A 122,759-nucleotide genomic window follows, 5' to 3' on the forward strand; every position below is an offset into this window, starting at 1 on the left:
GTGGAAACTGTACAATAAGGTGAGACAGTAGCGGAAGGAAGGGAGAGGCCACCACCTAAAGCTTCGGGTTGTATGAAAAGAAAACCAGAGCTGTTGTTTTTAGGCAATGGATGGCTTGGACAATAAGCAGCTAGGAGAGAGTTTCTCCTCCCGTTTATTCAACAAGAACAAAGACTTTTGGGTGATACGATTAATTGTCCATGAGAAAGAAAGGTGGAGCTAATTCCTACCAAAAGTTTGTCATTCTATTATCTGTTGTGGGCCACCAGAGCTGGCAGCAGATTCGGATAGTGAGGAGGTTGGGGAGGAAGATGGGCCAGTCCTGGAGTCTGGGGAAGGCTCTGATGAGGGCTCTGTGTCGGAGGCAGAGATGGGGCCAGGGCTGTCTGACAGTTATCAGCTGCCTTCAGAATCAGACATCAGTGAGGCAGAGGAACAGCTGGAGCCTGTTCCCAGTGTGCGCATGTGCAGAGTTGCCAGGTGAAGGGAACAGCTAAAGAACAGGGGTCGACTTGGGAGTCAGGCCACAGGTGGAGGATGAATGGCCCCTCCCAGAGGAAACCAAAGAGGAGCAAAGGGGGAGTGGAGTTTGCAGGAGACAAATTAGTTCGCTTCATTGGTTGGTGACTCTCCGAGACTCCTGGCCAAGTTTTGCAGATATCGGCCTGGCAGCTCTCCAAGCCAGATAAGGTCTGTGACCGTAAATCCTCCCTCGAAAGACTTTGCTGGATGTGGATGAGAAAAATTCACAGTCAATTAATAAAAGGCTTTTTTGTCGGGACCAGGAGTTTGCTTCAGGCTCTTGGGAAGCCTGGGTTGTGTGTCTGTGTGATCTTTGCATGTGTACAGTATTTTCATGAGTTACAATGTCACTTGATAGCTTGGGCGCTGCTTCAAATCTCACAAGATTTGGTGATCCTTTAAGATGGTAACTTTTTCGAAAATACGTTCCTTATTCTTCTTGGTGTTTTAAATAAACTTGGAACACCAATCTAAGCCAAAAAAACCCAACCAGTTTTGGCAATCATGTTCTTCAGGTGTTCTGAAATAGCATGCAAAGGTTTGGTTTGTATGTCCGCATAGCACATTAAAAACATCTTCCGTAGGTGTGTCAATATATAATTTTTTTTAACCATTTATTTTTAATTTTCACAACAAGCATGACACATAAAATCTTCTTTCTTTACATACTGTGGAAAGTGTTTCAGTTGGTTACAAAAGGCTTTCGTGCATCTCTTCCACCGTCATCAAGTATAGTTCATATTAACTCAAGTATTTTAACTCAAATGTTTACACATGTTACCATCATCATAGCTCCAGTTTTATTTGACTATCATTGTTTAGACGTCCTTCATCATAAAATATACCAAAATTTAATACATAACCACATACTGGCATTTCATTTACTATTTCTAAAATCCTCCCATGACACTAAATCCTTATATCCTATTCTAGCTAAACATATTTAGTAACAAAATCTTCCTCCTTTTCAGATCCAGTTTCCTTATGTTACATACATACATACATACATACATACATACATACATACATACATACATACATACACACACACACACACACACACACACACACACTCTGGGCTTCCTCCCATATTTAGGCATACCAGGGGTTGTAACACTTAACACATACCTATCTCCCTGGCTCAGCTGATAACGGAGAAGGACCTTGTGGCTTAGTGGTTAACACATCTGCCTAAGATGTAATACAGCACAGGTTCTTATCCCAGTAAGGGTATGGCTAGCTGATGAGAGCTAAATAGCTTGAAATAGATCTATACTAGTCTCCCTTTATTTATTTATCAGCACAAATACAACACACACACACACACACACATATAATATTATTATTATCATTATCCCTTCTTTATTTGACTATATCCTATATCATAACATTTTCCCCCTAATAGTCAAAACTTAACTCTATCTAATTTAGTTCTTTTTTTTAAATTAACCTTTATATATAATCCAAAAGGTTTTCTGATCTTCCCTTCCTGGGTAATCATTCAATATTCATATCAATATATAATTTTATGCCACGTTTAAAGCAAATAGAAAACTGAGAAGTGTTCTCTTAGAAAGTCTCAAGAGTTTTTGAAGGGATATGGGGTAGAGGTGAGCGTTTTGGAAGGATCCAGTTGATTTTTATCTCAAGCACAATTCCAGTCCTTGGATCTTTTCATTCCGTGGGGAAATGGTGGACGCTTGGACCCCCATAACTATGCTTAGAGATGGCCAGAGGGTCACACAGGGCGTCATCTTCTACTTTCGTCCCCACCTGTAGGTGAAACCTCTCCTGAACGTTGCCCGCCAAGAGGAGGAGATGAAAGCAAAGGAGGAAGAGCTGAGAAACGCCATGTCCAAGACTCAGGAACTGGTGGACCGCATCAAGGAGTTGGAGGAGAAGTTGGCCACCCTTAGCCAAGAGAAGAATGATTTGACCATCCAACTGCAGGCTGTGAGTCCACTAAATTCATCCTTGAGGAAGGACGTGCAACTTCCATTGGGCTTGAGGGCCTTCATAAGCTTTGCATGAGATGTTGAGCAGTGCTCTCTGGAAATGGGCGGGGTTAGAGATATTTCGGATGGGAGGCCTTCTCACAGAATGGTTGCCATTGTGGGCAGAACCATTTTTACGCTATTCAGGGGAACAGCCATTGGTTCTCCATGACTTCCATCCATTCTGTGGGGTCCTGGAAGCTCTCTGAGCTTGATGATTTCCTTGCAGATGTTTCATTACTCAACTAGGTAACATCATTAGTGCTAGAAGCGTTATCCAGTTGGGTGATGAAACATCTGTAAGAAAACAGCCAAGTTTAGAGAGCATCTACCCCGTTTTCCCGAAAATAAATAAGACCCTGTCTTATTTTCCTGGAAACAAGGTAGGAATCCACAGTTCAACCCCAAGCTACAAATTTTGCTTTTGGTCCGTTCCATCAATTCACCCAACCCCTTTTGTTTTGGAAGTCAATGAAGCTGGTGGCCATCACTGCTACCTTCTATAGAGGGTCCTTCAGTAAGAATAACAAAGGGAACTCCAATGATCTTCTCTTGTTCCTCTTTCAGGAACAAGAGAACCTGACCGATGCAGAAGAGCGCCTGACTCAAATGATGAAGGCCAAGATGGACCTGGAGAGCCAGATTTCCGACATGAAAGAACGCCTGGAGGAGGAAGAAAGCTCAGCGGCCTCCTTGAGCGCCCACAAGCGCAAGTTGGAAGCGGAACTCAACGATCTCAAGCGAGACCTCGAGGGCCTGGAGACCACCTTGGCCAAGACCGAGAAGGAGAAACAAGTAAGAATTTGGTCCTTTGAAGGCTGGTTTTGGTTGTCCTCTATTGGAACTTCCCAGCAGAGTCATCCTTGCCGTGACTTATTCATATATTAGATGGATCAAACTATGTCTTTCTCCTTCCCCTTCCTCCTCCTCTTCTTTTTTCTGTCTTTCTATCTTCCTTCCTTCCTTCCATTTTCCTTCTCTTTTTTCCTTCCATCCTTTCTTTTCCTTTGCTTTGCTTTCTTTCTTCCGTTTTTCCTTTCCTTTTCCTTCTTTTTGTTTCTTTTCCTTCCTTCCTTTTTCTCTTTATTTTTTCTCTTTCTTTCTCCTTCCTTCCTTCCTCCTTTTCTTTGCTTTCCTCCTTCCCACTTTTCCTTCCTTTCTTTTCCTTCCTTCCTTTTTCTTTCTTTTTTCTCTCTTCTCTCTTTCTCCTTCCTTCCTTCCTCCTTTGCTTTGCTTTCCTCCTTCCTTCTTTTCTTTCCTTTCTTTTCCTTCCTTCCTTTCTTTTTCTTTCTTTTTCTCCTCTCTCCTTCTCCTTCCTTTCTTCCTTCCTTCCTTCCTCCTTTGCTTTGCTTTCCTTCTTTTCCTTCCTTTCTTTTCCTTCCTTCCTTTCTTTTTTCTTTCTTTCTTTCTCTCTTCTCTCTTTCTCCTTCCTTCCTTCCTTCCCTCCTCCTTTGCTTTGCTTTCCTCCTTCCCTCTTTTCCTTCCTTTCTTTTCCTTCCTTCCTTTCTCTTTCTTTCTTTCTTTCTTTCTCTCTTTCTCCTTCCTTCCATCCTCACTGTATATCTTAGATTGGGCATCTGCTCAGGATGGCTGGTTCTGTATGACTTTCTCTTCCTTCTTTCAAGGCTCTCGATCACAGAGTCCGAACTTTGACTGGTGACCTGCAAGCCCGGGATGACTCAGTGGCCAAGCTCCAGAAGGAGAAGAGAGCCCTGGAAGAGCTACACCAGGTGAGAAGGAACCAACCCTTTTCGTTGACTCGCATCAGGTCAAGGCTCATCCCATGGATTTTTATGGACCAGAACCCCACTATGCAAAGGCGTCACACAGAAAGTCCTTGACTTACAACCACAATTGGGTTGTACGTGATGTGGTTATGAAGTGAGGCAGGCCTGATTTTACTACCTTCTCCACCATGGCCATTAAACGAATCCCATGGTTGTTAAGCAAACATGGCTTCACCCACTGAAAATGTGCAATTTCCTGGGTAACCCTTTTCAATCTGGTTGTCATTTAAGATTTTAATTGTTTGGGAAAGGGGCATCTTTGAGCCATGGTGGTGCTGGCAGTGGTTAGAGTGCAGTGCTTCAGGCTATTTCTGCTGCCTGCCAGCTGCCTGCAGTTTGGCAGTTCGATTCCCACTGGCTTACAGTTGACTCAGCCTTCCATCCTTCCAAGGTGGGTAAAATGAGGACCCAGGTTTTTGCGGGCAAGAGGCTGACTCTGTAAACCGCTTAGAGAGGGCTGTAAAATCACTGTGAAGTCTAAGTGTTATTGCTAAGTGGGGAAGAAGGGAGGAAGGGAGGACCTTGGGGGCACAGTGGTTAGAATGCAGTATTACAAGCTAACTCTGCAGACTGCCAGCTCAATCCTGACCAACTCAAGGTTGACTCACCCTTCCGTCCTTCCGAGGTGGGTAAAACGAGGACCCAGATTGTTTGGGGTCAATAGGATGACTCTGTAAACCACTTAGAGAGGGCTGTAGAGCACTGTGAAGTGGTGTATAAGTCTAAGTGCTAGGAAGGAAGGAAGGAAGGAAGGAAGGAAGGAAGGAAGGAAGGAAGGAAGGAAGGAAGGAAGGAAGGGCCATGGGGGGTGCAGTGGTTGGAATGCAGTACTGCAGGTACTGCTGAATGCCTGCAATTTGGCAGCTCGAATCTCACCAGGCTCAAGGTTGGCTCAGCCTTCCATCCTTCCAAGGTGGGTAAAAGGAGGACCCAGATTTTTGGGGGCAAGAGGCTGACTCTGTAAACCGCTTAGAGAGGGCTGTAAAGTGCTAATTGGGAAGGAAGGAAGGAAGGAAGGAAGGAAGGAAGGAAGGAAGGAAGGAAGGAAGGAAGGAAGGAAGGAAGGAAGGCCCATGAGGGCGCACTGGTTAGAATGTAGTACTGCAGTCTGCTTCTGCTGACTGCCAGCTGACTGCAATTTGGCAGTTCGAATCTCACCAGGCTCAAGGTTGGCTCAGCCTTCTGTCCTTCCAAGGTGGGTAAAATGTGGACCCAGATTGTTGGGGGGCAAGAGGCTGACTCTGTAAACCGCTTAGAGAGGGATGTAAAAGCCCTGTGAAGCGATATATATACCTGTGCTAAGTAGGAAGGGAGGGAGGGAGGAAAGAGGAAGGAAGGGAGGGAGGGCCATAGTGGCACAGGTGTTAGAATGCAGTATTGCAGAGTGACTCTGCCCATTGCCAGCAGTTCGATCCTGACCGGCTGCAGGTGGACTCAGCCTGCTTCCATCCTTCCGAGGTGGGTCAAACGAGGACCCAGATTGTTGGGGGGCAAGAGGCTGACTCTGTAAACCGCTTAGAGAGGGATGTAAAAGCCCTGTGAAGCGATATATATACATACCTAAGTGCTAAGTAGGAAGGGAGGGAGGGAGGAAAGAGGAAGGAAGGGAGGGCCATAGTGGCACCGGTGTTAGAATGCAGTATTGCAGAGTGACTCTGCCCATTGCCAGCAGTTCGATCCTGACCGGCTGCAGGTTGACTCAGCCTTCCATCCTTCAGAGGTGGGTCAAACAAGGACCCAGATTGTTGGGGGCAAGAGGCTGACTCTGTAAACCGCTTAGAGAGGGCTGTAAAAGCATTGTGAAGCGGTATATAAGTCTGAGGGCTATTGCTATCTCTGGCTTCCCTGTGAGCTGTTTCGGCAACAAGGAACCTTCTCCTGACGATGCTTCCCCTTCTTTGCAGAAAACTCTGGACGATCTTCAAGCGGAGGAAGACAAAGTGAACCATCTGACCAAAACCAACAGCAAACTCAGCACTCAGATACACGAGGTCAGCATTGTTGACTCCTTCTTCCGCAGACGTGGAGAAGGCTTTCAACCCAGGGGTTCTTGGGGAGAGATTGCAGTGGCCTTTTTAAAAAGGGTAGGGCTGGAAGGGATCTTGGAGGTCTTCTAGTCCAACCCCCTGGCCCAAGGCAGGAGTCCTTGTTCTACCCCGGACAATTGGTTGTTGAATTCTTTAAAAAACTCCAGTGTTGGAGCATTCACAACATCTGGAGGCAAGTCTGATTAATTGTTTGTACTGTCAGGAAATTCCGCCTTAGTTCTGATTCTCTCCCTGATTAGTTTCCATCCATCGCTTCCTTTCCTGCCTTCAGGTGCTTAGCAAAATAAATTGACCCCCCCTCCTCTCTGTGAGAGCCCTTTGGAAGACTACTATCATGTCACCCTTAGTCCTGCTCTTCATTAAACTAGACCAAGGGTCGGCAATATGCAGCTCTGGAGCCGCATGTGGCTCTTTTATCCCTCTGCTGCGGCTCCCTCTTGTCCGTCAGCTCTACCATTGATAGGGATTACGGTTAGGACAGGTAGAGGAAAAAGGACGCCGCGCTAGGAGGAAACTCTATGGTGGGAGGAACTGGACTTCCGGTTGGCTCCAGAATCAAACAGGAGGCTTCCGGTTAGGACCTTTGTGGCTCTTTGAATGTTTAAGGCTGCCGACCCCTGGGCTAAACGTACCTAGTTCTCTTAATCATTCACCATATTGGCCTCCAAACTTCTTTATCATTTTTGTTTCTCTTTGTTAAGCTCTTTCTAGGACAGGGATGTCAAACACAAGGCCCGCGGGCCAGATCCAGCCCATGGGGTGCTTAATTTTGGCCTGTGGGGCCATCCTAGTAACAGCGAAGGACTGGCCCACACGACCCTCCCGAGCTCCGTTTTTGGCTGCTACTGCCTCCTGCATCCGTCAGCCACGTGCGGCCCTCCCTAGCTCCGTTTTCGGCTGCTACTGCCTCCTGCATCCCTCAGCCACGTGCGGCCCTCCCAAGCTCTGTTTTCGTCTGCTACTGCCTCCTGCATCCCTCAGCCACGTACGGCCCTCCCAAGCTCCGTTTTTGGCTGCTACTGCCTCCTGCATCCCTCAGCCACGTGCGGCCCTCCCAAGCTCCGTTTTCGGCTGCTACTGCCTCCTGCATCCTTCAGCCACGTGCGGCCCTCCCAAGCTCTGTTTTTGCTGGCAGAGGGCTGCAGGAGGATCCACCACAGGTGCCCCCAACATGAGTGACATCAAGCTCACCAGGCCCCCCCTGGCCACGCCCCCCCCAGCCCCCTCCGAGTTCAAACCCAACCCTGTTGCAGCCCTCAATGAAATCAAGCTTGACACCCTTGTTCTGGGATCTGAGTACCTTTTTTTTCCCCCATCACGGCGATGTTCGCAGAGTTGTATGTTTCCTTGGTTGCGTTGGTAAATGGTTCCTCTTTCCATTTCTGGTCCCTCGGCTTGTCCCGACCAGTTGGAAGACAACTGGGAGCAAGAGAAGAAAATCCGTGCCGAGGTTGAAAAAGCCCGTCGCAAAGCGGAGGGCGACCTGAAGATGACCATCGAAAATCTGAACGAAATGGAGAGGACTAAGCTGGATTTGGAAGAGGTGGTGAAGAAGTAAGTGGCCAGGTCCTCTTTCGACATGAAACCTTGGTTTGTAGAACAAAGGAGAACGTGATGGCCAATTCGGAGAACTTCTAAATCCCACCCCTGGCTGGCCCCGCCCTGCCCACCCCTCCCTTCCCCTCCCAGGAGTCTCCACACGGTCTGTTTTGGATGTGGCCTCCTGGAAGTTCCGGAAAGCCGGAAACGGGCCTCTGGAGCCCAGGGGAGGCAGTTTTTGCCTCCCGGAGGCTCAGATAGAGCCTCTGGAGCCTGGGAAGGTGAAAATCTCCCCTCCCGCTGTAGTGCAGGAGGCCAACTAGGCCATGCCCACCATAGCCACGCCCACCCAGCAACCAGGCAGAAAACCCATTGCTGAAATTTTTGAAGCCCACCCCTGTAAGATGAGGGTTGATGTCTGGAGAATTCTGGGAAATGTAGTCCAACACTCCTGGAGGGGACTAGGTTAGGAAGTTTGGTCTTGATGACTACTGCTTTCTGGATGTGTTCGCCCGAGCTAAGCTAAGTGGGTGAATGAGTATGTATTTTGGGGTTCAGGAGGCTGCAGAAACCAGCCATAACTTATTTGTTTGAGGGTAGCACTTCGTGGGAATATCTCGATCATGGTTTGCGAATCTGAGCGCAAGCTTTAATATGATGTTTGACACTACACGTCAGTGGTGGGTTTCAAAATTTTTTTGAACCTACTCTGTGGGTGTGGCCTCCTTTGTGGGAGTGGCTTGTTGGCCATGTGACCTGGTGGGAGTGGCTTGCCGGCCATGTGTTTTCTTTCTTTCTTTCTTTCTCTCCCTCTCTCTCTCTTCTTCCTTTTGTCTCTCTGTCCCTTTTTCTTTTTTTCTTTCATCTCTCTCTCACTTTTTCTTTCTTTTTTTCTTTCTTTCTTTCTTTCTTTCTCTTTCTCTCTCTGTGTGAGTGTGTGTGTGTGTGTGTGTGTGTGTGTGTGTGTGTGTGTGTCGGTGGTGGGTTTCAAAATTTTTTGGAAGCTCTTCTGTAGGTGTGGCCTGCTTTCCGGGTCCACTGGTGGAACCTCTTCTAACCGGTTCGGTAGATTTGACGAACCGGTTCTACCGAATAGGTGCGAACTGGTAGGAACTCACCTCTGCTACACATCTACAGGCCCAAAGATGCATTTCTCAAGAGGCAATTGGACTCTCTGGTTTTGGAGACATTTTGCTTCTCATCCAAGAAGCTCCTTCAGCTTTGTCTTCTTCTTCAGAGCTGAAGAAGCTTCTTGGAGGAGAAGCGAAACATCTTGAAGGAAAAACCAGGAAGTCCAGTTGCCTCTTGAAAAAGCACTTTTGGGGCAATCGTGACTTAGGATGACGGAGAACCTGCACAGACATTTACATACCCACAGAGCAGGGGTGGGTTCGTGCCAGTTCTAACCTCTTCTATAGAAGAGGTTCCACAAATCTACAGTGCCATTTAGAACTGGTTCCAACTCACTTCCCCCCCCCCGCCCGTCCCCACATCATCAAGATGAAGAGCGAGAGGAGGAATTCTGGGAGTTGAAGTCCACAACTCTTAAAGCTGTCAAGTTTGAACACCCCTGGGTTTTTTTTTCTAAAGGGTTAGGGGTGGAAGGGTCTTGTAACTTGACAGCTTTAAGACTTGCAGACTTCAATGCCAGAGTTCCTGAGCCAACATGACTGCAGGAGGAATTCTGGGAGTTGAAGTCCACAACTCTTAAAGCTGTCAAGTTTGAACACCCCTGGGGGTTTTTTTTCTAAAGGGTTAGGGGTGGAAGGGTCTTGTAACTTGACAGCTTTAAGACTTGCAGACTTCAATGCCAGAGTTCCTGAGCCAACATGACTGGAGGAGGAATTCTGGGAGTTGAAGTCCACAAGTCTTAAAGCTGTCAAGTTTGAACACCCCTGGGTTTTTTCCCCTAAAGGGTTAGGGGTGCAAGGGTCTTGTAACTTGACAGCTTTAAGATTTGCGTGCTTCAAATGCCAGAGTTTCTGAGCCAACATTTTGGTTGCTAAGTACCAAGCCACTCCCACTCAGTCACATGGCTGGCAAGCCACTCCCACAAAGCAGGCCACACCTACAGAAGAGGTTCTAAAAAAAAATTGAAACCCACCACTGCCACAGAGTCTTTGAGTAAGCCTGGTGTATCTTCTCTTCCAGGCGAGACATGGAGATCAATTCCGTCAACTCCAAGTTGGAAGATGAGCAGGCTCTGAATTCCACCCTTCAGAGAAAACTGAAGGAGCACCAGGTAAGGGAGAGAAAGACAGATGGACATTACTTGTCTCCTCCCACCACCTTTTTTCCCCATAAATCATCTTTTGGCTAACAGTATCCGGTCCCCTGTTGCCATCCAGATTTGGCCACTCTAAGAGGACACATCTTAAGATTTCAAACTACGATACGTCAGCTCAGTTTCTCGGAGCTTCCAAAGTAGCCAAGGGATGGAGTTGATGTTGAACCATGAAAGAAAACATTTAAGAGTTCATCTGGAGTCAGGTTTTGTATGGTCTTCAGACATTTCCAAAGGCAGCTTCATATATGTAATTCTTCCCCTCACCAAGAATTTTTGCTGGGACTTAGTTCCCCAATTTGTTCTGCGGTTTGGAATACGGTTTGGCTCAGTGGTGGGTTTCAAAAATTGCTCGAACCTACTCTGTGGGTGTGGCCTCCTTTGTGGGAGTGGCTTGCCGCCCATGTGACTGGATGGGAGTGGCTTGCCGCCAATATGACCGGATATGAAGATGCCGACGACACTTGTCAGAACCACCTTAAATGACCTCACACACAGCACTGGCATGCATAAGAATAGGATGTAAACTTGTTTTCTAAAAGGCATCTTTGGTTTGCGTTGAAACAACTTCAACACGCGCAATGTTTTGATTGCACCACAAACGCAGTCGTCATCCTTACCTTTCACAGAGGCACTGAGTTTTATAAATAGGAGCATGATAGTGTAGAATAATCATATCCAAGGACCAGTGGTGGGTTTCAAAAATTTTTGGAACCTCTTCTGTAGGTGTGGCCTGCTTTCCGGGTCCACTGGTGGAACCTCTTCTAACCGGTTCGGTAGATTTGACGAACCGGTTCTACCGAATAGGTGCGAACTGGTAGGAACCCACCTCTGGTTTGGCCGCATTAAAAGGTCTCTTAGTTACCCTACCTCCAAACTCTGAATAACAAGAGTCGGAAGAGGCCTTGGAGGTCTTCGAATCCAACCCCCTGCTCCAGCAGGAGACTCAATAACACTTCAGACAAAATTGTTTTCCAATCTCTCCTTAAAAAAGGAATACAGTTGATCAAAAGTGTCTTGACGTGGGTTGAAAGGAATGGGGAAAAAATGAGAATGGCGAGGAACTGAATTGGGCAGATGTGCAGAGGGGAGAGTTGGAAATAAACAGGAATCGACAGGTTGGCTCCAATCACTGAACAGATCGAGGGCAGATCGGCTAACTCAGAACAGAACAGAGTTGGAAGGGGCCTTGGAGGTCTTCTAGTCCAACCCACTGCTTAGGCAGGAAACCCTACACCACTTCAGACAGATGATTATCCAACATCTTCTTAAAAACGTCCAATGTTGGAGCGTTCATAACTTTTGGATGAAAGTTGTTCCACTGGTTAATTGTTCTCCCTGTCCGGAAATTTCTCCTTAGCTCTAAGTTGCTTCTCTCCTTGATTAGTTTCCACCCATTGCTTCTTGTCCTGCCCTCAGGTGCTTTGGAGAATAGCTTGACTCCCTCTTCTTTGGGGCAGCCCCTGAGATATTGAAACACTGCTATCACGTCTCCCCTAGTCCTTCTTTTCATTCAACTAGACATTCCCAGTTCCTGCAACCTTCCTTCCTACTGCTTCACATCTCATGGTGCTTTTGCTCCTCATAGGCTCGAATTGAAGAATTGGAAGAAGAACTAGAAGCAGAGAGATCCATAAGGGCGAAGGTAAATCTATTTCTCCATAATCAAAGCGGCCCATTCGGTTCAAGACAATGGTGGCTATCCTCCTTCCAAACCACTTTAGAATCCTTACACGGATTGTAGGACTGCGCAAAACATTTCAAAATTAAGCTGTTTCTGAAATTGGATTTGGATTAATTAAATTTATAGGCCGCCCAATCCCAAAGGACTCCGGGCGGCTTACAGAAAATAGATTTTAAAACAGAGGAAAACAGATTAAAAGAAGCACATCATGCACCCAGTCTAATCGGGGCTGGACCTCGGTCAAGAGGTCAACAGCCCCAGGCCTGCCAGAATAGCCAGGTTTTGATAGCCTTTCGGAAAGCCATGAGAGTGGGTAGGGTCCGGATCTCTGGAGGTAATTCTCCAGGTCATGTTTGAAACATCCTGTCTGGAATTTGGAAATCATTTGTTTTCAGGGCTTTTGAGAATTTCTAATTATCCCAAAACACAGCTAGAAGTTTAAATCAACCTCTGTTTTGTCAGCGACTCGGGGCAGAACATTTTGATAAAATGGGTTGGATCTTTCCATTGTTCAGCTCAGCCCACCTCAGAAGGTTGTTGTTGGGGGCAAAAGGAAGAAGTATTAAGTAGGTTCACCATTTTGAGTTATTTATGAAAACAAAGGCAGGACCCCCCCCCCCCAAAAAAAACCCAAACTAAATAAATTAAACATTGACTCTGATTTTCTCTTTCCACCTTGCTTGGCTGTGCCTCCTCATCTTTATTTATGGAGCTTTTTAGGACAATGTATTTGGGAAGAAAAAGAAAAGGAAGGAAGCAAGGAAGGACGGGAGGAAGGAAGGAAGGGAAGAAGAGGGAGGGAGGAAAAAAGAAAAAGAAAGTAAGAGAGAGAGAGATGGAAAAAAGAAAGGTGGGAAAGAGAAAGAAAGAAAAAGAAAGAGAGAGAAAGAAAGAAACAGAAAGAAAGAAAGAAAGAAAAAGAAAGAAAGAGGGGGGAAAAGAAAGAAAGAAAGAAAGAAAAAGAAGGAAGGAAGGAAGGAAGGAAGGAAGGGAAGAGGAGGGAGGAAGAAAGAAAGAGAAAGAAAGGAGAGAGATAGATGGAAAGAAAGGAGGGAAAGAGAAAGAAAGAAAAAGAATGAGAGAAAGAAAGAAACAGAAAGAAAGAGAGAAGGAGAGAAGGAGAGAAAGAAAGAAAAAGAAGGAAGGACGGAAGGAAGGAAGGGGAGAGGAGGGAGGGAGGAAGAAAGAAAGAGAAAGAAAGAAGAGAGAGAGATGGAAAGAAAGGAGGGAAAGAGAAAGAAAGAAAAAGAATGAGAGAAAGAAAGAAACAGAAAGAAAGAAAGAAGGGGAGAAAGAAAGAAAAAGAAGGAAGGACAGAAGGAAGGAAGGGGAGAGGAGGGAGGGAGGAAGAAAGAAAGAGAAAGAAAGAAGAGAGAGAGAGATGGAAAGAAAGCAGGGAAAGAGAAAGAAAGAAAAAAGAGAAAAAGAGAGATGGAAAGAAAGAAGGAAGGAGAGAAAGAAAGAGAAAGAAAGAAAGAAAGAAAGAAAGAAAGAAAGAAAGAAAGAAAGAAAGAAAGAAAGAAAGGAGTTTTATACTCCCAACTACAGTCTTCCTCTAGGGGAGATGAGCAGCATAAACATTTAATAAAAGAAAATAACATTAATATCTTGCTTGTAGATTGAGAAGCAACGCAGTGACCTCTCCCGGGAACTGGAAGAGCTAACCGACAGACTTGAAGAAGCTGGAGGTGCTACCACAGCTCAGGTAAACCTCCATCCCTCAAGCTCGCTGATGGCTGTGCCGTGCCCATTCCACAGGCTGAGAAACTGAGTCTCAAAGGAAGGGATCCTTCACAGGACACCCAGCCACCTCTCCCTTTGCACGGTTCTTCAAGCGTTGGAAGTAACGGCGGGTCAGACAATGTTGGGGATTGACGATTTCAAAGGGGAGGCAGGGGGGGGGACGCCTCGTACGCCTCTTATTCCCGCTCTTCTCTTTGCGCCCAGATTGAGCAGAACCGCAAACGGGAGGCCGAGCTGCTTAAGCTCCGGCGAGAACTGGAAGAAGCCGCCTTGCAGAGCGAGGCCACGGCCTCCACCTTGCGCAAGAAGCACACCGACGCCATGGCCGAGATGACCGAACACCTGGAGAACCTTCAAAGAGTCAAATCCAAGCTGGAGAAAGACAAGCAGGTCATGAAGGCCGAGATCGATGATCTCAGCAGCAGCATGGAAAACGTCCAGAAGTCCAAGGTACGACGAACGAACGAAAGAAACGCCGTTGTGCGAGGCTGGGAACCCCAACCTGGATCCTCAACCTACATCTTCTCTTAGTCATCCTCCAACCAAACATAGTTGAATAGGCAAAGTCAGGAACATGGTAGATCTTCTCTGAATCCTGTGATGGATTGAGCTCCTGAATGCAGTACTGTGATGGAATAAGGGTCTGGATTCCCAGAAGGGAGGGACCGCACACCAGAGGACCAAGAGACAGCAAAGTTTAGTTGGTTGGTTGGGAGGGAGAAAGTCAGGTCAGCTCCTCCCTAGAACCTCCGAGGATGTTTTTAATGATGCAAGTAGTTCCCTTCAGCTTGGCAAGATTCTGTCTACAGGTGAGGAATGATAAAGGATATTGCTTAGAAGCCTTCTGACTTCGGCTTCCCCAAAAAGCACGAGGGAGAATCCTGGTCCCGACAAAACCCCTTTTATTAAACGAATGTGAATTCCTCTCAATTCACATCCAGCAAAGGCCGAGGTCAGTCTTTCAACGGAATATTTATTACCACAGACCTTATCTATCTGGGAAAGCTGCCACGTAAATATTTCCCAAATGTGGTGCTGTGCAAGGAAATACTTGGCACGGAGTCTCTGAGATTCACGGACAGATCTTCACACTCCTGAAATGAATGAACGAATGGATTGTTTCCTGCAAAAGCCCCCTCCCCTTTCGCTCCTCTTTTATTTCCTATGGGAGGGGCCATTCACCGTCCACCTGTGACTTTACTCCCAAGTCGGCCCTGATTTCTGAGTTGTTGTTTTTCTCCTGGCAACTCTGTGCATGCGCACATTGGGAACAGGCTCCAGCTGTTCCTCTGCCTCACTGCTGTCTAGTTCCGTAGGCACCTGATCACTGCCAGATGACCTCGGCCCCTTCTCTGCCTCCGACGCAGAGCCCTCGACCGAGCCTCCCCCAGACTCCAGGACTGGCCCATGCTCCTCCCCAACCTCCTCACTGTCCGACTCTGTTGCCAGCTCTGCTGGCGGGCCACAACAAGAAGAGCCTCAATGTGTCTTTCGTAATTCTGGGGGACCGACAAGTACCATACTACTGTTAGTTACTTGCAGCAGAGTCCAGTTCTAAGGATTGCTGTTTGGTTTTGTTGAAATGTAAGCAGGAACTCTGGGTTGTTCTGAAGTTGTCTTCTTCTTTGTATCCTTGCAGATTAATGCCGAAGCTCATGTCCGCAGATTGGAGGACAACCTGGCTGAAGTCAACGCCCGATTGGCTGAGATGGAAAGGAATCAAGCAGAAACGAACGCCGTCAGGAACAGACTCCAAGGTTGGTTTCGTCGGGCGGCCCTCCCGAGTTCCCGCTATTTTATTTTGTTTCATTTTTCATTGCGTTGTCCAACAAGAGCCGAGGTGGCGCAGTGGTTAAATGCAGCACTGCAGGCTACTTCAGCTGACTGCAGTTCTGCAGTTCGGCTGTTCAAATCTCACCGGCTCAGGCTTGACTCAGCCTTCCATCCTTCCGAGGTGGGTAAAATGAGGACCCGGATTGTTGTTGGGGGCGATATGCTGACTCTGTAAACCGCTTAGAGAAGGCTGAAAGCCCTATGAAGCGGTATATAAGTCTAACTGCTATTGTTATTGCTAACTGTACAAATGTTTACCCTGACCGCTAGCAATTCCAGCCTCGTGTCCTTCGTTTCCACGTCCTCGCGTCTGTAGTTTTTCATTCATACCGCAGAGAAATTGTGTTTCCCCTTTTCAGGTAAAATTAGATGCACAATGGGCGGCCTTTGAAGGTCGGGCTTCATTTATCTTGTCCCTTTTTGTGTTCCTCCAACCGCATCGCCAAACTTGGGCGAATGGATTGCCAAACCTTGATGCTCGATTTCCTGCCAGCTTGAAGCAAAGAACGAGCCAAAGCTATGGGTTGCATTGTAAATGAGGCATAGCTCAAGCCATAGAAGAAAGGCAGGAGAAAGATTGTCCAGCTATCCACTGATCAGAGACCCCCCTCTCCCCGCCCGAAATTTCAGTCCTGCTCCCATGCATATAACCCTCACCCATTGGTCCAGTCTTCCACAACCATCACTTTCATAAACTTATGTTCAATCTCCTGAGCTCCAGAGGGTTAACATCATTGCCCAGAAGCTCATTGGTTTCCCTCTCCATTCCTTGGAAGAGCTTTATAGTTCCCGCTGCCTTAAGAAAGTTCAAAACTGTCAGAGTTTTGGTAGCGTGACTATGATTATGAGATAAAACCCCAGGAGCAAAACAGCACACAGCACACAGAGCCTTTAGGCAATTAATAGTGGTTTACATACAAATATATACAGATAAACGCATGATAGATAAATCCCTTACCACTCAGCTACGGACACAAGGAGAGAAATGAGATACATGACGAGAGGGAGAGAAAAACACCCTCTAGTGGCCATTACACACACACATATTGCTGAATCATCATCATTGCATCAACTTAGTTTACAACTTACAAACTTACATCAGCTGGCAGCTATTAAATCCTCATTACCTGACAAAAACATCCTTAAATAGCAATAGCAATAGCAGTTAGACTTATATACCGCTTCATAGGGCTTTCAGCCCTCTCTAAGCGGTTTACAGAGTCAGCATATTGCCCCCCAACAACAATCCGGGTCCTCATTTTACCCACCTCGGAAGGATGGAAGGCTGAGTCAACCCTGAGCCGGTGAGCTTTGAACAGCCGAACTGCAGAACTGCAGTCAGCTGAAGTAGCCTGCAGTGCTGCATTTAACCACTGCGCCACCTCGACTCTTTTAAAGATCCATCTCATCCTGGGTAGTCTTTTTTTTGAACTATTACCATCTGGCAGAAGGTACAGGACAATAAAAACAGGCTGAGAAACAGCTTCGATCCCAGAGCAGTAACTATATTGAATTCTACTGTACGGTGCAATATTATGAGGGGTTTTTAATTCAATTGTATAGAATGTGAAGGATGTGTGTTTTGGTATTATTTGTATAGTTTTCTTATGTACACTGAAGGTGGCATTTAATTTCGTTGTACGAGGTACAATGACAATAAAGCAAACTAATCTGAAGATCATGCTGAGTGAAACATCAGCCAACGAAGTATGGAGAGATGGATGGAGAAATCAATCGATCCATAACCCATTTCTCCTCCATTCCTTTTTTAATCCTTCCCTTGCAGCTGAGAACAACGAGCTGAGCCGGGAGCATGAAGAAGGTCAGTCGCGGCTCAATCAAGTCCTTCGGGTCAAGACATCCCTCACTTCCCAAGTGGATGACTTCAAGCGACAGCTGGACGAAGAATCCAAGGTAAGTTCTTGGAACGATGGGCCCAGCTGCTGATGAAAACCCAAATCACGGAAGACAAGCACAGAGAACTCCAAATGAAGAAGTCCAAACTCGCCTGGTTCTGAAGGTTGAGAATCAGAGCATGCCAAGGCCTCGCGTGTTGATGTTCCTCACATGGGTTTTGGCCACAGATCCCAACATCTTGGAGAAACTTGACCATGGCTCTGTAGGAAGTTGTCCTAAAAGCAAATTTTTGGGACTCTCCTACCAAAAAAAACCCCAACAGATTTTGGCTTTTAGGGAGATGGTCCAGATTTGCCAGAAATTCCGAAATTAACTATTCATAAAGCTTGTTTTCGGAGAATTAAAGAATTGGCTAGTTATGATTTTCATCTGAGGGTTTTTATAAGAGAAACTATAAACAAAGTAAAGGAAACATGGGGAAAGGACATTCATCTGCTACAACCATAGTTATCCTTTGAGCCGAGGTGGCGCAGTGGGTAGAGTGCAGCACTGCAGGCCACTTCAGCTGACTGTTATCTGCAGTTCAGTGGTTCAAATCCCACCAGGCTCCAGGTTGACTCAGCCTTCCATCCTTCCGAGGTGGGTGAAATGAGGACCCAGACTGTGGGGGCGATATGCTGACTCTGTAAACCGCTTAGAGAGGGCTGAAAGCCCTATGAAGGGGTATATAAGTCTAACTGCTATTGCTATTAGGCCCGCAGTGCTGCAGTGGTCAGTCTGGCCAACACCAAACACGACCTGGATTTGATCAAAGAGCAGCTGGAGGAGGAGCAAACCGGCAAAGCTGAGCTCCAACGCTTGGTCTCCAAGCTCAACACCGAAGTTACAACCTGGAGGACTAAATATGAAACCGATGCTATTCAGAGAACAGAGGAACTGGAAGAGACTAAGTGAGTAAGGTGGTAGAGAGCAGGTTGTAGGGTCTTAGGACACCTGGAGACCTGATGAGGGATTCTGAGAAGTTCAGTTGTTGTGGGGAAGGGTCGGACGAGGGATCCGCATCGGAGGCAGAGATGGGGCCCAGGCCCGTCTGACAGTTATCAGCTGCCTTCGCAGTCGGAAATCAGTGGGGCAGACGAACAGCTGGAGCCTGTTCCCAGTGTGCGCATGCGCAGAGCTGCCCAAGGCAAGAACCACTAAGGAAGCAGGGTCAACCTGGGAGTAAAGCCACAGGTGGACAGTGATAGGCCTCTCCGATAGGAAATAAAAGAGGAGCGAAAGGGGAGGGGGCTTTTGCAGGAAAGAATTTATTTGTTCGTCAGTTCATTTCAGGAGTGTGAAGATCTGTCCGTGAATCTCAGAGACTTTGTGCCCAGTCTTCCCTTACACAGCACTGCGCTTATTAACATATTTACATGGCAAGCTAGATAAGGTCTGTGGTCATAAATACTCCTTTGAAAGACTGTTTGCCAGGCCTTTGCTGAATGTGAATGAGAGGAATTCACATTCGTTTAATAAAAGGGGTTTTGTCGGGACTAGGAATCTGCTTTGTGCATTTTGGGGAAGCCTAGCTGAGAATATCAGTGATATCTAGAAGGTTATCATCATTGTTTGACCCATCTCGTATCTGGGGCATTTCTTCTTCTTCTTTTGGGGTCTGCTTGCAGGAGAAAACTGACCGCCCGTCTTCAGGAAGCAGAGGAAGCGGCTGAAACTGCGCAAGCTCGAGTAGCCAGCATGGAGAAGTACAAGCAGAAGCTCCAGATGGAAGTGGAAGATCTAACTTTGGATCTTGAAAAGGTAAAATAACGAGGGTTGAACTGGTGTTCCTGGGGATGAGAGCCTCTTCTTGGCATCGAGCCCCAACTGACCAGGTTTGCACGATGCGGTATGGCAACGCTAATGAAACCAGATAAGGTTTATCGTCATGTGTGAACTCAACAAAGAAACATTGCAAGTAGGCTTATAGTTAGATCTTTCTCATCTTGGAAGGGGGTGAGGCCACATAAATGGATTTTTTTTCCTCCTGGAGGCTTCATAGGCAGGTTGGAGAATTTAGTGTTTAGTTTAGTGTTTAGTGTTTTTTTGTAGTTTTTAGTTTTTTTTTTAGTTTTTAGGTTTTTTTAGTTTTTAGGTTTTTTAGTTTTTAGGTTTTTTAGTTTTTAGGTTTTTTAGTTTTTAGTTAGTTTTTAGTTTTTAGGTTTTAGGTTTTAGGTTTTAGGTTTTAGGTTTTAGTTAGTTTTTAGTTTTTTAGTTTTTAGTTTTTAGTTTTTTAGTTAGTTTTTTAGTTAGTTTTTTAGTTTTTAGTTTTTAGTTTTTAGTTTTTTAGTTTTTAGTTTTTTAGTTTTTTAGTTTTTTAGTTTTTTAGTTTTTTAGTTTTTTAGTTTTTTAGTTTTTTAGTTTTTTAGTTTTTTAGTTTTTTAGTTGTTTTTTAGTTTTTTAGTTTTTTAGTTTTTTAGTTTTTTAGTTTTTTAGTTTTTTAGTTTTTTAGTTTTTTAGTTTTTTAGTTTTTTAGTTTTTTAGTTTTTTAGTTAGTTTTTTAGTTTTTTAGTTTTTTAGTTTTTAGTTTTTAGTTTGTTTTTAGTTTTTAGTTTTTTAGTTTTTTAGTTGTTTTTTAGTTTTTTAGTTAGTTTTTAGTTTTTAGTTTTTTAGTTAGTTTTTAGTTTTTAGTTTGTTTTTAGTTTTTTACTTTACTTTTACTTTGTACTTTACTTTTTACTTTTTTACTTTATTGTCATTGCACATCGTACAATGAAATTAAATGCCATCTTCAGTGTACATTATAACTATAAAAATAAAAACAGAAAGCACACATCCTTCACGTTCTATATAATTAAAATTGAAAATCCGATACTGCCATTAATATTGCACTATATTGTAGAATTCAATATAGTTCCTGCCCTGGGATAGAAGCTGTTTTTCAGCCTATTTGTCCTTTGTTTCTGTTTTATTTTAAAACAGAAGAGCAACAATTGGATTTGTTGCAAAATCTTAGAGATGTGACTTTGGAGGGCTCTAGAAAGAGCAAAAAATGGATTCCCCCCAAAAGGGCTAGGATTGGCCACTTCTGATTTAATACGATGATTTAACCTTATCCTATTACCCAAAATGACGCCACCAAGATTAAACGGTGAACCACAAATGATAGGCACCCTTGGTACCAATAAATATCCTGCCAGAGGCAACATCAGTACCAAAGAAGTTGGTTTTATCAACTCATAAAGTTGCCATGGTGAGGGAAAGGTGGGGAGCGCATTCCACGCATACCTTCGAGTAGAGTCGGATCTTTCATTACCACAGCAGCCTTGTGAAGCGTGCACCTCGTTGGTGAATGTGATTTATGACACAGACTGAGGACAGGGAAGAAACAGGGGCAAAGTTCAGCCATAATTAAAACGTGGTCAGATCTGACTGCAATGTGGTATTGCCGAAATGGTGCTCCTAATAAATGACTGGATTTTTTTTCTTTTGAAACTTGGCTTGAGGCTCATGAATTTATTAGGGCATCTTTGGGAAACCTGACGGGTTTCTTGTTAGAAGGAACCTCAGAAACAGAGAATGACGAAGACCGAGAGACAAGGCTTGGAGCGCACGCAAGATCATCCGTGGTGGACCTCAAGGCTGAGAGTGACGCTTGTCTTCTTCTCCTTCCCAGTCCAACGCAGCCTGTGCTGCCCTGGATAAGAAACAACGGGCCTTTGACAAGATGATGGCTGAATGGCAGCAGAAGTGTGAGGAGCTCCAATTGGAGGTAGACAATTCCCAGAAGGAATGTCGCATGTACATGACGGAGAACTTCAAGCTCAAGACGGCCTATGAGGAAGCCCTGGAGCAGCTGGAATCCGTGAAGAAGGAAAACAAGACTCTTCAGGGTGAGTTCAGGTCGTCCTTGACGAAAAAACGTTCATTTAGCAACCACTCAAACTTACAGCGGTACTGAAAAAGTTGACTTTTACCACCAGTCCTCGCGTTTAGGGCCACTGTGGCATCCCTGCTGTCATGTGATCAAAATTCGCGACCTTGGGAAGTATCCTAAATGCCCTAGGGTCATGTGATCATTCTTTGGGACTTTCCCAGCTGGTTTTCGACAATAATAATAACAATTAGAACACAGCTGGAAAGGACCTTGGAGTTCTTTTTTTTTTTTTTTTAAAGATTTTATTGGTAAAAAGAAAATACAACATCCATAACTTGTAAAAAACAATACAACTACATTTCGAGATATTCCCATACTATCAAATCATTATAAACATCAAAGGTTAGGTATCTTATTCCTTCCCTCCCTCTTCTTTTCCCTCATTTCTTCTTTTCCATACCCTTTTCTTCCCTCCCCCCCTTACTTCCTTCTCCCCTGCCTTCCCTCCTTTCTTTTCTCCTTTCCTCCTTTCCTTCCCCCTCCTTTCCCTCCCTCGGTCCCCCCTCCTTCTCACATACCTTTCCTCCTTCCCTTCCTCTTTCCCTCCTCCTTTCTTTTCTCTTAATCTCCCTCCTTTCCTCCCTCCTTCCTTCCTTTCAACTCTCCTTCTCTCTTTCTTTCCCTCCCTCTTTCCCTCTTTACTACCCTCTCCTCTTCCCTCCCTCCTTCCTCCCCCAGTTTCTTCTCTCCTTCTTTCTTCCCACCTTCTTTCCCTTCTCTTCTTTCTCTTCCTCTTCTTTATCCTTCCCCCCTTCTTCTGCCTTTCCTGTTCCTCTCCTTTCTCCTCTCCATCCTGACTTCCCTACTGTCCTAGACCTTGGAGTTCTTCTAGTCCAGCCACCTGCTCAAGCAGGAGACCTTACACCATTCCAGACCAGTGGCTATCGAAAACCTCCAGTGTTGGAGCATCCACAACCAGTTGTTCCCCTGGTTAATTGTCCTCACTGCTAGGATGTTCCTCCTTAATTCCACATTGCTTCTCTCCTTGAATGGTTTCCATCCATTGCTTCTTGTCTTGCCTTCTGGGGCTTTGGGAAATAAGTTAACCCTTCTCTTCTTTCGGAGCAGCCTCTGGCCAGCTTGAATAAATATCTGTACGTGCATCTTTTTGGTTTTTTTTTTCATTCAGAGGAAATCAAGGATCTCATTGACCAGTTGGGTGAGGGAGGTAGAAGTGTCCACGAACTGCAGAAGATAAAGAAGAAGTTGGAAATTGAAAAAGACGAGCTCCAGGTGGCCCTGGAGGAAGCTGAGTCTTCCCTGGAGGTACTGTTGAACGTGGAATCAGGGGCGGGCTGTGGGGGTCGCAGGGGTTCGGGAGAACCTCTAGGTAAGATTCTGTGCAGTTCGGAGAACCCCCTAATCCCACTCCTGGCTGGCCCCGCCCACCCTATCCCTCCCAGAAGTCCCCACACGATCCATTTTAGATGCAGGTAACTGCAGGGCATACACAGAGGCTTGGGGAGGGCGAAAAACTGGCCTACTGGAAGTTCAGAGGGCCTCCGGAGCCTGGAGAGGCCGTTTTCACCCTTCCGGAGGCTCACAAAAAACCTCCGGAGCCCGGGGAGGGCAAAAACGACCCTCCTCGCTGTGGTGCAAGAGGCCAACTAGGCCATGCCCACCCAGCAACCAGGTAGAGAGAACCCACTGCTGAAATTTTTGAAGCCCATCCCTAAACGCGGTAACATCTTCCATTGGTTTAGTCCTTCTGATTCTTGTCATCTACGCATCCTTGCCTCAAGGATTCGGACTCTCAAGGCAACGCGAAAGGTTTCCTCGCTGCGTGAAAAGAACCCTGGGGTCTCCGGCTTGGGGAAACTGAGGCCATGGTTCTCCCCCTCTGTTTGCTGACAGGTGGAAGAGAGCAAGCTGATTCGCATTCAACTGGAGCTGGCTCAAGTCAAGGCAGACATTGACAGGAGAATCCATGAGAAGGAGGAGGAATTTGAAGCCACAAGGTTTGAAACCTATTCTCTGTTCGGTTGTGAGATTCCCCTCCCATCATCCTCCAACCTATACAGCTGTTGTGGCGGGGCTGAAGCCATTCTGGCAGCGATCAGGTGCCTTTGAAGCTAGACAGCAGTGAGGCAGAAGAACAGCCTCCAAACAGCCTTCCCATTATCGCCATAATAATGGAGAGCCGAGGTGGCGCAGTGGTGAAATGCAGCACTGCAGGCTACTTCAGCTGACTGCAGTTCTGCAGTTCGGCTGTTCAAATCTCACCGGCTCAGGGTTGACTCAGCCTTCCATCCTTCCGAGGTGGGTAAAATGAGGACCCGGATTGTCGTTGGGGGCAATACGCTGACTCTGTAAACCGCTTAGAGAGGGCTGAAAGCCCTATGAAGCGGTATATAAGTCTAACTGCTATTGCTATTGCTATAATGGTGATGTGGGTTGGGGAGATGGAATTTGTGGGTCACTGCACCTGGCACTACATTATGAGGGAGGGGCTGCATTCCAGGGGACCAAAAGACAGCGAAGTTGGAAGGAAGATGCTCAAGTCAGTTCTTCCTTAGAAGTTCTCAAAGAATGTACATGCACTTTGCTTTAATTTGGCAAGATTCTGTCTGTAGGTGGGGAACAATAAAGGAAAATGCTTAGGAGAATCTCAGTGGGTCTTTCTTGGTTTTTGGAGCCCGGCCATGACTTTTGCTCACCTCTGTAGGAAGAATCACCAGCGTGCCATCGAATCTCTACAATCTAGCCTGGAACTGGAGGCCAAGGGGCGAGCAGAGGCCCTGCGGCTGAAAAAGAAGATGGAGACAGACCTGAATGAAATGGAGATCCAGCTGGACCATGCCAATAAGAACAACAGCGAGCTGGTTAAGACCTTGAAGAAACTCCAGCAACAGATCAAGGTGAAAGAAGTTACGGGAAAGGGGGTCCAGAAGAGAGCAGAGCAAAAACTATAACTCCTAAGTCGTCTTCTCCATATAGCATCTCCTTCTCCTGTTTTCCTCTCAACATCCATCCTGCGAGATAGGTTGACCTGACAGAACATCTGGTCCAGGGTCCCCTAGGAAGTTTCCGTGGGTGAAAGTAGACTAGAACCTCCTCCTCATCCAACTCTTCCACCACTCCACTTCACTGGCTCTTCTTGAGAAGGTTCCCAATGTTGGAACCTTCATCTTGAAGGAACCTGCTGAACGTGTAGCAAGGCCTTCAAAGCCAGAGGAAAAGTAAAGCTATCCTAAAAGGCTACAACCCAGAAGGAATCTCACTGAAGGCTTATTGTAGGACACGAATTAGCAAAACCGTAGCGTATATCCACAAGTAGGCTCTTACAAAATAAAGTCCTTGAGAACTTCACCTACCCGAGGTGGCGCAGTGGTTAGGGTGCAGTACTGCAGGCCACTTCAGCTGACTGTTATCTGCAGTTCAGCAGTTCTAATCTCACCGGCTCAAGGTTGACTCAGCCTTCCATCCTTCCGAGGTGGGTGAAATGAGGACCCAGACTGTGGGGGCGATATGCTGACTCTGTAACCCGCTTAGAGAGGGCTGAAAGCCCTATGAAGCGGTATATAAGTCTAACTGCTATTGCTATTGCTATTCTTTGCTAAACATGAGCTTGTTTTTAAGGCAAGTCCATCCTCTTCTCAAGTTCTTTGTCTACCTAGATACAGGTGGAAGTTTCAAAGCAGCAGGTAGATTTAAGATTTCAACCTGGACATATTTCTTGGGTCTCCACCCCGTTGATCAGGATTTATCTAGGGGTTGGGTTCAGCCAATTTGGAGCGGTTCATCGAACCAGTAGTTGCAAGGAGAGGCTGGCCCCGCCCCTCTCCTCCCAGGAGTCTCCACACGGCCCGTTTTAGATGGCAGGTAGGTGCAGAGCCTGCACAGAGGCTCTGGGAGGGTGAAAAACGGGCCTCCCGGAAGTTCCAGAAATCCAGAAATGGGCCCATTTCCAGCCTTCAGAGGGCCTCTGGAGGCCGTGGGAGGCCATTTTTGCCCTCCTTGAGGCTCAAGGAAAGCCTCCGGAGCCTGGGGAAGGCACAAATGCCCCCTTCGCCCCGCTGCCGTAGTGTAGGAGGCTGAGTAGGCCACGCCCATCATAGCCACACCCACCCAGCAATCGGGCAGAGAACCGGTTGCTAAACTTTTTGAATTCCACCCGATGGCTCAGACTAAGCACGGGCTTCTGACACTTTTCTGCCTCCAGGACATGCAGATGCAGATGGACGAAGACGCTCGCCAACACGAAGAGCTGAGGGAACAATACAATCTTCAGGAACGCCGGCTCAGCCTTCTCCAGACGGAGTTGGAAGAGGTGCGCATCGGCCTGGAGGGCAGCGAACGCTCACGGAAGCTCATCGAGCAAGAATTGGTGGATGTCTCCGAAAGGCACAACGAACTCAACGTTCATGTGAGTCAACCCCCTATGGCCTCCATCTCCTATGGGGAGGAAGGGACTGACCGTGGAAAACAGGCCATTGGCTCAGTTCTTTTTTCATTTAAACCAGTGTTTTTCAACCTGGACAACCTTCAGATTTGTGCAGATCTCTCTGGGGAATTCTGGGAGTTGAAGTCCACACATCTGAAAGTTGCCAAGGGTGAGAAATACTGATTTAAACAATCCTTTAGGGAACGGATAGGGTGACTCTGTGGCTAAGACAGTGAGCTTGTTGACCAGGAAGGTCGGCGTTTCGGCGGTTCAAATCCCTAGCGCCGCGTAATGGAGTGAGCTCCCATGACTTGTCCCAGCTTCTGCCAACCTAGCAGTTTGAAAGGATGTAAAAATGCAAGTAGAAAAATAGGAACCACCTTTGGTGGGAAGGTAACAGCGTTCCGTGCTCCTTCGGGGTTGAGTCATGCTGGCGACATGACCACAGAGACGTCTTCGGACAGCGCTGGCTCTTCAGCTTTGAAACAGAGATGAGCATTGTCCCCTAGAGTCAGGAACATATCTTGGGGAACAGAATTTAAACCTCATCTCGGGCAAGAAATAAGCCTATCATTTTTAACCATTATATTTTAATCTACACATTACACAAGTTTCCCAAACTTTGCCACACCTCAGTCACCCAATCTGACCTTGTGAGGAGATAATGAGGAACAAATCTCATCCGTCAACAGTTGATGTACCATCATCTTATCAGCTACTTAAGAGGTCTGGAACCCACCACTAGCTCCAACCTAAGTCCCAAAGCTTGGAAGAATAAAACTTTGGTCCCGTTCGACCAAATTGGATCCTTCGTCAAAACATAAATTAAGTTTTGACAGCGTTCCGGCTTTGCGTACGGAAACGTCGTCCCTCTTTCAGTGGCCGTCCATTCTGAAGGAGGGTTCGTGATCCATAGCTTGACCGCTCCCCTGGTTGAACAGGTCCTACTTTGTGGTCTCCTTTTCCTCCTGCAGAACCAGAGCTTGCTAGTGATCAAGCGCAAGTTGGAATCTGACCTCACGCGCATCAGCAACGAACACGAGGAACTCATCAGCGAATTCCGATCGGCGGATGAGAGGGCGAAGAAAGCTGTGGCGGATGTGAGTTTGTGGTTCTGGATCTGGAAGAAAATGTCATTGGTCTATATTCCTTTGAGTGACAGAGGCCTTTTATTTTTTTACTTTTTTATTATATATATAGTATGATATTTTTTAAATTTTATTTTATCTCATTTTATTAATTTTATTTTCCTTTTCAATTATTGTTTTCTTTTATTTTTCATTTTATTTACATTTTATTTTATTTTATTATTTTCTTTTCTTTTATTATTTACTTTGTTTCTCTTTTATTTATTTTTCACTCTTGTACCAAGTTTTTTATTTTTATTTTATTATTTATTTTCCTTTCTTATTTTATTTTATTAATTTTATTTCATTTTTCTTTTCCTTTTTTTCTTTTTTCTTTTTGTTTTCTTTTATTTTTCATTTTATTTATTTTTATTATATTTTCTTTTCTTCATTGTTTTATTTTTTATTTATTTTTCACTCCGCTTGTACCAAGTTTTTTTATTTTATTATTTCTTTTCTTTTCTTGTTTTACTTTCTTATTTTTATTTTATCTTTTATTTTATTAATTTTATTTATTTTTCTTTTCTTTTATTGTTTTCTTTTTTCTTTTTTTAAATTATTTTCTTTTATTACTTTTATTTGTTTTCTTTTATTTTTCATTTTATTTACATTTTATTTCATTTTCTTATTCACTTTTCTTATTTTTTGTTCCATTTTTTTCTTATTTTCTTTTGTTATTTTTTGTTCCATTTTTTTAAAATTATTTTATTATTTATTTTTTACCCCTCTTGTAACAACATGACATTTTTTCAAAGGTGTCCTCTGCCTCTGGGAACCTCTGGGCCTGCAAATCTTTCTCTCGGAAAATTGCAAAATTCAAATTATAACAATTTGGTGAAGTTCAGTCCCCCTTAATTCCCTTTCGCTTCATTCCCTCCAGGCCACCCGCATGGCTGAAGAACTGCGGCAGGAACAGGATCACTCCATGCATCTGGAGAAGATCAAGAAGAACTATGAGATCACCATCAAGGACCTGCAGGTCAAGATGGAAGAAGCTGAGCAACTGGCTTTGAAAGGTGGGAAAAGGACCATCATGAAGCTGGAGACCCGGGTAAGGACCTCTCCCCACCCCATCCAATTTCCAGTTCCTAACACTTCCCACATTCTTTGAGGCATCTGACCAGGGGTCATAGGACATAGAATCATAGGGTTGTCAGGAGGCCTTCTACTCAAACCCCTGGGTCAAGGCAGGAGATCTTATACCATCCCGGACAAGTGTTTTTTTTGGGGGGGAGATTGCAGTAGACTTTTCATGAATTGTAGTATTGGAAGGCACCTTGGAGGTTTAGTCCCACCCCTGCCCAAGGTAGGAGTTCTTACACAACTGGTTGTTCAATCTCTTCTTAAAAACTTCTAGGGTTGGAGCACACACAACATCTGAAGGCAAGTTATCCCACTGATTAATTGGTCTCACTGTCAGGAAATTTCTCCTTAGTTCTAGGTTGCTTCTCTCCTAGGTTTGTTTCCATCCATTGTTTCTTGTTTTGCCTTCAGGTGCTTTGGAGACTAGGCTGACCCACCCTCTTCTCTGTCCCTCAAATATTGGAAGATGCTGCCATGTACCCCTTAGCCCTTTCTCTTCTTTAGATTAGACATACCTAGATCCCTCAATCATCATATGCTTTAGTCTCCAATCATATGCTTTAGCCTCTAGAAAGCTGGCTGGGGAATTCTGGGAGTTGAAGTCCACCAGACTTCAAGTTGCCAAGGTTGGAGACCCCCCTGGTCTAGGAAAGGGACTCTATTGTCATGCAAGCTGGCTGGGGAATTCTAGGAGTTGAAGTCCACCAGGCTTCAAGTGGCCAAGGTTTGAGACCCCTGGTCTAGGAAAGGCACTCTATTGTCATGCAAGCTGGCTGGGGAATTCTGGGAGTTGAAGTCCGCTAGGCTTCAAGTGGCCAAGGTTGGAGACCCCCCTGGTCTAGGAAAGGCACTCTATTGTCATGCAAGCTGGCTGGGGAATTCTGGGAGTTGAAGTCCGCCAGGCTTCATGTTGCCAAGGTTGGAGACCCCCCTGGTCTAGGAAAGGCACTCTATTGTCATGCAAGCTGGCTGGGGAATTCTGGGAGTTGAAGTCCGCCAGGCTTCAAGTGGCCAAGGTTGGAGACCCCTGGTCTAGAATCTTTTCTTTGGATCATGGGGACCAGAATTGGATGCAGTATTCCAAGTGTGGTCTCACCAGTGTACTATAAAGCGGCACGATCGCTTCTTCTCACGGCCGTGCCCGTCTTACGACCTTCCCTTTCCCTCCCCTTGGAGGTAGATCTCCCAACCTTGGCCTCGGTTTCCTTTTCAGATCAAGGAACTGGACACCGAGCTGGACTCCGAACAAAAGCGCCACGTGGAGACGGTGAAGCTGCTGCACAAGAACGAGCGGCGTCTGAAGGAGCTGGTCTTCCAGACGGAGGAGGACCACAAGACCAACCAGCGCATGCAGGAACTGGTGGAAAAACTGCAGAACAAGCTGAAGATCTACAAGAGGCAGATTGAGGAGTCTGTATGTACTGTCACTAGTTATAGTATAGTTATATAGATAAAATTATTTTATCTATTATTTATCAGCACAAATACAACACAAATGTAACAAAAGGCAACAGTAAAAATATTGGGTTTCTGTCTGGATGGTCTCTTGTGACGAGCCGATAGACAGAATGGAAGCAGTAAACTTCCTCCCATATTTGGGCATACCAGGGGTTGTGACTCTAAATACATACCTATTTCCCTGGCTCAGCTGATAAGGAGGAGAACCTTGTGGCTTAATGGTTAACACATCTGCCTAAGATGCAATACAGCACAGGTTCCAATCCCAGTAAGGATATGGCTAGCGAATGAGAGCTAAATAGCTTGAAATAGATCTATACTAGTCTCCCTTTATTTATTTATCAGCACAAATACAACACAAATGTAACAAAAGGCAACAGTAAAAATATTGGGTTTCTGTCTGGATGGTCTCTTGTGATGAGCTGATAGACAGAGAATGGAAGCAGTAAACTTCCTCCCATATTTGGGCATACCAGGGGTTGTGACTCTAAATACATATAGATAAAATTATATATAGTTATGCTATAACTATACACATACACACATAGTATAGTTAAAGTTCAGTTATATAGTTATATAGTTTTAGTTCTATTTATATGTGTGTGTATAGTTTTACACACACACACACTATGATCAGGATTGATCGAGGGGTGGGATTCGGCTGGTTCAGGCTGTGCAGGAGAAATTCAGTTCACAATCCGCTGGCTCACTGGTGGCCGGTGATTGAAACACATAAGTGAAGGTCGCTCCCGTCACCTTGAGTCCAGAAGCAGCTCCATAGGTGGAAGGCGTAGACATTTTGGTGACGTACCGACGTTTAGTACCGTAAGGAGCCTCAGGGTAAAGGAGTCGAACGGTCTGCCAGTTTGAACTGAGGTAACAGAACGTGAAGCAACTGGCAGTTGGAACAGAGTCCTTTTCAGGTGGGGAGGGGGAGTAGAACTCCTTAGCATCAGAGCGTGTTAATTACTGTATAAGAAATACTAATGATCTGAGGGTCATTTAGAAAAATCCTTTCTTAGCGAGGACCTAGAAGGCAAGAGGAACATGCATACATACATATATGTATGTGTATATAAACATGCACACACATACACACAAATATGGCATTTATATAAATGTGTTTCATACATAAATAAAAACAAGCCCTTATCTCCATTGCAGGACGAGCAAGCAAACCAGAACTTGGCCAGGTACCGGAAAACAGTGCACGAGCTGGATGATGCTGAAGAGAGAGCAGGCATGGCGGAATCCGCCCTGAACAAACTCCGCACCAGGCACCGCCTCTCCACCGGCAAAGCCTTCACATCCGTGGAGATCATCCAGGTCTCCAAATCAGGCAGCTCCAAGTCAGTTGCCGAGGAATGAAACTCCCCTCTGGCCCTGCAGCCGGTAGGTATGGCATCGCTTAGCCATGGTGGCCCAGAAGGAAACTCTCCCCTCCCTTGACTGAGTGTATGCGTTAGGATACTCATGCAGAAATCCTGATTCCGGGGTTTAAATTAAATACTTTTAATGACTTTTAAATACTTTTAATGACTTTTGATGACTTTTAAATACTTTTAAGGACTTTTAAAGACTTTTAAAGACTTTTAAAGACTTTTAATGACTTTTAAAGACTTTTAAATACTTTTAATGACTTTTAAAGACTTTTAATGGATTACATGGCTGTGAAAAACACGTGAAAGGCTATTTTAATGACCACTTGCAGGAGCACTGATCTAGACTGAAGCCCAACCTTCCCGTTGAGCTCGCTTTTGTCTTGTGCCTTTGGTTGGTCACCAACCTTGGCGCCTTCTTCTCTTCTGCTTTTCTCTCTCTTTGCTCTGGCTTGCCCCAGCTGAATCGCCATTCCTTTCTAGTCTGACAGGCTAAGCATCTCAGATGGCTGCAGCGTGGGAAAATTGCTCACCACCGTAGGGAGGACTGGAGCAGCCCAAAACATTTAAAAGGCACTTGCAAGGAAGTACGAGAAGGAGAGTGGACGGGAAGAAGAGCTTCTTGGCCCTTTAGGGGGAAGAAAAGGGATCCGCTAACCATCCATCCAAGCGTCCAATTTTCTTCATCAAGAAGGTGATGGACCATGGACAAGTTCTCAAAGAGTCAAGGCATCTGTTCTGAATGCAGTCTGTTGCGTTTTCATGTCAAGGACGGAAAACGTTAGGAGGTCCAGTTTGGGTTGTCTCTTGTAAATGCTACCCTACTTGGAGCAATCTTCATATTTAGTCTGAATAAAGCTTAATCCTTTGGGAAAAAAAGAGATTTGATGGAGTTATTTGCTTTCCTGTTGTTAGGTAAGCTCCCCGTTGGGAGAGTGAGTACATTCAGCGAAGCGTTGTGAGAGTTGTGTTAGAGAACACACAAACCAGCATACAGAGACACTGCAGTTTCAGTAGGCTTTTACTTTCATGGAAATAGAGGTATCAGAGTCCATCAAACAGTCGAAATCATACACGGATAATTCAGTCAGTCATCAATGTCTTTCAGTTAAGGGATAATCCAAATAACATAGTCCAGTATCATATAATCAGTTCGGCATTCAATGTTTGATAACAGTTGTAAAACTTACAATAGCTCACGACACTTTCTAACAGCCAGCTTCCAAAACACTCAGATCAGATCAGCCCAGCATCTAACGAACAGTCATTCTGGCTCCCTCTTATGGCCAATTGAGGAAAACAGCAACCAATCACATTTTACAGTATGATTTAAAGAAACAGGTACAGCATTGTTACGTGATTTATATATTGCCAACCCAACCATTAGATTACATTCCTAACACCCGTGATCCCTTCCCTTCCTTTAAAAACAACTGGCAACCTGTCCTCACACTTACCACTGCAGCCCCCACATGGTCCCATGATCGAAAGTTGAGCACTTAGCAACTACCATGTATTTGTGATGGTGGCAATATCCTGGGGGGTGGGTGTGGTGTCATGTGATCACGGCTTTCTCAGCTGGCTTCCAAAAAGCTATTGTTTCCCTGAAAATAAGACCTCCCTGGATAATAAGCCCAATTGGGGGGGGGGTTTGATTGCATGCTCTAAAATAAGCCCTCCCCGAAAATATTGCAACATAGCAGCAGCCATGAGGTGATCACGCTCGCTGCCTCCTGCACCTCAAAAATAATAAATCCACCCCGAAAATTAAAGCAAGCGCTTATTTCAGGAGTCAAAAGAAAATAAGACCCGGTCTTATTTTGGGGAAAACACGGTAAGTCAACAGGACAAGCCAGATTTGCTTAAATGGGTTCATTTGCTTAACAACCGAAGGACGAGATGGCGGCTCACTTAATAACGGCTTCACTCAGTGATGGAAGATCCGGTCCCAATTGTGAGTCATACTGTGCAGCTAGGGAGAACACATGGGGTGGTGGTGTTTGAGAACCAACGACTCACGTTTCCCCAACAGCAAAATACTTTTGGAATGATAGGAAAAGGGAAAGGTTCCCCTCACACATATGTACTAGTCGTTCTCAACTCTAGGGGGGCGGTGCTCATCTCCATTTCAAAGCCGAAGAGCCAGCGCTGTCCGAAGATGTCTCTGTGGTCATGTGGCCAGCATGAACATCATTTATGTTCTACAAATAAGAAAGTGAAGTTATTTTTCTGGGCGAGATCCTTTATTTCCAAGGAAAGCTTGCAAGGGATGGCATTTCCTCACGCTCAGCGTCTTCTTTGGAAACATTTAGGCAAGAAAAACCAAATGCACAGGGGCAATAGAGGTGGTACCCTGCTCAACAGTAGTAACTGTAAGAGGGATATTGGGAGTCCTAGTGGACAAACGCTTAAATACGAGCTGTGCAGCAGCTGCCAAAAAAGCCAACACAGTTCTAGGCTGCATAAACAGAGGGATAGAATCGAGATAAAGGGTTAATACCACTTTACAAGGCCCTGGGAAGGCCACACTTGGAATACTGCATCCAGTTTTGGTCGCCACGATGTAGAAAAGATGTGGAGACTCTAGAAAGAGGGCAGAGAAGAGCAACCAAGATGATTAGGGGATTGGAGGCTAAAACATATGAAGAATGGTTGCAGGAACTGGGTAGGTCTAGTTTAATGCAAAGAAGGACTAGGGGAGACACGATAGCAGTCTTCCAATATCTCAGGGGTTGCCATAAAGGAGAGGGAGTCAAACTATTCTCCAAAGCACCTGAGGGTAGAACAAGAAGCAATGGGTGGAAACTAATCAAGGAGAGAAGCAACTTAGAACTGAGGAGAAATTTCCTGACAGTTAGAACAATTAATCGGTGGAACAGAAGTTGCCTCCAGAAGTTGTGAATGCTCCAACACTGGACGTTTTTAAGAAGATGTTGGATAGCCATTTGTCTGAAATGGTGTAAGTTTTCCTGCCTAGGCAGGGGGTTGGACTAGAAGACCTCCAAGATCCCTTCCAGCTCTGTTATTCTATTCTAACAGAAAGTGGGCTGCATTTCAACTTGTGGCCCCTTCCCCAAAATTGCAAACAGCAGGAAACCCGTTGGGAAAAACAACATAAATCTACAGGGTGCCACAAATGATACCCTGCACCCATGCGTTTATCTGCGTGGGGAGAAACAACCCAGCCCCTTCTGCAAATATTGCTCCTGTGCCCGAGATTAGTTCACAAAAAAACTTTTATCTCGCTTTAATTTAATCTCGAGAAACTCTGCGACGGGACTATTCCCACGCCCTGGTCTCCACCCCACCCGCGCAGGCGCACTACATCACCCCGTCTTGCCTCCCCCCCCACGTACCCAACACAACCTGTTTCCTCGCGCAAGCGCAGTCAGGGGGGAACGCCTCCCTTCCGGAACGCAGCCCTCCCGCGCGCAGGCGCAAGGAGCTCTGCCCGCCCAGTGCGGAGAGGAGGCGTGGCGGGAGAAGAGGTCAGAGGGCGAGGCCTTCGGTCCCACCGCGCAGGCGCGCTATAGCAGCGAGGAGGGGGAGGTTGCGCAGGCGCAGTGGCCCTTGTCCCAGAGCCGGGCCCTGCTTGGCGACCGCGCCTTCCTGTCGTTGCCGTCGGTCGCTTCTCGAGGAGCGGAGCCGCGTTGACTGACCAGAGTCCGCGAGCCCCGCTTCCCTCAGGCCCGGGAGGTGAGTGAAGGCCGGGGAGGCAAAGGGGTGGGGAGAGGTCTTCCTTAACGGAAGGGGGGGCGCGAACCCCTTTAGAGAGAATAAATGTATGTCAAACCCTCCTCAAAATGCTATATTTTCATGGAAATGGGACCAAAATGGTGCTCTTGGCTTTTAATAACGATGAGATGGGGAGCTACAGGCGGTCCTCGACTTACAACGGATCATTTAGTGACTGAAGTTACAACAGCACTGAAAAAAAGGATTTGGGACCATTTTTCACGCTTAACGACCGTTTTCACGCTTAACGACCGTTTTTCACGCTTAACGACCGTTTTTCACGCTGAATCCCCTCCCACGGTCACGGGATGTCTATTCGGATATTTGACAACTGACTCGTATTTACGACGGTCGTAGCATCCTGGCGCACCCCCCCCGACTGACCTCATGATGAGCCGAGTTAACGGGGAAGCCGCGTTCGCTTAACAACCGTGTGACTCGTTTAGCGACCTGCAGGGATTCCCCGAACAAGGATAGGGCGAGGAAAGTGTTAACACGGGGCGAAACTCCCTGCACAAATTTCTCCCTGAAACAACAGCGGTGGGGTCGTAAGTCGAGGATCCCCTGCTCACATTCTATAAATGCTCTAAAAGCGGGAGTTTTAAAAAAAAATAAAAATAAATCCGTGCAAATAAATAAATAAACCTTTTGTGGATCGCTCTCTCTCCCCTTTCGATCATGAAGCGGCGCCTTCAATCCTGATTTTCAGATCCACGGAAATAGGAGGGTGGATGTCTCAATACATTGGAAAAGCTCTAGTAAGGCGGTGTGTATGTTGGTGGTGTATTATATTAATTACAATAAAGCCGCCTGGGAAAAACCAAGGGAAAAAAAAATCACCCAAACCGTTAAAAAAGCAAAAGTTAGAATATTTTGGATATGGGATGCGACACCCGAGGGGGAAAAAAAATACAGCGTCCTTCACGTAATCCTCCAAGGAAAGACTGAAGACCAAGGAAGTCCAGGCAGAAGAAGAAGAAGAACATCATTATGGCTTCAAAATCTTAAGGGTCCAGTTTGGACAAAACTCAACGGGACTTTTTCGAGCGACTGTTGATAAAAATGGGATCGCCAACGTGATTGCCAACATCCGATGACGGATTTGGCACAAGAAGAAGAAGAAGAATTACTAATTGTGATGATAGGGTGTAGGAGAGGCCATCCATCTGTCAAGAGAAGTCCCAGCCCACGGAAGCTGAATTTTGTAAATAAAACCAACAATGCAATCCTGTTTTGCAAAAGGGCTCAGCCAGAAAAGGACCCTCCTGTAGTATTCTTGCCTTTCTCTTATCTAGAAAGTAGGCCAGCAAAATATTTGCGGCTTTCTTTTTTATGATGGGCGCGAAGGTGAATTTCATTTTACTCCACTTTGTAGCAGAAAAATACAGAGTTATGGGGAAAGAATGGACTTTTTTCAATCAACTGGTCTCTATCCCTGAAGGCTAAAGAGTTAAAAGATAGAAATAGAGAGATCTATCTACACAGATAGAAATGCATCTAGGGGGGGGGGGGAGGTGGGGTGTTTGGGGTGAGGGGGGATATATACTATGTGTTAGATTTCAATGTAATGCGATTTCACATGTATACTGTTTCTCTTTAATTTCTCGGTAAAAATAGGACAAGTTGAGTACATCGACATATAGTAGAAATACACCAAGGGGGGGAGGAGGAGTGGGATAGAAGGAAGAGGGGTAGAGAGGGCGGGAGAGAGGGTGGGAGGGAAGGTGAGAAGGAAGGGAGGGAGTGGACTGGGAGAGAGGAGTGGTAGAGGGGGAGGGGAAGTAGGGTAGAGGGGAATGATGGAGGGAAGAAAGAAAGTTGGAGGGGGGAGGAAGAAAGAGGTGTATGGAGAGTGGAAGAGGTATATTGGGTTTCTATTTTGGGGGGTATTGTTGACAAGAGGAATTGCTGTGATTATTGTTTAATGTTGTATGGCCCCCGGCTATGCACAGTATATATGTGACTGTATGAAAATGGAAAATAAAAGAATACAGTGTTGAAAAAAAAAAAGAAAGAAATGCATCTCTCTTTTGATCTGAAGGACGAATAGAATAGAATTATTTAAAGGATTTTGTCTTTGGTGCATATGTTCTCAGTGTACATAAGGAGAATAACGTGCCTTCATCAAGAATAAAAAGACACAACGCTTAGTGATAGTTAAGGTTAGTAATAAGCTATCAAATCGTACTAGTAAGCAAATAAAACAATATAAATTGAAAGATACAAGCAACACGGTTATAGTCATAAGTGGGGAGAGATAGATACCAGGAAGGAAGAGAAGAATAATAGTAATATAGTCTTAGTAAATAGTTCGATAGTGTTGTGAGGATTGAGTTGTTAAGCCGAGGGATGGCTTTCGAGGAAAAAAAAAATCTCCTCTCTAATTGAAATGGAAATAAATGTAAAGTATGCAGAGGCTACTGAATAAAATCCATTTTCTAGCCTTGGGTAATCCTTTGAACCATAAACGAATCCAAAGGGCACGGTCTGTGCAGCTTCCTGTCTGAGAAAGCAGAGAGGCTGGGTCAGTTTAGTAGAGTCATTAGATGGCAACCTGTTTTATCGTAACTCTGCCCTGATTATGGGCTCATTCCAGCGTATGAGAGTCATTGATTTGATGTATATATGAAGAGGATTCTGTTTGCTTACATTTCCAGCTCTATATCACCTGGGTGGGCTGATTGGGGCTCTGCCAGCCAGTTTACGGTTTACGGTTTATTAGGATTTGTATGCCGCCCACTCTCGAGAGACTCAGGGCGGCTTACAGATAAAAGCAGGAAGGGGGAACATATAAAATTCTCTTTCTCGAAAGGGAAAGGCAGAGGAAGAATGGGAGGGAATGTAAGAGTAGGAAAGAGGGGAGGAATGGGAAGAAGAGGGGAAGGGTAAAGGGGAGGAAGGGGAAGGAGAGAAGGGAAAGGAGAGGAGGAAGGAAGGAAGGAGAGAAGAAAGAGAAGAAAGGGGGGTAGGAAGGAGGGAGGGAAGCAAGGAGGGAAGGAAGGAGAGAAGAAAGGAGGGAAGGAAGGAGAGAAGGAGAGAAGAAAGGAGGGAAGGAAGGAGGGAATGTAGGAGAGAAGGAAGGGGGGAAGGAAGGAGGAAAGGAAGGGGGAAAGGAAGGAGAGAAGGAGAAAAGAAAGGAGGGAAGGAAGGAGAGAAGGAGGGAAGGGGAAGGAGGGAGGGAAGGAAGGGGAGTAGGACCGTTGTAAGATAAGATGGATCTATGGGATGTTAAAAAAGCAATTTTCAAGTATATTGTCAACAGTAGGAAAAATTGTCATATAATTGTGAATGTATATATGAAATTGATTAAAAAAAAATTTCTCTTTCTCTGCTTTTGTGAGTCTGATCTTGGGAAGGCGGAGTGCTCCTTTCTTCCTCAACCCAAATTTAAAGAAGCCACTTGAATACATTTGATGGTTGCAGCTCCTCTCCCCATTACGTTTACGGTTTGGCATGTAAACAACTGGCTGATGGTTGGTTTATCTTCCGTTTAGACTTTCAAGATCCTCCTGCCAGAATGTCGCTACACCAGTTCTTACTTGAGCCAATCACCTGCCACGCCTGGAACCGAGACCGAACCCGTGAGTGTCATCCATGAGGGTTTGCTTTTTAAACTGTGATTTCAATAAACATTTACTTGATACTCTGCTGAAAACCCAGAGCTGCTAGTAACTAAGGTTCGAGGGCAGTGGTATCAAACTCAACGCCAGGGGGGCAGATCTAGGCCGTCCTGGGCATCAAGCTGGCCACACCCACCCCACCATGCCCCTCCCCTCCCCCGAGGTCAGACACAACCCTGATGCGGCCCACAATGAAGTCGAGTTTGACACCCCTGTTCTAGGTAGAAGAGGATATTTGTGGAGGTGAGCCGTGACGTCCTTGGTGCTGTGTGAGCATGGGGCTTTCTGGCAGGCGTTTCATTACCAAGCTAGGCAACAAAATCAGTGCACAGCCCTGGTGATGTTACTCACCACAGTTTGGTAATGAAATGTTTGCAAGAAGGCCACCAAGCTCAGACAGCACCAGGGACCCCACAGCTGAGTTGCTGTTTGAGCTTTTTTCGTGAGGGACGGTTTGCAAAAGAGAGTTGGGAAGATGTGTAGGCGGGGAAAGACAGAAGGCTGTTTAACCTCCTCGCCCTCTGCTCCTTTCCTCTTGACACGCCTCGAGTTCTTTGTTGCACGCTTCTGGTGTAAAAGACAGGCCCGAAAAGTGTGCAAAAGGTGGAAAGCTTCCCCTTCTACCTTTCACAGCTACACATTTTTCACTGGTTGAAGTTTATTCGCCAGTGTAATCCAGTTTTTCCCTTGTGGCAATTCTTTTCACCAAGACATCTTCTGTTGAGTTGAACTTTAGCATCAGCTTCTGTTTAACATCTTTGGCTTCTCACTGTTGTGTTTTCTTTTCATTTTATATTCATTTCTATGCACCTTATGCAGTCTCTCCATTTGGGAAAAATTACTTTTAAGAAAAGGATGAATGAATAATGTTTTCTAAACCTCTCTCTCCCTCTCTCTCTCTCTCTCTCTCCCTCCCTCCCCCTCTCTTTCTCCCTCTCTGTTTTTGTTAACGCAAATCCAATGATTCTCTTGGCAGAGATTGCCATTAGCCCGAACAACCACGAAGTTCACATTTACAAGAAGAATGGGAACCAGTGGGTGAAAGCTCATGAACTGAAGGAACACAACGGACACATCACCGGTAAGAGCCGCATCAGCTCATGCAGCTTCTGTCTTGGGCGGGTGTGTGTGTGTGTGTGTGTGAGAGAGAGAGAGAGAGAGAGAGAGAATCCTACACAACCTGCACAATTTTGAAGAAGATAACCTCTGATTTCCTGCGAGAGTAAAATGCCTCTTTTAAGCATTCCCTTCCTTTGGATGGAATTCATTCTGGCGTGCCTTGTTCCTTCACATTTCAAACCAAGCCAAATCCGGCGAAACAACTGGCCGCTGTGATACAATTGTATAATAATAGCAACAACTATAATAATAATAATAATAATAATAATAATAATAACAACAACAATAACAACTATGAATATGAAAAAATCACAAAATACCAAGACTATAATAATAATAATAATAATAATAACAACAACAACAACAACAACAACAGAACAAAGCACTGCATGGTCAATTTCTGGAAAAAATAAAAGATAAAGTGGACAGTGAACAAACTTGGTTATGGTTAAAAACAGGTACATTAAAGAAAGAAACAGAGTCACTAATCCTGGCTGCGCAAGAACAAGCTATCCGCACAAATGCCATTAAGGCCAAAATCGAAAAATCCTCTGATGATGCCAAATGCAGACTTTGCAAAGAAGCTGATGAAACTGTTGATCACATACTCAGCTGCTGTAAAAAAATCGCGCAGACTGATTATAAATTGCGGCACAATTCAGTAGCGCAAATGATCCATTGGAATTTGTGCAAAAATTATAATATTAAAACAGCAACAAACTGGTGGGAACATCAGCCTGAAAAAGTCACCGAAAATCAGATGGTCAAGATCTTGTGGGATTTCCGTATACAAACCGACAAAATACTGGCGCATAATACAACCAGACATCACACTGGTTGAGAAAAATAAGGTCACAATCATAGACATCGCAATACCAGGTGATAGCAGGGTCGCCGAGAAGGAACATGAAAAAATCGCAAGATACCAGGACTTAAAAATCGAAATTCGACGACTATGGCACAAACCAGCAGTGGTAATTCCAGTGGTAATTGGCACACTGGGTGCTATTCCAAAAGCACTGGAATTACATTTAAAACAGTTAAAAATTGACAAAATCACCATCAGTCAAATGCAAAAAGCCGCACTGCTTGGATCTGCACGCATATTACGAAAATACGTTACGACGTCCTAGGCCCCTGGGTGGGGCCCGACTAGTAACCAATGCCAAATCCGGCGAAACAACTGGCCGCTGTGATACAATTGTATAACAATAATAACAATAATAATAATAATAATAATAATAACAACAACAACAACAGCAACAATAACTATGAATATGAAAAAAATCACGAAATACCAAGACTTAAAAATCGAAATTCAACGATTATGGCACAAACCAGCAGTGGTAATTCCAGTGGTAATTGGCACACTGGGTGCTATTCCAAAAGCACTGGAATCACATTTAAAACAGTTAAAAATTGACAAAATCACCATCAGTCAAATGCAAAAAGCCGCACTGCTTGGATCTGCACGCATATTACGAAAATACGTTACGACGTCCTAGGCCCCTGGGTGGTGGGGCCCGACTAGTAACCAATGCCAAATCCGGCGAAACAACTGGCTTCTGTGATACAATTTTGTTGTTGATAATAATAATAATAATAATAACAACAACAACAACAACAAATCCCCATCCAATTTTTCCATTGGGGAACGTATCCATTGCTGGGCTGATACATATCATTGGCATATGACTAATCCAACATTTATGGCCCATTTCACTGAGAAACGTTCGTCTTTTTCTTGCTCTTCCGAATTCCTGGTTAAACCACTTTAGGAATTAAAGAGGAGGTGTAGGGTGTACGCTTGTGTAAACGCATACGACACCTGATGTAAGAGAAATCTCGGAGGCTAAGAAAGAAAACTTGGGAAGACTTTGAAACATGGCCAAGGAGAAGCAGATGGGCGTCTCAGTCTTGTCTGGGAAAAGAGATAGAACGAATGAATTCACACATAAAACGACAGCTTTCAGTTCAGTTTTGTTCTGAAGATTCTGCATTCCCGTTCCCTCTCTCTTGGCATTCCACCCCATGAACGAAGCTCCATGGGAACCTCGTTTCCTTGGTTCTCTCTGACGATTAGGGACTTGACATCTTTAACAAATTGATGTTCGGCGCAGTAAATAGCAAAAGTAGACCAATCTTAAGATGCCGCTGCGAAAGATTAAAACCCTAAAACAGTGTTTCTCAAGTTTCAGGTGCGTGGACTTCCAACTCCCAGAATTCCCCCCAGCCAGCTGGCTGGGGGGAATTCTGGGAGTTGAAGTCCCCGCACCTGAAATTTGCCAAGAGCCGAGGTGGCGCAGTGGTTAAATGCAGCACTGCAGGCTACTTCAGCTGACTGCAGTTCTGCAGTTCGGCTGTTCAAATCTCACCGGCTCAGGGTTGACTCAGCCTTCCATCCTTCCGAGGTGGGTAAAATGAGGACCCGGATTGTTGTTGGGGGCGATATGCTGACTCTGTAAACCGCTTAGAGAGGGCTGAAACCCCTTTGAAGCGGTATATAAGTCTAACTGCTATTGCTATTGCCAAGCTTGAGAAGCACAGTAATGATCTCAGAACGGTGGCCTTCAAAAGCTGAGCCATTAACGAGCCCTTTCTCTCCATCACAGGCATCGACTGGGCCCCCAAGAGCGACCGCATCGTGACCTGCGGGGCTGATCGCAACGCTTACGTCTGGAGCCAGAAGGACGGAGTTTGGAAGCCGACTTTGGTCATCCTCCGGATCAACCGAGCAGCCACCTTTGTGAAATGGTCCCCTCTGGAGAACAAATTTGCGGTCGGAAGTGGCGCTCGCCTCATCTCCGTCTGCTATTTCGAATCTGAAAACGACTGGTGAGTGAGCGGGCTCATCTCTCGCAACGCTCGTCCTCCCACCGGCCTGGCAGCAAACTGGGTAATAGGGTTCCTGGCAGTGAATTCACTGCCAAGCTGCCTCGCGCGCTTTTACGTGACTTGAAAGAAAAGAAAACTCGTCCAGGAGTTTGTGCCTACGTTCCCAGAAAGATTAGCCAGTTATCAGCTGCCTTCAGAGTCAGACATCAGTGAGGCAGAAGAGCAGCTGGAGCCTGTTCCCAGTGTGTGCATGCACAGAGTTGTCAGATGAAGGGAACAGCTAAAGAACAGGGGTCGACTTGGGAGTAAGGCCACAGGTGGAGGATGAATGGCCCCTCCCAGAGGAAATAAAAGAGGAGCGAAAGGGGAGGGGAGTTTGCAGGAGACAGTTAGTTTGCTTCATTGGTTCATGACTCTTCGAGACTCCTTGTCAAGTTCTGCAGAGATTAGTCTGGCAGCTCTCCAAGCCAGATAAGGTCTGTGACCGTAAATCCTCCCTGGAAAGACTTTGCTGGATGTGAAGGAGCAGAATTCACGGTCAATTAATAAAAGGGTTTTTTTGTTGGGACCAGGAGTTTGCTTCCTGCTCTTGGGAAGCCTCGGTCAGAACAGGGGAAAACTTTATGGACATGGGAACCAACTAGATTGGTATCATGAGGTCAGTTGTAGTGTTCAGACCCATTTTGCGACCCACAGGGATTTGAATGGCATCTTTAGTGCACATTCAGCACCGTAGCTTAAAGAGAGTGATGCGAGATGTCCTTTTCTGTTTCCTAGGTGGGTGAGCAAGCACATCAAGAAGCCCATTCGTTCCACCGTCCTTAGTCTAGATTGGCACCCGAATAACGTCCTGCTGGCAGCTGGATCCTGTGATTTTAAATGCAGGTGAGAACGCTCATAGCTTTTATGAAATGGTATTCCGGTATTTGAGGGGCTGTTCCAAAGAAGAAGGAGTCAAGCTATTCTCCAAAGCACCAGAAGGCTTCGTTTTACAACAATGTCACTGAATTGTTACGGGCCAAAAAACAAATATCCAACCTATAATTGCCAGGGTGCCAAAATTGAGCTTATGATCGAGACTTCCCTGGTAACTTGGCGGTGACAAATGAAGCAAATAACTATATCCGCCATCTAACGTGTGTATAACATTTTAGATTTGCGATTTCACGTTTTGTACCGTGTTTCCCTCTCAAGGACAAACTTTCGCTTCCCGCAGGGTGTTTTCAGCCTACATTAAGGAAGTGGACGAGAAGCCGGCCAGCACGCCTTGGGGCTCCAAAATGCCCTTCGGGCAGCTGATGGCTGAATTCGGAGGCACCGGCAGTGGCGGTTGGGTCCACAGCGTCAGTTTCTCGGCTAGCGGGAACCGCCTCGCCTGGGTCAGCCACGATAGCACCGTATCCGTTGCAGATGCCTCGAAAAACATGATGTAAGTAGCTGCGGCAAGGGGGCAGGGCAGGGCTTCTCCGAATGGCTTCCGGTGCGGTGGGTCCGGCTGTTTCGCCTGCCCACGAAGAGGGTCCCCCAATTCTAAAGACGGAATCCATTTAGCCTCAGGCCTCCAGCTTATGAAAAAGGGGATGGTGACTCATTGGCTACGACGCTGTCAATCAGAAAAGGTCGGCAGTTCGGCGGCTCGAATCCCTAGCGCCACCTAACGGAGTGAGCTCCCGTGACTTGTCCCAGCTTCTGCCAACCTAGCAGTTCGAAAGCAGGTTAAAAAACGCAAGTAGAAAAATAGGGACCACCTTTGGTGGGAATGGAACAGCGTTCCGTGCGCCTTCGGCGTTGAGTCATGCCGGCCACATGACCACGGAGACGTCTTTGGACAGCGCTAGCTCTTCGGCTTTGAAACGGAGATGAGCACCGCCCCCTAGAGTCGGGAACGGCTAGCACATACGTGCGAGGGGAACTTTTACTTTTATCTAGCTTACATTGCAGACAATAGCAATCATATTTAGGCTTCTATATGGCCCCGTAGTTCTTTACAGCTCTCTTTGGGTGATTTACAACATTAGGATAATTGCCCCTAACAATCTGGGTCCTCCTTTTACCAACCTCGGAAGGATGGAAGGCTGAGTCTACCTTGAGCCCCGTCAGGCTCGATCTCCAGGCTGTGGGCAGAGTTTGCCCCCAATCCTTCACTTTAACCCCTGTGCCACCAGGGCTCAGGAATTGAGATGTGGCTTCTTAGTTTGCGATTGACCTAATGGAGAAGGCGGATCGTTTTACGCGGTGCAAACAATGGACGCGATCCCGTTGCGATGCTACATTCTTAACCGTTCTTGTTTTTTAGGCTCTCCCAGCTGAAAACCGAGTTTCTCCCCTTGCTGAGCGTGTCCTTCGTCTCGGAGAACAGCGTGGTGGCTGCTGTGAGTGTCTTTGCTTAGTTTTGGAAGCTTTTGAGAGCTGGGGAATTCTGGGAGGAGTCGTCCATCCTCCCCCCCCCCCGCCCCCAGGCGTCTTCCAGCGGTCAGGCTCGAGAAAGGCCGATCCAAAGCCCCGATGCGCTGTTTCCTTCTCCCAGGGCCACGATTGCTGCCCGATGCTTTTCAACTGTGACGACCGCGGAGCGCTCAACTTTGTCTCCAAGCTTGACATTCCTAAGCAGAGCATTCAGCGCAACGTTTCGGCCATGGAGCGTTTCCGCAACATGGACAAGAGAGCCACCACGGAAGACCGCCACGCTACACTGGATACGCTGCACCAGAATAGCATTACGTGAGTTACCATTGGGTACATGTGCCATCACCGCCATAAGTGGTTTACAAATCACATAATAAAACAGTACCAAAACGTGACTCGAAGCATAGTTCAAAAAATACAATTAAAACAAGTGTACAATTTCTTCAGAGTCTAATGCCGGTTTCTTCATCCTCCTCCTCCTCCTCCCTCCTCCTCCTCCTCTTGCAATCAAGTGTCTATTTTTTTAAAATTATTTTCCCCTTCTACAACACCTTACAGTCATTATATCAACATTATGTCATCATACCTGTACATGTATATATTATTTCGCTTCTATGTTTACACATCTTTATATACAGTTATCTATCTATCTATATCATCCGTCTGTCCACCCACCCACCTACGCATCCCTATCTATCTATCTATCTATCTATCTATCTATCTATCTATCTATCTCTATAGTTTTTCAGCTTAATTAATTTTATTCTTGTTTTGCAGCCATTTTTACCAAATGTTCCAAATTTCATAATATTCCGACTCTTCTTTATCTTTTAATTTTAGTGTTCACTTGTCCATCTCTGCACAATCCAAAAATTTTTGTATCACTAATTCGTCCGAGGGGGTATTATTATTGTTTTCAGCATTGGGCAAATGCTATTCTAGCTGTAGTTAGCAGATGTGTTAATATGTACTTAATTTTCTTTGTATATTTCCCTTTGATTATTCCCAGCAGAAAGATTTCGGGTTTGTATTTTATCTGTTCTCCTGTAATTTCTTGCACCCATTTCCATTTTTTTTGTCTAGTCAAGTGTCTATTTATGAAGTGGACAAGCAAGATTGTCGCAAGTTTTGCACCACTGGCATTGACGGAGCCATGACCATCTGGGACTTCAAGGTACGTTTGACACACACACGCACACACACGGCTTCTCTTTGATGGATTATACCAGCCAACCTTATCGTTGACGTAATGTTTGCCAGCTCCTCTGTTAATTGTGTAGGAGGAGGAGGAGGAGAGAGGGTGGGGCCAAGAGAGGAATTAGCCTAGAATCTGGACGCTCCCACGAAAATGAGCTAAACCCGCTTCAGTGGGGCGAAAACTCAATAGATGCTTCGCTCAGCAACACAAACTCTAGAGTTTGCTGGTGGTCGTAAAGTTGAGGACCATCTGTATGGCCTCCTAGATTTCCGTAGAGCTGTGGTTGGCTTCGGTTGTCACGGTGAATTAACCTGCTTCTTTACTTCTTTTCTTCCCCCCCCCCACCCCTCTAGACTTTGGAGTCCTCCATTCAGGGTCTACAGATAATGTAGAACGGATTCTTGGTTCTCTAGCAAGACAGCCTCTTCTGAAGCCTGCACAGACTTGAAAAGACAGGGTGAAGATGGATCACACTTTTGTTTTGTTTTGTTTTCTAAAGCACTGAAAAAAACGACGACTTGGTGAAATATTTCCACCTCCCCCCCCCTCATTTTCCCTTCCCTTCCCCTTTGGTGATATATATATTGATCTGCCAATCACCTGTGATCGTAGTATATATTTTGGGTTTCTGGGTTCGTTGTTGTTTTTTTAATTGTCCTTGGATGTTGTTGTTGTTTTTTTTTATCCCCTCCTTTCACCAAAGCTGCTCCTTAAAATAAAGTTTATTGCAGGAAGTATGGAACACTAACTTAAACCCGGGGGAGTTCTTTGTTCAGCTTGTCTGCTAGAAAATAATTAAAATTAAAACAAAAGAAAAAAAGCATCTTGTTGCATCTCGCTTCTTTCGGCCAAGTCAGGCGGGGGAATTCGCTGGAGAAAACGATTAAATTTGGAAGAGTTCGCCAGTGCACACGAGTATGAGGAATAAACAGGGTGAATTAGAAATTCGAGTAAATGAGGGCAGATACGACATGGTTGCCATTACAGAAACTTGGTGGCGTGAAACCCACAAATGGAACATGCAGCTAAAAGGATTTAAATCGTTTAAATTAGGTGAAAGAGGAGGTAGAGTTGCACTATATATAAGAAATAACGACATCTCTACAGAAATAGAGCACAACAATGATGAGAACTATCTTGAATGCATTTGGGTCATAAGATAGTTGGGATTGCCCATTTGTCTGAAACGGTGTAGGGTTTCCTGCCTAGGCAGGGGGTTGGATTAGAAGACCTCCAAGGTCCCTTCCAACTCTGCTATTGTATTTATTTGTTTGTTTGTTTATTTATACGATTTATAGGCCGCCCAATCCCGGAGGACTTACAACGGGCGGCTTACAACAAGGGGGAAAAAAGGAAATAGTAAAAGAAAATAGCAATAGCAGTTAGACTAATATACCGCTTCACAGGGCTTTCAGCCCTCTCTAAGCGGTTTACAGAGTCAGCATATCGCCCCCAACAATAATCCGGGTCCTCATTTTACCCACCTCGGAAGGATGGAAGGCTGAGTCAACCCTGAGCCGGTGAGATTTGAACAGCCGAATTGCAGAACTGCAGTCAGCTGAAGTAGCCTGCAGTGCTGCATTTAACCACTGCGCCACCTCGGCTCTAAAATAAGAATAAAACAGGTTAAAATCAACACACATACATTCATTCTGATCGGGGCTGGACCTCAACAATGAGGTCAACAGCCCCAGGCCTGCCGGAACAGCCAGGTTTTAACAGCTTTCCTGAAGGCCATGAGAGTGGGGAAGGTCCGGATTTCTGGGGGTAGCTCGTTCCAAAGGGTCGGAGCAGCCACAGAGAAGGCTCTCCTCCGGGGAGCCGCCAGCCGGCATTGTCTGGCTGACGGCATCTGAAGGAGGCCCACCCCGTGGGATCTTACCGGCCGTTGGGAGGAATGTGGCAGTAGGCGGTCTCGCAGGTATGCTGGCCCTAAGCCATGAAGGGCTTTTAAAGGCAATAACCAACACCTTGAATGTGACTTACTGGTAAAAGGAAACCAGACCACGAAAGGACACCATCAAAGCTGAACCCCACCCTCACCCCCCAGCCACAGCATAGAAAAACTCAAAGAAGTGCAGCTGGTCCTCAAACCACAATTGAGCCCCAAATTCCTGTTGTTAAGTGAGACATTTGTTAAGTGAGTTATGACCTTCCTTGTCACCGTTGTTTAAGGGAATTGCTGCACTTGATAAGTTAATAACAAAGTCGTTAAGTGAATCTGGCTTCCCGTGTTGTCTTCGCTTGGCCAAACGTCGCAAAAGCCCGTTGTGGTGACACGCCCTCCCCCCCTCCCCGGGGGCACTGCAATGGTCATAAGTACAAACCAGTTTGCCAAGGGTCTGAATTTTGATCTCATGACCACAGGGAGACTACAATGGTCGGTCGTAAGTGGGAAAAGTCACATTTCCCAGTGCCGTTGTACCATCGAACGGTCGCTAAATGAATGGTCGCAAGTTGAGGACTACCTGTAATGCAAGATCTGGCCCATACAATAGCAGTAGCAATAGCAGTAGACTTATATACCGCTTCATAGGCCTTTCAGGCCTCTCTAAGCGGTTTACAGAGAGTCAGCATATTGCCCCCAACAATCTGGGCCCTCATTTTACCCACCTCGAAAGGATGGAAGGCTGAGTCAACCCTGAGCCGGTGAGATTTGAACCGCTGACCTGCTGATCTAGCAGTAGCCTGCAGTGCTGCATTTAACCACTGCGCCATACAATGCCTAAGAGTCAGGCACAACGGATAACATCAGTGCTGTCAGCCCAGAGAACGAATCCTGCTTTTCCACCATCTGAAAAAAACTGAGCCCAGATAAAATAATCTTTGACTCCCATCATCTGCCTTTTCATTTGTTCCCGAAAAGGCCTCCATATTCTAATCAGGATCAAGGGGTGTCCTTTTCCGCTGTTCTAATTTTTTTTTTTAAATTCCATTTCCATTTATTGAATTTATAGGTCACCCAATCCCGGAGGACTCCGGGGGGCTTACAGAAATAAGAAATATTTAAAAGATTAAAACAAATAAGACACAACAAATTAAAAGAAACACAACATGCACCCAGTCTAAGCGGGGCTGGACCTCAATCAAGAAAATTGAAAATTTTAAAAAAGCTTTTACAAATATATGCCTCTCCCCCCCCCTCCCAAACCCAACTCTCCCCCCAACCACCCAACCTCCCAGAGCAAATACAGGGTATAAACATTAACATCCATGTTCTAAAATAAGCTAAGAGACTTTAGCATCATCCCTCACTTGTGCTTTAACTCCCCTTTTTGTACAGCTAACTTTAAACAAGTTGTATGATTCCTTGCTCGTTCACTCATAAGCTATCTGGAGTTTCTTAGTCCCATATTTATTTTGAATATAATCAGTCCATCTTCTCCATTCCATCTTATATTTCTCATCTGAATGGTCCTTAAGCTATGCTGATATTTTTGCCATCTCTGCTAAGTTTGTTACTTTTAGTGTCCATTCTTGAATAACAGGCAATTCTTCCTTCTTCCAGTATAGCGCCACCAACAGTCTTGCTGCCGTTGTAAGGTTCAAAATCATATCAGTCTCTATAACTGTACAGTCTGTAATTATGCCTAACAGGATTAACTGAGGAGTTAAACTTTATCCTCTTTTTAAGAATATTTTGCATAATCCACCATATTTTTATCCAGAATGCTTAATGTGTGCACACACATTCACAAACACACACTCCAGAGTGACACATGGGTGTAAGGGAGGAAGGAACAGGTCGATATATGGAGACTGTGAAATAGGGAGACTAAAACAGGGAGAATGGTTGCACGATTTGGGTTTGGCTAGTCGAGACCAAAGAAGGACTTAAGGGAGGACGCGATAGCAGTATCTGAATATCTCGGGGGCTGCCCCAAAGAAGGGGAGGGGGTCAAGCTATTCTCCAAAGCACCTGGGGATAGAACAAGAAGCAATGGGTGGAAACTAATCAAGGAGAGAAGCAACTTAGAACTAAGGAGGAATTTCCTATCAGTGGGGAACAATCAACCAGTGAAACGGGTTTCCGCTTTACGGCCGCTTCGTCACTGGAGGTTTTCAAGAAGAGATTGGACGCTCAGCATATTTGAAGGACCATTCAGATGAGAAATGCAAGCTGGAGTGGAGAAGATGGATTGACTACATTCAAAATAAATAATCAGACTAAGAAATTTCAATTAGCTTATGAATGAACGAACAAGGAATGTTGCAACTTATCTAAAGTTAGCTTTACAAAAGGGGAGTTAAAGCACAAAAGGAGTTAGGATGCTAAAGTTAATTAGCTTATGTTAGGGTATGATTGTTAAATGTTTATACCCTGTATTTTGCTCTGGGAGGTTGGGGGGGGGAGGGAGGGTTGGAGGGGGGGCAGGGTTGGGGGCGGAGGGAGGGAAGGGGAAATATTTGTAAAATTTATTAAAACTCTTCAATTAAAGAAAAAGAAGAGATTGGATGAAAACCTCTCTGAAATCGTAATAGTGTTTCCTGCCTGAGCAGGGGGTTGGACTAGAAGACCTCGCGAGGTCCCTTGCAGCTCTATTCTATTTAACGTCTACAGTGGAGGGAAATCACACCCTCCTCCTCTCTTTAATCTCAACTTGGACCATTATTGCTTGCCTTACCCTCTTTTTTTCACAATTCTGCCCTTCATCCGTGAGTGACAGGACGATTTTATTTCTGGATGGAAGGGTTCAGATTGCTGCTCAGGTGACTCTCTCCCTTTCCAAAGGGATGATGATGATGATGATATGCCACGAAGTCACCAAGTGACCACCAGCATCTAAAACATTTCGTTGTTTAGAGTAGGGATCTCCCAACCTTTCAGACCTCAGGGACCACTAAATTCATCATTTTAAATCCCGCGGACCACTAATAGGATCTGCCTAATGACTGGCTGGGTGGGTGTGGCAAGGGGGGGGTCATGTGATTGGGTGGGTGTGGCCAACTTGGTATCACTCGCGTCAAGGGGCATCTACTCGCCCCTCCCCTCCCAGCCACTCCTTGCTTGCCCGTCCGGGCTCCTTAGAGCCCCCAACGAGAAGCAGTTGCTGGAGCTAAGCAGCCACCAGGAGAAAGAGTTGGCAAAACAGTTCAAGTTGGACCGAGAAGGAGGCTCAGCAGAAGCACCTCACTGAGGACTAGGAGCATGGGCTTTCCAAGCAGAGGAAAGACCTGTGGGAGTGCAAGGCCAGGTACCGGCACCTGGAGGCTCAGCAGGCTGAGATGGTCAGCCAGTTCCAGGCCATGATGCAGCCCCATTGGAACGAGGCCCTCCGGCTCTTCACCACCAGCGGCTCTTCCCTCCAGCCTTCGCCCAAATCCCCCCATCAGGAGGCTGAAGCAGACCCCAAGTTGGAATTTCTGCCCCCCTCCGACCAGCACAAAAAGACCCCGAAGGGGGAGACACTCTGCAGCAACACAAACGTTCATTGGACGTATCCATCCCAGGAGCCTTAGTTTAAGGATCCCGGATTTGGTGCAATATAAAAAGTGCAAATATTTTTTCTTGCAGACCACCAAAATTTTCTCAGGGACCCCCAGTTGGTGACCGCTGGTTTAGATGATTTTGCAACCCACCCACCCCTACCTTCCTGCATCATTTAAAGATGTAAGCTTACTTCTCCTTCGCTGCACAAAACATTACACACACACACACAGAGGGAATTTCCCAACCCTTAAGTAAGGAAGTGGTTAAGTTTCTCGCCCCCGCCAAGAGGGAAGTCTGCCTCGCAGCCTTGCCTCTCCACTCACTTCTTTCTTCATTTCCTCCTGAGCTGGCTCTCGGCGGCGGAGGGCTGTTCATGTCGACTGTCCAGAGTCCGTGAACAAGCCGTTCTGCTTCTCCTCCACTCAACGGGAAGGTCTCGAGAGCTTCATCCTTTCCATCCCAGGTCAGTTCCCTGAGATGCTCCTTCCAAAAACAGGCAACAACCCAAAGAGATTCTCTTTCAGTTCTTCTTCTCTCTTCGCTTAACTTTCTGATGAAGGAACTTATTTCCCGACAGTGAGAACAACGAATCAGTGGAACAGAAGTTGCCTTCAGAAGTTGTGAATGCCCCAACACTGGAGGTTTTTAAGAAGATCTTGGATAGCCATTTGTCTGAAGTGGTGTAGGGTTTCCTGCCTAGGCAGGGGGTTGGACTAGAAGACCTCCAAGGTCCCTTCCAACTCTGTTATTCTGTTATTCTTTTTTCTCCTTCCTTCCTTCCTTCCTTCCTTCCTTCCTTCCTTCCTTCCTTCCTTCCTTCCTTCCTTCCTTCCTTCCCTTCCTCCCTATTACTGGAGGTTTTTTAAAGAGTTTGGATAACCCTTTGTCTGAAGTGGTGTAGGGTTTCCTGCCTGGGCAGGGGGTTGGACTAGAAGACCTCCAAGGTCCCTTCCAACTCTTATTCTGTTATTCTTTTTTCTTTCTTCCTTCCTTCCTTCCTTCCTTCCTTCCTTCCTTCCTTCCTTCCTTCCTTCCTTCCTTCCTTCCTTCCTTCTTTCCCTTCCCTTCCTCCCTATTACTGGAGGTTTTTTAAAGAGTTTGGATAACCCTTTGTCTGAAGTGGTGTAGGGTTTCCTGCCTGGGCAGGGGATTGGACTAGAAGACCTCCGAGGTCCCTTCCAACTCTGTTATTCTATTCTATTCTAAGGCATTTTTCTCTCTCTCTCTCAAGGGATGGCAGGGGTCCAAATATAGGAGTGAAAAACTGGTTTGACTCACCCTCCCTCCTCCCCACCACCCCCTCCTGGCCCATCCACCATCCTCCTCCTCCTCCTCCTCCCTTTCCAGTCCTTCTGGCAGTACTTTCAGGAAGTTTTGTTTTTTCTTTTTCTTTCCACCCACTGAAGTTTCTCTCCAGCTAGCGCTTGGCTTCCCTTGGTGTTTTCCATCGATACAACTCCTCAAACGTCCGTTCACACCCCCCTACCCCCAATTGTGATCCCCCCCCCCCGAACAATGACCTGCAGAGTAAGCAATATTTCTCCTCGGAAGTGTGCTTAGATCTCCAGCAAAAGAGTTTTCGGCATAGTGAGTTTTTTTGTCTCGTTTTTTTTTTTTAAAGAAAGGAATCCGTGGGTGGGGCAAAAGTTTCTAGATCCGGAGTTGACTTGCAAGGCAAAATTATATATTTTTTCCATCCGAGGAAGTAGATGTTATTTTTAGATTTCTCTCCCCCCACCCTACTTGCAAGATCCTGCAGGATTACCAAATAGAACTAATTCAGCTCCAATTCAGCGCTGACCGTTGGTTAACTTGTGTATAAGAGCAACCAGGAGGATAAGGGGACTGGAGGCTAAAACATACGATGGACGGTTGCAGGAACTGGGCCTGGCTAGTCTAGGGAAGAGAAGGGCCAGGGGAGACAGGAGAGCAGTCTTCCAATATTTGAGGGGCTGCCACAGAGAGGAGGGGGTAAAGCTATTTCCCAAAGCACCTGAAAGTCGAACAATGGATGGAAACTGAACAAGGAGAGATTCAACCTGAAAATAAGAAAGAATTTCCTGATATTGATGATAATTAACCAGTGGAACAGCTTGCCACCAGAATACTCCAGAAAGAGTGCAGAGAAGAGCAACCAGGATGATGAAGGGACTGGAGGCTAAAACATACGATGGACGGTTGCAGGAACTGGGCCTGGCTAGTCTAGGGAAGAGAAGGACCAGGGGAGACAGGAGAGCAGTCTTCCAATATTTGAGGGGCTGCCGCAGAGAGGAAGGGGTCAAGCTATTCTCCAAAGCACCTGAAGGTCGAACAAGGAACAATGGATGGAAACTGAACAAGGAGAGATTCAACCTGGAAATAAGAAAGAATTTCCTGGTATTGATGATAATTAACCAGTGGAACAGCTTGCCACCAGAATACTCCAGAAAGAGTGCAGAGAAGAGCAACCAGGAGGATGAGGGGACTGGAGGCTAAAACATACGATGGACGGTTGCAGGAACTTGGCCTGGCTAGTCTAGGGAAGAGAAGGACCAGGGGAGACAGGAGATCAGCCTTCCAATATTTGAGGGGCTGCCACAAAGAAGAGGGGGTCAGCCTATTTTCCAAAGCGCCTGAACGTTGGATAAAAAGCAATGGATGGAAACCAATTAAATCTGAGCCAGCGGTGTGCGGCGGAAGCAGCTTAAAAAAAACAATGCAATCCTAAACTGCAGGATACAATCAAGATCAAGGGAGGTACTAATACCACTCTATAAAGCCTTAGTAAGGCCACACCTAGAGTACTGCTTCCAGTTTTGATCACCACACTGTAAAAAAGAGGTTGAGACTCTAGAAAGAGTGCAGAGAAGAGCAACCAGGAGGATGAGGGGACTAGAGGCTAAAACATACGATGGACGGTTGCAGGAACTGGGCCAGGCTAGTCTAGTGAAGAGAAGGACCAGGGGAGACAGGAGAGCACTCTTCCAATATTTGAGGGGCTGCAATAGAGAAGACAGGGATCAAGCTATTTCCCAAAGTACCCGAATAGTGGATGGAAACTAATCAAGGAGAGATTCAACCTAGAAATAAGGAGAAATTTTCTGACCGTGAGAACAAGAAGTTGCCTTCAGAGGTTGTGGGAGCTTCATCCCTGAAGGCTTTCAAGAAGAGACTGGACTCCCATCTGTCAGAAATGGTGTAGGGTCTCCTGCTTGGGCAGAGGGTTGGACTAGATGACCTTCAAGATCACTTCCAACTCCGTTAATCTGTTTTTTTATCTGATTTTAACTATTCTGAACTAATGAAAAAGAGCTGCCACATGTATCCTGCGCACATGTTTATAGTTTGTATAATGGGCTGTGGCTAAGATTCAGATCAAATGACTTTCTGCATTACTGAACCTTAAATCTGAACAAATACCCCTGAGCTAATTGATAATCGGAGGCCTCCTGGGTTACCTTTCCATACAGGTAAGAAGTGTAGTCTTTTTTTTTTAGTTTTATTTTTTCCTTTCCATTCACAAACATACCTTCTCATAGATACTGTTAACGTTTATTTGTTGACTTCTAGCATTTATCACAATCTGCTTAAAATACATATATAAAAAAAACATAATTGGGATGGCTTTCCTGCCAACCCGCATCTCCATCTTATTTTGCAACCATCCTACTCCTTCCTTCCTTCTTCCCAACCTCTCTTCTCTCCCTTCTTCTTTCTTCCTCTCCTTCCTCTTTTCTTCTTCCCCTCCCTCTCCCCCTACTCCTCCTCTCTTCTTCTTGCCCTCTCTCCTATTCTCATTTCCCTTCCCTTGTTTCCTCTCCTTTGCTCTTTCTTCTTTCCCCTCTTCTTCCCTCCTCCAGGTAAAAAGTGTTGTTAGATGCAGTGAATAACCTCAGAGGGATGACTAATCCATCCCCCCCCCAGCCTCCCTCTTTTACTTCCCAACCCATCCCCATGTGATCGACCCTAACTGACCTTTACATCATGTTCAGGCGTGAAAAACAGGCGAGCTTTGTAAATAGGGTTTAATGAAAACTCACAAACCAGAACGTTAACAGGCAAAACCCTGTTCCATAAAATCTTTCTCCCTGTTATAAAACAAAACCCCATCACCCTGTTATCATCCTTGCTTTCCAATGTGAACTCTCAACCATCAAAAGATTTATTTGCTTTCTGGCATTTGGGATGACGTGTGGTTTGAAAGACAAGGAAGTAAATAGATTGGGGGTGGGGGGGAAGTGCAAGACAACGGAAATATTTCTTAACCAAGAACAATTTGGTAATACCATATAAGGCCAAAAGCAGGCAGATCTCGGAGAGAGGAAGGGCAGAGAGAGGCAGATGTCGACAGCAGCTCCCCGAGGTTGACTTTCTTCCTCACGTGGCTCAGCCTGATGGTTTTTATTCTGCTTTCGAACTAAATCAGCCAAGTAGCTGGATCGAAACATTTTGCAGGACTAATCATCCTAGATTACCGTAAGGTAAAGGTGAAGGTTCCCCTGGCACATACGGGCTAGTCCTTCCCGACTCTAGGGGGCGGTGCTCATCTCCGTTTGAAAGCCGAAGAGCCAGCGCTGTCCGAAGACGTCTCCGTGGTCATGTGGCCGGCGTGACTCAACACTGCCGAAGGCGCACGGAACGCTGTTCCCTTCCCATCAAAGGTGGTGCCTATTTTTCTACTTGCATTTTTTACGTGCTTTCGAACTGCTAGGTTGGCAGAAGCTGGGAGAAGTAACGGGAGCTCACTCCGTTACTTGTTATTGAAGTCGTTTTTCCCGCCATCGATTTTGGAGCGGTTACCTTGAGTTTGCATCTACTGTTTGCCCCGTGTATTGTTGCGGTTGAATCTGAAGTAGTCGTTGACAAGTAGGACATTATAGCAGACAATTTTGTGTACTAAGCTTTCTAAAGCTAAACTGTTTTTCTTGCTGAGCAGGTTAAAAAAGCCATGGCTTATCAAAGCTTCCTGCTGGAACCCATTACCTGCCATGCCTGGAACAAGGACCGAAGTCGTAAGTCTACCTTTTCAAAGGGTTTTTCAGCTCCTGAACAACAATTGTGCCGATTAACAATTATTAACCTTACAGGAGAAAGATAAAAGATAAGTTTGGACTAGAAGACCTCCAAGGTGTTTTCCAACTCTTCTCTTCTCAATTCTCTATTCTATTGTATTCTACTCTACTCTATTATATTATGTTTCTACTCTATTCTTTATTCTATTCTATTCTATTCTACTATATTATATTTCTACTCTATTCTTTATTCTGTGGCACGACAAAACCGCGGTCCACTAAAGCGCGCCCGATTAAAGCGCGTCGCTGACGTCATCAGCAGCGCGACAAAAACGACCGCGGAGAAAAAAGGGCGCTTTAAAAAGCGCTTTTAAAGCAAGCCGATTCACGTAAAGGTAAGGGTTAGGGTTAGGTTAAGGGTTAGCGTTAGGTTTAGAGTTACGTTAAGCGTTAGGGTTAGGGTTAGGGTTGGGTTAGGGTTAGGGTTAGGTTAAGGGTTAGCGTTAGGTTTAGCGTTAGGTTAAGGGTTAGGTTTAGGGTTAGGTTTAGGGTTAGGTTAAGGGTTAGGTTTAGGGTTAGGTTTGGGGGGGTTAGGTTTAGGTTTATGCGTTAATTTTAGCTTTACCGCTCACAGCGTGCTGTTTTCATCGCACTGTGATGACGTCAGGTACGCGGTTTCATCAAGCGCGCTTTAGTCGACCGCGGTTTTGTGGTGGAACCCTTTATTCTACTCTACTCTATCATTCTATTATATTATATCTCTACTATTCTTTATTCTATTCTATTCTACTATATATTATATTTCTATTCTATTCTTTATTCTACTCTACTCTACTCTATTATATTACATTTCTACTCTATTCTTTATTCTATTCTATTCTACTACATTATATTTCTACTCTATTCTTTATTCTACTCTACTCTATTATATCTCTATTCTTTATTCTATTCTACTATATTATATTTTTATATTCTTTATTCTATTCTACTCTACTTTATTATATTATATTTCTACTCTATTCTTTATTCTATTCTATTCTACTATATTATATTTCTACTCTATTCATTCTATTCTATTCTATTCTACTATATTATATTTCTACTCTATTCTTTATTCTATTCTATTATAATATATTTCTACTCTATTCTTTATTCTATTCTATTCTATTCTATTCTACTATATTATATTTCTACTCTATTCTTTATTCTAGTCTATTCTATTCTACTATATTATATTTCTACTCTATTCTTTATTCTAGTCTATTCTATTCTATTGAGGAATTCTGGGAGTTGAAGTCCACAAGTCATAGAGTTGCCAAAGTTGGAGACCCCCTGCTCTAGCCTATCCACGTGGCTCCATGGGAGGGGGGGGTGTCTAGAAGTCATCTACTCTATCCATCTGTATCTCCATGTAAGATCTGCAAGCGTAGGATCCCTCACAAGGGGCCGAGGGAGGGAGAGGCATTCTCTGCTCCACAGCTATTAGAAAGCCTCTCCTATTATGAGCCCCCTTGCTCTTCCTTTGGAATTCCCACCCCATTCATTCCACGTCGACTCCCCCAGGAGGAGGATAAGGCCGCTTTCTCTTCTGCGTAGCTGAATCAGGGATAGTCCAGCCATCTGATAATAAAGAGCCATTTATCTGCAAATGCTTTTTTTTTTTTTTTGGAGTGTTTCTTTTTTGTGCTGTTGAAAAAAACAAAACCACAAAAAAGACTTAAGGTTAGGACAAAGCCAGTTTTGATGGGTTCCCTGGTTTTTGTCTGTTTCTTCCTGATTTTTTGGGGGGGGGGGTGTCGTTTGATAAACGGGTCAGGATCAGGGGTGAAATTCAGTAGGTTCTGACAGGTTCTGGACAACTGGTAGCAGAAACTTTGAGTAGTTCGGAGAATTGGAAAATACCATCTCTGGCTGGCCCCAGGAGTTGGAAGGGAATGGGGTTTTTGCAGTATCCTTCCCCTGGAGTGGGGAGAGAATGGGGATTTTGCAGTATCCTTCCCCTGGAGCGGGGAGGGAATGGGGATTTTGCAGTATCCTTCTCCTGGAGTGGGGAAGGAATGGAGATTTTACAGTATCCTTTCCCTGGAGTGGGAAGGGAATGGGGTTTTTGCAGTATCCTTCCCCTGGAGTGGGGAGGGAGTGGGGATTTTGCAGTATCCTTCCCCTGGAGCAGGGAGGGAATGGAGATTTTGCAGTATCCTTCTCCTGGAGTGGGGAAGGAATGGAGATTTTACAGTATCCTTTCCCTGGAGTGGGAAGGGAATGGGGTTTTTGCAGTATCCTTCCCCTGGAGTGGGGAGGGAATGGAGATTTTGCAGTATCTTTCCCCTGGAGTGGGGAGGGAATGGAGATTTTGCAGTATCCTTTCCCAGGAGTGGGGAGGGAATGGAGATTTTGCAGTATCCTTTCCCAGGAGTGGGGAGGGAATGGAGATTTTGCAGTATCCTTCCCCTGGAGTAGGGAGGGAATGGAGATTTTCCACTATCCTTCCCCTAGAGTGGAGAGGGAATGGAGATTTTGCAGTATCCTTCCCCTGGAGTGGGGAGGGAATGGGGATTTTGCAGTATCCTTCCCCTGGAGTTGGGAGGGAATGGGGATTTTGCAGTATCCTTCCCCTGGAGTGGGGAGGGAATGGAGATTTTGCAGTATCCTTCCCCTGGAGTGGGGAGGGAATGGGGATTTTGCAGTATCCTTCCCCTGGAGTAGGGAGGGAATGGAGATTTTCCACTATCCTTCCCCTGGAGTGGGGAGGGAATGGAGATTTTGCAGTATCTTTCCCCTGGAGTGGGGAGGGAATGGAGATTTTGCAGTATCCTTTCCCAGGAGTGGGGAGGGAATGGAGATTTTGCAGTATCCTTTCCCAGGAGTGGGGAGGGAATGGAGATTTTGCAGTATCCTTCCCCTGGAGTAGGGAGGGAATGGAGATTTTCCACTATCCTTCCCCTAGAGTGGAGAGGGAATGGAGATTTTGCAGTATCCTTCCCCTGGAGTGGGGAGGGAATGGGGATTTTGCAGTATCCTTCCCCTGGAGTTGGGAGGGAATGGGGATTTTGCAGTATCCTTCCCCTGGAGTGGGGAGGGAATGGAGATTTTGCAGTATCCTTCCCCTGGAGTGGGGAGGGAATGGGGATTTTGCAGTATCCTTCCCCTGGAGTAGGGAGGGAATGGAGATTTTCCACTATCCTTCCCCTAGAGTGGGGAGGGAATGGAGATTTTGCAGTATCCTTCCCCTGGAGTGGGGAGGGAATGCGGATTTTGCAGTATCCTTCCCCTGGAGTGGGGAGGGAATGGGGATTTTGCAGTATCCTTCCCCTGGAGTGGGGAGGGAATGGGGATTTTACAGTATCCTTCCCCTGGAGTGGGAAGGGAATGGAGATTTTGCAGTATCCTTCCCCTGGAGTGGGGAGGGAATGGGGATTTTGCAGTATCCTTCCCTTGGAGTGGGGAGGGAATGGGGATTTTGCAGTATCCTTCCCCTGCCACGCCTACCAAGCCACGCCTACAGAACCGGTAGTAAAAAAAATGAATTTCACCACTGGCCTGGATGTCTCTTGATGTTGACGCGTTTCCCGAGCTGGTTTTGCAAAATCGGTCCGTATTCTTTCTCACAGAACTCGCCATCTCCCCCAACAATCACGAAGTCCACATCTACAAGAAGAATGCCTCCAAGTGGGACAAAATCCACGAGCTGAAGGAACACAACGGGCAAGTGACAGGTGAGGACAGCTGAGTCCCCACTAGCTGGAAGGAGGCGAGGGAAAAGAAGGACTTTCCTTCCAGCACTGGACACCTTGCCCAGGTAGACCTGGAAGTTGTAGACACACCTGCAGGGGTTTTTGAGAATAGGTGAGAATGTTCTGACCTAGGCTTCCTTAGAAAGCAAGAAGCAAAGTCTTGGTCCCTGCAAAACCCCTTTTATTTACATGACTGTGAATTCCTTTCATTCACAGTCAGCAAGGCTTGGCAAACAGTCTTTCAGAGGAATGTTTACCCACACGAACCTTATCTCGTTTGGAGAGCTGCCAGATAACTAGTTTCCAAACACAGGGCAAGGCAAAACTTGGCACAGGGCGTCTTATAGTCACAGACATAACTTTCCACTCTTGAAACGACCGAAGGAACGAATTGTTTCCTGCAAAAGCCCCTTCCCCATTCGCTCCTCTTTTGTTTCCTATGGGAGGGGCCAATCACATCCAAGGTGTGGCTTTACTAAGTCAACCCTGCTTTCTTAGTTCTTGTCTTCTGGCAGCTCTGTGCATGCAAACACTGGGAACAGGCTCCAGCTGTTCTTCTGCCTCACTGCTGTCTAGCTCCCTCTTTGCCTCCGACGCAGAGCCCTCGTCTGAGCTTTCCTCAGCCCCCAGGACTGGCCCATGTTCCTCCCCAACCTCCTTACTGTCCGACTCTGCCGCCAGCTCCATTGGCCGCGAGCAGGCCACAGCAGGGGTGGTCAATAGGATATTTAAATCAGAAGATCCCCTGAAGAGGAGAATATGTAAACACAACAACGGATAGAGTGGATGGAGGGAGGAGTAGAAGGAAAGATAGGAAAGAGAGGAGAAAGGAGAGGAATAGGAGAAAGGGAAAGGCAGAGGAAGAATGGGAGTAGGAAAGAGGGGAGGAATGGGAAGAAGAGGGGAAGGGTGAAGGGGAGGAAGGGGAAGGAGAGAAGGGAAAGGAGAGGAGGAAGGAAGGAAGGAGAGAAGAAAGAGAAGAAAGAGGGGTAGGAAGGAGGGAGGGAAGGAGGTAGGGAAGCAAGGAGGGAAGGAAGGAGAGAAGGAGAGAAGAAAGGAGGGAAGGAAGGAGAGAAGGAGAGAAGAAAGGAGGGAAGGAAGGAGGGAATGTAGGAGAGAAGGAAGGGGGAAGGAAGGAGGAAAGGAAGGGGGAAAGGAAGGAGAGAAGTAGAAAATAAAGGAGGGAAGGAAGGAAGGAGGGAAGGAAGGAGGGAAGGAAGGAGGGAAGGAGGGAAGGGGAAATTGATAAAATAAATCTTTAAAAAAAAATCAGAAGAGAACACCTTTTTGGGAAACCTTTGTCCCATCCCTTTTTAATGGTCGCAAGCTAGAGAACCCCCAACCATCAGGTCCTGAATCAGTAGGACAAAACTTAGAAGAATGCTACCCGCGTCTGGCTTCAACTGATCTCCTCGACAGGCATCGACTGGGCCCCCGACAGCAACCGGATTGTGAGCTGCGGGACAGACCGCAATGCCTACGTCTGGACCCTGAAGAACGACGTTTGGAAGCCCACCCTGGTCATCCTCCGGATCAATCGCGCCGCCTGTTGTGTGAAGTGGTCCCCGAAAGAGAACAAGTTCGCGGTGGGCAGCGGCTCCCGGAGGATCTCCATCTGCTACTTTGAGCAAGAGAACGATTGGTGCGTCTTAGCAAATGCCGGAAGGCTGGGCGGGGCTGGGCAGGTTGGTGGGAGGCTTATCCTTTTAATTTGATTTGATTTGATTTGATTTGATTTGATTTTGTCTTGTATGCCGCCCACTCCCGAAGGACTCCGGGCGGCTCACAATAGACAAGGGAAAGGGGGAAAACTAGACAAAGACAACACTTTAAAAACAAAACCACAACATTCACAATTTCCGTGGGGCTGGATATTTCACAGCCCCCCCCCCCTCCCGGCCAGCTGGAGCAGCCAGGACTTGGTGGCTTTGCGGAAGGCCGGGAGGATAGTAAGGGTCCGGATCTCGACAGGGAGATCATTCCAGAGGGCTGGAGCTGCAACAGAGAAGGCTCTTCTCCCCCGGGGAGTCGCCAGCCGACATTGGCTGGCAGATGGAATCCGGAGGAGACCTAACCTGTGAGATCTAATCGGTCTGAGGGAGGTAATCGGCAGGAGGCGGTCTCTCAGGTACCCAGGTCCGATGCCATGTAGGGCTTTAAAAGTAACGACTAGCACCTTGAAGCGTGTCCGGAGACCAATGGGGAGCCAACTTAATCCAAAGTTATGGGGCAAAACAGAATTACAGCACGCCTGGCTGGAGAATTCAAGGTTTCAAGGTTTATTAGCATTTGTATGCCACCCACTCCCTAGAGATTCTGGGCGGCTCACAGATAAAACAGGGGACATATATAAAAAATTAAAATAGGAAAACAATCAATTAAAATTACACAACATGCATACATCTACATAGAGCCGAGGTGGCGCAGTGGTTAAATGCAGCACTGCAGGCTACTTCAGCTGACTGCAGTTCTGCAGTTCGGCTGTTCAAATCTCACCGGCTCAGGGTTGACTCAGCCTTTCATCCTTCCGAGGTGGGTAAAATGAGGTCCCGGATTGTTGTTGGGGGCGATATGCTGACTCTGTAAACCGCTTAGAGAGGGCTGAAAGCCCTATGAAGCGGTATATAAATCTAACTGCTATTGCTATCTTAGAGTGGGGCTGGATAAAATCAACAGTCCCAGGCTTGCCGGAACAGCCAGGTCTTAGTATCTTTACGGAAGGCCGAAAGAGTAGTAAGGGTCCGGATCTCTACAGGGAGATTGTTCCATAGGGCCGGAGCAGCTACAGAGAAGGCCCTCCCCCCGGGGGCTGCCAATCAACACTGACTGGCCGATGGTACCCGGAGGAGGCCCAATCTGTGTGATCTTATTGGTCTCTGGGAGGTAAATGGCAGGAGGCGGTCTCTCAGGTAGCCAGGTCCTAAACCATGTTAGGGCTTTAAAAGTAACGACTAGCACCTTGAAGCGTGTCCGGAGACCAATGGGCAGCCAGTGCAGCTCGCGGAGGATAGGTGTAACGTGGGTGTACCTAGGCAACCCCACTATCGCTCGCGCGGCTGCATTCTGGACCAACTGCAGTCTTCGAACACTCTTCAGGGGCAGCCCTGAATTCTGGGAGTTGAAGTCCAAAGGTCTCAGAAGTTGGATAGCCCCTAAAACGGACGGTTCCTTAAATCTTCAAAATGCAACCAAAAACTGTTGGGAGATCATTCCGGGAATCAAGGCTGGGGATTTCAGCTTCTCTCTCCGACTTTTCCTAGGTGGGTCTGTAAGCACATCAAGAAGCCAATCCGGTCAACCATCCTCTGCCTGGACTGGCACCCAAACAACGTTCTCCTGGCAGCCGGATCCTGCGACTTCAAGTGCAGGTGGGCCTTCTGGGTGGACGAAGAGTTTGAAGAATTTCAATAGTCCCAGCTGGATGGAATCGTGGAACAGGGCGGTAGTAGTGGGGCCGCTGTTAGACAAGGATATTTTATATGACTACTAGCCAATAACCCGGCGTTGCCCAGGGATTTATTTATAAGGGGTGAAATATCCGCACCAAATGTAATTTCTAAATGTTGGATTTTCCCCCTTGCCAGAGGGAGCCCCCTTGTGGAGTACTGTGGAGCCGTTACCATGGCAACTCCACTGCACAGTAGAAGCCATTTTACGGCAGTACAGTAGAAGCCATTTCAGGGCACAACAGGCTGCATCGTAATACAAACACACACCCCGAGGGGTGTTAGGATTGTCTTACCCCGCACAGTATTCTTTTCCAGAATATTTATTTACTCTAAGTCATCTGTGTACCAAGTTTGGTTGAAATTGCTTGAAGCATTCCGGAGTTATGCTGGAACATACACACGCACAGCCATTTATACTATACATATACACATACACACATACCAGAGGTGGGTTCCTGCCAGTTCGCACCAGTTCGGTAGAACCGGTTCGTCAAATCTACCGAACCGGTTAGAAGAGGTTCCACCAGTGGACCCGGAAAGCAGGCCACACCTACAGAAGAGGTTCCAAAATTTTTTGAAACCCACCACTGACACACACAGACAGACAGGCAGACAGACAAACTCACACAGAGAGAGAAAGAGAAAGAAAGGAAGAAAGGAAGAAAGAAAAAAAGAAAGAAAAAGTGAGAAAGATGAAAGAAAAAAAGGAAAAAGGGACAGAGAGACAAAAGGAAGGAAAGAGAGAGAGAGAAAGAGAGAGAGAGAGAGAGAGAGAGAGAACACATGGCCGGCAAGCCACTCGCACCAGGTCACATGGCTGGCAAGCCACTCCCACAAAGGAGGCCACACCCACAGAATAGGTTCGAAAATTTTTTGAAACCCACCACTGCCCCACAGTATTTATTTCCAGAGTATTTATTTGCTCTAAATGATCTGTGTACCAAGTTTGGTTGAAATTGCTTGAAGCATTCCAGAGTTATGCTGGAACATACACACACACAGCCATTTATACTATACATATACTCATACACACACACACACACACACACACATTTGATTATGTGCCATCAAGTAGCCATTGACTCTTGGTAGCCACCTAAATAATGTTCTCCAGAACAATCTGTCCTATGTTATGATGGAAGATGTAATATAAACCTGTTATGAAGTCTTCTTCCCCACCTGTTGCATACTAATTGATGTGTCTATGGATCTAGATGAAATAGCGCCTTCCGGGTTGAGTGTTGGAGAGTCCTCTGCATTCCCCCCCTCCTTTCCATCCTCTGCTTAGTTTTCCTCCTTTCCACCCACCCCCCTTCAGGATTTTCTCGGCCTACATTAAAGAGGTGGAAGAGCGGCCAGCCCCTACTCCTTGGGGATCTAAGATGACGTTCGGGGAGCTCATGTTTGAGTCGAAGGGTAGTAACAGCTGGATCCACAGCATCTGCTTTTCGGAGAGTGGCAACCGCCTGGCCTGGGTGGGCCACGACAGCACCATCTGCCTGGCAGACGCCAGCAAGAAAATGGCGTAAGTAGGATGGTGAGGAGGGGGGAGGGAAGAAATCAGAGGGAGGTTGATGGATCGTCATGGGAAGAGGAAGATCCTTGAGGAACAAGAGGAAGAACCACAATTTAGGACACTAGTCAAGGAAAAGAAAGCTGGGGATGAAATATACCGTATTTTTCAGAGTATAAGACACACCTTTCCCCCCTAAAAGAGGCTGAAAATTTGGGGGTGTCTTATACTCCGAATGTAGCTTTTTAGAAGCTTTTTCTTCAGCCCTAATGAGGCACTAGCAAGCGAATCAATCTTCTGGGCTTCCCCTGCTTTTCTCTATTGCTTCTCTGACAATCAGCTGTGCTTTAGAAGCTGTTGTTTTATCCCCAGCTATCGCGCACACTTAAACCCAGCAAATGTACGTGCTGAAGCTGACCAGTTTAAAGATGCTAGCCACTTGAATACTTGGTAGAATAGAATAGAATAGAATAGGAAGAATATAATAGAATAGGAATAGGAATAGAAATAATAGAAATAGAAATAGGAATAGACTAGAATTGGAAGAATATAATAGAATAGGAATAGGTATAGGTATAGGAATGGAATAGAATAGGAAGAATAATAGAATAGCAATAGAAATAGACTAGAATAGGAAGAATATAATATAATAGGAATAGGAATAGAATAGGAAGAATATAATAGAATAGGAATAGGAATAGAATAGAATAGGAAGAATATAATAGAATAGGAATAGAAATAGAATAGGAAGAATATAATAGAATAGGAATAGGTATAGGAATAGGAATGGAATAGAATAGGAAGAATATAATAGAATAGGAATAGAAATAGAATAGGAAGAATATAATAGAATAGGAATAGAAATAGACTAGAATAGGAAGAATATAATAGAATAAGAATAGAAATAGAATAGAAAGAATATAATAGAATAGGAATAGGTATAGGAATGCAATGGAATAGAAATGAATAGAATAAATAGAGTTGGAAGGGACCTTGGAGGTCTTCTAGTCCAACCCCCTGCCTAGGCAGGAAACCCTACACCACTTCAGACAAAGGGTTATCCAACATCCTCCTAAAAACTTCCAGTGCTGGAGCATTCACAACCTCCGGAGGCAAGTTGGTAGTCAGGATTCTTTTTTTCCTATTTTCCTCCCCCAAAACTAAGGTGTGTCTTATACTCCAGTGCGTCTTGTACTCCGAAAAATACAGTAATTTGAGAAAGCATTGAGAAAATCTTTTTATTAAAACTTTATATTAAAAGTTGCGTTAGCTTGCATGCATTTGGTCTGTGGTCTTTAACTTTTTTGGGGTCCACCTATCTCAGTTGTCCTAGACCAATCTTGGAGAACTTTCATAGTTGGACCAAAAAGGTTACATGGACGATGTAGAGTTTGGAAAGTTGATGAGTAGTGCTTTATTTGATATCAGTCAATTCACGACTGGAGTTTTCACATTCATGATTGAAACAAATATTAAGCATCAGGTTGAAGCGTTGTTTTTCCCCCTTAGTGTCGCCTGCCTTTCTATGGAGACTCTGCCCCTCCTGGCTGTGACCTTCATCACCGAGAACAACCTTGTGGCTGCAGTAAGTCATAAGCTTTCTCTCTTCTGGGGTGATTTTCCCACAAAAGATTTTCATGGCTAAGCCACCTTATCCTGGCTATGTGGATAATGTTATTTCAAGGTTTAGCCAGTAGATGGCACCATGACAAATATGGATGAGTCCAATAAAGGAGAATATTTGTAGCTCAGGGTTGAAATGCGGGGGGGGGGAGGGGGGGACTTGGTGCTCTCTGAACTTGGATATCTTCTTGCAGATGTTTCATTACCCAGCTAGGTAAAATCATCAGTGCCAGAAAGGAGTGGGATTGGAGGATGGGCAGGGTGGAGCAGGAGGAGTAGGACTATTATGGGGTCCTTGATGTTCTCTGAGCTGGGTTGTTTTCTTGCAGACATTTCATGATCCACTAGGTAACATCATCAGTGCTGGAAGGTTGTGAGATAGGAGGATGAGGGGGGAATGAGGAGGAGGAAGAGGAGGAGGATGGGGAAGGGGTGGAGGAAGAGGAGGAAGAAGAAGAGGAGGAAGAGGAGGAGGAGGGATGAGGAGAAGGAGGAAGAGGAGTGAAAGGAGGAAGAGGAGGGGGATAAGGAGGAGGAGGATGGGGAAGGGGAGGAGAAAGAGGTGGAGGAAGAGGAGGAAGAGGGATGAGGAGAAGGAGGAAGAGGAGTGAAAGGAGGAAGAGGGGAATGAGGAGGAAGAGGAGGAGGATGGGGAGGGGGAGGAAGAGGGATGAGGAGGAGGAAGAGGAGTGAAAAGAGGAAGAGGGGGATGATGAGGAGGAAGAGGGATGAGGAAGAAGAGGAGGATGGAGAAGGGGAGAGGAAGAGGAGGAGGGGGGATAAGGAGGAGGAGAAAGAGAAGGGATGAGGAGGGGGGATGAAGAGGAGGAGAATGGGAAGGGGAGGAGGAAGAGGTGGAGGAAGAGGAGGAAGAAGAGGAGGTGGAAGGGGAGGAAGAGGAGGAGGAAGGGGAGGAAGAGGAGGAGGAGGGGGGATGAGGAGGAGGAAGAGGATGGAGAGGACTTTGGGGTCCTTGATGTTTTCTGAGATGAGCTGTTTCCTTGCAGACATTTCATGAGCCAAACTAGAGAACCTCACCTGGTAGAACAACATGTCTTCTTCTGTCTTGGTTGAAAAGCCACCAGCCATCTAGCCTCTTTCCACAGATCCTCCATGAAATGTAGAGCACAATCTCATCCTTTCCCAGCTGCGCTACACATTCTTTATCTCCAGGCACGACACGATGGGGAGTTGTGGACCAGAAAGACACTGATTTGGGGCAGCTCTACCCAACCACCAGTGGTAGCACTTGAACCTCCTCGGCCTTGTCTTCTGAGCTGCGTTCTTGGCTTCTCTTTTTCCTCCCCAGGGACATGACTGTTACCCAATGTTGTTCATGTACAATGAACAGCAGGGCGCTTTGACTTTTGGAGGGAAAATGGACATCCCTAAGCAGAGCTCCCAGCGGGGACTGACAGCTCGGGAGCGTTTCCAGAACCTGGATAAGAAGGCCAGCTCTGACACCAACAAGGCTTCTCTGGACACAGTCCACAAGAACAGCATCAGGCAAGTCTGCGGAACGTCTCTTTCCTTTTATAACAAGGGATCTCCCAATTTGGCGAGTTGTGGACTTCAACTCCCAGAATTCCCTAGCCAGCAGAAGCTCCACCAAGTCTTAAAGTTGCTGACTTTGGAGACCTCTGTTTTATAAGATATCGATGGATGGACCAAAGAGATACAATCAAGATCAAGGGAGATACTAATGCCACTCTATAAAGGCTTAGTAAGACCACACTTAGAATTCTGCATCCAGTTTTGGTCACCACACTGTAAAAAAAGATGTTGAGACTCTAGAAAGAGGGCAGAGAAGAGCAACCAAGATGATTAGGGGACTGGAGGCTAAAACATATAGCAATAGCAGTTAGACTTATATACCGCTTCATAGGGCTTTCAGCCCTCTCTAAGCGGTTTACAGAGTCAGCATATTGTCTCCAACAACAATCCGGGTCCTCATTTTACCCACCTCGGAAGGATGGAAGGCTGAGTCAACCCTGAGCCGGTGAGATTTGAACAGCCGAACTGCAGAACTGCAGTCAGCTGAAGTAGCCTGCAGTGCTGCATTTAACCACCGCGCCACCTCGGCTCTGTAAAGAAGAACGGTTGCAGGAACTAGGCATGGCTAGTCTAGTGAAGAGAAGGACCAGGGGAGACAGGATCGCAGTCTTCTAATATTTGAGGGGCTGCCACAAAGAGAAGGGGGTCAAACTGTTTTCCAAGGCACATCAGTGAGGCAGATGAACAGCTGGAGCCTGTTCCCAGTGTGCGCATGCGCAGAGTTGCCAGACGAAGGGAGCAGCTAAAGAACAGGGGTCGACTTGGGAGTAAGGCCACAGGTGGACAGTGAATGGCCCCTCCCAGAGGAAATAAAAGGGGAGCGAAAGGGGAGTGGAGTTTGCAGGAGACAATTAGCTCGCTTCATTTGTGACTCTCCGAGGCTCCTTGCCAAGTTTTGCAGATATCAGGCCTGGCTGCTCTCCAAGCCAGAGAAGGTCTGTGACCGTAAATCCTCCCTTGAAAGACTTTGCTGGAGGCAAATGAGAAGAATTCGCAGTCAATGAATAAAAGGGTTTTTTGTCGGGACAAGGGGTTTGCTTCCTGCTTTTGGGAAGCCTCGGTCAGAACATTGGTTTGTAGTGTCTTCTGCTCCAGTCGAGAAGACTCAACCAAGGGATTCTTTGGTTCTCTTCCAGCCAAATCTCTGTGGTTGCCGGGAACAAAGGCAACTGCTCCAGATTCTGTACCACCGGAATGGATGGCGGCATGAGCATATGGGATGTGAAGGTGAGCAGGGGTGGTGGTGGTGGAAGGGGGCTGCCCTGTGCCATCCAGGTAGACCCGTTAAGACAGAAACAAGAAATATTGAGTTTAGACATTTTAAGGCTTAAATGTGAAGTTGGCCTGTTGCAAAAATAGCATCATCTATCTTTCTAATAGAAGGTCCCAGCAGCATTCTTTAAAATCAAAATCAAAATGTTGGTTAGCTGGGGTTTTAATTTAGAGCAGGGTTTCTCAAACGTGTCCACTTTTGCAGTCTGCTTTATTTATTTCAATGTGAAGGAGCTTTTTCCCCCTTTCATGTTGCAAGAAACAAAATCCATCCCTTGACCCGTTAAGACAGAAACAAGAAATATTGAGTTTAGAAATTTTAAGGCTTAAATGTGAAGTTGGCCTGTTGCAAAAATAGCATCATCTATCTTTCTAATAGAAGGTCCCAGCAGCATTCTTTAAAATAAAATCAAAATGTTGGTTAGCTGGGGTTTTAATTTAGAGCAGGGTTTTTCAAACGTGTCCACTTTTGCAGTCTGCTTTATTTATTTCAACGGGAAGGAGCTTTTCCCCCCTTTCACGTTGCAAGAAACAAAATCCATCCCTTAAAAAAAAATAATAAACCGCCAAGCTTCGGTGGAAATTTGGAAGAAAATTGAGGCAGGAAAGGGAGTTTTGCCAGGGGGAAAACAGGTGACGAGAAGGTTTTGAATTCCATGTTTTTTAGTTCCCACTTGAGCCAAAGAAAAGGGGAAGGAAAAAAAAAACCCCAGAGGTTACAAGATTTATAGTCATTGGGAATCCGGGGTAAAATCAGCCCGGATCCTAATGGATCTGATTTCTAATCTTGAGCAAATAGCTACTGGATTGTAAGCCTCTTTTCTTTTTGTGTTTCAGAGCTTGGAGGCTGCAATGAAAGGCCTCCACGTCAAATAAACCGGCATAAAATCTGCCGCGCAGAAAACAGGGATTTCCCGCCTGCCGAGGAAATCAATCAAGGCTTAATCGATTCCTGCTTTCCAGAACCTTAAAAAACGACAATCCCAGATGGCTACAAGCTCAGCTTTTTTTTCATTTTTGGAGGCCTCCTGGGCGGGAACCCAGGAGGTGGTTTAAAAATAAAATGAAATAAATGCAATTTAAAAGAGTCTAAAAATCTGCGTCTGTCATGATTTGGGGTCTTTCCTCCACCCCCCCTCCCGGGCAGTCCTGCATTTCTAAGAATTTAAAGATGAATCTCTGCTGCAATTTTTATGTTTACAGGTAGTCCTCAACTTACGGCTGAATTTCTGTTGCTAAGTGAAACATTTTAAAGTGAGTTTTGCCCCATAATCCTCGGCTTGCGACCACAGTGGGACCCAAAATTTGTTGCTAAGTGAAACATTTGTTAAGTGAGTTTTGTCCCATAATCCTCGGCTTGCGAACGCAACGGAACCCAAAATTTCTATTGCTAAGTGAAACATTTGTTAAGTGAACTTCGCCCCATTTTACCACCTTTCCTGCCACAGTCATTAAGTGAATCACTGTGATTGTTAACAGCTTGGTTGTTCAGTGAATCTGGCAATCCCCGTTGAAGACCTGACTGATCAGGTCACAAAAAGGGGCCACAAGACACTGCGACCGTCAGGAATACGAGTCAGTTGCCAAGGGGCAGAATTTCGACCGGCCGTAAGGGTGAAAAGCGATCTGAAGTCATTTTTTCCCCCACTGCCGTTGTAGCTTTGAACCCTGGCAGGATTTCAAATTTTGGAATTTCCCAGCGGGACCCTAGGAAACGAAGTCTCTGAGGCTTGTAAGGTAAAGGTTCCCCTCGCATGTGCTAGTTGTTCCCGACTCTAGGGGGCAGTGCTCTTCTCCGTTTCAAAGCTGAAGAGCCAGCGCTGTCCGAAGACGTCTCCGTGGTCATGTGGCCGACATGACTAAACGCCAAAGGCGCACGGAACGCTGTTCCCTTCCCACCAAAGGTGGTTCCTATTTTTCTACTTGCATTTTTTACCTGCTTTCGAACTGCTAGGTTGGCAGAAGCTGGGACAAGTCACAGGAGCTCACTCCATTACGTGGCACTAGGGATTCGAACCGCCGAACTGCCTACCTTTCTGATGAACAAGCTCAGCGTCTTAGCCCCCGAGCCAGCCCTTGTGTGAAGCTTTAGGAATAGCAGTTAGCAATAGCAATAGCAGTTAGACTTATATACCTCTTCATAGGGCTTTCAGCCCTCTCTAAGCGGTTTACAGAGTCAGCATATTGCCCCCAACAACAATCCGGGTCCTCATTTTACCCACCTCGGAAGGATGGAAGGCTGAGTCAACCCTGAGCCGGTGAGATTTGAACAGCCGAACTGCAGAACTGCAGTCAGCTGAAGTAGCCTGCAGTGCTGCATTTAACCACTGTGCCACCTCGGCTCTTGAAATGGAGATTATCCATCCACAGGTTTCAAGATAGTTTCTATCCTTGGGCTGTGAGACTTTTAAATACAACCACAATCACTCCATGCACACGCTAAGTTTTTCTTTCTTTTTTCGTTTCTGTTATAATTTTGCACCAGTGGGGGTTAAAACCAGTTCTGTTGTATTTAAGTATACAACAGCAATAAAGATTATACTTAAGGAAAAACAGGACTTCAATACATTTCCTTGGGGGGGGGGGAAGGAAATGTTGCGCGTGGCCGCAAAAGCGTGAAAAGGCACCAGACCGTTACGATAATTTAAACTTTATTCAGCCAAATATACAGGTTTTTCTCTTTTTTCTCTCTCTCTCTCTCGCCTGCCTCTATTCTGCAAAGATGCACAATCCCGAAGATGCCTTTCTCTTGGTTTTCGTTTTTCCCGGGGTTTGTGTGTGTGTTTTTTTTAAAAAAAATAATAAACTCATTATCGACTTTCAGAGGAGGAGGAAAGAAATGAAAAGGACGGCTTTAAAAAAAAAAAAGGAAGAAAGAAAGAAAAGAGGGTGGAAAAGAGAAAACCGAAACAGCCAATGGGTTGGGGGGCGCGTGGTGAGTGTGTCAAGGATTCCACCTCTGTCTCGTAACGGTTGATTTCCCCGGATTCTTCTGCAGTCTAGGTCCATGCCAAAGCGTACGGCGTTCCCCCTCCCTCCCCATATTTTTTTTTGGAAATGCACCTACGGGGGTCCGAGCTACTCATTCCCCCCCTCCCTGCCTAGTTCCCTGAAAGCTAGCTGAAGCGATCGGCCCCCTCCCCAGCAAACCTTCCGCCTCCGTCGGCCTCCCACCCAAAATTAACCACATCAAACCGTTCAGCTGGCGGCGGTATTTTTGCCCCCTTTCCCGAAAAAAATAAAATAAAAAATCCCCCGGTCATTTTAATGCAACCGTCGGTGTTGTCACAATGTTTGCTCCAAAGGTGAAAGAGTGCTCGGATCTCCTGCCCTCCCCCTGCCGCTTTCCCCTCCCCTCGCCTGCGTGCCCCCCCTACCCCCCCAAAAAAAGTAATCCCGTGGAACTCTGTGCCCAGATGAAGACGAACACGGAGCGGTCAGTGTCTCTTGATGAGAGGTGCCGCCTTTGCCGCCCACTGCCCTCCTCCTGCAGCCTCTCTGGGAAATGACGCCGCAGCGAGTCCGAAGGTGCCAGGCCCAGCACCGTCCCAGGGGGTGTCCCTCCTCTCGGGGTGCGGGGGCTGCCTTTACTTGTTGAGGGACAGCGACTGCATCCGCTTGCCAGCCATGGCCGCTTCGTCTTTAGCTGGGGGGTGGGGGGAGGGGAAGGAGGGGGGGGGAGAGAACCGGAGAAGGAAGAAGAGTTGAATCCATGAATTCTTCCTTCCTTCTTTCCTTCCTTCCCTCCCTCTCTTCCTGTCATCCACCTTCCTAGAGTGCATAAGAATTCCTACGGGAAGCGATGTAACTCCAGATAAGCCACCTTTATAAAGGGTTGATGGGCCTTTTCTTCCTTTTTTCTTCTTCCCCCTCTTTTCATTTCCATCTCCTTCCTTCCTTTTCTTCTTTCTTTCTTCTCCCTCCCTCCCTCTCTTCCTGTCATCCACCTTCCTAGAGTGCATAAGAATTCCTATGGGAAGGGACTTTAACTCCAGATAAGCCACCTTTATAAAGGGTTGATGGGTCTTTCTTTTTCTTTATTTCTTTCTTTCCTTTCTTTCTTTCTTTCCATTCTTCTTCCTTTTTTCTTTCTCTTTTTTCTTCCTCCCCTTCTTCTCATTTCCATCTCCCTCCTTCCTTTTCTTTTTTCTTTCTCTCTGCTTCCTCCCTCTCTTCCTGTCATCCATCTTTCTACAGTGCATAATAATTCCTACGCAGATCAGCCACCTTTCTTTTTCTTTCTTTCTTCTTCTTTCTTTCTTTCCTTCCTTCCCCTCTTTTCATTTCCATCTCCCTTTCTTTTCTTTTCTTCTTTCTCTCTCTCCTTCCTCCCTCCCTCTCTAATCATTTCCATCTCCCTCCCTCCCTGACACCTAGTCATCTTAAAGACTGAGAAAAATCCACCACAGGAGAAACACTTAAACAAAACTGCGAGAAAACCTCGCGGGAGCCTCAGCCCACTTCCCCCCTGCCTTACCTCTCCTCTCTTCCTCCTTCTTTTTGGCTGCCTCCTCCCTCTGTTTCCGGATGATGGCTAGCCGGGCGAGGTCGGCCTTGGCCTGTTCCGTTTTCCCTGCCAGATGCATCTTCATGTACCTTTCTTTCGCCTTCTGTTTTTCAATCTCTTCTCTGCAAAAGTAAAGGGGGGGGGGCGGGGGGGGGAGAAGAGTCAGCAGGGGGCTTTGGAGAGCTGGGTTTAAAAATCCCCCCCCCCAAACAATTGGCTTAATTCCCGGAGAACGGAGGGAATCCAGAGGCCAGAACTGCCCACCTGCCTCTCTGTCTCAGAGGGGAAGGGAAGGGACTCACCGTTCTCTCCGCGACAATTCCCTCGGGCTCTCTAAATCGAGCTGGGTGACCTTTTTCGCCGTCTGCACTGCCCGGTTGGGGTTCTCTATGTCGATCATGCCTTCCACTCCTTTGTGCTTCGGCTGGAATGGAAAAGCCACAACAAAAGGGGGCTGGTTGGGAGAGAGAGAGCTTTCCGGAAGGGGGTTTTGTGACCGTTGTGTGGAGATGAGGACCTTGGGAGGTGGAGGAAAAGAGATGCCGCCCTTGGGAATGGCGGGATGAGAGAGGCATAGTGGGGAAAGAAAGGAAGAGCGGATGGGAGGGAGGAGGGGAAGGAAGAAGAAAGTGGGGGGGAGGGGAGGGCAGAGGAGGAAGAGAGAAGGGAAGGAAGGGAAGAGGAAGAAGGGGAGAAAGGGAGGAAGGAAGAGGGAAGGGAAGAAGAAGAAGGAAGGGAAGGAGAGGAAGGAGGAAGGGGAGGAAGGGAAGGAAAGGAGAAAAGGGGAGGAAGGAAGGGAGGGAGGAAGAAGAAGGGAAGAAAAGGGGGAGGAAGAAAGAAGGGAAGAAGAGAGGAACGGAGGAAGGGAAGGAGAAAAAGGGGAGAAAGGGAAGAGGAAAGGAAGGGAGGAAGGAAGGGAGGAAGAAGAGGAGGAAGGGAAGAAAAGGGGGAGGAAGGAAGAAGGAAGGGAAGAGGAGAGGAAGGGAGGAAGGGAAGGCGAAAAAGGGGAGAAAGGGAAGAGGAAAGGAAGGGAGGAAGGAAAGGATAAAAGGGGAGGAAGGAAGATGGAAGGGAAGAAAAGGGGGAGGAAGAAAGAAGGGAAGAAGAGAGGAACGGAGGAAGGGAAGGAGAAAAAGGGGAGAAAGGGAAGAAGAAAGGAAGGGAGGAAGGAAGGAAGAAGAGGAGGAAGGGAAGAAAAGGGGGAGGAAGGAAGAAGGAAGGGAAGAGGAGAGGAAGGGAAGGCGAAAAAGGGGAGAAAGGGAAGAGGAAAGGAAGGAAGGAAAGGATAAAAGGGGGAGGAAGGAAGATGGAAGGGAAGAAGGGAGGCAAGGGAGGAAGGGAAGGAGAAAAAGGGGAGAAAGGAGGAAGGGAGGAAGGAGAAAAAGGGGAGAAAGGAGGAAGGGAAGGAGAAAAAGGGGAGAAAGGGAGGAAGGGAAGGAGAAAAAGGGGAGGAAGGAAGATGGAAGGGGAGAAAGGAGGAAGGGAAGGAGAAAAAGGGGATAAAGGAGGAAGGGAGGAAGAAGAGGAGGAAGGAGAAGGAGAGGAAGGGGAGGAAGGGAAGAAGAGGGGAAGCAGACAGAAACAACCCCCCCCCAACTTATTCGGCTGTAAAAAGAGACGTGGGAAATCGGTCCTTGCAAAGGCTCTGTCAGAGTCAGAGTTAGCCTTACAATAAAGCAGCCTCCGTTCATCCGGCCTGTGTCCGGCCTGGTCCACCTAGGGAGGCTGACCTTAAGGCAAAGGGGTAGCCAGACCCTGGGGGGGGTGGAAGTGGGGGGGGGTGAGGGAATGCAAGGCAACAGAACAGGTGTGCAGAAGAAGCCTCGAGCGGCTGAATCAAAGCCAAGAGCATCTCATCGCTCTTCCTGCTCCTAAACCAAGGACACTCTTCTCCAAACCCCGACCTCCCCCCGCTCTCCCTACCTGATAGTCCTCGCCCTCCTCTTCCTCGCTCTCATCCGAATCTAGCGATTTCTCCTTCTTCTTGGGCTCTCCGGAGGCCCCCGGACCGCCTTCCTCTTGCTCCTCTTCCTCTTCCTGTGGAAAGGAGAAGCATCAGCAAACCAGAACAGCTGTGGGGAAGATTGGGGTGGGTGGGTGGGGGGATCATTTAGCTTCATTCAAGCGTGGGGGGGGGAGGCGTGTGGCTCTCCACCCGTTCCTCTGACTGCCTGGCGTCGTGGGGATGTCGGGAGGACGACAAGGGCGGGCCTCCAATTCTCAGCCTAAGCTACCTTAGTATAAACCAACTTACAATCGTTTTTCACACCCTTGCAGCATCCCCACGGCCACATGATCAAAAACCAGACAGTTGGCAACGGACTCATCTTGAGGACGGTCGCCGTGTCCCCACCAAGTGTCAACCCTGAAGTGAGCCTGGCTGAGGCCTCTTGGGAGGCTTCAGGGATGCCGCAGAGTAATAGGACGGGGTGGAATAGTTAGATGGGGGCTTTGTCGTCAAAACAATGTTTTCTTGTGGGAACCAAGGACATTCCCACAGGTGGCTGCCCACAGGAGGAGCGAAGTAACCTAGCAACCGCCCAGGACTTGGATTGGACAGTGTGAGCAGTGACTTGGGGGCGGGGTGGGAAGGGGAAACTTTTGTTTTTGAATTAGGGGAAAGCTGCGGGAACTCTCAAGAGTTGGCTTTTCACCAGTCTGTGCCAATAGGAGGTATTCAACAAAACGGTTCTTTAAGGATTTTGCCTGCCTCAGCGTCCTGCTTTCTAGGGGTGCATTACTTTGGGGCGTTGGCACAGGGGTCATGCCAATCTCCTTTTGTGGCCGTCTGACAAGCGAAGCCAATCGGAACAAGCATGTTAACTGTTCACTGAACCGCCAAGAAAAGTCATAAAACGGGGCAACACTGAACAAATGTCTTGTTTAGCAACATATTGGGCTGGTCAACAGCAGTGAGAAAACGCGTCTCCTTACCCTGGCCTTCTGTTTCTCAGCCTGCAGCTGGGCATCGATCTCTTCAGGGCTGGTATACTGCCGCGCTCGGCCTTTATGGCCCCCCTTTTTACCTGCAAGTAAAAAGTGGGTTCAGAGATGACTTCCCCCCACCTCTTCCTCCTGTAACGTGCCCTGCTTCCATTGGCAGACAAGGTCTGGATTCCCATCAACGGCAGCAGAGAGTTTCTAGGATAAGACAGACTTCTCCCACATGTTCTGAGCTGGGCTTCCCCAAAAAGTACAATGCAGAGTCCTGCTCCCGATAAAACCCCTTTTATTAAAGGAATGTGAATTCCTCTCCTTCACATCCAACAAGGGCCTGGCAAACAGTCTTTCAAAGGTGAATTTGTGACCATAGACCTTATCTAGCTTGGAAAGCTGCCATGTAAATATTTCCCCAAATGAGGAACTGTGAAAGGAAAGACATGGGCACAGAGTCTCTGAGATTCACGGACAGATCTTCACACTCCTGAAATGAATCTAATGACTAAATGAACGAATTCTTTCCTGCAAAAGCCCCCTCCCCTTTCGCTCCTCTTTTACGTCCTATGGGAGGGGCCATTCACCTTCCACCTGTGGCTTTACTCCCAAGTCGACCCTGATTTCTGAGCTGTTCGTTTCTTCTGGCAGCTCTGCGCATGCGCACACTGGGAACAGGCTCCAGCTGTTCCTCTGCCTCACTGCTGTCTAGCTTAGAAGGCAGCTGAGAACTGGCATACAGCCCTGGCCCCCTCTCTGCCTCTGACACAGAGCCCTCGTCCGAGCCTTCCCCAGCCTCCAGGACTGGCCCATGCTCCTCCCCGACCTCCTCATTGTCCGACTCTGCTGCCAGCTGTGCTGGCAGGCCACGACGCCACATCAGCAAGAAACCCTGCCCACACACCATGGAAAGGCCTTGGGGGGGGGAGGGAAGCCTAGGGAGGGGGCTGTATGGCACTGTGAAGCGGTATATAAGTCTAAGTGCTCCTGCTGATTAGCTGTGGCGGTACAGTGGTTAGAATGCAGCACTGCAGGCAAATCCTGCCACACAGCCAAGAATTCGATCCTGACCGGCTCAAGGTTGACTCATCCTTCCATCCTCCCGAGGTGGGTAAAATGAGGACCCAGATACAAATAATGCTTCTACATTATGTAGAGTCCGGAGGATGCTTCAAAGCGCTATGTAAGTCTAGATGCAATTGCTATTTTAGGAAATCCACAATGCAGGCTGAAACCCAGGGGAAGGCCCTCCTCTCCCTAAGGACTAGGAGTGGGGGGTGGGGGGGGATTTGGAAAAAAAAATAACTATAAAAGAGAATATTTGTAGGTTAGGGTTGAAATGAGGGGTCCTCGGTCTTATCCGAGCGTGGTTTTTTCTTGCAGACATTTCATGCCCCAACTAGGTAACGTTATCATTGCCACAAGAGAGTAGAAAAGAAGAAGAGGAGGATTGCGGGGTCCTTGGCGCTCTCTGAGCTTGGCTGTTTTGTTGCAGACATTTCATTTCCCACCTAGGGAACATCATCAGGGCTAGAAGAGAGTGGGGTTTGCAAAATGGAGCAGGAGGAGGAGAGCAAGGGGCCCCTTGGCGCTGAGCTTGGTGGTTTTCTTGCAGACATTTCATTACCCAACTAGGTAACATTATCATTGCTACAAGAGAGTGGAAAAGAAGAAGAGGATTGTGGGGTCCTTGGCACTCTTTGAGCTTGGTGGTTTTCTTGCAGACATTTCATTACCCAACTAGGTAACGTTATCATTGCTACAAGAGAGTGGAAAAGAAGAAGAGGAGGATTGTGGGGTCCTTGGCACTCTCTGAGCTTGGTGGTTTTCTTGCAGACATTTCATTACCCAACTAGGTAACGTTATCATTGCTACAAGAGAGTGGAAAAGAAGAAGAGGAGGATTGCGGGGTCCTTGGTGCTCTCTGAGCTTGGCTGTTTTGTTGCAGACATTTCATTTCCCACTTAGGGAACATCATCAGGGCTAGAAGAGAGTGGGATTGGTGGAGAGAGAGAGAGAGGGTCAGGAGGAAGAAGAGGGGGGACTGGGGGGTGGGTATCCTTGGTGCTCTCTTGAGCCGGGTGGTTTTCTCGCAGACTAAAGTAAGATCTTCATGAAAAACACCCGAAGATTCTTAAAACAAGAAAAAGACGGTGGAAAGACATTCCCAAAGCAGCAGGCAGCTCTTCAGAAGATGCCTTTCTGCTATCCAAGGAGGGGTGGGGGAGGTGGGCATTTCCGGGAGCTCCTCGCCTGCAGGGTATAAACTGAGACAGTAATCCCCCTCCTCAACTTCCACACACCCCTCCTGCTTCCCACATGCAAAGGGAGGCTGCCAAATGCCCCTCCCCTAATCCCCCAACTCTGTTCTGATTGACAGCTAACTGGAGGGAAGTCCTTCCAAACAGATCCTCATGGCCTGATGCAATCCATCCTGGCGGAAAGGCTGCCCTGGCACTGGATTCCCACTGCATCGGAGGGGGGTGGGGGAGTTAGGAAGGAAAGGCAGGGCGGGTCTCTCCACTGCTCCCCTACTGGGCCTCATTAAGACCCCCGCCTCGTGATTTGATACCAATTAACCCTGATTTCACTCTCAAGGCCCCCATCCACCCATTTGCCTCTTGTGGAGCCCCCCCCACCCTCTATTTTGACCCTCATTCAGCCCCACAACCTGATTTGGCTCTCCTTAAGACCTCCCCCATCCCATTGATCTGTCTTTGAGACCCTTCGAACCCCCCCCATCCGGATTTGACCCTCATTCAGGCCCACCCACTCATTTGGCTCTTGTGGAGACCCCCCCACCCTGTCATCTGACCCTCATTAATCCCCCCCACCCCCCCAAGATGTGGCTCCCATGGAAGCCCCTCCCCCAGCCCTGTTTTGGCACTAATTAATCTCCTCCCGCTGATTTCACTCTCCTTAAGACCCCTCCACCCACCCATTTGCCTCTTTTGGAGACCCCCACCCTCTATTTTGACCCTCATTCAGCCCCACAACCTGATTTGGCTCACCTTAAGACCACCACCACCCTTCCCATTGATCTGTCTTTGAGACCCTTCGAAACCTCCCCCCATCCGGATTTGACCCTCATTCAGGCCCACCCACTCATTTGGCTCTTGTGGAGACCCCCCCACCCTGTCATCTGACCCTCATTAATCCCCCCCCACCTCCTCAAGATGTGGCTCCCATGGAAGCCCCTCCCCCAGCCCTGTTTTGGCACTAATTAATCTCTCGCTGATTTCACTCTCCTTAAGACCCCCCACCCACCCGTTTGCCTCTTTTGGAGACCCCCACCCTCTATTTTGACACTCATTTAACCCCCCCCCCCAAAAAAGATGTGGCTTTCATAAATGCCCCCCCAGCTCTAATTTGACACCAATTAGCGCCCCCCCACCTCTCTAAAGGACTTGCCCGAGAAGAATTTCCGGGGGGGGGGTTTCAAGAAAGTGGGGGCAGCGCTGGAATGATCTCCCCCCGCCCAATTTTAATATATATATATTTTAATTTTAGGGAAAGGAAGGAATCCGCAGGAAAGGCCTGAAACGCCTCCCGAGGCATCGCGGCCCTTCCAGGCAAGGTGGGGGGGGGGAACGAGGGACGGGGCCACAAGGCCCATGGGGCACGGCCTGGGACGATGGAGGCTGTAGTCCATCTGCTTCGGAAGCTTGGGCCTCCCCAGGGAGGAGCCTCCGCGGGGAGGCCGGGCGCGCTCACCTTTGGGCATAGCGAGGCTCCGGCAACGATGGCGGCTCCGACGGCGAGCGAGTCGTCCTGCTTCTCCTCCCGCCCCCCCTACACGCCTCACTTCGCCCCGAGCTGGGAGCGACCCGGAAACGGAAGTGGGGCCGGTGTCCTCGTCGACGTCCGTTGAGGTCCCCGGCCCCTTTCTTTCCTTGAGGCTGTTTCACCTACCGCCTGACGGGAAACCTGAGGGAACTTTAGGCCGAGGGTAAAAGCAGCGCGTTAAAGAAGCCCTGGCCGCTCCGAAGAAGCGGGCGGTTTGTTGGAAGGTGCCTTGCGAAGGCGTCTCCGCCTTGAGTTCTGGCGCAAGGCCAAACAGGCAACTTTCGTGGACAGACGAACTAGGGAAAGCCCCCTGGGGAGCGACGGCGGGGCCAAGGAGGGCCTGGGCTGCGGGTGACGTCACGGCGGGGGCGACGGGGAAGCGGAAGAGCGACGCGGAGGGAAAGAGCAGCACCCCCAAACCGTAAGTATCCTTCCCCCCCCAGTCGGACCAGAAGGGGGACCCGGAGCCCCGAAAACCCGACACCACCCCATTCCCCGTCTCTGTTTGAAGTCTCTCTGGGTGGCAGGCAGAAATCCACAGGGAGGGTATCTTGCTGGGAAGGGACTCACCGGTGTAACGTCTGCCTGGGCTGCCCCTGTAAGTGGCCCTTTTTCCCCTGAGGAAGGCCGGCGATCCCGCTTGACGAGGGGAGGAAGGCTGCTCTTGGGGAGCAGAGCGTCGAAAGGAGTCAGAATCAGAATATAGATCACCTGGAAAGGGACCTTGGAGGTCTTCTAGTCCAGCCCCCTACATAAGCTGCGAAAAGATGATGATGATGATGAGAATAATATTTCAGTTGACTGAGTTTCATGTTTAATGAATAAAGAATAAGAATAGTTCCGTTGACTGAGCCAAACCCAGACTGGACTTCTGCCTGACTGTGCGATATAATAACAACAATAACAAGCATGTAACAGTGATACCCATTGTCATCGGGGCGCTTGGCACCATGTCCAAGAATTGTACAAGATATATCAACAAATTGCAGCTTCCTGCAATAACACCAGTAGAACTGCAAAAAACTGGGCTGCTCGGAACAGCTTGTATTTTAAGAAGGTACTTGGTTGATACCTAGGACGCTGGCAGCAAACCATATCAACCATTAGCACCAGTCAATGGTATTTGTGATGCATTTTTGAATGTTCATTTGACTGAGTTTCATGTTTAATGAATAAAGATGATAATAATAATGATGATGATGATGATTATAAATTGCGGCACAATTCAGTAGCACAAATGATCCACTGGAATTTGTGCAAAAATTACAATATTAAAACAACAACAAACTGGTGGGAACATAAGCCTGAAAAAGTCACCGAAAATCAGATGGTCAAGATCTTATGGGATTTTCGTATACAAACGGACAAAATACTGGCGCATAATACACCAGACATCACACTAGTTGAGAAAAATAAGGTTACAATCATAGACATCGCAATACCAGGTGATAGCAGGGTTGATGAGAAGGAACATGAAAAAAATCGTGTTTAAAGGATTTAAAAATTGAAATTCAACGATTATGGCACAAACTAGCAGTGGTAATTCCAGTGGTAATCGGCACACTAGGTGCTATTCCAAAAGCACTGGAATTACATTTAAAACAGTTAAAAATTGACAAAATCACCATCAGCCAAATGCAAAAAGCCGCACTGCTTGGATCCGCACGCATATTACGAAAATACGTTATGACATCCTAGGCCCCTGGGTGGGGCCCGACTAGTAATCAATGCCAAATCTGGCAAAACAACTGGCCGCTGTGATACAATTGTGATAATAATAATAATATAATAAAATAAAATAAATCTTTTACTGACATTTTCACGCCACCCATTTCATTGGCTGTCTTCCTCAGACTGTATACATACATCTCAAATATGTTTCTTTTGCAGGGTTTTTTCCCCTTTTTGAAGAGATGCCCAAGGTGAAAAGGAGCAGAAAACCTCCTCCGGATGGCTGGGAATTGATCGAACCAACCTTAGATGAGTTGGATCAAAAAATGAGGGAAGGTATGTTTGTGTGTGTGGGGTATGTGTGTCTGTCTTAGCTGCACATGTTCAAGAAAAAAATGGAAATAAGACTGTGAGAATGAAAAAGTAATGTATGGTCTCTGCCATTTCTCTCTCAGCTGAGACCGAACCGCATGAAGGAAAAAGAAAAGTGGAATCTCTTTGGCCCATCTTCAGAATTCATCACCAGAAAACACGCTACATTTTTGATCTCTTCTATAAAAGGAAAGCCATTAGCAGAGGTAAGACAGTGGGCTCTTTCATCTCCCCTTGAAAAGGTAAACCGTGTCTTTTTTGTCGTGCGGCGAGGGAAAAAGAGTCAGCCCTTTGGGGCAGGCCAAGTCAGGAAAACAGACTTCAAAAACTACTGGAACTCTTTATTATAGAGTATAACAGAATATTGAAAGCCTGGCAGAGTTTCTCTGCATCCCCTATTAATAGCAAAAAAGAAAAACCCAAAAAGGTGGAATTATGTTGAGTTTCTTTCTCAGTTCTGCTTAAGCAGGACGGACAGAGCCTGGGGGTAGAGTCAAGCATGGAACCAATCTAGAATCCTTACATTCCCACAAGCAATCTCAGTCCAACCCATTGAATTCTATTAATTCGTATCTAGTGCCAATTTAATGCTGTTGAGTAGATTCTTCTGGATAGTTTTGAACAATAAATCGACTTCAATGGAGCTTAACATGTTTCTTTGTGCCTGATGGCTGACGTATTTACTGAATTATCTGATATTTATTGAGTTCCTTCTTCAAGGCCATTTCCATGCACCTTTTCCAAAGTTCACTTTTCTGTTTTCCAAACTCTAGCTCATTTAATCAGAGGAATACATTCACCCTTTCATTTATATCTGCCCTGTGTAGAGTTATACGAATATTGCATCAAAGAAGGTTACGCAGACAAAAACCTGATTGCAAAATGGAAGAAACAAGGCTACGAAAACCTTTGCTGCTTGCGCTGCATCCAGACTCGCGATACTAATTTCGGAACCAACTGCATTTGTAGAGTGCCCAAGAGTAAACTGGAAGTGGTAAGGAATGTTGTTTTTTAAAGGTCATTTGCAGCCATGCTTTCAGTACGGTGGCGGGTTCCGGATCACGTTGCAACTGGTACGGTTGCAACAGGGCCCGGTGTCCACCACATGAATGTGCACAGCTCGCGCATGTGTCCTTCTTGCGATGCCTCCACGATGCTCCAGCTGCTTGGCGGAGTGTTGTGCAGGCGCCGTGTGCTCTGTGCACATGTGTGGAAGTGCCAAAGAGCTCAAATACAGGTAAGGAGCTTGGGCAGGCTCTCCGGAGCACCGTACCAGAACCGGTACGCCCGTACCGGGGTGTACCGCCTGCAACCCACCGTTTCAGTATTCATTCTCTTCTTCCCTTGTATGCATATTCAGTTGCTCAATCATGTATACAATTTATGAAATTCCCGTCCTATAAAAAAAATACCTCTGCTCTAAAATCAGGTTTTTTTCAACCACTGAATTCCACCACCCCCTCTCAACCTACTTCTTGCGTAACTTTATGGTCTGTTTAGTATAGTCTTTATTGTCATCGTACAAAATAAATACAACAAAATTGGTTTCTTCTCATCTGTTGGTTTCCTTCTACAGGGGAGAATAATCGAGTGTACTCACTGTGGCTGCCGGGGCTGCTCTGGATGAAAACGTTCTTCAAAAGAAACCCCAATTTTTTTTAGAGGTTTTAAGTGACTGTTACCATCAAGGACTGCTCATAAGAACTATTTTTTTCACGACCTGCTGTCAAGACGGCTCCCTTTGTATCCCGCGATAGAATAATTAAATGTGTAAATGCAGTAATGTGTTTTCATGTCCTGTATTGTCATTGTATATTAAAATAAAGTCTTGCCTACTCCTCCCAAATAATAAGCATAATTCTGATTTTTAAAAATTATTTACATGCAATAGTTCTAGCAAAAAAGGGCTAAATTAGGCACCTCTTTTATATAGAGTACAGAAGTTTATTTGTATGCCGCCCTTTTCCCTGGGGGGACTCAGGGCGGCTCACAACCCAAAAGGGAGGGGGAGACAAACTTTTAACATAAAGACAATACATAATTAAAAACACAACATTCATACCATTCGGGCGGGTTACAGTCTTAGCCCCAGGCCTGACGGGATAGCCAGATTCTGAGGGCTGTGCGGAAGGTCTGGAGGGTGGTGAGGGTACGAATCTCCACGGGGAGATTGTTCCATAGGGTCGGAGCTACCACCGAGAAGGCTTTCCTCCACGTAGTTGCCAGTCGGCATTGACCGGCAGATTTTATCCTCTTAACGTTTTGAAAATATTGAGGGTCACTAATACACACTAAAAGGGGCGCGGTGGCTCAGTGGCTAAGACGTTGAGCTTGTCGATCAGTTCAGTGGTTTGAATCCCTAACGCCGCGTAACGGAGTGAGCTCCCGTGACTTGTCCCAGCTTCTGCCAACCTAGCAGATCGAAAGCATGGAAAAAATGCAAGTAGAAAAATAGGAATCACCTTTGGTGGGACGGGAACAGCATTCCGTCTGCCTTTGGCGTTGAGTCATGCTGGCCACATGACCACAGAGACATCTTCGGACAGTGCTGGTGGTTCTTCGGCTTTGAAAGTGAAATGAGCACTGCCCCCTAGAATCGGGAACGACTAGCACGTATGTGTGAGGGGAACCTTTACCTTAATACACACTGATCATAAGTAAATATAGGATTCTTAGAACTCCACAACTCCCATTGCAAGCAAAGAAACCAGGGAGCTGAAATAAAATTCTATACACTGCCATGTTAAAAAACTAATTGTCCCTTTTTAATTATGCAAACAGCGGTATGGAGACTGCAGGATAGCGAAAGGGTAGAAAATATCTCTTACTTTGGGAATCTTTGCTGAAGCCCAATTTTATTTAGTTACCAAAAGTATATCTATATAGTCTCTTAGGTTTTCTCTATTGATGTTCCCAGAAATTGTTAGGAATCTTGGCACCAAATGTTGCTCAGCGTTACCTGTACTTTCAAACACTGCTTTGCAACTTTAGGTTGCTAATTTTCCTTTGAAGAGTTGTAACCATTATCTCTCAACCTTGGTGACTTGAAGATGTGTGGACTTCAACTCCCAGAATTCCCCACGCTAGCTAATAAAATGGCTTAGAGATAAGACTAGCACAATAACTACAAAACAAGTATAAGCTTTCCTTTAGAGTGTGAACAGATTTAATCACTTCCAATAAGAATTGGTAATAGAAAAATTGTATTTATTAGACACTATATTACTGTTATATTACAGATAAATTTGGGTTGCAGTTGTATATACACCTAGGGGTTAATTTAAGGTTCATGTGAAGAGATACGTACAGAATTAAAGCAATTTAAAAAAACGTGCCAGCATCCCATAACGAATGGCCAATATTTGGTTTATTTTAGCTCCTGGCTGCCCTGATCTTGTTCCAGCTTGGTGCCATCTTTGCTTTGTGCCACATTCTTATATCGGTATCTTGTCCAAGGGTGTGGTGTTTCTTCCCCGGGCATCCATTTAAGCCATCGGAAATAGAAAGCTCGGAAGCCATCAATTTTCTCAAGATAATGATCCTTTTTCTGGTACTGCAAGAAGAAAAATGAATGCAAGCTATTAAAAGCACACCTTGCATCAGAATAGAGTCGGACATGTTCTGACTGAAGCTTCCCGAGAGCAGGAAGCAAACTCCTTGTCCCGATAAAAAAAAACCTTTTATTAATTGACTATGAATTCTGCTCATTCACATCCAGCAAAGCCTTTCAAGGGAGGATTTACAATCACAGACCTTATGTGGCTTGGAGAGCTGCCAGGCCGATTTCTGCAAAACGTAAGCTAGGGATTCGAACCGCCGAACAGCTGACCTTTCTGATCAACTAGCTCAGTGTCTTAGCCACTGAGCCACCGCATCCCATAAGGATCATCTTACCTTATCATAATTAGGAGGATACTGGGCTGCAAACTCCAGGACGTTAAGAATGACTTCATTTGGAGCCACCTGATTCTTGCTCATGTCTTTAAGGATCTCTATGAGGTAAGTGTAATTCAGTCGCTTCACGGCTGCGTTGATCAGCGCGCCGTAGATCTGCACATTGGGTTTTATTCCAGAGCGCTGAAACAAATGCATAACAAAAACATTTGAGACAAAGGCGGCTATGAAGAAGAAAGAACATAGCTCTGCCTCGGTTCGAATCTAGGCGAGGACTGAAGCAACGGCAAATATTTCAAGGCGGAAAATTAGTGCCTCAAAATTTGGAATTTCACATGTGTCTCCTAAAACACAATTGGACTGTTTTGTACCTTCATGTCTGACAGTAACTGCATCCCTTCCTTGTATTTGCGGCAGGCAATGGCTAAGTTACAAAACGTGTACAGGTCCGGTGAAAGTCCGCTTTGCAACATTAAAGGCAGCAAGCTCTGTAAATTGAAAAAGACTGTATTAAACAGAACTGTATAATTCTCTAAAATATGCAGTGGCTAATGCAGCGCTCCCATAATAGTGATCCATACTGTTCTAAGTGAGATTTCCCCAAAAAGCAGGAGGCAGAGTCCTGGTCCCAATGAAACCCCTTTTATGAAACGAATATGAATTCCTCTCATTCACATTCAGCAAAGGCCTGGCAAACAGTCTTTCAAAGGAGTATTTATGAGCACAGACCTTATCTATCTTGGAAAGCTGTCATGTAAATATTTTCCAAATGAGGTGCTGTGCAAGGAAAAACTGGGCACAGAGTCTCTGGGATTCACGGACAGATCTTCACACTCTTGAAACGAATCTAACGACCGAACGAACAAATTGTTTCTTGCAAAAGCCCCCACCCCTTTCGCTCCTCTTTTGTTTTCTATGGGAGGGGCCATTCACCCTCCACCTGTGACTTTATTCCCAAGTCTACCCTGATTTCTTAGCTGTTCTTTTCTTCTGGCAGCTCTGCACATGCGCACATGGGGAACAGGCTCCAGCTGTTCCTCTGCCTCACTGCTGTCTATTTCCGAAGGCAGCTGAGAACTGCCAGATAGTCTTGACCCCCATCTCTACCTCTAACGCAGAGCCCTCGTCCGAGCCTTCCCCAGCCTCCAGGACTGGCCCATGCTCCTCCCCGACCTCCTCACTCTCCAACTCTGCTGCCAGCTCCGCTGTCAGGCCACAACACATACCCAGAAAGGGACGATCTTACCTTTGCCGCTTCCAGGTCGGCTTTCTTGCTCTTTTTTCTGATCAACGTGTTAAAAAAAGCCACGTCTGGTTTCACGTTGTTCTCTTCCATGACGGCCAGCAACGACGATTCGGATGGGCTGTTGAGTTCCACGTTTTCGGCCAACAATATGAATGTCCGAATGTTCCCCGCCACCTTGTCGTCCTTCATTTTTTTTAAGAAACCTTCCATGTTTCCCATCAGAGCCAGTCGGTCGGAGGGCGTTGCCACCGTCCCGAAGGAAACCACATGTGGGGCTGGACTCTGGAAATCTAGCAAGTTAGGGAGGGGAATGGCAGCCTCCGAAAAGGCGTTTCCCGCTAGGGATTCCGGAACCGACTGGTGCTGCTCAGAGATAACCAAACTCCCGTCTGTATCGCATTCTGATAAATCGGATTGAGCGCTTGGCTTCGGTTTTGCGCTGTCCTTGGCATCACCTCGGTTTCTTCCTGGCCCCTCAGTTTTTGGATTGTCTCCTGGGAACATATTTCTTTCCAGAGCTTCGACATCGGATAATATTGAAGCTGGAACGTTAGCTATTTTCTTCCTGCGAGCCTTTGTGCCTTGCTCTCTGCCAGAATTCAGCCTCAGGTGAGTTGGGCGTTTCTCTGAGGGTCTTAGTAGCAATTGAGAAGCTATCTCAGAGTCACCAATGCCACAGTATTTGGCAGCTGACAGCATCAAATTGTAAGTGTACAGATCAGGTTTGAGGTTCAGCTTTGCCATCTGTTGCCAAACCTGTTTAAAAACAACAACAGCACCGATCATCAACTTATACACGCCCATCCAAGTCAGTGTTTCTCAGCTTGGACATCTTTAAGAGGGGGTGGACTTCAGCTCCCAGAATCCCCCAGTCAGCATGCACTGGGGAGGGCAGAAAGAGCTTGGTTTGTGCCCACCATTGGAAGGGAGCAAAGGGCAGAAAACAGACCTGTAAAGCATAGCGGAATCCATTCTCTTTGTCGCTTATACATCCCATGAGCAGGACGTTGAAAGCATCGGTGGTGAGTTGATGGCCGTTTCCCACCATTTCCTGAGGAAAGGTAAAGATTCCGTAATTACTCTTCAATGTAAACATGTAACAAAAGATCCGTTGTTCTGTAATCCATATATAGCATTCCCAGTAAACAGATCTTAAGAAATTTGCCATAACTTTGTTTTTTTTACAAAAAAATAAGGATCAAAATGAACAGGCTAAGGCCACCTGTAAATCTGGAACTGATATCCCTTAGGCAACAAAATACCATCTTCTGTTTTCACCAACTCTATTAAACCACCCTATGCTTTGTCTGGTTTTAGCTTAGTATGTTTTGTGAAGCAGGGATATTTTAAAAGTAAAGGTTCCCCTCGCACATATGTGCTAGTCCTTCCTGACTCTAGGGGGCGGTGCTCATCTCCATTTCAAAGCTGAAGAGCCAGCGCTGTCCGAAGACGTCTCTGTGGTCATGTGGCCAGCATGACTCAATGCTGAAGGCGCACGGAACGCTGTTCCCTTCCCACCAAAGGTGGTTCCTATTTTTCTACTTGCGTTTTTTTACCTGCTTTCGAACTGCTAGGTTGGCAGAAGCTGGGACAAGTCACGGGAGCTTATTCCGTTACACGGTGCTAGAGATTCGAACCGCCGAACTTTCTGATATTTTATAAATCTGATAAGTGGCTATACTGCAACATGTGGATCCTGCCATAATTTTAATCTTGGGAAGACCAGAAAAAATCAGCACATTTCTAGGAACCCACCATCCATTTCTTTGCAAACAACCAAGAGTTTCTTTTCTGGTTTATACAGACTATTCCAAAGTAGGCAAAACAACAATGTGTTCCAAAGGATATATGTCATAACAACCGTTGCTCCAACTTGCAACCTCAGAAAGTCCTCTTAAGCTTCTTGTTAAAACCTTTGTGGAATATGACACGGTTTATTTATACCTGCAGTCAAGCAGCATATAAATTATTATTATGGTGATTTATGTCATATTTTGAGTATGAGGTTTCTAAGGCAGCTGATACAGTTTTGCAAACAATTATAAATTTACACCAACAATCCCTTTTTGTTTTTCTTTTTACCTTTAATATATCCAAGCACATGCGGAGATCACAACACAGAGCACAGCATTTCAACAAAGCGCGATATGCAATTGGATTCAACTCGATGCCTTTTTGGGTCAGTTCCTGTCGTAACTTAAGAGCGCTCTGCAAACCACTGTCTTTCCAGGGCGTCTCCGCGCAGGCGTTGAAGAGGGCCGTGTAGGTGGCAATCGTCGGCGTCAGGCCTCGCTTTTTCATCTGCCTCCCCATAACGTAACAAGACAAAAGTTTCAGCAAGGAATCTGTCGTCTTTGCAACTACACATCGTTTAGAATGGAGGCTTTCAAAGTATTTGTAAGGATGGGCATCATTTACATGCACAAACTCAGAAAGGGTTGCTGTTGAGGGAATATCGTAAAGACTTCCTCGACGGATTAGAAACAAGAGCATAAAATGAGTAACTCCATGTCAAACCGCAGGAATAAGACAAATGCAGTATTGGCAAGCAAATTTGCAGTCTTGCTTAGGATGCATAGGAGGGAGTTTATATATGTTTGCGTATAATATAAGGGAATTGGATGTAAATTGTAAACAGGGATTTGGAAAGGAGGATTAGAAAATTTTGATATTAAACATTATGGATGTTTAGCTAGAATAGGATATGAGGATTTAATGTTAATGGAGGATTTTATAAATAAGTAAATGAAATGCCAGTATGTAATTATGTATTAAATCTTGGTATATTTTATGATGAAGGACGTTTAAATAATTGCAGTCAAATAAAAGTGGAGGTATAATGATGGTAATATAATAAACATCTGAGTTAAGATATTAGAGTTAATATGAATTATATTTGATGATAGCAATAGCAGTTAGACTTATATACCGCTTCATAGGGCTTTCAGCCCTCTCTAAGCGGTTTACAGAGTCAGCATATCGCCCCCACAGTCTGGGTCCTCATTTCACCCACCTCGGAAGGATGGAAGGCTGAGTCAACCTTGAGCTGGTGGGACTTGAACCGCCGAACTACAGATAGCAGTCAGCTGAAGTGGCCTGCAGTACTGCACTCTAACCACTGTGCCACCTTGGCTCAATGATGATGTTGGAAGAGATGCACAAAAGCCTTTTGTAACCAACTGATACACTTTCTACAGTATGTAAAGAAGGAGGATTTGTATGTTTGTTTTGAAAATAAAAATATATTTGAAAAATATATTTGAAAAAAAAAAGGAGGGAGTTTCAGTGCGAAATGACACATCAATTTAAGGGTTCCAATTAGAATAGAATAGAATTCTTTATTGGCCAAGTGTGATTGGACACACAAGGAATTTGCCTTTGGTGCAGATGCTCTCAGTGTACACAAAAGACAAGATACATTTGTCAAGAATCATAAGGTAGAACACTTAATGATAGTCACAGGGTACAAATAAGCAATCAGGGAACAATATCAATATAAATTGTAAGGATACAAGCAACAAAGTTACAGTCCAGCAGTCATAAGTGGGAGGAGATGGGGGGGATCTAATAGTAATAGTAATGCAGCCTTAGTGAATGGTTTGACCGGGGTGAGGGAATTCGTTGTTTAGATCCCTCCAACCACGGATTTAAAGCAGTCATTTTTTCCCTTATTCCTTTAAATCAAGCCCCACCCCCTTGACAAAAATCCCCTTTGAAAGAAACTGAGGGTATTTACATCATTGTAGAGCCGAAAGGCCTTCTTCAGGTACCCAACCCTGCCACATCCACCAATCAGCACCGTGTAGTTGAACTCCTCCGGCCAGAGACGTTCTTCTTTCAGCATCCGTACCTCAAAGAGCTCAAGAGCCTCGGCCAGCTGCAGAGAAGAGGGTCAAGGAAGAGGGTTAACTGCGAAACCCCACCAGGCTGAACAAGTTTCAAGAAGTCCGAACTAGCAAAATTGCAATGAGGCAAAACCTTGGGGTAAATACAGGGAATCCTTGCTTAGCAATGCATTGCTTAGCGACCACTTGCAGTTACGACCGAGCGGCTGAAATATTTAATCCAGACTTCCGATGGCTGCACGCACACATCATCATCATTATCATCCTCATCATCTAATGACCTCGTAATTCCTTGTCGGGTGGAGTTTGGGCAACTGAATGGAGCCAGCACAGTGTTTTACTGGCCAGATGCCCTTCCTGTCGCCAATGCAGAGTTTTGTTCAGAAGATGTCTTCTCATTGTATTTATTGTAAGCCGCCCTGAGTCCCCTCAGGGAAAAGGGCGGCCTATAAATGTCATTAAAATGAAAATGAAAAAATGAAATTGTGCCCAGAGAGAGAAATATCTGCCTCCTTCTAGGATCGAACTCACAGCCTCCCGATTGGGAGGCAAGAGCCCCACCTCTAGGCCACTGCACCACTCACTGCATGCACACACGCACGCACACAAACATCACATGACCACATTTGGGGCACCAAATAGGAGGAAGGAGTATTAGGAATGCTTTTTCACCTTGAGCTGCTTATAAAATAATGAAGGTGGGATAAAAAACAATCTAATAAATCAATAAACAAACTAACAAACAGATCTTTCCTTAACCTTCCAGGCCATTCATTATTCCCTCCATCCCCAACTTAAAAAAAAAAGGCAAAAGAACATAGCCAAAATAATGACCTTATTTGCCTTTATCAATGCTTTGCACTGCAAAAAATACCAGTATGGGGTATTCCTTCGACCCCGTCTGGGTTTTATTTCTAGTTCCTCCTCCTCGTCTTCCTCCTCCTCTTCTTTTTTGGTTTGGCGATGCAAGTTGTGAAAATCAGCCGATGCCACCTGAGAAAAGGGCTTGGGGGGATATTTCTGAGTTAACAACCCAAAGCTTTCATCAGCATCAAATGTCTCCTCTTCTTCCTCCTCTTTAGAAAGCGCTTCCGACGATCTCGCCATCTCCTCCAAATCTCTCTTGTGCAATTTATAGACTGGCAGGGACGTGCTAATCAGCCTCCGGTCCAGAAGGAAAGCTGTGGGTTGTGGGCTTGGAGGCCATATCCATTTTTTTCTTCCAGGGATGTCTCTGAAACGGTGTACGGAACAAAACCAAGGACAGACTCTTTGGGTAAATACTGCAGAGAAGCCCCGGCACATCTGGGGAGAAACTGTCATCATTTCGCCTTTCTCTTTCTTATCTCCAGATGAGAGAGTTGAAATCCATATGGAAGGAATCAGGACCGCAATTCAAAAGCGGCATCTGCTTTCCTGGGAAAATTAGCCGAAGTAGCAAGGATACATTTGGCAGGAGTCATCCTACAAATAAAAGAAAACATTCAATTCATGATTTAAACAATACAGCTAAAAGATGAACAGACAAGCATTACATGATACATTACATTACATTAAATGAAAACCTTTAAGGGCATTTAAATCATATTTTTTTAATCAAGGTCCTTCTAGACTCCCGAGGGAAGGAATCAGGATCGAGCTGGGAGGGACCCAGGAGGTCTTCTAGTCCATCCCCTTGCTCAAGCAGGAGACCCTCTACCATTTCAGACAAATGGTTGTCCCAATTTCTCCTTAAAAGCCTCCAGGGATGGAGCACCCACAACATCTGGAGGCCTTGAAGGCCTCAAACCCATCCCCAGTCCAGAAGCAACTTTGGGAGGCTTTGGGCCTGTCCTTCGTGCCTTCTTTCTCTCTGTCCCTGACCTGGCGGCCTACCTTGCAGGGTGGTTGTTGAGGGGATGTGTGGAAGCAAAAGGGAGGGAGAAGCGAGCTCCTGAAGGAAAGGCGGGAGCGAAATTAGATTAATAAACAGAGTTTGGGTATATATATACATATTAAATTCCTCTCAGAGCGGCCCACTCAGACCGCCAACTGTCCTCCCAGCGCCTTCACCCCTCACGCTTCTGTCAATCTCCCGATCGCTCCGCCCACTAGAGGGCGGAGCTTCTCCTCAGGCCGGCTTCCCTTCCCTGCTCCCCCCTCACTTTCCCTTTTTCATCGCCCAATCAGAACGGGGCTTCCTTTGGATTGGCTTGCAGCCTGAGGGGAGGGAGGGGAGGGGAAATGGGGAAAACACCCCGCCTCACTGCTCCATTGGCTCCACGCGAGATGTGACGTCACGCGACGCGACTCCCCAGCCTGCCTTGCGCGCAGAAACGCGACTCCCAGCCTGCCTTGCGCGCGGGGCCCGCGCGCTGATTGGCCCGTCCGGGCGGCGCGTGCCTCCTCCTCCTCCTCCCATCCTTCCTTCCTTCCCCTCCCCCAACCCGCGCTTTTTTTCCCTCCCCCCTCAGCGCCGCCGGCGACGGAACCTTTTTCGCTCCCGTTTCTCGGCCGGCTTCTTCGCGGCCTCCCTCCCCGCCGCCGCCATGCAGGAGCTGATCGCCAGCGTGGACCACATCAAGTTCGACTTGGAGATCGCGGTGGAGCAGCAGCTGGGCGCCCAGCCGCTGCCCTTCCCGGGCATGGACAGTACGTGATGAGGGGGGCTCGTCCTGAGGCCTTCCCCTCCCCCCCACAGCCCTGACCATTTAAAAAAATCCCATTAAACCTGTATTTAATATTCAGTTATTCAGCGATATGGAGACCTCCCTTGTGCTTCTTTCTTCGCAGAGTCCGGGGCTGCGGTCTGTGATTTCTTTTTGAAGGCAGCATGTGGGAAAGGTAAGCTGCGGCTGCAGGTATATTGTAGTAGTAACAGTAGTCTAGCCTTTATTGTCATTGTACATCATGAATACAACGAAATTGGTTTTAGCCTCACTGGTGCAATTCATGACTACAAATACAAACAACATAAATGATCTAAAGAATAATCCCTATGCAAGTAATTGTGGGGGAGTGGAGGAAAAATAAAAAACGTATATTGTAGTACAGTAGTCTAGCCTTTATTGTCATTCTACAACATAAATACAACGAAATTGGTTTATACTCACTGGCGCAATCCATGACTACAAATACAAACAACATAAATAGTATAAAGAATAATCCCTATGCAAGTAATTGTGGGGGAGTGGAGGAAAAAGAAAAAAGGTATATTGTAGTAGTACAGTAGTCTAGCCTTTATTGTCATTCTACAACATAAATACAACGAAATTGGTTTTAGCCTCACTGGTGCAATCCATGACTACAAATACAAACAACATAAGTAGTGAAAGGATGCCTGAAGGATTAGATGATACACGGAGTGTAACCTAATTCAGCTTTTGTTAAATTGCTGTTGAGAGAAGCTCCATTGTCACCTAAAGTGCCAACTTCATAGATAAAAAACGTTTAGGCCAATTACCAAGCTTAGCCTTAGTAAAGTAACAAGTGGATTTTGTAAAATAACCACGCTTGCAACTGGAAATGTGTGTTCAGCATTCCCTAACGAAGCTCTGTCTTCTATGCCAGAAAATGTATTCCTTTCCTCTTCTAAAGTCGATGGTTTTCAGTGCGCTGAGAAAAATCATGAAGTTTGCGTTAACATGAAATAATGTTTCTAGCACTATGACAATCTGTGCAAATACTATAAGAAGTTTGACAAAAAGTTTTTTTCATGAGTGGACGGGGAGGCTCGCGCCTGTTTTTCTCTCTCTCTCTGCCTGCTCTGTTACGATGGGAGACAAAAATGCTTTTTGCTTCCTGCAGAAAATAAAAACTGATTATCAGTAGCCTCGTGTTCAGAGCTTCATTGGAATTATCAGATTCTGAGCTGAATTCAAAAACCTTAACAATGCAAGTAATTAGGAGGGGGAAAAAACTAGTTGTACATTTCTGCATGTGCGTGGAGTGATTGTGGTTGTGTTTAAGAGTCTGACAGCCCAAGGATAGCAACTATTTTTAAATCTTATTTGTTTGGCTGGCTATGCTTTGATGTCTTCTGCCCGATGGTAGAAGTGCGAAAAGACACTGACCAGGGTGTGAATCATCTCTGAGTATCTACCTTACTCTGCTAAAGCAGCGAGGCCTGGCGAAGTCAGCCAGTGGTGTTAGAGGGCAATAGCAATAGCAATAGCAGTAGACTTATATACCGCTTCATAGGCCTTTCAGGCCTCTCTAAGCGGTTTACAGAGAGTCAGCATATTGCCCCCAACAATCTGGGTCCTCATTTTACCCACCTCGGAAGGATGGAAGGCTGAGTCAACCCTGAGCCGGTGAGATTTGAACCGCTGACCTGCTGATCTAGCAGTAGCCTGCAGTGCTGCATTTAACCACTGCGCCACCTTGGGCAACCAATGGTTACTTGATCATTCTTGTATTGTATTTGTATTTGTATTTATTGTCACTTATAGGCCGCCCTTTTCCCTGAGGGGACTCAGGGCGGCTTACAACTCATGGGAAGGGAGTGCAAGACAGAACATAAAATAATATGTGGGTACAAATAAAAATAGCAATAAAACACAACATTCATTCAGCATTCGGGTGGGGTGTATGAAGATCTTATCCCCAGGCCTGACGGGATAGCCAGATCTTAAGGGCTGTGCGGAAGCTCTGGACTGTGGTGAGGGTGCGAATCTCTACGGGGAGATCGTTCCAAAGGGTCGGAGCTGCTACTGAGAAGGCTCTCCTCCGCGTAGTCGCCAGTCGGCACTGACTGGCGGATGGAACTCGGAGGAGGCCCACTCTGTGCGATCTGATGGGACGAAGGGAGGTGCCTTCCTATCCGCAGCAGTTAAATCAGCGTACCATGTATGTATGTATGTATACACACACATTGGAAGACTGAAAGAGAATGGAGGACTGTCTGTAGAGGTTCTCAGTCATCCAAGATCATGGTTGTCCCCAAAGTTGCTTCCCCCCACCCAAGAAAATAATTACGGAAATTAATAATATTTTATAAGGAGGGAGGAGAAATTGCCCATGATGCTAGGCCTCATTTTTAAAATCTTGGTTTACACATTGAGCTGTCAGAATAAAAATCATATGTCAAGATGTCATAGCATAAATTAGTCTTAAAATATGGTAACTCATGGTCATTATATTGCCCTAAGAAGCCTTATTGTAGAGAGGCTGTATTTACTAAATGAAATCCTTATAATTTTTAAAAATACACAGATTAACTATTGCTTGTAGCTGTTGTGTTTTAAGTCTGCAAATTAAGGCAATAGAGCGTAGAGGCATTTTGTATTGATTCCTTGCCAGATTTTATATCTCCTTTTTTCCCACCCGGCAGGAGGGATGTGTCCGTTTCGGCACATCAGTGGTGAAAAGACAGTGGTTTGTAAACACTGGTTACGAGGCCTGTGCAAAAAAGGGGACCAGTGTGAATTCTTGCACGAATATGACATGACCAAGATGCCAGAATGTTACTTCTATTCAAAATACGGTAAGGGCCAATGTAATAATGAATAGCTGCTATTTAATCTTGACTTTTGCTCGCTGTGTGTGTGTGTGCGTGTGTGTGTGTTCTGTAGTGTACCACAGTGGAATCCATTTCATCCATTGTTCTAGGAAACTTTACAACAACGAGTTTTACAATCTCAAGTTTCAGTGACTTGAGATGGTGATGGAAGAAATGAGAGTTTGACCAGTTGCGCATTGGTTTGTAAGTTGGTCTATTGGCTATGCCAGTGTTTCCCAACCTTGGCAACTTGAAGATGTCTGGACTTCAACTCCCAGAGTTCCCCAGCCAGCGAATGCTGGCTGGGGAACTCTGGGAGTTGAAGTCCGGACATCTTCAAGTTGCCAAGGTTGAGAAACACTGGGCTATGCTACCCCTTGGTGACATTCGTGCACCGGGAGCGTGCTTGCTTTCACTTTTTGATATGGTTCTTAACGTTTAAATTGTCAGTTTCTTTACACTCCTGCTATGGAATATGTACATCTGCAAGTTTAGCTCATTAAATGCTGTATTTCAAAAGGCTGAGGATGAAAGGCATAGATCGGTAATGGCTAACCTTTTTGTCCTCGCGTGCCGAAATCGTGCACGCGTGTTCACACTCACAGTGCAATGCGCCCCACCACCTGCGCATGCACACGTGACCCCCACCCCATGCACACGTGTGCAAATCCCCCATCCCCGTGCTTGGGAGGGGCATTTTTGCTGTCCCCAGGCTCCGGAGGCTTTCCTCAAGCCTGTGGGAGGACAAAAACGGCCTCTCCCAGGCTCCGGAGACCCTCCCTGAAGCCTGACATGACTCCCGTGCATGCGCGCACATCTCCCACATGCGCAGCAGACCCAAAAATCAGCTGGCCGGAAGGAGGCACGCGCACATGCGTGGTGGAGCTGAGCTGGGCAATGGATTGCGTGCCCGCAGAGGGCTCTGTGCCACCTGTGGCATGTGTGCCGGAGGTTCACCATCATGGGTGTAGATCAGTGGTTCTCTACCTTCCTAATGCCGCGACCCTTTAATACAGTTCCTCATGTTGTGGTGACCCCCAGCCATAAAACTATTTTCGTTGCTACTATGTAGCTGTAATTTTGCTACTGTTATGAACCGTTATGTAAATATCTGATATGCTGGATGTATTTTTATTGCTATAAATTGAACATCATTAAAGCATAGTGATTAATCACAAAAACAATATGCAATTATATATTGTGAAATATTGATTTCTAATTACAAATAAATGAAATTTTGTCTTGAAGCATGGTGTAGCACAGGGGCTGGCAATCTTAAACACTCAAAAGAGCCATTTGGATCTGTTTCCCACAGAAAAGAAAACACCGGGAGCCACAAAACCTGGGTGGGTGTGACCAACTCAACATCACTCCCACCAGTCACATGACACACACACCCCTCCCATGCCTACCCAGGTTTCATGGCTCAGTGTTTTCTATGGGAATAGGGACTCTCTCTTCTCTCCCCCTCCCTCTCATTTCTATTTTTCTCTATTTTTCCTCTCCCTTTCTCTTCTTCCTTTCTTTCTTTCCCTTTCCCTCTTTCTTTTTCTTTCTTTCTCACTGAACATGATAGCAAATCCAAAATAAAGTTATTCGATCCTTTTCCCAAAATTTTTAGCCTCCTCACAGTCCACCATAAGTGGTAGTATGTTCCATGTATTGATTCACATTTCCAGCATTTTGGGGAGGGATTTGTTGATATTTTAGCTAACCTTTTCGGTGCCATCTGTAAAACATTTTGTACTGATTTTCCTTGTATGCAACTGATAGTGTCATTTTTAAGTTTGTCCCCCCAAAATTTTCTCATTTATCCCATTCAATATTATAGCCAAAGTTCTGTGCCCATTTTATCATTTGTTCTTTCGCATTTCCTCTTCCATTTTATGCTTCAGGAGAAATTTATATATTCTGCTGGGAAGCCCGTCAGTCTTCTGGCACCTCTCCTTCCACCGCACAGGGAATCCGAGCCGCTCCTTCCCTTCGGGCCGGCTTCTCGCCAGCCTCTCCGCGGGAGGCTCCTCGGTGACCCCTGTGAAAAGGTTGTTTGATTCCCAAAGGGGTCGTGACCCACAGGTTGAGAACCGCTGGTGTAGACAGCGGTCATAAAGAAGCACCTGGCTTTCTTAACACTTCGCAACTGTTCTTGAAAGTGCGTTGACGGCTCGGTGGGCTGAAGCTGTTGACTGTCTGTTGCAGGGGAATGCAGCAACAAGGAATGTCCATTCCTGCACATCGACCCAGAATCTAAAATCAAAGACTGCCCTTGGTACGACCGAGGTTTCTGCAAACACGGTAGGTATCCAACTTGTTGATAGCCGTGCTTGCCTTGGAGACAGAGCAACAGGGCCAAGCTTGCGAGTTGACATTTGGCTCTTTGAAAAACCTGTCTTCCCTTTTGAAGAAAAACATGACGTAGTTAGAAAGAATGGTCTGAATTTGGGCCCCTCTTGCTGTTTTGAAAACTTAAGTTTGGCTTGGATGAGGTTAGTATTAGGGGAGGGGGTGAGAAAGGGGTTTGCGTGTCTTGCACAATCCTTTTACGTGCCTTGTGTTTTATGTTGTAGGTCCTCTCTGCAGACACAGACACACACGGCGTGTTATTTGTGTGAATTACCTGGTAGGCTTCTGTCCCGAAGGCCCTGCGTGCAAATTCATGCAGTGAGTATTTCCCAGATCTGTCCTAAAATTCCCCACCTGTTATTAAGCCACATAGGTGTGTGCCCTTTCCAAACCCTTCCTGAAATGTTCAAGCTGAAGTCTCATGGTGTCCCTCATTCACCCTCTTTAACGCTTAGCTGATTATTAGAGTTTCTGTACCTATAAAGCAGTATATCTTCTTCTTGTGCCATATCCGTCATTGGATGTTGGCGATCCCATTTTTATCAACAGCCGCACAAAAAAGTACTGTTGAGTTTTGTCCAAACTGGTCTCTTAAATTTTGAAGGCATGATGATGTTCTTCTTCTGCCTGGACCTCTTTTGCCTTCAATCTTTCCTTGGAGGAGTAAGTGAAATAGGCCGTATTTTTCCAGGTGTCGCATCCCCTATCCAAAATATTCTAACTTTTGCTTTTTTATTGTTTTGATCATTTCCCTTGGCTTTCACAATTAGTAACACAACACCATCACATACATTGCATTACTAGAGCTTTTTCTCATAGAATGAAGAAAAACAAAAGTCACATTTTAAAAGGGGGTTTATTTCTGAAGCTAAGCTTAAAAGTATTCCTGGGAGAGTTAGAATCCCAGAAGCGGATTTCTTTTTTTATCAGTTTGGTCTCCCTCTCTTTTCATACGCATATGTCCTTTTTCTTTTGAAAAACAGTCCTCGGTTTGAACTTCCTATGGGAACGACAGAGCAGCCGCCGCTACCGCCCCCGACGCAGCCACAACAAAAAGTAAGCCCCCCCTGCTTTTTCAGCTGCTTCGGTAGGCCGTTCACGCTTGAAGATTCAACTTAAAGAGAACTGTTTGAATAGTTCAACTATGTGCGTTTGTTGATGCTAGAGATGCTTTTCCTGTTACAGTGGTGCCTGATTTGCAGAGGGGAAGAGGAATGGACCACTGACACTCAAGGGAGTAGTAGTAGTTAATTTTATCGTGTGCTTTTAATTAAGGGCACTGCAAGCAGAGGCCCAAGCCACAGATAATATTACAATCAAAATCCCCCAGGATTCTAACACCGTATAGGAAAATATTATTATTCTCCTCTAAGGGAATACAGCATTGGAAATGTTTAAAATAACCACATTTCATCGCTTCTTTCTTGAGCTTGCAGGATAGAATAGAATAGAATAGAATTTTATTATTTGTATGCCGCCCTTCTCCGGGAGGACTCAGGGCGGCGAACAGTTCAAAAGGGGAAGAAGGGGAACATAAAAACGAAATACACATAATAAAAATAGGCAACAGTCGCACAACCATACATGTCGAGAGGGAACTCATCACCCCCAGGCCTGCCGGCAAAGCCAAGTTTTGACGGCTTTTTGGAAGGCCTGGAGAGAGGTGAGGGTCCGAATCCCTGCGGGGAGTTCATTCCAGAGGGCCGGAGCTGCCACAGAGAAGGCCCTCCCCCAGGTAATAGCCAGATGGCATTGGCTAGTAAATGGCACCCGGAGGAGGCCAACCCTGTGAGATCTAATGGGTCTTTGGGAGGTAATTGGCAGCAGGCGGTCTCTCAAGTACCCAGATCCAATACCATGAAGAGGATTTGGGTATGGCCAATCTAGAGAAAAGAAGGACCAGGGGTGACATAGTAGTGGTATTCCAGTATTTGAGGGGCTGCCAAAAAAAAAGGGGGGGGGGGTTTAACTTATTTTCCAAAGCACCAGAAGGGAGGACAAGAAACAATGAATGGATTAGTTAATCAAGGAGAGAAGCAACCTGGAATTAAGGAGAAATTTCCTGACAGGACAATTAATCAGTGCAAGAGCTTGCCCCCCAGAAGTTGTGGGGGCTTCATCACTGGAGGTTTTTAAGAGATTGTACGGTCACCTGTCTGAAATAGTATAGGGTCTCCTGCTTGAGCAGGGGGTTGGACTAGAAGATCTCCAAGGTCCCTTCTAGCTCGATTCTGATTGATACCTTTTGAGGTAGAGATTGAAAGTCCCACCATCATCAGTTAAAGCAGTGTTTTTCAACCTTTTTTGTGCAAAGGCACACTTTTTTCATGAAAAAAATCACGAGGCACACCACCATTAGAAAATGTTAAAAAAATTTAACTCTGTGCCTATATTGACTATATATAAAGTGTTTTTCCCACGGCACACCTTACACTATGTCACGGCACCCTAGTGTGCCGCGGCACAGTGGTTGAAAAACACTGAGTTAAAGGGTGCTTTTTGGGGGGGAGTCTGATCACATGATAGGTCCCAGGACCGCAGATTTAGGGGGAGGTTGAAAGATCTCACAATGTTTCCCTTGCGCTGTAAGCTTATAATGAGGTATCTTTAGGGAGGTGTGGGTTGCTTTTGGCGCCCTAGGCACAAGTCCGGAGTAACACTTGAGATTCTTGTCTGAATACCATGTCTTATTTTCTTTCGACCCCCGAAATAAGCATTTGGTCTTATTTTCGGGGAGGTCTTATTATTTTTGAGGTGCAGGAGGTGGCGAGCGTGGTCACTTCATGCCTGCTGCTGTATTGCAATATTTTCGGGAAGGGTTTATTTTAGCGCATGCGCTCAAAAGCCCAATTGGGCTTATTATCCGGGGAAGTCTTATTATTGGGAAAAGTGGGTAGAGAAAACTGCTGCTAAGGTGTGTAATACGTATTGTACGGGCTGCTTTGCCTTTTCAGCAAAACAACAACACGCCATTGCAAAGGTCCTCCTCTCTCATCCAGCTGACGAGTCAGAAGTCTTCCCCAAACCAACAAAGGACCCCACAGGTCATTGGGGTCATGCAGTCCCAAAACAACAGCATAGGGAACAGAGGACCACGCCCCCTGGAACAAGTCACCTGTTATAAGGTAAGGTAAACTGCCTAAGAAGGGACGTGGTGGCTCAGTTGCTCAAACACTGAGCTTGTTGATCAGAAAGGTCAGCTGTTCAAATCCTTAGCATCGCATAAACAGAGTGAGCTCCTGTGACTTGTCCCAGGCTTCTGCCAACCTAGCAGTTCGAAAGCACGTAAAAAATGCAAGTAGAAAAATAGGAACCACCTTTGGTGGGAAGGGAACAGCGTCCCGTCGCCTTCGGCATTTAGTCATGCCAGCCACGTGACCACGGAGGCATCTTTGGACAGCACTGGCTCTTCGGCTTTGAAACGGAGATGAGCACTGTCCCCTAGAGCTGGGAATGACTAGCACATATGTGCAAGGGGAACCTTTACCTTTAAGCTGCCTAAGGCTGAGTTTTATGAGGGGAGGGGCTGTGCAGGGGGAGTGGGCGGCCGATTTGTGCAGTTCTACTTGCCAGCCCTGAATTCCGGAGCCGGCACGATGATTACGTGTGTTTTCACTCTTTGAACATGGGATATTCCCCTCCGGTTCCGGAACATAAAATTTGAGAAATGACACATTTGTCTGCTTTGTGAAAAGTGAGAAAAATATGATCCCCCCCCCCCCAAACTACATGAATGCTTTAAAGCAATCTGTAGGATTGTAATGGAATATAGACAATGGGGAATGAAGGCTAATAATAGAATGGGCTGGAAAGTGTTGGCTTGAAAACATCAACGCATTTTGGTGGAACAGTGTTGTATGCCATAGCTTTCTCTCTAGTAGTTACGGCAGTGCCAAGTTTAGCCACATGGATGTGAAGTTTCCATGCCCATGCCCATGCGTGCTGTCTGTCCAAATGCAAACAACAGGATATAAAACAGCAACAATCCATTGATTTTTCACTATTAGATTATTATTTTGGAAAAGGCAGGTGTTGATGTTTCCAAGTCTGTTCTTTCAGAATGGACTATTTAGGGGGGGGAAAGAGCAATTGTGAATATTCAGATTAAAGGATTCGTTAAAATCTCTCAGTTATATGTGTACTTCGAGCAACAATGTTTTTGTCGTCTTCTTCTTAGTGTGGTGAAAAAGGACATTACGCCAACAGATGTACCAAAGGACATTTGGCTTTCCTTAGTGGGCAATGAACCAACGGACTTTACAGCATTTTTTATACATTATCTTTACGAGCCGAATTATCTCTTAGTATCCTCTTGAATGACTGAACCACTTTTTTTTTTATACCTGCACCAAAGGATTGGCCAGTGAAAGGATTACTTGATCTACAACTGCTCTTTTTTGTTTTGGTATTTCCTTTTAATTTTTAAGGCTACAACGTAGTGCCTCTCTTGTTCACAGCCTGAAGAAGCAAAGGTAATACACAAGCCTTCTAAAAGGAAAAAAAAAACTGGGATAGGGATTTTTGGTTCAAAAGGGTGGAGCTTTCTCCTTCGAAAATGTTTAGTTCTGTTCTTTCAACCGTCCTTGGCAGAAGATGATAAATATGTGTGTGTGAGCGACTGCCCACCTCTCCTTTGTTCCGCATCTTTGTGTTCCTTGTCTGGGCCGAAGGCTAATTCAAGATGGAATTCATCTTGTTCGTCAGAAGAGTGGGTCCAGTTGCATTTGTCTACATGTATAGTTTGTGTATTTGGGATGCGATGGCTCAGTGGCTAAGATGCTGAGCTTGTCGATCAGAAAGGTTGGCAGTTCGGCGGTTTGAATCCCTAGCGCCGCATAACTGAGTGAGCTCCTGTGACTTGTCCCAGCTTCTGCCAACCTTGCAGTTTGAAAGCACGTTAAAAAATGTGAGTAGAAAAATAGGAACCACCTTTGGTGGGAAGGGAACAGTGTTCGGTGCGCCTTCGGCATTGAGTCATACCGGCCACATGACTTCGGACAGCGCTGGCTCTTCGGCTTTAAAACAGAGATAAGCACCGCCCCCTAGAGTTGGGAATGACTAGCTCATGCAAGGGGAACCTTTACCTTTTACCTATAGTTTGTACTTTAAGATTGTTGGTGGCTGAACAAATACAGAAAACTCCAAATTATGAAAAGCAGTATTAGGTTTATGGGAAAACCAAATCTTTCCTTCATTCTGAAAGCGATCCAAACTATGTGCCACTGCAATGCAATTTTCATTTGCAGAGAATACTAAAAAAAATAATCAAAAGTTCCCTAGGAACATAATTGATATCCAAAATCCTTAAATCAAATGAAAGCTTAAAAAAGAAAACAAGAAAAACAAAACTCTCTGTAAAAACCCATTCTTTAAAAGATCTCCACTGCAGAATATTTTGTCATGTCATTAAGTTGGTCTGGAAGACTAACTCCAGTCATGAAACTGAATTATTCTGAAAATCCAAATTGGTGTATATTTTCTAGGCATTCCAGACACAAAGCTTAGCATTTTTTAATCGAGCAAAAGAAAAAAACTGCCATTTTTTTTAAAAAAAGATTGTTATTAACATTTCAGATCTTGGTGAAGCTAGTATTAGTATCTTCAATACTTTTTATAATTTTAAAGAAAGGTCTATTTTATCCGCACTCATCTGTCTTCTAGCGTTTGAAATTAGTTCTACCAGACACAGATTGAATTATTTTATTATTGGTCTCGGCATACATCGGATACTTTGTAAGAGAAATACAGAAGTCAGTTGCCTGTAGTTGAAATGATCACAGCAAGAGAAACTTGTATTCTTGTCGGTGGAATCTTAGTGGTATTTTCTCCAGCGTTCTTCCTCTAAATAATCAGAACCAGTTTTGGTTAGGTTGCAGTTTTCTTTAAAAATTCTCAAACAGAAGTTAGCTTTTCTTTCAAACATTTGTACATATGGCCAATGAAGTTTACAAATAAGGTAATTGAATGCTGAATATTCCTGCTATTCCACTGAGTGATTTTGGGGGGGGGGGAATGGAAGTACAATCTTAAGAGGGCAAGCTTATATCTCCAATTCTTGTTGTTGCTTGCAGTTACCAGATTTCTGGGAATACAGATTTTACCCAGTACTTGGCAGAAGGTATTTTGTAGCTACAGGTAGTCCTTGACTTACAACAGGTCAATTACTGACCATTCAAAGTTACAACGGCACTGGAAAAACTTATGACTGTTTTTCACACTTACGACCTTTGCAGCCTCCCTGTGGTCACACGATCAAAATTCAGATGCCTGGCAACTGACTCATATTTATGGCTGTTGCAAGGTCATGCGATTCCCTTTTGCGACCTTCTGGCAAGTCAAGGAAAGGGAAGCCGGATTCACTGAACAATTGCGTTGCTAATTTAATAACTGCGGTGATCCACTTAACTGTGGCGAGAAAGGTCGTAAATTGGGGCAAAACTCACGCAACAAATGTCTCAGGGGCAGAAATTTTGGGCTGGGTTGTGGTCATAAACTGAGGACTACCTGTACAATCTCAGAGAAAACCTTGCCGCCTGTTCTATCAGATTACAAGGCCTGTCTGAAGTCAGGCGAAGTAGCATGTAGAAGTCCTAGAAACTGAATTTGGCCAATGCATTTAACTGCAGTGGATAGAACTAAATAAATTATCCCGGATCAATAGCAATAGCAGTTAGACTTGTATACCGCTTCATAGGGCTTTCAGCCCCCTCTAAGCGGTTTACAAAGTCAGCATATCACCCCCACAGTCTGGGTCCTCATTTCACCCACCTCGGAAAGATGGAAGGCTGAGTCAACCTTGAGCCGGTGAGATTAGAACTGCTGAACTGCAGATAACAGTCAGCTGAAGTGGCCTGCAGTACTGCACCCTAACCACTGCGCCACCTCGGCTCTATAATGCCTACCGACCTCACAAACTCATGCAATGCTCAACAAGAACCGTGCCTTAAGCTGCCACACCACCTGGCATCTCTTCAACAATAAAGCCATAATTTGGTGTGGCTTCATTCTCCCCGTGTAGGGCTGCATGTCTGGCTATTTCATCTCAAGCAGTTTTTCATGTTTTACTTGTGTCATGTGAATCTGTCCACCCCTCTCCACTTGCAGGGAACCAGAGCCTAAAAACAGAACTTGTTTCAAACCCATGTTGTTGTTTTTTGCAAGTTGGTTCTGCTGTATCCAGATGTGGCAGCAAGCCCTTGAACACGGCCCAAAACATCAACTCATTATAGAATCTTAGCACATTGTGTGAACATGGTGTAATAAAAAAACAAAATGAAACATTTTACTTACTGAGGTGATCATACACTAAGTAGTAGCTGAAAACCACGTAAGCTGATAACAACATGGCAGGACCGGTGATGCCACATCTCTTCGGTTCCCAGTATTTTGCGTAGAACCTGTTGTGGCCTAATCAAAGTGGAAACCCATCTTAAAAGTCAGAGTAATGGCTTGACTAGCCGCATATATTCTTAGCCACAGATATTCTAGCCATAGCGTTATCGATGCAGATGTAAATAATACAATTTGCTGCTGCTTTCATGGAAATTCCAATAGGCATCTTGTAAATTCCTAAGGAATATTGTTTCTCTCTCTCTCTCTCTCTCCCTCCCTCCCTCTCTCTCACACACACACACAATGTAAGATTTTTCCCCAAAATACTAACCTCTCTTGCATGATTCCAGAAAAGCTCTGGGGGTGTAATTGAGCGATGCCAACCAAGTGGGAAGCTGACCCAGTTTCACATCCAGAAGCCTCAAATCTTTAATAGGTACTAAAAAAAAAAAGGACCACAAAACATGAAGGGAAGGAATCCAACATTTAAGGAATGATCACCAAAAAAGATCCATGTAATTTACGATTGTTATCCCCGTTTAAGCCACTCACCAGCAGAACAAAACATTCCCTTTTCTTTGTAACTAACCTCTCTGTTACATTATACTGAGATGGAAATTAAAGTCAGTAGAGCCAGCCAGTTACAGCTTGCAAACGACACGGGAGGCTAAACATTTAAAAATATACCCTACAATGAACATCTCTGCATTTGCAGGGTGGCAGAGGGAGAAGACCTGGCACACATCCTAGGTGACTGTTGCTTGTATAAAGGGGTGAGGGACAGGTGCCTTGGTCCATATACCAAACGAAGGACCCACTGGGATCCCCATATCAAAACAACTTACCTTATGTGCGGCCAGAATCTGAAAATAACATTGAACACAGCACAGTCCTTAAAACAAAATGGTTCGGTTGAGATATGCCTAGGTGGGACTGATTGGGGTAGATTGCAGGGGATGACACCAAAATATAATAATATCATACTTTTATCTATATCTTAAATGATTGTATTCTATTCCAATTTCATTTTAGACTGTATTTTTATTCCAATTCCATTTTAAATGGTATTTTATTCCAATTTCATTTTAAATTGTATTTTATCCAGTTCCATTTTTAAATTGCCTGTGTCAAATTGTAGTAATAATTTGTTTCTGGAACTTTGCCCTTCGATATAGCCCGAAAGCTAATCAATAAAACTCATATAGATTTATGTCCCTTTTAGAGACAGGGAGGAAAAAAACAAACAAATTAGATCCTGTCAAAGAGATCCTATCCTTCTGCAGCTTAACCTCCTTCTCTGCACCCCAAACCAATGGAGTGGGAGAAATTAAAATAACATTTAAATATATTTTTCATTTTAAAAATCCTATTTTCCCCCTTCCAACGATTGCAAGCCATATATTCCCCCCCTCCCCCGCATTTTAGGGGGTGGGCAACATAGAACCTGGGGTGGGGGGGATGGAAACAAAATATTCCCCTGCTGCCCCCCCCCGCCCTGGACTCCAAAGCCCATCAGTCCCAGCCGGCGGGGCTCATGGTTGCTACCATCTCAAACGCCACCGGGTTGCCACCGCCGGCTTATCTGTGGGGGAAAGAGGCGACTTTCAGGGCTCCAGAAAGCCTGGCGGGGGGGTCACCTTGGCGTCTCCCGCCCCGGAGAAAGACTCACCGAGTTTCTCCGCCATCTTGCGGCTGCTCAAGAGATCCGCCCGCAAAGGATGCCGGGAAAGCGATCGCACGCGCACGCGCGTGGACCTCCTGGGCGGAGCTAACTGAGGGGCGGGGCGAGGAAGGTTGAAAAGTTTCTTTCTTCCATTCGCTTTTTAATAGCGTTAATTTAATAGATTTAAACCACTTCATACTTTAAGAGCCTTATGATAGCGTTTGCATTCTCTTCTTCTGCCTAGATTTCCCCTTCCCTACTTTTACATTTTTAACATTAAATTAAATTTAAAAATAAATTAGAATTAAATTTAAAATTATTAAAATTATTAAAATTAATTATTAGAATTATTAGAATTGCCGATGTGTGGGGGATATTCTCAGAGTTTTCTCCGCATGGGTCCATATTCATATTTTTATCCTTCTTTGGGGGGAGGGGGTGTCTGGGTTGGACTGTTTGATATTAAAGGCGCTGTGATCTTGCATGCAAAAATCAATCAGCCACTAGATGCCGCCCAAGAGATACCCCCAAAAGTATATTTAATTTTGCTGCCATCTAGCAGTTGCTTCCAGTAGTTCTACAGCCCTTAATTATTCCCAATGCATCTGTGCAAAATACAAGTAGTCTTCGAACTACAAGAGTTCATTTAATGACCGTTCAAAATTACAACAGAACTGAAAAAAAAGGGACTTGGGACCTGTTTTACACAGCTACGACCTTTCCGGGGTGCCCGGACTCATGTGATTAAAACTCAGATGCTTGGCAACTGATTCACATTTATGACCCTTGGCTGTGTCCCCTTTGGGGACCTTCCGACAAACAAAATTCATGGGGAGGCCAGATTCACTTAACAACCAGGTTGCTAACTCAACCATTACAAGGATTCACTTAACAACTGTGGCGTGGAAGGTCATAAAACAGGACAAAGCTCATTTAACCACAGAATCTTCGGGCTCAGTTATGGTCGTAAGCCGAGGACTAGCTGTAGATTCCGGTCATACTTTTCTTCTTTCCATGTGGCTGCCCTGAAAATGACATGAATTTGGGTCCGGAGATCCTTTAGGAATCCAATGTCTCTTAGCAAAGGAAGCCGAGGTGGCGCAGTGGTTAGAGTGCAGTACTGCAGGCCACTTCAGCTGACTGTTATCTGCAGTTCAGCGGTTCAAATCTCACCGGCTCAAGGTTGACTCAGCCTTCCATCCTTCCGAGGTGGGTGAAATGAGGACCCAGACTGTGGGGGCGATATATGCTGACTCTGTAAACCGCTTAGAGAGGGCTGAAAGCCCTATGAAGCGGTAGATAAGTCTAACTGCTATTGCTATTGCTATTTGCGCACTTGATAAATGAGTTGCAACCATGCACAAGTAGTTCTGGATTTATGACCATTCGTTTAGAATAGAATAGAATTCTTTATCGGCTGGACACACAAGGAATTTGTCTTTGGTGCAGATCTCGGTGTACATAAAAAGAAAAGATACATCCGTCACAAATCATAAAGTACAACACTTAATGATAGTCCTAGGTTACAAATAAGAAACCAGGAAACAATATCAATATAAATTGTAAGGATTCAAGCAGCAAAGTTACAGTCCTGCAGTCATAAGTGGGAGGAGATGGGCGATAGGAACAATGAGAAGACTAATAGTAATGCAGACTTAGTGAATAGTTTGACAGTGTTGACGGAATTGTTTAGCAGAGTGATGGCATGGGGGGAAAACTGTCCTTGTGTCTAATTGTCTTGGTGTGCAGTGCTCTGTAGCGTTGTTTTGAGGGTAGGAGTTGAAACAATTTATGCCCAGGATGCCAGGGGTCTGTAGATATTTTCACGGAAGGCAGGTTGGCAGTAATTGTGTTGTTACCTGCAGTTTTGATTATCCTCTGAAGTCTGCGTCTGTCTTGTTGGGTTGCAGAACTGTTCCAAGTCATGACAGTGTTGAAAAAAAGGATATTTTCTTGCACTTATAAGGGTTGCAGTAACTCCTGCAGTCACTTGATCAATACTGGGCTTTTGGCTGTGGGGTCCTGGAGTCATATGATCAATATCTGCGACTGGGGCAGCCCTTGAAGAGCATTCGGAGACTTCAACTGGTCCAGAATGCGGCCGCGCGAGCGATTGTGGGTGTACCTCGATACACCCACGTTACACCTATCCTCCGCGAGCTGCACTGGCTTCCAATCGGTCTCCGGATATGCTTCAAGGTGCTAGTTATCACTTATAAAGCCCTTCGTGGTATTGGACCTGGGTACTTGAGAGACCGCCTGCTGCCAATTACCTCCCAAAGACCCATTAGATCACACAGGGTCGGCCTCCTCCGGGTCCCATCCACTAGCCAATGCCATCTGGCTACGACCCGGGGGAGGGCCTTCTCTGTTGCAGCTCTGGCCCTTTGGAACGAACTCCCCGTGGAGATTCAGACCCTCACCTCTCTCCCTGCTTTCCGAAAAGCCGTTAAAACCTGGCTGTGTCGGCAGGCCTGGGGGTGATGAGTTCCCTTCCCCTCTCGACATGGTTGTTGGTCATTTTAAATGTCTATTTTGTACTTGTATGTTTCCCTTGCCCGTTTAAGTTGTTCGCCGCCCTGAGTCCCTTTTTGGGAATAGGGCGGCATATAAATAAAATAAAACTTAAACTTAAACTTAACTTTCCCAGGCAGTCCTTGACCAGTAGTGTCGGGGGGGGGGGGGCAGCAAGATTTGCTTAACGACTATGGCGATTCACATAACAACTAAGGCAAAAAGTCATAAAATTAGGTGCAACTTACTTAATGGCTCCCTTGCTTAATGACAGATGTTCCCATTCCAGTTTTGGTCATAAATCAAGAACTGGCTGTCATTTTCCAAGCAGCCATTTCAGAAGAGCCCAGAAGGTGTCAGTCTCGTTTAGCAATCTGTATTCAGAAATAATTGTCCCATTGGATGAATAATAATCAACCATCCCTACCTTTCAAAGAAAAGGCTGCTGTTTCTTCAAGGGTTGAGAACCTAAACGCCAGAGTTTTATTTAACTATGATTCCCAACAGCCTAGCTGACTGCCAAGGAGGCTGGGAACTGTAGTTTCAACCTGTGGAGAGTCAAAAGTCTGCCCAATAAATAGGACTTTTAAGATTCTTGAGTAATTTCACGTATCTTTTGCAGGCTGAGAGACACCTGTGTCTTTATGATAGATACTCATGTCCTGTGGTGGCCCACCAGCGGCCAGCAGATTCGGACAGTGAGGACGTTGGGGAGGAACGTGGGCCGGTCCTGGAGTCTGGGGAAGGCTCTGAGGAGGGCTCTGTGTCGGAGGCAGAGAGGGGGCCAGGGCCGTATGCCAGTTATCAGCTGCCTTCGGAGTCAGACATCAGTGAGGCAGAAGAACAGCTGGAGCCTGTTCCCAGTGTGTGCATGCACAAAGTTGCCAGACAAAGGGAAGAGCTAAAGAACAGGGGTCGACTTGGGAGTAAGGCCACAGGTGGACGGTGAATGGCCCCTCCCAGAGGGAATAAAAGAGGAGCGAAAGGGGAGTGGAGTTTGCAGGAGACAATTAGTTCGCTTCATTGGTTCGTGACTCTCCGAGACTCCTGGCCAAGTTCTGCAGACATCAGCCTGGCAGCTCTCCAAGCCAGAGAAGGTCTGTGACTATAAATCGTCCCTTGAAAGACTTTGTGAATGAGCAGAATTCACAGTGAATTAATAAAAGGGATTTTTGTCGGGACCAGGAGTTGCTTCATGCCCTTGGGAAGCCCAGGTCAAAGCAAAATGGGAGTCCAACCTCTTCTTGAAAGCCTTGAGCGATGAAACATTCACAACTTCCACAACAATTAAGGCAGTTCCTTGGGAACATGAATAACGATGTTAAAGCGCATATATTTGAGATGTAACGTGAAGGCAGCCATCCTTGGAGGAGAAGATCTTGATGCTTAGAAACATGGAAGGTGCTTGAATAAGAGGTGGCAGATATTTCTCCTGGAGATAAAAGCTGGTGGCTACAAGGACTCGAAGAAGCAGCTGTTGGAATCAATCCTTGTCCCTCATGTCAAAAGACTCAGATGTGATGGAAATAATAATTAATAATAATATTAATAATTATAACAAAAAATGTGATTTCCATCGGGGCCGGCCAGCCTCTCCCCATGACCTGTATGCACGCTCGCCCTTTCTCCTCTTTCCAGAACCCTCTGGGTCTCTAGCACGATTGTCTTTTTTTGCAATATGGGGTTAGAGGTTCTCCAGCAAAGCAGAAACAACACTGGCTTAACTGCAAATCTATCTCTCTTTCTCCCTGAAATGTTACTTATTCTAAATAAGAATCTCAGTTCTCGGAGAGGTTAAGAGGCAGAAGAAACGTTTCCTGCCGATCGAAGAGATCTTTCGAGGCATTTTGAAATCCATAATCCCCTGGAGGGTTATAAAAACCGCCTGGAAAGGAAGAACGGGCCTCGTTTTGCAAAGCTGGTCTTTTGCAGAATTCTCTCTCTTTCTTTCTTTCTTTCTCTCTCTTTCTGTCTCTCTGTCTCTCTCTCTCTGTCCCCCCTCTCTGTCTCTGTCTCTTTGTCTCTCTCCCCCCATCTCTCTCTGTTTCTGTCTCTGTCTCTTGCTGTCTTTTTCCTATCAGTTCTTCTGTTTCATGAAAAAAAACATTTCGGCTTTTGCCTCTCACTGTATGTCTCTCTCTCTTTCTGTGTCTCTCTGTGTGTGTCTTTCTCTTGCGCTTTCTGTCTCTGTCTCTCTCTTTGTCTCTCTCTGTCTCTCTCTCTATGTGTCTCTCTTTGTCTCTGTCTCTCTGTCTCTCTCTTTCTCTGTCTCTCTGCCTCTGTCTCTCTCTCTATGTGTCTCTGTCTCTCTGTGTGTGTCTCTCTCTGTCTCTGTGTGTCTCTCTGTCTCTGTGTGTCTCTCTGTCTCTGACTCTCTCTGTGTGTGTGTGTGTATCCCCTCCTCTCTCTGTATGTCTCTGTCTGTCTGTCTGTCTCTCTCTCTGTGTCTCTGTCCCCTCCTCTCTCCGTCTCTCTCTGTCTCTCTCTCTTTCTCTCTCTGTCTCTCTCTCTATGTGTCGCTTTTTGTCTCTGTCTCTCTGTCTCTCTCTGTCTCTCTCTCTATGTGTCTCTTTGTCTCTGTCTCTCTGTCTCTCTCTGTCTCTCTCTCTATGTGTCTCTCTTTGTCTCTGTCTCTCTGTCTCTCTATGTGTCTGTCTCTGTGTGTGTGTGTGTCTCTGTCTCTGTGTGTCTCTCTGTCTCTGACTCTCTCTCTCTCTCTCTGTATCCCCTCCTCTCTCTGTATGTCTCTGTCTGTCTCTCTCTGTCTCTGTCCTCTCCTCTCTCCGTCTCTCTCTGTCTCTGTCCCCCCCTCTCTCCGTCTCTCTCTGTCTCTCTGTCTGTCTCTGTCTGTCTCTGTCTCTCTCTCTGTGTCTCTCTGTCTCTCTCTGTCTGTCTCTCTCTCTCTGTCTGTCTCTGTCTCTCTCTCTGTATGCAATAGGGCTGTCTCCCCCCCTCCCCCTCTCGAAGCTGGCTGGAGGCATAATTTTACATTAATCCATCTTCTTTTCAAAAGAACCATCCTCCCTTGCCTGAAAATGTAGTTATTTGCAGGCGGGCCCACTTCTGAGCAGCTATGTTTAGCAGCATCTATTTCCGTTGGATGGGACGGGGTGGGGGGGGGGGAGAGAGAAATAACTGTATTGTTAAAAAAATAAAATAAAATAAATGAAATAAAAACGATTCCAGGGGTTTCATGCCATTCTGTTTCATCTGCTGGCCGCCTTTGTTTTCGGGACATCCGACCCTCTGGGCAGGTTGGGTATCTTGAGAAAAGGCTCCTCCGGATCAGGCACAGAACGGGTGAAGTCAAGCTCGAAGCCAGGACAAAAGCCGCAGCGCTCGGTGTCCCTCGTATAGATGCCATTAGACTTGTGACTTGTGTCGTGGCATTTCAAAGCAGGAGGCTCAAGATTAACCATTCAGGTTTATTTCATGGGCATCCTGCCAGCAACATGGCCCATTGTCAAGGCTGAGAAGTGCAAGCTTTCTCTTTTGGTCCTCCACCTTCCTCGGGTGCATAAGAGGAAGGGATGTAACTCCAGATCAGTCGCCTTTTATAAAGGGCTGGTGGCTCTTTTTCTTTCTTTCTTTCTTTCTTTCTTTCTTTCTTTCTTTCTTTCTTTCTCCCTCACTCTTCATTTCTATCTCCGTCCTTCCTTTTCTTTTTCTTTCTTCTTTCTCTCTTGTCTTCCTCCCTCTCTAATAATTTTCCTCTCCCTCCCTCCCTCTCTTCCTGTCATCCACCTTTCTAGAGTGCAGAAGAATTCCTGCGGGAAGGGACATAACTCCAAATCAGCCAACTTTATAAAGGGCTGATGGATCTTCTCTCTCTCTCTCTCTCTCTCTCTCTTTCTTTCTTTCTTTCTTTCTTTCTTTCTTTCTTTCTTTCTTCTCTCTCTCTCTCTCCTGCCTGCCTGCCTATTAATCCATCCATCCATCCATCCATCCAGCTATGTAGCTATCTAGCTATCATCATCAGTCTGTCTGTCTATCATCTATCTGGTATATCTATCTACCTACCTACCTACCTATCTCCATAATTATCTATCTATCTATCTATCTATCTATCTATCTATCTATCTATCTATCTATCTATCTATCTATCTATCTATCTATCTATCTATCTAATCTACCTACCTACCTACCTACCTACCTATCTATCTCCATAATTATCTATCTATCTATCTATCTATCTATCTATCTATCTATCTATCTATCTATCTATCTATCTATCTATCTATCTATCTATCTATCTATCTATCTACCAATTTATCTATCTATCTATCTATCTATCTATCTATCTATCTATCTATCTTCTACCTACCTACCTTCCTACCTACCTACCTACCTACCTACCTACCTACCAACTATCTATCTATCTATCTATCTATCATCTATCTACCTACTTACCTACCTACCTACCTACCTTTCTATCTATCTATCTCCATAATTATCTATCTATCTACCTACCTACCTACCCACCCACCCACCCATAGTTCTTCTCCTCCTCCTCCTCCTCCTCCTCCTCCTCCCACACTTCCATCTGCCGGGGGCTGCCCTCTGGGATTTCTTCTCAACTCTGGACCTTCCTCCAATGCCATCCCTTTCGCTCAGGGAGCTGGGCAAAAGGAACAGGCTGATTAGAAGAGAGAGAAGGATCTGATAACATTTTGTTCCACCCTCCATGCCTACTGTGACATTTCAATCTGTTTTAAACATCTGTTATGTCGTTCCAGGAGCTTCGTATTCAGTTGCAGCCAGGGCGAGAGCTATTTTAATCTCTAATCATTGCTCCCTCCCTCTCTTTCTCGCTATCTCCTCCTTCTCTTTTTCCTTCTCCTTTCTCTCTCCTTCCTCTCCCTCTCTTTTTCTTTTTGCTCTCTTCCATCTGTCTTCTCTTTCTCCTTCTCCTGCTCTCTCCCTACCTCCCATCTTCCTTCCTTCGTTCTTTCCTCCTCCTCCTCCCAAACCCCACTCCCTTCTAGCACTGTTGATGTTACCTAGTTGGGCAATAAAACATCTGTAAGAAAACAACCAAGTTCAGAGAGCACCAAGGACCCTCCAATTTTCCTCCTCTCCTCCTCTCCACAACTCCACTTCCCTTCTAGCACTGATGAAGTTCCCTTATTGGGAACTTCCCTTATTCATGAAATGCCTGCAAGAAAACCACCAAGCTCAGAGAGCACCAAGGACCTCACAATCCTCCTCCTCCTCCTCTTCCTCCTCCTCCTCCTCCTCCTGACCTGCTTCCTGCTCCTCTCCACAAACCCCACTTCCTTCTAGCACTGATGAAGTTCCCTTATTGGGTCATGAAACGCCTGCAAGAAAACCACCGAGCTCAGAGAGCACCAAGGACCCCACAGTCCTCCTCCTCCCTCCACACTTCCATCTACTCCCCCCCCCCCATCTACAAGGAAATCTCAACTTTGGAAAGTGTCTGAAAAAGTTGTCTGCTACAACGTCCCACCTGTCAATGATTTCTTCAGCTTCAACCACAGTAACACAGAGACAAACAATCGATACAAACTCAAGGTAAACCGCTCCAAATTCGATTGCAAAAAATACGACTTCAGCCACAGAGGGGTCAACGCCTGGAATGCTCTCCCTGACTCCGTTGTTACATGCTCAAACCCCACACAGCTTCAACCTCAAACTGTCTACCGTGGACCTCACCCCATTCCTAAGAGGTCCGTAAAGGGGGCGTGCATAAGCGCAACCAGCGTGCCTTCTGTCCCTGTCCTACTCTCCCCATTGATTTGCACTCATTTTATGTACTCATGCCCATGTTTATATTTATATTTGCAGGACACCAAAACATTGCAAGTTACAGGATACTCTTGAAATGCCGACACGCATGGCTGTCCCTCCCGTCAGACACGTTGAACCGGTTCCATGGGTGGCCGTTAGGCAACAGACACGGAGTGTTGGTGAACAAAGCTGTGGATGCTACTTAATCCCAAAGCCATTTCCTAAACTCCGTCACTGTCCTCAGATGTCACACGAAGGGAGGGCGCACAGGACAGGCTCCTTGAGTAGTCGGAGTGACGTCCCCGTCCGCGACGCCATGAAGGTGTGTCTTCTTGCGACAACTCGACTCGCATCTCAGGAGTAGCCAAGACATGGATCGCCTGGATCTCATTTTGAAGGGTTGATGGACCATGTGTCAAGCCTGGATCTGACCTGGCCGAAGCCAGCTTCAGTGCTGTCACACTGGAGCTGAGGGACAGGGAGGGAGGATTAGAGATAGCTGGGGTGGGCTGGTCGAAGCAAAATACTTTCTCTTGGGAACCAAGGACGTTCTCACACCTGGCCAGAGGACGGAGGAGTGATGTCACCAGAGCAGCAGACGCTGCCTTGATCGGGCCATGTGACTGATGGTTTGGGGTTGAGGGAAGAACTTTTAATGAGATGAAAACCTTGGGAACCTTCAGAGTCGGTTTTCACCAGATATGTGCCAATATGGCTGCCAAAAAAGCCAATATGGCTGCCAAAAAAGCCAATGTTCTAGGCTACATAAACGAAGGGATAGAATCAAGATCAGGTGAAGTGTTAATACCACTTTATAAGGCCTTGGTAAGGCCACACTTGGAATACTGCATTCAGTTTTGGTCACTAACTCTGGCATTTGAAGCACGCAAGTCTTAAAGCTCTCAAGTTACAAGACCCTTGCATTCCTAACCCTTTAGAAGAAAAAACCCCAGGGGTGTTCAAACTTGACAGCTTTAAGACTTGTGGACTTCAACTCCCAGAATTCCTCCTCTCACTCTTCATCTTGATGATGTGCGGACGGGCGGAGGGAGGGAGCTGGAACCGGTTCTAAACGGCACTGTAGATTTGTGGAACCTCTTCTATAGAAGAGGTTAGAACTGGCAGGAACCCACCCCTGATTTCCACCCTTTGCCCACAGGACATCCCCTTATTCTCTTCCAAGACCAACATTCCTATGGGAACAGCCTGGCTCTTCGGAGGTGGGAAACTCGCCCAGTGCATACGGCTCCATAGTTTTCCTTCTCAAAAGACCAAAACTGGAGCTGGGTCTCCAGGCCAGGGAGATCAACTTAAGCGGGCTGGATCGTGTGCCAAGCCAGTCGCCGGGGATCTCCGGAAGAGGAGATTTGTTCCAGATTTTGAATGTGCTAAAATCTTAAAACAGACGCAGGGGTCAAAGATGCAGAAGCCGCCTCGTTCATTCCTGGCCAGCGAAAGGGTGAAACCCAACCCCTGATGGCCCATCAGCTGAGATGGAAATGGAATAAACAAGCTTGCAACGAAACGCCTCGGTCGAAGTTATTTCAAAAGGTTGAAGAGACCTTTCTCTTCCGCTGTTTTCGTGCTCTCTCTCTCTCTCTCTCTCTCTCCCTCCCTCCTTCCCTCCCTCCCTCCCTCCCTCCCTCCCTTACCGAAACGCTCATCTGAACCCGCTTTAAGAAGGGGAGAAAGTTTTCGTTCATGATGGTATCGTATCATTGTTTTAAACTCTGAGAGGATTTTCTTTTTTAAAGTTGGCTTCTACTTTTAGACCAGGAGGTGATCAGTAGGAGTTAAGTTAAAAAATTTAGGCATGAACAGGAGTATCTCATTTAAGTGGGATTGGACAATCATTTAAATAGGAGCCAGCCGTGTGCAGCAGCTGCCCAAAAAGCCAACACAGTTCTAGGCTACATAAACAGAGGGACGGAATCAAGATCCCGTGAAGTGTTAATACCACTTTGTCATGCCCTGGTAAGGCCACACTTGGAATACGGCATTCAGTTTTGATCGCCACGATGTAGAAAAGATGTGGAGACTCTAGAAAGAGTGCAGAGAAGAGCAACAAAGATGATTAGGAGATTGGAGGTTAAAACATATGAAGAACGGTTGCAGGAACTGGGTATGTCTACTTTTGTCCTGGTCCCGACAAAAACCCCTTTTATTAATTTGCTGTGAATTCTGCTCCTTCACACCCAGCAAAGTCTTTCGAGGGAGGATTTACAGTCACAGACCTTCTCTGGCTTGGAGAGCTGCCAGGTTGATATCTGCAAAACTTGGCAAGGAGCCTCGGAGAGTCAAGAACCAATGAAGCGAACTAATTGTCTCCTGCAAACTCCACTCCCCTTTCGCTCCTCTTTTATTTCCTCTGGGAGGGGCCATTCACGGTCCATCTGTGGCCCTACTCCCAAGTTGACCCCTGTTCTTTAGCTGTTCACTTCATCTGGCCACTCTGCGCATGCGCACACTGGGAACAGGCTCCAGCTGTTCCTCTGCCCCACTGATGTCTGACTCTGAAGGCAGCTGATAACCGACATACGGCCCTGGCCCCTTCTCTGCCTCCGACACAGAGCCCTCATCAGAGCCTTCCCCAGACTCCAGGACTGGCCCAGGTTCCTGCCCAACCTCCTCACTGTCCGAATCTGCTGCCAGCTCCGCTGGCCATTGGTGGGCCACAACAGAGAACACGAATGGTAGAAGATGGAGAAGGGACAGAAAATTCAACATTTCCCCAGCTATCTTTTTTAAAAAAAAACCACCCTTCTTTCTCCCTCTTTTCCTCTGAGCCCAAATTACTTGAAGAAAATGGATTTTTAATTATTCATTTGTCAAGGAGGGCCTATTAAGAAATAATAAGAGCAAATGGATAGTCTAGTGGCTTTAAATATATCCGCCTCTCACTGATGAAAGGTTTGGAGGGGAAGAGAGGGAGAAGGAGGGGGGGGATTGCTATGAATTCCATTACAGAACTCAAATAATTTAGTAGGATGACATCTTTATCCTGTTCATGAATAACAGGAGATCTGGGACAATCAACAGCTACGAGGAATTTGGGATTGAGGAAGAAGTGGCTGCTCAAAATAGAACAGAATAGGAGTTAGAGAATAGAATTGAATAGAATAGCATAGAATAGAATAGAAGAATAGAATAGAATAGGAGTTAGAGAATAGAATAGGAGTTAAAGAATAGAATAGAAGAATAGAATGGAATAGAATAGGAGTTAGAGTATAGAATAGAATAAAAATATAGTATAGAATAGGAGTTAGAGAATAGAATAGAAGAATAGAATAGAATAAGAGTTAGAGAATAGAATAGAATAAAAATAAAGAATAGAATAGGAGTTAAAGAATAGAATAGAAGAATAGAATGGAATAGAATAGGAGTTAGAGTATAGAATAGAATAAAAATATATAATAGAATAGGAGTTAGAGAATAGAATAGAAGAATAGAATAGAATAGAATAGGAGTTAGAGAATAGAATAGAATAACAGAATAGGAGTTAGAGTATAGAATAGAATAAAAATAAAGAATAGGAGTTAGAGAATAGAATAGAATAGAATAATAAAATAGAATAGGAGTTAGAGAATAGAATAGAATAAAAATATAGAATAGAATAGGAGTTAGATAATAGAATAGAATAGGAATAGAATAGAATGGGAATTAGAGAATAGAATAGGAATAGAATAGAATAGGAATAGGAACAGGAATAGAATAGAATAGGAGTTAGAGAATAGTATAAAATAGGAATTGAATAGGAATTAGAGAATGGAATATGAATATGAATAGAATAGGTATAGGTATAGGAATAGAATAGGAATAGAATAGGAATAGAATAGAATAGGAGCTAGAGAATAGAATAAAATAGAACATGGATAGAAAATAGAATAGGAATAGGAATAGGAAGAGAAGAGAAGAGGAGTTAGAGAATAGAATAGAACAGAACAGAATAGGTAAGGTGGGTAGATAGGAAGGAAGGAAAAGAAAGAAAGAAAGAAAAACGGATCAAAAGCGTCTTCCAGATCCTCATTCCAGAAGCATTTGCTTTCCCGTCTTCAAGACAGACAAACGGCCTCCAAACAGCAGCCACAACCAGGAGTCCCGATAAAAACACCCTACACTCTTATTTACTTTTCTAATCTTAAAAGATGCGCTCCACCACCTGTTCCTCGATGCACGCCGCCTTACCCAATACTGTTATTATACCCAATATAAAATGCCTTAAAACGTCAGAGGTCTACAACGCTATGAACGCACACACAGACAGGCCCTTTCATGGGCGCACCTGCGCATCGCGGCGTACACACCCCAGGCAACTTGGAAAGAAAGAAAGATTCCGTGGCTGGACAGGGTCACCTGTTGTGGGCATCCAAAGGCCATGTCACATGAGCCGGAAACAATGAGATGTCCGGGTTTTAAAAGCCATCCACCCTTTGCTGAAGGGACTGACACATTCCAGGCAGGGCTGGTTTGGCAAGAGGGTTTGACCAATTTATCCGCTCCCAAATCATCTTTCATCACAGCCCCACCGGGGAATAAGAGGCAGCCGGGCTTCCTGATGACAACGGGAGGAGATGCCAACCGAGTTGAGCCAAGCCAAGCCTTCCTGTTGGGGGTCTATGACAATTCCCCATGGCCAACTCAACGGGGGGGGGGGGGTCAACTCGCCGCTGCCAACTCGCTGTGCAGGACAAGAGTTACGCTAATATTCACCAAAAGGTTGGCATTGACTCACGGAAGAACGGATGTAAAAGGAGGGACAGACCGAAATGTGAATGGCAAAAAATTAAAATGTTTTTCTTTTAAATTGGTTTTAAATAATTAAATAGAATTATTCGATTGTCCTGCAGCAAGTTGTTCCATGCTGAGTTGGCTGCAGTGAGCTGGCCACCGTGAGTTTCGATTGTGGTCGTAAATCAAGGTCCTAAATCAGTATATATGTACTCTACTTGTTTTTAAAATTTGAAAAATTGGAGGGCTACAAGTGGGATGCAAGGCTCTAGAATATTAATCGTAAGAAACAATCCCCATTATGTGGCAGTTTAAATATAGCTATATCAGCTATTACAACTATTTTGCACTCGAGAATGGAAGGCAGGAGCCCAGCCATCAAAATGTCACAGATTATAGTGTTGTGTGAACCATCTACGGTAGAATCAGACTTCTCCATGGCATCCCCTGGATTGATTTGAGTGAAAGTTAATCCTTTTCCCTTCAAGATTTAAAAGTTTGTAGAGGTTTTTTTTGCAGAGAAAAAGGCTCTTGTAACGTAATCTAACTACTAGGGTCTGTCCTGAATTTAACATTCTCATTCTAGAGAAGATAGATGATAGATAGATAGATAGATAGATAGATAGATAGATAGATAGATAGATAGATAGATAGATAGATAGATAGATAGATGATAGATAGCAATAGCAATAGCAGTAGACTTATATACCGCTTCATAGGGCTTTCAGCCCTCTCTAAGCGGTTTACAGAGAGTCAGCATATTGCCCCCAACAATCTGGGTCCTCATTTTACCCACCTCGGAAGGATGGAAGGATGAGTCAACCCTGAGCCGGTGGGATTTGAACCGCTGAACTGCTGATCTAGCAGTAGCTTGCAGTGCTGCATTTAACCACTGCGCCACCTTGGCTCATAGATAGGTAGGTAGGTAGGTAGGTAGGTAGGTAGGTAGGTAGGTAGGTAGATAGATAGATAGATTAGATAGATAGATAGATAGATAGATAGATAGATAGATAGATAGATAGATAGATAGATAGATAGATAGATAGATAGATAGATAGATAGATAATAGATATAGATTGAGGATAGATAGATAGATAGATAGATAGATAGATAGATAGATAGATAGATAGATAGATAGATAGATAGATAGATAGATGATAGACAGACAGACAGACAGACAGACACACACAGACACACACAGACACACAGAGAGAGAGACAGTGAGAGAGAGAGAGACACAGAGACAGACAGAGAGACAGACAGAAAGGCACACAGAGAGAGACAGAGACACAGACAGATAGACAGACAGACAGAAAGACATACACATACACACACAGAGACAGAGGGAGACACAGAGAGACAGACAGAGAGAGACAGAAACAGAGAGACAGAGAGTGAGAGAGACAGAGAGTGAGAGAGACAGAGAGAGACAGATAGAGAGAGACAGAGAGAGAGACAGAGACAGAGACAGAGAGAGAGAGAGAATTATTTTTGGTCCTGCTTAAATTAAAAGAAAATCTTGCCAGCTCTTGGAAATAAAAGTAGCTTTACCTTTGACTTTTCAAAGCAAAGCAGATGG

The 122,759-nt window shown here is 45.8% G+C and overlaps 8 protein-coding genes across 9 annotated transcripts in view; 5 read left to right on the plus strand and 3 right to left on the minus strand.

Moving 5' to 3' along the window:
* The window catches only part of MYH16 (myosin heavy chain 16), a 55,029-nt gene extending 24,279 nt beyond the window's left edge, over window positions 1-30,750 (plus strand). Inside the window, 23 exon segments of the mRNA XM_087728847.1 lie at window positions 1-19; window positions 2,302-2,475; window positions 3,084-3,311; window positions 4,142-4,246; window positions 6,208-6,294; window positions 7,760-7,905; window positions 10,042-10,132; window positions 11,763-11,819; window positions 13,477-13,563; window positions 13,806-14,051; window positions 15,241-15,358; window positions 17,221-17,348; window positions 18,045-18,241; window positions 18,959-19,091; window positions 20,947-21,163; window positions 22,337-22,473; window positions 23,062-23,165; window positions 23,873-24,065; window positions 25,370-25,573; window positions 26,566-26,691; window positions 27,599-27,769; window positions 29,015-29,215; window positions 30,424-30,750. The exon segment at window positions 1-19 is cut by the window's left edge and continues 63 nt beyond it. Of these exon segments, the coding sequence (XP_087584973.1) occupies window positions 1-19; window positions 2,302-2,475; window positions 3,084-3,311; window positions 4,142-4,246; window positions 6,208-6,294; window positions 7,760-7,905; window positions 10,042-10,132; window positions 11,763-11,819; window positions 13,477-13,563; window positions 13,806-14,051; window positions 15,241-15,358; window positions 17,221-17,348; window positions 18,045-18,241; window positions 18,959-19,091; window positions 20,947-21,163; window positions 22,337-22,473; window positions 23,062-23,165; window positions 23,873-24,065; window positions 25,370-25,573; window positions 26,566-26,691; window positions 27,599-27,769; window positions 29,015-29,215; window positions 30,424-30,627 (3,373 nt within the window). The 3' untranslated portion in view covers window positions 30,628-30,750.
* Window positions 30,751-34,179: 3,429 nt separating this feature from the next.
* Window positions 34,180-46,371, plus strand: ARPC1A (actin related protein 2/3 complex subunit 1A). Its single transcript, XM_087728653.1, has 10 exons — window positions 34,180-34,334; window positions 37,868-37,954; window positions 38,970-39,074; window positions 41,725-41,947; window positions 42,725-42,832; window positions 43,164-43,376; window positions 44,244-44,319; window positions 44,475-44,668; window positions 45,437-45,527; window positions 45,905-46,371. Exons 2-10 carry the CDS (start codon window positions 37,891-37,893, stop codon window positions 45,941-45,943), a joined length of 1,113 nt encoding a protein of 370 aa, XP_087584779.1. The 5' UTR covers window positions 34,180-34,334; window positions 37,868-37,890; the 3' UTR covers window positions 45,944-46,371.
* Window positions 46,372-51,292: 4,921 nt separating this feature from the next.
* On the plus strand, window positions 51,293-70,214 carry ARPC1B (actin related protein 2/3 complex subunit 1B). The gene is made up of 10 exons (XM_087729566.1): window positions 51,293-51,445; window positions 55,898-55,973; window positions 59,585-59,689; window positions 61,127-61,349; window positions 62,968-63,075; window positions 64,475-64,681; window positions 66,179-66,254; window positions 67,602-67,798; window positions 68,983-69,073; window positions 69,956-70,214. Exons 2-10 carry the CDS (start codon window positions 55,910-55,912, stop codon window positions 69,992-69,994), a joined length of 1,110 nt encoding a protein of 369 aa, XP_087585692.1. The 5' UTR covers window positions 51,293-51,445; window positions 55,898-55,909; the 3' UTR covers window positions 69,995-70,214.
* A 1,538-nt stretch (window positions 70,215-71,752) lies between these two features.
* Window positions 71,753-80,397, minus strand: PDAP1 (PDGFA associated protein 1). The gene is made up of 6 exons (XM_087728708.1): window positions 80,274-80,397; window positions 76,560-76,651; window positions 75,549-75,662; window positions 73,928-74,049; window positions 73,596-73,747; window positions 71,753-72,764 (listed from the first exon to the last, which is right to left on the minus strand). Exons 1-6 carry the CDS (start codon window positions 80,281-80,283, stop codon window positions 72,706-72,708), a joined length of 549 nt encoding a protein of 182 aa, XP_087584834.1. The 5' UTR covers window positions 80,284-80,397; the 3' UTR covers window positions 71,753-72,705.
* Window positions 80,398-80,626: 229 nt separating this feature from the next.
* BUD31 (BUD31 spliceosome associated protein) lies at window positions 80,627-84,240 on the plus strand. Its single transcript, XM_087728929.1, has 5 exons — window positions 80,627-80,766; window positions 82,236-82,352; window positions 82,472-82,594; window positions 83,216-83,382; window positions 83,965-84,240. The coding sequence occupies exons 2-5, from the start codon at window positions 82,259-82,261 to the stop codon at window positions 84,013-84,015; spliced, it is 435 nt and encodes a 144-aa protein (XP_087585055.1). The 5' UTR covers window positions 80,627-80,766; window positions 82,236-82,258; the 3' UTR covers window positions 84,016-84,240.
* Window positions 84,241-85,580: 1,340 nt separating this feature from the next.
* Window positions 85,581-93,435, minus strand: PTCD1 (pentatricopeptide repeat domain 1). Its single transcript, XM_087728672.1, has 9 exons — window positions 93,249-93,435; window positions 92,208-92,837; window positions 91,265-91,405; window positions 89,611-89,829; window positions 88,478-88,579; window positions 87,529-88,284; window positions 86,654-86,770; window positions 86,283-86,465; window positions 85,581-85,941 (listed from the first exon to the last, which is right to left on the minus strand). The coding sequence occupies exons 2-9, from the start codon at window positions 92,697-92,699 to the stop codon at window positions 85,756-85,758; spliced, it is 2,196 nt and encodes a 731-aa protein (XP_087584798.1). The 5' UTR covers window positions 92,700-92,837; window positions 93,249-93,435; the 3' UTR covers window positions 85,581-85,755.
* A 349-nt stretch (window positions 93,436-93,784) lies between these two features.
* CPSF4 (cleavage and polyadenylation specific factor 4) lies at window positions 93,785-103,814 on the plus strand. Of its 2 annotated transcripts, none has more exons than XM_087728478.1 (8): window positions 93,785-94,004; window positions 94,146-94,196; window positions 96,685-96,837; window positions 99,052-99,147; window positions 99,420-99,513; window positions 100,179-100,251; window positions 102,132-102,320; window positions 103,373-103,814. In XM_087728478.1, exons 1-8 carry the CDS (start codon window positions 93,902-93,904, stop codon window positions 103,439-103,441), a joined length of 828 nt encoding a protein of 275 aa, XP_087584604.1. In that variant the 5' UTR covers window positions 93,785-93,901; the 3' UTR covers window positions 103,442-103,814. The 2 variants fall into 2 exon arrangements, with proteins under 2 accessions (XP_087584604.1, XP_087584605.1); XM_087728479.1 differs by having other exon boundaries at window positions 93,787-94,004; window positions 102,150-102,320.
* A 1,067-nt stretch (window positions 103,815-104,881) lies between these two features.
* ATP5MF (ATP synthase membrane subunit f) lies at window positions 104,882-108,255 on the minus strand. The gene is made up of 4 exons (XM_087728480.1): window positions 108,197-108,255; window positions 106,859-106,966; window positions 106,486-106,602; window positions 104,882-105,036 (listed from the first exon to the last, which is right to left on the minus strand). The coding sequence occupies exons 1-4, from the start codon at window positions 108,210-108,212 to the stop codon at window positions 105,008-105,010; spliced, it is 270 nt and encodes an 89-aa protein (XP_087584606.1). The 5' UTR covers window positions 108,213-108,255; the 3' UTR covers window positions 104,882-105,007.
* Window positions 108,256-122,759: the final 14,504 nt, after the last annotated feature.

Source organism: Thamnophis sirtalis, unplaced genomic scaffold (genome assembly GCF_051295495.1).
Source record: "Thamnophis sirtalis isolate CommonGarterSnake01/CBP01778 unplaced genomic scaffold, rThaSir2_p1.2 scaffold_14, whole genome shotgun sequence".
In the NCBI taxonomy this organism is placed as follows: domain Eukaryota; kingdom Metazoa; phylum Chordata; class Lepidosauria; order Squamata; family Natricidae; genus Thamnophis; species Thamnophis sirtalis.

Coding starts and splice junctions, on each gene's coding strand:
- ARPC1A (XM_087728653.1), top strand. CDS start 37,891: ATGTCGCTACACCAGTTCTTACTTGAGCCAATCACCTGCCACGCCTGG. Junction 37,955..38,969: donor CTGGAACCGAGACCGAACCC/GTGAGTGTCATC, acceptor TTCTCTTGGCAG/AGATTGCCATTAGCCCGAAC. Junction 43,377..44,243: donor GATGCCTCGAAAAACATGAT/GTAAGTAGCTGC, acceptor CTTGTTTTTTAG/GCTCTCCCAGCTGAAAACCG.
- ARPC1B (XM_087729566.1), top strand. CDS start 55,910: ATGGCTTATCAAAGCTTCCTGCTGGAACCCATTACCTGCCATGCCTGG. Junction 67,799..68,982: donor GTCCACAAGAACAGCATCAG/GCAAGTCTGCGG, acceptor GTTCTCTTCCAG/CCAAATCTCTGTGGTTGCCG. Junction 69,074..69,955: donor TGAGCATATGGGATGTGAAG/GTGAGCAGGGGT, acceptor TTTGTGTTTCAG/AGCTTGGAGGCTGCAATGAA.
- PDAP1 (XM_087728708.1), bottom strand. Junction 75,663..76,559: donor CTGAGAAACAGAAGGCCAGG/GTAAGGAGACGC, acceptor TCCTTTCCACAG/GAAGAGGAAGAGGAGCAAGA. Junction 73,748..73,927: donor GAATTGTCGCGGAGAGAACG/GTGAGTCCCTTC, acceptor TTACTTTTGCAG/AGAAGAGATTGAAAAACAGA.
- BUD31 (XM_087728929.1), top strand. CDS start 82,259: ATGCCCAAGGTGAAAAGGAGCAGAAAACCTCCTCCGGATGGCTGGGAA. Junction 82,595..83,215: donor AAGGAAAGCCATTAGCAGAG/GTAAGACAGTGG, acceptor TGCCCTGTGTAG/AGTTATACGAATATTGCATC. Junction 83,383..83,964: donor CCAAGAGTAAACTGGAAGTG/GTAAGGAATGTT, acceptor TTCCTTCTACAG/GGGAGAATAATCGAGTGTAC.
- PTCD1 (XM_087728672.1), bottom strand. CDS start 92,699: ATGATGACAGTTTCTCCCCAGATGTGCCGGGGCTTCTCTGCAGTATTT. Junction 86,771..87,528: donor CCGACCTGGAAGCGGCAAAG/GTAAGATCGTCC, acceptor TTCAATTTACAG/AGCTTGCTGCCTTTAATGTT. Junction 85,942..86,282: donor ATCCTCCTAATTATGATAAG/GTAAGATGATCC, acceptor TTCTTCTTGCAG/TACCAGAAAAAGGATCATTA.
- CPSF4 (XM_087728478.1), top strand. CDS start 93,902: ATGCAGGAGCTGATCGCCAGCGTGGACCACATCAAGTTCGACTTGGAG. Junction 94,005..94,145: donor GCCCTTCCCGGGCATGGACA/GTACGTGATGAG, acceptor CTTTCTTCGCAG/AGTCCGGGGCTGCGGTCTGT. Junction 96,838..99,051: donor TTACTTCTATTCAAAATACG/GTAAGGGCCAAT, acceptor TGTCTGTTGCAG/GGGAATGCAGCAACAAGGAA.
- ATP5MF (XM_087728480.1), bottom strand. Junction 106,603..106,858: donor TCTGGAATCATGCAAGAGAG/GTTAGTATTTTG, acceptor CACTTTGATTAG/GCCACAACAGGTTCTACGCA. Junction 105,037..106,485: donor CTTAGTGTATGATCACCTCA/GTAAGTAAAATG, acceptor CTGATTATTTAG/AGGAAGAACGCTGGAGAAAA.